The 144,179-nt window shown below is 40.9% G+C and overlaps 3 protein-coding genes across 14 annotated transcripts; 2 read left to right on the top strand and 1 right to left on the bottom strand.

Moving 5' to 3' along the window:
- Positions 1-956: 956 nt before the first annotated feature.
- CMAS (cytidine monophosphate N-acetylneuraminic acid synthetase) lies at positions 957-15,260 on the bottom strand. Its single transcript, XM_037389153.1, has 8 exons — positions 15,085-15,260; positions 12,195-12,337; positions 11,795-11,950; positions 9,058-9,191; positions 7,666-7,760; positions 6,758-6,929; positions 4,813-4,963; positions 957-4,099 (listed from the first exon to the last, which is right to left on the bottom strand). The coding sequence occupies exons 1-8, from the start codon at positions 15,243-15,245 to the stop codon at positions 3,825-3,827; spliced, it is 1,287 nt and encodes a 428-aa protein (XP_037245050.1). The 5' UTR covers positions 15,246-15,260; the 3' UTR covers positions 957-3,824.
- A 20,153-nt stretch (positions 15,261-35,413) lies between these two features.
- ABCC9 (ATP binding cassette subfamily C member 9) lies at positions 35,414-109,540 on the top strand. 9 transcript variants are annotated; one of them, XM_037389620.1, is made up of 43 exons: positions 35,414-35,588; positions 36,927-37,007; positions 41,958-42,032; positions 43,578-43,743; positions 46,115-46,256; positions 46,626-46,747; positions 47,757-47,923; positions 48,612-48,854; positions 55,020-55,214; positions 57,994-58,158; positions 59,722-59,877; positions 62,645-62,779; positions 64,081-64,243; positions 64,882-64,922; positions 65,864-66,006; positions 68,582-68,690; positions 70,083-70,193; positions 70,994-71,066; positions 72,654-72,759; positions 74,302-74,340; positions 77,782-77,820; positions 79,353-79,454; positions 80,868-80,952; positions 81,450-81,530; positions 82,547-82,684; positions 83,181-83,306; positions 83,845-83,941; positions 86,018-86,265; positions 87,200-87,348; positions 88,133-88,202; positions 89,027-89,184; positions 92,006-92,098; positions 94,781-94,883; positions 97,279-97,380; positions 100,211-100,331; positions 101,321-101,451; positions 102,037-102,115; positions 105,078-105,186; positions 105,415-105,518; positions 106,226-106,359; positions 106,725-106,787; positions 107,970-108,149; positions 108,969-109,075. In XM_037389620.1, exons 4-42 carry the CDS (start codon positions 43,599-43,601, stop codon positions 108,105-108,107), a joined length of 4,725 nt encoding a protein of 1,574 aa, XP_037245517.1. In that variant the 5' UTR covers positions 35,414-35,588; positions 36,927-37,007; positions 41,958-42,032; positions 43,578-43,598; the 3' UTR covers positions 108,108-108,149; positions 108,969-109,075. The 9 variants fall into 9 exon arrangements, with proteins under 9 accessions (XP_037245517.1, XP_037245513.1, XP_037245518.1 ...); XM_037389616.1 differs by lacking the exon at positions 107,970-108,149 and having other exon boundaries at positions 108,969-109,540; XM_037389621.1 differs by lacking the exon at positions 107,970-108,149 and having other exon boundaries at positions 79,356-79,454; positions 108,969-109,540.
- Positions 109,541-122,066: 12,526 nt separating this feature from the next.
- KCNJ8 (potassium inwardly rectifying channel subfamily J member 8) lies at positions 122,067-129,775 on the top strand. Of its 4 annotated transcripts, none has more exons than XM_037389886.1 (3): positions 122,067-122,092; positions 122,777-123,215; positions 126,926-127,826. In XM_037389886.1, exons 2-3 carry the CDS (start codon positions 122,851-122,853, stop codon positions 127,824-127,826), a joined length of 1,266 nt encoding a protein of 421 aa, XP_037245783.1. In that variant the 5' UTR covers positions 122,067-122,092; positions 122,777-122,850. The 4 variants fall into 4 exon arrangements, with proteins under 4 accessions (XP_037245783.1, XP_037245780.1, XP_037245781.1 ...); XM_037389883.1 differs by lacking the exon at positions 122,067-122,092 and adding an exon at positions 122,237-122,521 and having other exon boundaries at positions 126,926-129,775; XM_037389884.1 differs by lacking the exon at positions 122,067-122,092 and adding an exon at positions 122,237-122,521 and having other exon boundaries at positions 122,782-123,215.
- The last annotated feature ends 14,404 nt before the right edge of the window (positions 129,776-144,179 follow it).

Consider the following 144,179-nt stretch of genomic DNA (forward strand, 5'->3'; position numbering starts at 1 on the left):
TCCTCCAGTATCTCTAGCACTGCGAAAGCTCTACTAAACCAAAGCCACATACATACAAATGCATCTAGGATCAGAACCGGGGACAGATAAAACTGTCTGAGAGCAAGAGAGAGACAAACCTATCGTCCAAGGATTTTTCAAACAAGTACCTTAGTGACAAGTTTTTCTAACTCATTTATGCATCTGGTTAATGCATAACAGTGTTTTTCTTTCACTGGATGTACCTTATTATTGCTCTTAAAATGCTGGCATTAAGGATAATTAGTCCTGCTGGGTGTAACTAGACTCATTTGGAGTTACTTCTGGAAACAGGAAATAGTGTTTTAAGAGAATACTAATAGAAAATATAATTAAAACAAAACATTCCCACATGGACTCTTGAAAAACCTAGTCAACTAATGTGTGCTTAACGTTTAAAAGTATTAAGAATCTGAAATCATTAATTATTATAAAATACCTCTGACCTCAAAAGGCTGAGTTCTGTACGATTCTTATTGATTTGAAATGAACTAAGGTCAGAACACATTGGATCACCCTACAGGAAATAGCACAGAACTGGAGAGAAATATATATTGAATAAGAAAAAGATCAGCTGAAAATTAATGAAGCCAGAAGTAGGTAAGGGGCTAACCCCTACCCCTTGGGCCAAAGTTGGAAAATGTAGAGACAGTATGTTACTGTCTGTCCTTCTCCCCTCCCCTCAACTCCTCTGGCAAGAGCCACCAAACAGCCAAAACCAGTAGAGATCTCAAGGCCCAACCAAAATGGGAATTCTCTCTGAGAATATCCTGTCAAATAATTCTCAGTATGTTCTGCTCAATTTACAAGATTATTCTTCTACAGAAATACTGGGCTTGCTTTGACAGCTCAGAAGACAGAGATACGAATCATACCTTTTCACAAACACAGGCACAAAGCACGCAGCACTGTGAAACCAGCTATTTGAAAACATGGAACACAGGCAAGTGCAGAAGTTTATTTAAGAGAGTATAAACACACACAAAAAACACTCAAGATTTGCCTCCAAGACCAGATTAAGATGAAGATTTTGAGTAACTGACTGTGTGTGCATGTGATTAACTTCAACATTAAATTTGATCACCTTCATCAGGTATAATCCATTTGTGTGGCACATGAACTTGGAAGTATATGATTTACAGTATACAAATTCATCAGAAATCACCCCATAACCATCCTCTCCTCAAAAGACTAAAGAAAACTGTTTATTTCAAATTTCAGGTAATCAGCTATTTTTTCATAATAGCTTATTACAAATTATTACATAGTATAATTTTTCCAGTTTCAAAAAATTATGATAAGACAGCCCACATTATTGAATACTTTTTTTGGAATATACTAGGCAATTTAAAGTTAAAAAAAGAAAAAAGTGCTCAAATGGCCGGAAGAGATTATTCCAAGATTAGCCCACTGTAACAAAAATGACCACTGAAATCTAGTCTGAGCGAACCACACACCTCTAATGAAAGCCAATCATGGTGCCAGGATATGTACTGAAATAACAGGCATTAGCAAAAGATACTACCCTTTTGAAGCTTGCCCAAGACCTGGGATTTCTCCTTTAAGGTGACTATCAGAATTACCCTCACTGTCTCTGCCTCCATGACCCCTAAATCCTTCGTATGATTAAAAATCTTCTATAAAATCAAGAGGAGTAATTAAGACATCCCTCATGCTACTCTAATTGATAGTTAGGCTTTCCCTTGCAGTGCAGGCAATACAAATCTGAACATTTCAGGCAGCAGATTGTGCATCCCCCATATCCTCAAACAGGCTTTATTTTGTAAATGGTCTCTAGAGCTCTTTTATTCTTCATATGCTTCCTATATGCTGAATGTAAGATTATACCACATTTTTCTAAACAAGAATTTGTCAAAGTGAAAACAATTATATATCAGCTACCATTTCTTTCCGCTCATTACCAACATTTATACAAAAGTGTTTCTGCATTTACTTTTGATACATATAGAAATTTTGGGTAGAGACCCAATGTATATGCAGCACATTCGGCAAGCAGCTGAAACATAAGAAGAGTTCTTGATTCAAACAATATGCTACAAACAGTACTGCCAACTCGTATTTCTATAATTGCACATATTTGCATTTTTGCCTTCCCCAAGATAAAAGGACTGGCTATCAAGTTCATCATGGTCACACTGTTTAAAGCTATCTGTTCACACGAAACTGTTCTTGAAATTGAAGTCAGCAAGTTACGTGATGATGACAAGGCAAAGTAACACAGAACTTGGCCAATTCTAAGTGACGTTATCAAACCTGAATTGTTCATCCAGTCTGGACTTCTGAAGTTTTACCACACAGTTTATACAACTGAAGTAATACACCTACCTATATCAAAGTCCACAGTTCTGTCCAAAATGTGGCTTTCCTATTACCAAAGTCCATGGTATTTATTCAGCACAGAAGTCTAAAACCTCACTGAAAAGAAATACTTAAATAATAACTTAAAGCAATTAGTACAGTAAACTATTCACCTGTTAACCTTGCTACTGTGGACAGGTGGTGAAAGAATTTCAGTTTAAAATTTTATGTTGCAAAAGGAAGTAAACACAAAGTTAATCACAGGGCAATGTATCAGGTGATATTATATTGGGAGTGTCTATTTGGCAGAGAAACAATATAAAATGACAAGTTATTATTATTCACCTTAGTAGTAATTGCCTGTGTACCATGGGTATTTTTTATTTTTTACCATAACCCAAGACAGAACTTGACTTGCTGATAAGTACTGGGACTGAAAACTGAGGCATATTTTTAGTCTCAGTTCTAAAAATTTTTACAGATACCAAGTTCTTTAAACAAGACGTGGTAAATTGTATTTGCCATAAATACAAACATACATATACACCACCTTTAAATTAACATGCTACAAATAGCCTGAACATTTGTTTTATATAAACCCACAATCATCAACACTTTGGGTTGTTGGGTTTTTTTAAACAGCAGTTACTTTTCCATACAATAAACATTAAAGATTTTTTTTTCTCTCTCATTAACAGTTGTAATAAAGCCTTCACAGAAAGAAACAGAGTTTCTGCAAAGGAAAGATCTCAAAGTTCATGCAAAATTTAACTTCAAATTTGGCAAAGCATTTGGGTTAATTTAATCACCTCAATAAAACCCAATACAAACAGATTCAAAGAGGCACAATTCCAACTATCTTTTAATTATTTATGAGCTAAAAATCGAACACATGCTTAAGTGCTTTTCTTAACTAATAGTAGTATTAATTGATTTTACAGTAACTGACCTATCTTTTTAAAATATAGGAAGAAGTTTGATAGTTATTTTACACCTGACCTCTCCAGCATATGTAAAACTCTTCTATACTAGGAACAAATCCTGTACAAAGCAAGCACACAACTACATCATCATGTTGACATACGATAGAGGAAACGTAAACAAAACGAGCAAAACTGACAATTTTTTTTTTAAATGTGAATTACAAATCTGCATGTGATGCAAAATCATTGATCCCTGAAAATATTCAGATTGTGAAATAAAGGCACACCATTCCTGTAAGACAGCTGTAATGATTAGAAGTAGATTTACAGGACACCACCTTTTGCAGCATTCCTTCCATTGCACTTAAATGGCTTTTTAAATAATCATTAATATGGTTGTGATTATCAGCACACAATCATGAGTATCAAAGTGGGACCTTAAATTAGAGCAAAACATCTTTTTAGTTCTAATGCAATGTAAAAATTGAAAGATAAGCCATCTTTTGGGGTACAGACTTACTGAGGAGACAAAGGGAGGAAGAAAAGCAGGACTGACCAACTGTGCTACTTTTTTTTCATTAGTTCCTTATTTCCTCTCCTGCTGTTCTCATTTCCCCCTGTTTCCTTTCCTGCTGAACTCATTTCTTCCATTTGCTTTCTTGCAGAGTTCACTTTTTCTAACAACAGGAATATGTGTTCTGCAAACTCCCGGACAGCTCCACAGCCACCATTGCTTTTACAGATATAACCAGCAGCTTTCTGAGCAATTGCACAAGCATCAGCAGGCACACCACTCATGCCAGCTTTCTTCAGGCATTCCACATCAGAGTCTTCATTTCCTATCAAGAAAGATGACAGACAAGGCAAAACATCACAGAGGGGAAAGAGCGAGCAAGCTCAGTATTTTCCTTTGTACATATTAATGTACTTTTTAAAATTTGTATTCTTGCCATAATTTTCACCTCAGCAGCTCAACAGCACCTTGCACATGTGAGTCAGTTCTCAGAAAATGTTAGTGATACCTGTAAATGGTGATCACACTTCACACAATCTTCAGCCAAGAGAATGGTTCTTTTAAGAGTAGTAACATTATTTGAGCAACTGAATAAACATTTGCAGGACTATACACACTTAATCTGTCACTGAAAGTTTTCTACAGAATCATAGGGCTTTCAGTTTTAATTCTATCCATTTCTTGTTTCCATTTCAGAATATAATCTATACAATTTCAATCCGAAAAGAACTAGAATAAGTTCAAAATTGTGAGCTGTAACTGTATGCTTGTGTAATACCAAAAGCTTTCCTAAATCTCACTATAAAAGCAGCTAAGACTTCCCTTATCAAAGCAGGCACTGATTCATCAATGCCTTTAATATTCAGATTGTACCCTAACAAGCCTTAAAATACGTACCTGCTTTTGGTAATTCTGTGCTGTGATTTGCATGTAAATGCCATTAAATTTACTGTATTAACAAATGTAGCACTATGAAATTTATATTTGTGTACATTATACGAAATTTTATTAAAAAAAAAAAGAAAAAAAAGAATTTACCTAAGTAAGCAACTTCTTTCCAGCTCAAACCCATGTCTTTTTGCCAGTCCTCCAGGACCTGTAATTTATTTGTTGCACTAACTTTTGCTATACATCCCAGCTGCATGGCTGACAGCGTTTTTGAACAATCTCTTTCAGAGATGAGTCGAACCTATTAAAATAAAGTTAGAATAAGTCCTACATGCATGTCTTATTTCATTGTAAGTTAATCTGTTTAACAAAACAGTGTAAGTTTTGCTCATAGAAGCTCTCTCAGATATTGGAAAAACATTGAATAACTGATTTCTTCAATCAAAACTCAGAGCAGAAGTGCTCAGCATCCAAAACCACATTACAGTCTTGATTTCCAAAGTTTCACTTTGGGAAAGTGAAGCATCATTTCATAGGCTTCCCTGAGGTTCAAAAAAAGAAATTTACATTAGTCTTTTTAAATGCAACATGTACCAAATAAAATACTGGACATCACAGTACAGCTGCATGCTGACTATCTAGTGCAATATAATCTAATTAAGACACAGTAGGGAATAAGAGAATTCCCAAGGAAGATTTCTGTAATATTTGCGGAAGTAGGATATTATGAAGTATTTTCCTTGACTCTACCTAACAACATCATTTTATTTAGAGTAGATTTCAGAGCATCAACAGAACACTAGAGATCGAAGTAGCACAGCACGTTAATCTCTGAAGTTCATTCAGAATTTGAAAATTCAGAAACAACGCACAACTAAGCTAACACCAGATTACTGCAGCAGTATTTTTTAAAATCTCAGACACAACACCTCCACATTTTCTGTCCAAGCTGCGGACAAGTTTACCTTCCCTAATTGCTTTTCAACACTAAAAAATACTTGGCACCAATATTAAGTACAGAACAGGAGGTGCACAAAGCAAGAGTATATCAGCATCATATAGCAGAAATACATGAAGTGCAGCACAAAGACCAGGAGATTTTTAATGAAAGATTCTAAGTCACAGCAAGTATGAAAATGAGCTCCCACTGGCAGCAAAACAATGATTACAAGCTTGCTGCCCCAAGGCAGCAACAGCTGCACTGAAGTATGTCATGAATGTTTTGTGTAACCTGTTTTACGTATATATATATATGAAAAAATTAATCCTACAATAGAGACTCCAAAAACATATCCGGAGAAGTCTACTTGGGGTATAGCTGCCTTTGTCTTATCCACGCCTATCTCTGTCAACAACAGAACTGAGTTAAGGTTGTTGAAGGCAGCCTAAATCTGTACTTAGTACTTATCCCCCAAAACACTCTTCTAGCTATATCAAAGGTAGCAGCATAGACAGAAAATAGCCAGGAGGCTAATTTTACATAAATGCAAGCAAAGGTTCAGATCACCTGAATTTAATAGCAATAATAATAATAATAACGATAATGCAAGTAGCCATGTTACAATCTGTGTTGTTTCAGTTTTTCATTTACACTGAATTCTTACAACTTCAAAGCATGGAAGTTATGCTTAGAACAACTATGCAGACAAAAGTGTTTGGGATTTGATTTCCCCTCTTTGCAACAATCATGGGTGATCTAGGATGGACCAACTAATTTGCCTGGGTATTTCTTCCTCTTCTATAGCTAAGAGGTAACAACATATCCCTGCTTGGTAAAGCTGACTTCTAATTAATGAGTGTCTAGACTACACAGAACAATATAACTGGTGCTAGCAAAAGAGCTACAGAATTTCTTTCCACATTTTTCCAAGACAAAAAGAGAAAGATGCCACAGCTACTGTAAACACTCAAAACAATTTTATTTTCCTCTAAGGGATCAGAGAACAACATTTGTCCCTACCCTGAACCAATGTATTACGCTGCTTGATCATTAGTACTCTTAAGCAACTTCAACTTACATGCTGCAGGGTTTTAGAATCTTTGAATGTTCAGGCTACATCAAACATAAAGCTTCACACTTCATAACAACACTTACCTGGATTCCTCTTTTCTTTAATAGATCAATACCAACAATATCTCTATAATCGTAGGAGACCATTTCCTTTCGATCTTCTGTCACATAAATGCGACCATTTGTCAGGCATCCATCGATACTGCAAACCAACAGCTTCACCTCTTTTAATGGCTCTTTGCCAAAATATCCAAAGCTAGATAAAGAAGTTATCTTTTTAGGTTCAAAGTCTTCACACACTCCAAAACCAAGTATTTTAACTATAACTGTGATCTTCAGACAGAAGAATCAGCTTTGAAATATTTTTTCTAATGTCTTTTCTCATCATCATCACCCTCCAACTATACTCTCCCTCTTCAAAGAAAAAAAAAACCAGATCAACCTGAAAGACAGCTATGTTGTCCATTTAAAAATTAGGATGAGATTTGCTTCCTAAGAGGTTATGCTCTGTAGCATTGACCTAGGGCAAAACCAAAACAGAGTGAAAGACAAAAAAGGCACAGAAAACATACTACATTCCCATCCATTATTTCCTTAGAGAGGGGCAGAGTAGCTGCAAAGAAAAGGCAGCTGGCAAGATGTAATCAGCTCATGCCTTCTATGTGAACACTCTTAGTGAAGTACATCAGTAAATATGGTCCAGACCTGGAAGCTTAGGACAAGTCAGCTGGAAAAGCCAGAGATGATGCTAACACACTGCTAGGGTATGGTGGGGCATAGACTTTTCCCCAAGCTGAACTATAAAAAAACCAAAAACAAACACTACATACACACCCCCAAAATAAACCATATAGCACATTCAGATGATTTCAGATAGGAAAAAATGAATTACCTTTTATCTTGATTACTTACATGACATACATTATGAATTCACATTCACTCTGAAACAATGAGCAACACCAAAGAAATAAAATAATGAAAAGTGCTTTTACCTCAATACTCTCTGCTCTGCGATAGGCCAATCAATGTCTATATCAATATCCACACTGTGCTCCGCACGCATTTCATAGTAGGCCATTTTACCACCCTAAGTAAAATAGAACTCATTAAAATTTTCTGCTTGGGTTAATACATATACAAAACTGTACAATTTAGGACCACGTAGTGAAAGCTGAGTATCTGGTTACACAGTGGTCACAATAGCTTATATAGAAGTGTGAACCATCAATAATGATGACTTTGCCAGTGACACAGAACCAAGCATTTAAAGGAACTTTTTATAAGTAGCGGTTAATAAGTATTTTCATTATACAACTAGATCAAGTGTGCAAGAAAGATTTTACACATTATAGTCATTACATTACACTAGGTCTCAATACAGTTCAATAGTAATACTTTTAAGTATTACTTAAGTATTTCCTTAGTATTGAGTATGATTAATTTTTTTTGTTTACTATCTACACAAAGACTTAACTGCAATTGGAGAAATATCCACCACAACCCCATGTAATTTTAAAAAAATTAAAAGCGCTGATCCTCAGAGAGCTATTAGCCCAACCTTCATAAAATGTAGAATTCCACACAACCGTACTATCCAGATCCATTCTTGCAAGTCCACACAGAACCTGTTGGCACTGCATGGGTCTGTGCAAACTACAGAGACCTAAAACTAGTATCTCAGCATTAGTGAGATATTTGGAAAAGAGAAAAGAACCTGGTATTCTTAATGTACCTAGTAAGGTATTCCTGTTAGAAATATGGAAATATCTACATTGGGCTTTTTTTCAGTTCTGCTAACAAATACTGGAAACAATATGTAAGATGCAGAACGTGTTTTGCATGAGAAAACTAAGAGACTATGCTTGTAGACAAAATGAAAGCTCAAGTAAATACATTTGTTCTGCATTATTACATTGGGATATAAACATCAGGAAGGGAAAAAGACTGTTTAAGTTACAGTATAAAAATTGGCATGAGACTAAATTGGCCAAGAACACAAGTTTATACATTATATGAGAAGCCTATGACACTGCATGAAGGTCAGTTTCACACCCTTAGTAACACTAAAATGAATTCACTTACATCCTGCTGAACTGATGTGAAACTCAGTGTTGTATTGTTTTAGGCTTAAGCCTACATATTGCTCAAAATTATTTGCATAAATTAATTGCAAATTCACTGTGGAGGATGCTATTACCAGAACTGCCCTAGCTACAACTAGCCCTGTTAGGTTACAAATAATAAGCAAACTGTCCTGAGGTCAAAGTGCTGTTACTTCATACTGACTACATCCGAAATAGAACTATATTACTGAATTCAGAACCCTCTATAACAAAAGTAAAAGACATATTATTCTAAAGAGCATGAAGAACATAAGTACTAACCTGCAAGTAGCCTTTCTCAATCAAATGTCTCTTGGCAAAATAAAACGAGCCATTTTCATACAGCTCCCCAGGCCAATCTTGCCTCCGGTACCGTTTTGCTGGATTCAGGTTTTGAGGCTCTGTCATTTTGTTTTCTGTTAACAGAGAAAAATTACAAAATAAGTTTTCCAGAATCCCTGTTTGAGTGACTTAACTTTCTTTAAACAGCTGTCTGTTGAAAAATTACAGACACAATGCAAGTCAACTTGTTTCGTTATTGTCTCTCATTGCTTAGCTTTACAAAGAATCACTGAATTGCTTCTCATTCTTAAAACTGTGGATAACAAACTGGAGAACTGCCCTGCATTTCTAGCAGAGGAAAAGGAAATTTTTTATTCCAACTTTAAAAAAAAAAACAACCACACACAACCCCCCCAAAAAACAGAGGTCATCTGCTCCAAAACTGGCTACTAAAAGGAGTAGGGGGGACACTCTCCTAAATTGTCCTTGCCAATGCAAAAGAAACACTACACACTTCCCGTACTCCATCTCCTAGTACACAATAGGAAGAGGTTTAACTCCCAGTGAGGGCGAACGCAAAAACTGCATTCAGCTACCTATGTCTAAAACCAGGAATGCCCCAAATGAACTCAAGAGAGCTAAGAGGACCAATCTGAAATCTGGAAGGTGAAAAAAACCAGCATATAAGAGGAAATTTTGCCTGTGAAAACATCTTGGCACTTTCCCAAAATACTTCCTATTTAAGGATACACATTCAACTACTTACAAAAAGTTAACATAATCAGTGTTCACAAATAAACAAACAAGTGTCTTTGAATAAATATGATCCCAGAAGATCCCATATTGCTATCAATGCCAGTAGCAAATGCAGCAGAAACTGATCCAGGGACCAGAGACTTCTGTCCTTATGCCACCTAAATTCACATGCACAAAGCAGCTAAAATTCACCAAGTCTCACAATCTAGTAACCATGAAAAAGTTAGAGGGCATTCTTAAACAACCAAAACATCCTGATGCTTTACTATATACACACATCTTGTATTTCATAAATACACTAGAGCTTTCTGCTCAATGAAGTAAACATTTCCAGTCAGAGAGACACCTTTCGCTTTCAGAGTGCACCAATATTAAACCTTAACACAGAAGGAAAACAGAAATATACATGAAAAGATACAAAATTCTTTTAATGTAGCCAGCACTTTAAAGCCATCTGGGGGGGGGAAGGGGAGAAAAAGAAAAAGGAGTACAATATTAAACTGTATAATGCTCCTGCAAATCACTGTCACCTGAAACACAGCACTCCTGAAAGGCCATTTCCTTATTTCCTTTTACCCTTAAGCTGCTAACGTTTGCACAATGTGATCCTTGTTCTTCTCACATATACTCCTTGCAATTGAACGATTCTTTATCTCTTCCACATTAAAATATTTTAGATGTCATTTTATACTAAAGAATTATCTGCTCTTTTAGGTGGGCCTTGAGGCTTTTTTTATTTTAATAATCACCCTATAGAGACTAGGTGGTACACAATCACTTCAGAAAGCCATGTGGTCCATCAAAATGAGATCTAGTTTTTCACAGATGTCCATTCTAGCATCTCAAGATGCAAAGTGGACCTTCACTTGGTTACCTAAAGCGCAACCCACAGAATCCTAAACTGCCATCCACGATTTTGACACTTCCCTTCTACTTTACGAAGAAACTGTCATGTTATTTTTCCTCTTATGAGAAGCAATGAGAACGTGGAAGTTAGCATCTTATTCTAAACACTGGCCAAACTTTTATTGCAACTTATCTCTAAAAAATCTACAAAGTTTCATTTATTTTGCATGCTCCTTTACAGCATGATGCTTTGTAAACTCCTGAAAAATTTTTCACCAGAAACAATTCATATCTCAACAGAATAATTTTAATGTCTGAGTAGCACACACATTTTTAAAAAATAAAAATAGCAATGTGACAGTATCTGAGCTAACCATTTTTAGAAAAAGCAGCAAACATTTCTGCTTTTATCACAAAGATATCAACAAAGATAACTGCGTAAAAGCTCTTTGTACAAGGGCAAAAGGTACTTCTATAGCTACAACAAGGTACAATCTTTATTTGTAAGTAGAGTTCAGTCTTCAGTCATCTTGGCAACTGTAGCCAAGAGGCATATTTTCTCTAGGAAAAAATAGTCATGTTCTTCTGTATGAGCTAATTAACATGAGTTCAGTCCTCATGACTCAAAGGCAGTTTGCAATTTGACATAAGTCAGCAGCCAAATTAGCAGGTTTGAAACAAACCTTAAGTCTCCAGGCTAACAGGTTGCCATCCAACCTTCATTAAGACTTTACCTCACACTATTTGTCATTCGTTAGGTACTGCATAGTAAGAACAAACACTTTTCTAGTTAAAACAGGACCTCAGTGTCATGTGTATATACACATGAACACCCATCAAGCAGAAGTTAACACGTAAATTTTTGGGAGTCATATTTGGAGCCTACACAACGTAATAACATTTTAATTTTCAATACCCTATCACTTCTACAAAACAATTACAGAAAGACTGAGAAATGATCAGTAATGCCAAAACAGCACTACTTGAAAGGAATTTCTAAGCCTTCTCAGATCCCTCCAAGAACTCAGTCCCTGCCTCTGATATCACTTCCTAATGTAACTACCGTGTGTATGAAAATAAATCACTGGAAAAAAACTTTTAAGTATAACTGTAACCAGAAACAGCTAAATATTACCTCCTTTTTTTACCTCGCTCCATCTAAATTGATGCCGTCTCACAACAGAGAAGACAGAATCAAACCCCTCCTTCTGGATCAGCTCTGCCACTTTTACAAGATCACTGGGATGTAAACAGGGAGACGTTGCTTGAATATTTCCTACAATATCAACCTCTAAAGAAAAACAAAGAGTTATGAAACAATGAGTATTTTTAATACACACAACTGCAAAGTGTGGTGTGAATGCAGGCCACAAAAAAAAGGGAGGGGGGATCGGGATCTTTCTAGCTTTTATTTACAAAAGGCTTTGCTTCTTTTTCTAGATAATAAGTGGCTTTACTTATTCTTCTAAATAGTATGTGCATTATCCCTCTGGGGCTACAACATAAAAGCTCAGCATATTTCATTACTGATTTACCATGATGATGACTAAGAAACTCGGTGATAGCTTCTAGAGAAGTTGAGGAGTCCTGAGAAACTTCGGGGCTTCTGCGATGAACTTGAGCACCAAACTGCTTTGCAACCTTCTCAATTTCATCATGATCTGTAGAAACCCATACACTGTTGGCAGACAGTGACAAAAATTAATATAAAGAATAAATCCCAGCATTGTTGACTTGCCTGCCGTAACCTAACCTGAACAACACCATGGCTTATGTAGGTACTACACCTTGATAGGAACTAGCTCTTATATTTGCATTAGTAAAACTATCCCTGTCAGTCCAACAAGCAGCCTTTAACAATAGGGATAAAACACACACATTCGCTAGGCTGTAAAATCTCAAGCTTGGGTTGTATTTCAGTTTAATACTGTGGGGTGCTTGATCTACCTTCCATGTAGGAAGCTTAAGCAACATAAAATTCAGAAGTGTTACCAGAAAAATCCAGTGTCAGCACACCACAATTTGTTAGGCATGGGCTAACAGATCAATGAATTATGAATGGGTTGAATGAGGCATTCATCACTTAAGAGTTCAGAAACAAGGCTGACAACAGGTAGCCCTGCCACGCAGAAGATTAGCTTATTCTGCAAGTGTTTTAAAATGTATTAGGCTCCAAACAATTCCAGACAAAGAGCTGTTTGAGTTACAATCACATATGTTTTGGCACAGAAAAACCTTCAATACTGGTAAAGCAAGATTGCTCAGGGATAATAAACATTTACAAAAGGAAGAGCTGAGTCTGAGTACTCATGTGAGGATAAACACTGGCTGAGCACTGTGAGGCCACTCCCTACATCATTGTGACAAAAAAGCATGAGATATAAAAACAAGAACTATGAAAAACAACCCTTCTCTCAGCCACGCTGGCATTCTCAGTGTGCTACACATAGCAAATGGTGCTTTAGTTAAGTTTTTTCACCCAAGACATCATGGGATCATCAGAATAAAAATATGTATGACAGTGACAGCAACATCAAGTCACACCCATGTGAACAAATGCAAAAGAGGTATTTTCCATAAACTGCTTCAGGCTGGTTACCTTAGGTGTACACTCCCCACTCAACTAACAGAGCTTTCTTATGTAACATGAACCCTGTCGGCACAGCCGTTTCAAAGGTGACAAGAAAAACCTAGCACACTTCCATCTAATGCACCTGTTATGCCTCAAAATTAGGCTGCATAACCCTAACTGGCTTCCTGTTGCGTAAATTCAGATGCCAAATAGAAAATGAGGAGGTTGCTCAAACCACCATATCCACCACAGGTCATTAAGCAATATGGATTCACATGCATTAAGTAATTATCAGTAATCTAGGTCAGAAATGGTTTTGACTGCTTCTTTATTAAAAATAAAACCAAGTCAGCAATGCTTCCTCTATTTTTCAGAAACAGTAAAAAAGATTTTCCAGACAGATAATGGTACAGCAGCTATGAGATACAGAAGGCTCACGCTTACTTCCAGCCCTGAATGTAGTTAGGCGACATTTCCACTTGACTATATCAAGCCCCTGCTCAGAACATAATGGAGTAGGTTAGCACTGGGAACCTGCACCTCAGTATGCTACATATTAAGGGCACAGTAACCACACACTGGTTGTAATTAAGTTGATCAATACGTACGTAGAAAATTCTCCGTTCTGCTCTGGCAGAAAAAAGAAATTTGTAACGTACATATTCTCAACACTAACAACATACTTGTTTTTATTTAGCTCTAATTATTGCTACCAAAGCTTTGTGCACTTTCCCACAAACTGAGCTTCTGTTCTGTGTTGCATGGGCACACAGTTATTTCCTTCCGTTCAACATTTGTGAGATTGCCTCTGACACGCTGTGTTCAGCTGTGGCCTCCCTGATACAAGAAAGAAAAACTGGAGAAAGCCCATCAGAGAACCAGCATGCTGACTGGGGCCTGGGAGCACATGCACGCCAGGAAACACTGGAAGAGCCATCTCGATTCAGTCTTATGAAGAGAAGGCGATGGAGTGACTTCGTTGCTGTCTTCAAGTACCTGGTGGGCAGGTAGAAAGATGAAAAAACTTTTCCTGGGCGAGTCCAGTAACAGGACAGAGACACATGCCGCAAGAACAGAAGTACCAATTAGATAAAAACCAATTTTTCAACCATGAAGGGTATCAATCCCTGGAACAAGTGCCCAGAAAGGCCGTGGGGTCTCCATCCTTGGTCTCATGCATGCGGTCCCAAGCAACCCTAGCCAGCCCAGCTTTGCACAGCGGCTGGGACCCGATGACCACCAACCCAAGTCATCCCGTGGTTCTGTGATTCCCAGGCCCAGCACTTTCATTTAACGCAGCTATCTTAATAAAGTAAAAATGGCAATGCTTACTGGCAAACATTGTCAACTAGTGGCTCCGCACCACGAATCTGCACGACTTTAGTGTCAAATGACTCTGTTGTAAGACTTTGATTCCTTCAGGCCTTCGCAGCCCTCCCTCACCAGGAAGGCCCGGCAGGACTGGTGGCAGGGTGCGGTTTGCTCGGCAAGCCCCGCCGGGCCCTTCGCCTGGTGCCGCGCTGCCGGCACCCCTCGCCTTCGGTGAGGGCCTCCCGCCACACACCGCCTCCCCCAGCAACCCAGCGGGGCCGTTCCAGCGAGGCCAACGCGGCCCTGCGGGGGCCCAGCCGCTCCCAGCTCGGCCGCGGCTCCGGCCCCAAGCCTCGCAGCCTGCTAGGGAGAAGCCAGCTGGGAGGGCCGGGCTGCCCCGGCAGCCTGCAGCGGGCAGGAGCCGCTCCCCACAGCCCTCCCCGCCCCGCGGCTGGGGACCGGGTCCCCGGCTCTGCCCGTCCCGGCGCGCAGCCCCCGCACCCGGGGCGGGAGGGGAGAGGGGGCAGGCGGCGCATGCGCACCTGTGGAAGACGCCGGCGTCGATGGCGGCGCGCAGCACCCAGCCGATGAGCGGCACCCCCGCCAGCAGCTTGATGTTCTTCAGCGGGATCCCCTTGCTGCCGCCGCGCGCCAGCACCAGCGCGGCCAGGTGGGCGCGCGAGCCCCCCGCGCCCGCCTCCATGCCGCTCCCCTGCCGCCCCCCCGCCGCCCGGCCGCGCGCCCGCCCCCGCGCCGAACGTGCATGCTGGGAAGCGTAGTCCTCCTGCTCCCCCTGCTGCCCCTCCTCCCCCCGGGCGGGGCGCCGGCTCTGCCGCTCCTACCTACTGGAAGGGCTGGGGCGGGAGTGTCGCGGGTGGAGGTCGTTGGTGGAGGGCAGGGGTCTGGCACCCGGGGGGCACCTCAGTTCTGGGGAGGTGGGGGTGAGGCGCCCTGCCTCCCGCCTCTGACGAGCGGGCGCCTTTTTGGCACGGGTACCAGCTAAGCCCTGTCCTGGGCGGGCGCGCCCTGTCTTCGGAGGTGACGCTCTCAAGGCGGCGTGCAGGGTCCCTGACGCCCTGCGCCGGGAATGTGGTCGGGTATCTCCTTCATACTTTATGCACGTAAAAATAGGCTCGTCAGAGGTGCCGCTGCGTTTCCTGTCGGCACATACGGCGTGGCTTTAAGTTGGTCAGCACTGGTACGAGGCGCTGAGCAGGCACTGCAGCCTGTATCGGGAGAGCTGCACAAGCGCCAGGCGACGGCATTAGGTAGTATTTTTAGTCGACCACCAGCATAAATCCTCAGAACTTCAGGGGAGTCTCCTGCCTCCCGCCGTTCCCGCCTGAGGAATCCCGCCAGAGGGCAGAGCAGCCCCACCGCAGCAGCTCTGCCGGGGAGGGAAGCCTTCCCTCAGCTTCCCGGCTGTTCTCCGCCTCCTGTAAACTGTATTAAAGCATAAAAACACTTCATGTTCAGTTACAGGAATTTACTTAGAGAAACCGGATGGACAAAATAAAGTAATGCAGTGTAAGGCTGCACCGGAATTTGGGCTTTAATGTAATGTGGAAATGGAAAGTAGAGGCCGCTGAACGGCATCCCAGTCAGCCGTGGAGACTCGGCGTTTCAGTCCGTAATGTAAATGTATCACATGCCGTTCACTGGAGTCATCCTCAAGTTATTTAGGATGTGTTGGGGAGCAGAGGTCCTTATCCACCACTGCCAAAGGAAACGCTCCCAGTTATGTTCAGCTGTAGGCAGGCATTTAAGAGGAATAATCACAGGGGTGTGGGTCTGTGCCTGTGTCTGTGTGTCTGCGTTTTTGAAGTGGACCTCTATTCAAAGAAACCCAGCAGAGATAGACAGCTTGCTCTTCTACTGTGCAGATCAAGGCAGCACTTTTCAGGCCTCTTTTTTTCAGATGACATTAAAACCAGTAGCCATAAGCTGCTAAGCACCATATCTCTTGTAGGCCACTTCCCATGCACTTAATTTGAAATTTTTTTAACTGTAGAGCTTCAAGCCTTTGTCCCATCTAAGTTCTTACCTGTTTAGCACTATGCTTCTGTCAGAGGTTGCTGTGCCTACAGCACACTGGGTTCAACAAAACATGTGCCTGACTGTGAAGTCTGGTGGTCTTGCTGAGAGCTGCCAACTCTGCTGTATGGGCAGGAATCTCCAGGAGGGTCTAAAGAAAAGTGTTGCCAGGGCTAACTTCGTAACCTGGCACAACTTAGTTCCTAACTGTCAATCCTTTTAGATATAGGTATGACAAAAAGGAATATCAAATGCCTGCCAAACTTCTGAAAAAGCACAACAGCTACGTGGTGCACTTCTGCTGCAAACAAAGGTCCTTTTTGTTGAGAAGATTACAAGTCCTTTTGAGGTCAGTTTTATGGACTGACTTTAAATCACACGATCTTCTGCAGTTCTCTGAGAAATTCCTTTAAAGTAACCAGAGATGGCATCTGTATAGCATATTACATTACAAAGGAGATATATAAGGCTTTAACAACTGAAAATGAGAAATCATATTTTCAGAGTTTCTTAGGCAATTGTTAAAGTATTCAACATACCTACCTTTTAAGTAGCAGTGGATTAAAAACATCTGTATTTTGATTCAGCACATTGTGAAAATTGGATGATTTATCAATAATATTATTTAGCTATATAAATCAGTTCAGTATTTTCTCATAGTCCAGAAATATCCTAAGCAGGGAGCTGAGTTTAGATTCAACTTTCATTTACAGAGAAAAGAAATTATATTAGAAGATCTGGCATACATCATAGATCTAGATGGGGTTCATCCAGTAAGAATATTTTTACAAGTCTGTGCATAATTAAAACCTGCTTAATTTTTTTTTTCCTCTTCACATCAAAAGCAAATCTTTCACTCATAGGGCTGAAATGGTCCTGGGGCAAGTATCTTAAATATCTTTGTTCTTCTTCATAGATATGTTTCTAACCCAGTCCTAAAGACTATCAGTAATGTTGACTGCATAACCTGTCCAGGCAATCTAGAGATTCATATGATAGCAAAACTCCCCCTAATCTTTACTGAATCTTCTTTTCAGTAGTATAAGTCCATTAATTCCTGTATTATCCAAAACAAACCTAGAGAATAGGTTATTTCCTGTTGTTCTTCAGCAAGCATATGTGTATTTGAAAACAGGCACCATCTCAACTCTTAGACTTTTCCTTTTGAGGACCATACCCATTCATTCAGTCTTTCTCCTAGTTCAAATCTTCCAGACCTCCAATCATCATCATTATTCTCGTCTGGACTGCATATAATGTGGTACTCAAAATTAAACAAGAATATTGCAAGCGAACAAAGCAGAGGGATTACTACTTCACATAACTTGAAGGTTATGCTCTCATTTATACCTCTGTCTATAATTTACCTATTCTTGCACAATATTGACATAATTGAGGCAGTGGTTCACATGACATGAGATTTGTTTCTGCATGAGCTGGTATATACGCAGGTAATTCCAGCCTCTGTCATTGCATCAGACTATCTACCCAAATGCAGTATTCCTGTGGCAACCGGATCTGTTCCCACCTTAAAATATTTTCATGTAAAGCACATTCCTCGACTTTATCTGTGTGGATGCTATGTGAGAACTTCTCAAGAGTTTTACTAAGCTTATGATATACAGTATTGACTCCTTCTTCCTCCATCCACTGGCGTGGTTTTTAAATCGAAATTATACTGATTTGCCTTGTTCTAGGTATATTATTATTGACTGCTATTAATTGCTTTGATTTCTGTTATGTGCTTACCAAAACTTGTTGATTATTTATTCCAGAATTTTTTTCCCAGTATCAAGTGTTTGACTAGTAGTTCAAATACATCTGTATCAAAATTTTAGTTCAGATCAAGAGTGTGCTTCTAAACTGAGTCTCAAAGCGCGCAGACTGTTAGTGTCCCACTACTTGCTAAAGCAGACGTAGCACATAGTTCCCAGGCTCTTCCTTTCCCTCCACAGGGGGCATTTTATGCTTTCTAGTCTCAATAACTCCACCTGGTTCTGAGATTTCATCAGCCAGCTGCTTCAGTATCCAAGGATGAAACTTGGCTCTGAGCTAGTTTGAGTACATATTACTCACCTAAATACATTCTGACTCGTTTCTTCCATATTTGTACTGACGTCTTGCTCCTGTGTGGGTAACAGCATGCAGCGAGAGTGAGATAAGAACATTTACTGTTCTAATGATAGAGCAGTGGAGAACGAAACAAAGAATATAATGCTTTCCACTTCTTTGGAACATGTACCCTGTTCTATGCGATCATGAAGTGGCCCGCAGGCACAGGTTTCCCAGCATGGAGGGAAGGGTTTCAGCTCTCTCATCACCGCTAGCTAGTGCAGCACATATTCCCACATCACATAATGTGGTCAAGGTCTTGTGACTGTAGGCCTGCCTGCCCCTAGTCCTACCACGCCTGACTGACATTGAACAAGTAGGGCCAAACTGGCTCATTTCAAGGAAATACTGGTATACTAGTAAAATTAGTGGGAATAAGTCTATTTTAAAGACATGTTCCATACCATATGATTCCATTGGGGATAATAAAATCTGTGAATTTCCTTTCTGGCCACCATTCAGTTGCTATAAAGTATCATGCTGCAGTTTCTCTCAAGAAAGAAGTCCATTCATTCAAGTCTGTGTGTAAGAGCAAATGAACAACACTGGAGGCATTCAGTAGGTCTGTGCTGAGGTGTTACTGTGATCACTGCTCAAAGGTTATAATCTACTAACAAGGAGCAATTGTGGAATTTAGGTTATTAATTAGGAAAAAGTTTTGTTGTGCAGTGTGTAATTTATTAATATCTGGCATGGCTGAACATGAAACCTCACTAGTGATGATGGCTGGGGTCTGCTTTATACCCTCTGAACTGCCAGCCTTGAGATCTGCTCTGTCCTTTCTGACACACACTGGTCACAACACTCTTTGTAGGCTTTAAGACAGGAAAGGTATGTGATTCTCTGAAGCTCTCACCAAAGCTTCATGAGAAGACCTTTGTGGTGTGCTGGTCAAAGCCAAATGCCTTACAAAACAATGGTAAAACTGCTGTTGACTTCACTGGGACCAGGATTTAATTTTGTATGCATTGAGCCTAATTTGGTTTATGTTGGTAAGGCTCCATTAGTAACGATGCAGGTGGATCCAGTTGCAGGGTCTTGTCTTTTTCCAGGACATACCTAACTAATGATTACTACAGAAACAGATAGAAAGACTCGATGGAAGCATGTAGTGGAAACCTCAGGGATGTGTTACATCTGGGTAAACTGGGAGTTACTCTTTCTAGGCCATTCTGGAGCAACAGGAAAGTTCAGAGATCCAGATCTCCTTTCCTGGCTGTGAACCATGGATAATAGCTCCAGTGAGATCTGTGGAGTTATGCTGGAGTCAAACCAGTGTAAAGGAAATAAGGAATAGGCCTGGGAAAGTCTAGCAAATTACTTGTTCCTGTTATTGGAAGCTTCATGCAAGTCTTGGGCTAATATAGTCTGTCCATACGTGAGAGTTAGATGAATAAAGGTTAATATATGTTTATAAAAAAGGCCAAGGAAGAGTTCAAGGGTCTGAGATATCTTAAAAGCAGACAGGAAGGAATATGATTACTTAGAGCTTACAATTCACCTGCTGTGCTTTCTGCAGAAATTAAATGGAGCAAACTGCTGCAGCGTATTGAAATGCACAGTGTTTAGTTCAATGCTTGCTGGATGGATTGTGTTCCCTTTGGCAATCTCATGTACACAGAAGAAATCAGAGAGAACTGAAATATGTATATTTAAGAGTAATTTCAAACTGCTAAGTGAAGTCTTTATTATTATTACCAAGACTATTACATTATTTGACAAATGGTGTTGACATTACCTGTCTGGCTATAAAATAATTATTAATTCTTGTAATAACAATACTGATTTATATTTAATTTTTATCATAAAAGAATCCAAACAACTGTGTAAATCAAGTCAACATTGCAGACATTTACACTTATACATCATTTTTGATACCATGACTTGGAGTCATCCTACCTAAATCCAAGCATAGAAATGAGGCAATAAACTGGAAGCCTGAATACCTCAGGTTCTTTGTATAGCCAAAGTATTTAGTTCAAGTATCCTTCGGAACGTACCTTTAGAGAACAGTTGAACAGCTGAAGGCATCTAACCTTTGGGTTGCCCTCAGAGAGGGTACATCAGCAGCTTTCCCCAGCTGGAAAACGCATTTTAACAGTGCTAGTTATCTCACGATACTCAGCTTTTTCAGATGCCAGGTTAGTGTGTCCTGATTACACAGACAAGGTTAAGCTTTTAGCCAGATGTGCAAGCAGAAATAAACCTTCACCTAATTCAGACTTGCAAAGACCTTTGTGACCTTGATTGTTTTTGTTTTGAAGTTTCTTCTGTAGTGTGATTTAGTTGTGATCCTCCCTAAAACCTTCTTTAAAAGTTCCCTCCTACTTAAGGGTCTTAGGACACGAATGATATTTTCATACTGTAGTTGGTGGCTTTTCACTCTTTTTTTATTCCAATTTGTACATCTTGTTACAGTGTCAGGAAATTTTTTGGTTCAGCATTTTGCCATTTTTTTTTTCACTAACCCTCTATCACACCAGGTGATTTTTTCTAGCCAATTGTTCTTACATCTTCCCTCTATCAGCTAGCCTATGGGAGGCTAGCTGAACCCTAAAAACATGAGATAGCTGCCAACTGGTAAAGCAAAGGACCAAAATTCCTGCCTGGCTTTCCTTCTTAGGCTGAAACTGTGAAGAAATACTGAGGAAAATGGAGCTCTAATCAAAAGGAGAAACTGAGAGGGGACATGAAAAGTGGTGGTCACACAAGTAAAATATTTTTGCAAGAAAAAAGAAAAAAAAATGTTATCTCAGTGTGCTTAGAACAAAAAGTTACAAGTTTGAGTTACATCACAGGATATTTAGGCCAGCTATTAGAAATTGGAAGGGTGATTACCACTGCATTGCCTAGGGAGAAAGTGACATCTTCTTCATTGGCAGCTGACACTGACACAGTGTTAGGATTTGTTGTAGGTACCATTGGGTGATCTAAATGATCTCTTTAAGTCCCTTCCATCTCCCTTTCTTTTTATTTTATTAAAACCATGATTTGCAAGGAAGACAATCTTAATGAAGAAAACAGAAAAGATCCCCACCCCACTATCATACACAAGTTTCAGAGACGATTACAATAGAGAGGAATTAAAAGTGGTGAAGGAGTCAAGGGACATGGGAGTCTAAGTTTAAAACTCATCATAACAAAACCTAGTGCTAGATCTTAGAAAGAGAAAGCTGTTTATCTATTTACAAAATCTCTGTGTAAGCTGGTGCTATGCACTAGCATACCCTAAAATATTTTGCTCACTCACAGTCGTGTATCACAGTTACAAGCACCTACCTGTGTCTTCCTGGCAAGGATCACTTGTGTGCAACATAGATGAAAGGACACTGTCTGTCACGTGTTCTTTATTTCTCTGGAGTTTTTCTTGATTGACAACAGTGAACTTGGTTTTTGACAGATCTTTGATACCCTTTAGGAATCAGTGTTTGTTATAAGGGAGCCCTTTATCTGGGGCTCTTGCTTACTTCAGCGTCCCTAAATCTCAGGCGAAGTTGCTGAGTTTGCCCATTTTTTCTTGTTTGTTTGAAATGTGTGTCTGTTTTTCCAACAGGCCAATGGAAAAAAAATGCTGTATGTCATATGCTGCAGCCTTGTTGCTGTCCCCCATTGTGAGGATGCAGCATCTTCTGCTGACAAGTTATCTTGTCCTGTGGTCTTCGTGGGCTTTTGTCTTGTCTTGTGGGCCTTGTGGGCTCGAGTGCAGGTCTTCAGGGCTTGACCTAAACATCACATTACTCAGTTTTACTGCTGAGAACAATGTTTTGGGAACAGCATCAAGGGAACAGTGTTCTTCGTTACCAGTACAGGCTATTCTTTTACCCCTTGTTCTGCTGTCTCATCTGGTGCTTTCACACACATATGTTTCCGTTCATATTGTATTCGTAACACTCAATATTTTTTGTTTACAAATATCTACAACTTTAGCAGCCAGCTCACTCATTTTATCTGTGCACTAGGTCATTAAACAGTCTGTCTGCCTGAGTCCATAAACATCTTCAATCTGCTGCCACTGTTTGCCCACAATACATGTCAAAACTATTTATGAAATTTATGCTTATTTTATACGTTAACAAATTCTTCCACTTGAAGCACGGGAATGTGTATATAGTGCCTCCTTTTTGCCTGACACTGAACATCCCTGACTCCTGCTAATGGCTTTGGTCTGCCAGATGCAAGGGTTTGCATGTTGCTTCTCAAGAAAAGAGAAAACCACAGTTTGAAATTGTGGCTTAATCAGAACAGAGCTTGCTTTATTTGTACCTAGTCTAAAGCAATTTATACCTTCTTCTATCTAAAGCAGCAGATTTAATTATAAAGTCATACAGCTCATGTAGAGGAATGAAGCTGGGTTAATTAGCATTGATAGTATACAGCTGTGGGCTGGCTTCAGGGGGTGTGCGTTGGCCAATGTAGATAAGGTGCAGCTGTGGCTGGTTCTGTTAAGTGGTTGGGTAGCCAAGGAAGGGAGAGCAGCTGAGGGAGAGAGAATGTGTGCCCTGGATGAGGAGAGACCAGGGTAAGGCAGTAGAGGGATTGGCACGAAGAGTGTGTTGGTATGAGATGGTAAAAGACCTTGTTACAGCCGGCTAGTTTGAAGAGTGCTGCAACAAGCTTGTAGTCTGCTATGTCTTCTGAAACTGGTCCTGTAACATAGCCCAGTATAACCCCACATCACTCAGGATTAGCAACACAAAGTAGTGTTTGCATGCTATTTTGGCAGCTGGTGGGAACAGTACTGTCTAGTGCCATTATTATGGCAGTGCATTATTATTGTACCATGTGGTAAAGAAGTAGGTAATAATGGACTGAGAAAATCATCATCAGAAGTGCAATAAGATCCCTGCTTAAATTATTCTTCTTACTCTAACAATGATGTTGAAATGCATCCATGGAGAACTTGGTAAAATCACCAGCTGTTTATACTGTAGGCAGGTTTCCAGACAGTTATCTATGATTAATGCACATGAAATAGCTTCTGCAGATTCAATTATGCTATTACTGCTTGCAGTTTCTAATTACTGTATTTATTTTTTTTTTTGCTTCTTTTACAGTTATGTTGAATTGGAATTCCTGTTCCTAACAGAGCAAGACTTCCGGGTATAGAGCAGAAGGTAGTTTCCCTTTAAGTGAAAGGAGTCTCTTGTGTATTCATGTTACTCCTCATCCTTTCAATGAAAACACCCTCCTTCTGTCTAGGCCTCAAGCTGGATGGGAAACCAGTACAGTAAAGTTTTGTTGTTTGGACTGGTTCCTATTTCCAGTTTCATTGCTGGCTGATGACCCACAGAGCAACCCCTAGATAGAAAGCACATGTGCAGCCTGAACAAAATTTTGCAGAGTCAGATAAATAGTCCTCATAATAATTTCTATAGGAGCATGTGAATCACAGAAGACTGTACAAAAGATCAGGCAGAGATCAGGGTCTCCTGATACTACCTTTGTAATTTACACTGCTAGTAAATCTACTCCCCACTCCCCATTGCTTGCGTAATGGCCAATAGAATCAGTAAGTTCTTGTTGCTCTCGTGCCCCCGTGTTTAGCTAACTGACTGTCTGCTCAGACCCAGAGATATTTTCTGTCACATTTCTGTAGGGTCACTTGCCTCAGCGCAGCTGCTGAGAGTATTACGGAGCTCAGGTCGGCACGTACAATCTTCCTGTTTCCCTACAATGGAAATTTTTGGAAGATTGTTCTCACATTCCTAACTTAGCAAATGGTCATTTTGGACTACCTATACAAGGGCACGAGCCACATTTCATTCATAATTGCTGCTTGGAAGGCAAGTCATTGAATATGTACGTAGTCATACAGCCATAGAACATCTGCGATAAATTCTGATTTTTCATTAACCCTACCTGAAAGTAGTACTATGCTGATTGGGGAGTAAAGAATTACTTTAATTTGTTGATGGAGACACAGAACATCAGAAATACCTGTAATAGAAAACTATTTTATAGATTTTAAAAAAAGAAAAGCAAGCAGCTTCAGTCATGCAATTTTGATTGATTTAACCCTAATTTGTAGTGATCAGCTTTAATCGTGCAATTTTGATTGAAGTGCCTCCTGAGGGGAAACAGGTAGCTGAGGTAACCATTATAGCCAAGAGGTGACTAAAGGGACATTAGGTGACTCAAGCACTCTGGACTTTTTCCTTGCTATATCTTGGAAAAATGTTGGACACAGAAACCTCTATTTTGTAGAGACAGGTGTTATCTAGTCATTGTCTTGCATCTTATGATACTCTTACCCTTGCCTTTGTAAGCTTTTTTGTCATTTTTCAATAGTCTCTGAAAACAGCTCAGGAGTTTTTGATAATGTGGGACCAAAACCTCAATCTGTCCTACCATATAACCTCAAATCCTATCCCAATTCACAGTCCAAGGATTGGTTCAGAGCTGGTGTTTTAAATGTTCTACCCTTCTGTACTACGCAGTGGTCTGCTTTCAACTATTTGGGCTACAGCTTGCATGTGTTATATACCATGTCTTAAAACGATTTAGGAGATTCACAATTGTTTGTTCTAAGTGATCTGAAACAAAGATCTTAATTCAAGTGCAGGAATGAGGTTTCTTGGGAAGTCTAAGGCAAATCAAACATCACTCCGGTGCCTTGTCTCTAAGGGAAGGACTTCTGGAAAACAGGAGTATCTACTGACAATACAACATTTGCAAGGACCTCTCCAGTGAATGGTGCCAATTAGATCTCTTACCTGTTACAGTATTTGAAATGCATTATGTCTCCTTTAGCTGTCACTGTGAAAACTACCTAAAAATATATCTTTGACATAGAAATAAGTACTTTTCTTAGGCTGGACTTATTGTGCTCCAGCAGCATGTGCAGAGATAGCTGCAAGCGGATACTGCTCTGGAGCCAGAGCTCCTCCTGGTGCTGACCACAGCCACACTGACCACAAGCATCCAACTGTTCTGTCAACCATTTTTGTCATCAGGCTAAATTGCTCACGTAAATATCACTGCAGGCAAATTTTGCTCCTGCCTGTCTTCCCATTTTCCATAATCAAGTACTCTATTAGCTCAAGACAAGAACTTTTTTGTCTTCATTGATGTGTTTCTTGGAGCTCAGAGGGAAGGACACCTATTGGTCTGGCAGCAGGCACTGTTGAAAGGGAGAAGGACCTTTCCCCTGTAATCACTCTCCTTTCTTCCACAGTTCCATACATAGATGGAGGATGCTTGAATACTGATACGCTTTGTCTGTACCAGTGCTGAATGCTTCAAACTATGTATGAAATGGAGGACCTTTAAAAATTGTAGTGGGGTTACTATTAACCATTACAGGGCAGGAACTTGCAGGAAGGTACAGCGGCAGCCCACAGACTTACCTTCCTTGGGAGACTTTATCAGCTTTTGTCTGTGCAAAATGAAGTGCATAAATTTGAAAATTTTAATGCTTTCTTATTTTATTTATTGAATGAACATAATGTTTTAGCTTCTGCAATTGCAGAAACCTCAATACTTGCTTCAAAAGGACTACAGGTGAATGTTGTTGTAGATACCTACGTAATATGTTGGAGGCTGTATTGAACACTTTTTTTGGTGATACCTGATAATGAAACACAGAATGTTTTGGTAAGGGAACTATTCTGCCATTGTTACAAGTCTGGTAAATTTTCATGGTGAAAGCTGAAATGCATATTTGCAGGAGGAAAGCCTTCTGAACAAGAATCTTGTTTTCTGCTATTCTAAGTGTGTCCAGAAACTGTAGTAAATATAGTGGGAATATTATCTGTTATAAAATAGTATTTCAGTTTCATTTATTTATCAGAATCCCATTTTATTGGGTTCCCCTAGATGTAATAAAATATTTTAGTACATTAAGTAACTACATCATCCCATACATTCCCTATTTTCTTATACTTCAATTAATATCTCTCTTTTAGCTCTGGAAATTTCTTCAGAAAATTTTATTTTCAGTGATATCAGGAATCTGCATCTCCTCCCAGCTTCAGTGGGAATGTACTTAACAGTGTTAGTGCTGGTTCTTAAGAAGCCAAGTTAAATTTTCAAAATATGGGGCCTAAAGATAGCACTTTACATTCTGAAAGTGCTGAGACAAATGTCATAGGAATCAGAAAGATACATTTTTCACATATGAGTTTTCACTATTTTATCATATTTTTTATCTCAACAGTACGAGATGCTAAGGTGTGGCGTATGAAGGCACGGACCCTGTGTGAGATCATTTATTGTATACATAAGTGCTGGTTATATACAATTGCTTATCCACCCAAGTTCTGCCCTAGAATGTGCCTACATGCAGCAAAGCACCTTTGCAGCTAGTTCACATTCCACCGAGCCATTTACTCCCTCCATGCTCATCTGACAACATCTCTTCTTCCCTGATCAGGATTCAAGATGTGGGAGGCTTTGGGCAGCCCCTCATTGCAGAGAGGTGGGCACAGAACTGATTTACAGGTGAGCTCAGAGAGCCAGTTTAGTGCTAGTTGCTTCCTCACTGCATTTTTAAGGCATAATCACTCTGCAGCCTGGCACCCAGACAATGAACAAAGCCTTTTCTTCATCTCCACATCCAAGGCTCAGGAGCAAGCAGGAAAAACCTGCACAGATTTCAGAAAGAGCCCTTACACTAAGGACTCTCAAAATGCCGGAGAAAAGGTTTTCCAGCTTCTTCCTCTGTCTTTTGCTGACAAAAAGAGGGAGGAAATAAAAGGGGGAGAAAAAGATATGAATAAGAAAAAAAAGGCTGTGTTTTTTATAAGTAAATGGTAAAGACATTAAAAAAATATTTTGATTTTTTTTTTATTAGCCAGACAAAGGCTTCTCAAAGTAAAATTCCAACCAACTCTACAAGTCATGGGTTTCCTATCAGCTGGTATTGAACCAGCTTAATTAAACTCTAGTTACCTGGGCTGAGTGGTAAGGATTAGGCAGCATACAGGAGCATACAAATCTGAGAAACTTCAAACACAGCTGGCTCCACAATGGACCTGCTCATCTTCATTGTTCCTAAAAGTGACCAGATTCCTCTCTCTTATTTTTCCTTGGATGTCACCTTTTGAGTTACTTTGGCTAAATACCAGCTCAAATGGATCCACTCAAATGGATCTTACAAGAGGGTCTGCTCAATGAAGGTAAGAAGGATGTGCAGCTGTATTTTTCCTCAGACATAAATGTTCCTGCAAACATCCTCTAAAGCGTCTCTCCTTTCTCCTCCCCTCACTTTTTCTCACAGTTTTTTTCTCTGTTCTGTGGCACAACACGAATCAGAATATCATTAGCTACTTTTTCCAACAACATCATATTGCCATAGCAACAGATAAAGTGAGTTTGGGGGTGTTATTTTAGTCTAAATAAAAGAGTGCACATACACATCAGCTGCTCAGGACACAATGCAATGAATGAAATGCTTATTGGGCATATTACATTCTGGTTTCATGAACTTAAATTTCCATCTAGGATTTTCTGAATAGGGAAATGGGAGTCTGACCTCCTGAAAATATCATTTAATCTGTTCAGACATAACATGTCATACATACATGATTCTCATGACTAGTGGCTGTCACCTTGTGTTTCAAATCTAAAATCAATCACATTCATCTGCTCTCAGACATCCCTTAGCCACATCTAGCCGTTACTTGCTGCTAGTTGGCTGACAGAATCTGACTCACTGTAGATAAAAAACCCCACTCTTTAGATGAAACATCTGCTGGGTGGTGATACATCTACAGACAAGATTTGGATCTGAGTTGTACAGATGGGTTTCATTTTATTTGCAGCTGGAGTGATAAGTAATACAATACTTAACACACAGAATAGCTAAATGCAGGATCATGTGCAGTCAATTTACGTACCAGTTCACATACTGAAAATTTGGCTAGAGTGTTTCTGGTCGTATTTTTTCAATGATCTCCAGATTGCCTCAGCATGTCATCATTTCACATGCAAAGTTGCAAAAGCATCTGTTGGTCCACTTGAAATGAGATAGTGCTCCCTATCAAGACTGTGACTGCTACAGGGACAAGATGTAAAGCAGAGAGTGAACACTGATGAAAGTCTGTTTAATTCCCTTTTACATTTTTCAGACCATTTGCTTTATTACAGCAAATATGATGTAAATCGCCCTGAAGTCATATTAATAAATCTGCTATTTTCTGCCAAGAGTCTGCCTTGAAGTATTGTATAAGTCAGGGTGGTGTTTTACTGCTACTGTTCTACAGACACTGCTATTTTCACTCCAAAGACTGTTATGTTTGCTTTTACATATTATTATACATACAATTCCAGTATTGTACCATATGGTATTATCTTGTTGCTGTCTTGGAACTGGACCAAATTGTGTTGTAACAATTTATCCCACTTTTTCTGTAATTACATGAACCCTTTGACCATGCTATCAGACTGCTGTCTCAGGCTCATGATGAAGTATTACAGAAGTACCTTAGATATATCCTACTGAGGAGCTTCAGAAAGTGTTTTAGGAGAGTCTGGGGGGCACCATTCCACACCATTCTGCAGTGTGCTGATTGCTGGACAATTTAGTAAGTTTTTATTTGTTTTCATTAGTGGGCTTTTGTGTTGTCTGCTAAAACATGCCTGCCATTGGCATGTCCTACTGTAAAGAAGTAAAATTGATTTAAATTAATATTAATCCTTTTGACTAACTTTTATTCCAGATCTCAATCCATGTAAACATGGGATTTTATAAAGTTCTGTGTGCTGTAAGATGGACTTTAGGCTTACCTTACCATTTCCTGATTTCCAGCAAGGGTCACAGATGATATCAGCAAGAAGAAAATAAGAAAAGATCTGCGATCCAGGACATTGGTATTTAGTACCCACTAAATACAGGGGTAGCTAGTAACACAAAGAACAGGGCAGTGCATATTAAAGCCTCAATTACCACACTTACACTGCAGCAGTTAAATTACCCAGATGATGTCTATTACTAACTGAAATACAACATAAAGTGTGATCACAATGATTTTAAATATATTTGCGGTTTGCCTTTTGTATGAAAGTGAATTTTAATAGAAGGGGGGGTTTGTTCCTGGAAAACTGAATACAGACTTTGTTAAAACACTTTCAGCTCTGAGAGATGCAACTTCAGAGACTGGAGTATGAGAATTTAGATAATAGGCAGATGTGGGACCTTTTTACGGTTCAATGTTTTTTTAAAAAGCAAGGCAACTGCACTACATCTCTTGCCTGAAAAAGAAGATACGGATCTTAAGGATTGAATGTATCCTCTTATGGTAGTGGCTTTTTGAAGAATGTATTATATATGGTGCAAATAAATAAAGAAAAAAAGCAGCTGTATTTTGTATGCAGCAGATGTCAGATTTCAGGGTTAGTATAGGCAAATGCATTTCATCTTTTCCTATAAAAGAGATTTCTTACAGTTTTAATGATTCATCTTTCTTTACACTATACATTAATCCCAGCATAGAACATAGCAGTGCTCAACTTTTGGAATTACAATCAGAGACAGTAAGGGATGTGGGAGAATGACTGTGTGGGTTCTACCAGGTCTAGTAAAAATGGTGGGGATGACTTCTACAAGATACTTGTCATGATTATTACCCTTTTAACATATTCTCTTGCTTTACACAACGTAAAGTAGATATATGGAAAAATATCTCAGGCTGAAAAATTATTTCCGTTCCTTGCAGGAGAAGAAAAGCAGAAGAAGATACAGGGTAAAATTTTCAGAAATGCTCCAGTTATTTAGGTTCCTTTCCAAATGTAGCATAGCACGTGTAGCAGTAGGAGTCCACTTCCCTAATTCTACGTGTGAGAATTACTTAAACTTGTAACAATCGTATAAACTTTCCATGGAGTGAGATAGTCATATCCAGAGGGGAATGAGTTCCCGCTGTCTTATATACCTGGTTTAGGATGAAGATAGTTATCATCTGAAAATGTGTATTTCTCTTCAAATGCGATATAGGGAGTCTAGGTAATGGGCAGAGACATAAGCAATCAAATATCTGCTATCTAATCATGGGTGATGTGAGTTCTGTGTTTAGTATCTAACTCCCCTTTCAGTCATTCACACTGAAATTAGAGACCTAAACATCTTTTGTTTCTAACTACTATGTAACTAAAAGCCAGAATTTGTAAATGGGACTAAACAATGTAGGTGTTTTGTTGGGTTCAATGGGAGAAAATGAACTAGTTAGTCCTGTCTTGCTTGCAGAGAGGATAAAATCTGACTGGTAGGCTTGCTGGCTTAGAAATAAGTGAAGATTTTCTAGGCAACACACAAGAATAGTCTGAATTGTCCAATGTCAGCCTAGAGGATACAAGTTCAATACAGCACAGATAAAACCAAAAAGACAACCCTTTCTTCCAGCTGCATACATGCACGCACACACACACAAAATCCACAGTATCATTGTCATTTATAATACAAGTGGGTCTGTGGGTTTGGTAGAATTTAGATTGTAGAGCAAAAAGTCTACTTTATGATACTTAGGATGAAACTCCTCTACACTTAGAGGTTATGGAAATCTTACATTGTTCTTGACAGCCTCCAAAAGCCCTCCAATGTTAAAAGAATAGCGCTCAGGTTTTGTGGGTTTTTTGAAGCAAAAAAAAGAGTGTAACCCAAACCATATGTGTTTGGTTGCCAATGTGCCTGATTTTTTTTTTTTTATTTTAAAAAACCCCAACCTTTATCAAACAGAACAAGTAAAACTGGAGATCAGAAAAGTTATATTGTATTTAGCATCTGAACTACAAATTTGCATGCCGATTCAGCCAAGATTAAGAGCTACCAAGACAAATCATAGCATTGCATTTGGTGCCTCTGAGTCCATCGTTGTGCCACTTATGTGCAGTTGCCCATCAAGGATCAGAAGGTTTGAAAATCCCTTTTCAAGTCCTGTGGCTTTGTACACCTTTTATAGCGATGTACAGTGAGGTCTGGGATTTTCTTGAAGTTGTCCATATACAGTTCTTCGCTGCTTAGGTTGCTCTGTTGACATTTTGCTGTATATATTTTCCACAACATTTTTCCCCATAGAAACCAGGAATAATAACTTTCAAAAAAGCTCTGGAAAATATTTTAAATAATACTAAGCTTCTACTGCTTCCCCACTCTGAGCTTAATCACAATAAATATTTAAAAGGGACAGAGAAGTTATTCAAAGGCCAGACTGCATTTTCCATTACATTAAAAAAAAATAGAAAAGTGAATCTTTGCTACTTCATTAACATTTTCTTGGTAGATCCGTTATTTTTTTGTTTAGGTAAAATGAGCAATGTGTATTTAAAAGAAATACAGCAAACCTTTCTTTTTTTAAATAGCATTGTGAGTATAACTAAAATTAATCTTGAAGCTATGTCAATCTGGTCTTTTTATACGATGGCACGAGTTCTGACACAGCACTATGGGGATTCTGTCACTGTGACAAATTTAGAAGTAAAATAAAGACTTGATAGACCATAAATAGACCATAACTCATGTAATTTACTCTGAACATTTGTTTATATTGCTGTATTAGCATAAAGCCCTAGTGTAGATGATATACATAGGTTTAAAATAAAACAAGGAATTTATCCCCACTTGTTCAGTACAATATCCTTGAGAGGTTTTCTCCAAAGCAGCTACTTTAGTGCCAACGGTTCAAACAAATAATCTGTATGCATGGGTGAAATGATGTTGATTCCAGCTCTTTGCCTGAGAAATGGGAAACAGTAGGAGCCTGCATGCAGCTACCTGAGTTTGGCTAATGAGTGGCAGCTCATTATGGTCCAGTGGCTTGATTGCTAGTGTCAGTGTGGCATGGAGTGCACGTAGAGGGAGACCTATGGACCGGTCTGCAATATGGGTCCTGGGTTAAGGGTTGGACTTGATGATCTTGAAGGTCTTCTGCAACCTAAATGATTCTACAATTCTCTGATTCTGGAAAATGGCAGAGCAAGTTGTCAGCGGAAACCCACATAGCGCGTTAATTGAACGCTGCCCAGCGCACAGACACCCTTCCTTCCCAGTTTAGCCAGTTAAACAAACCATGACATTTCCCATGGAGCTCTCGGCTGGGAGCTGTGGCAAAACCATCTGTACCCGCAGCGGTTGTCGGGCCGCTTTCCTCACCGCGGTGAACCCTAATTGATTAAGACCTTTCCCCACTCCCGCCATTGCTCCACCATTTGGGTTCCTCTGGGTTTAGCCGCTCAAGCTGATGGAAGCCCACCACAGCAGCGGGGCAGTCGGTGCCGGCTGGGCCGTGGATTTTTCACGCCCCGGAGCGAGGAGCCAAACCTCAGCCATTCCGTTAAGATCCGCTTAGAATGTGTCGCACACACGCCACCCCCCCACCCCCGAAGCCATCAGGTGAAGCGGCTTCAGCCTCTCGGCTGCCCGTCCGCCACGCGGGGGGAGCCCGGCGCCCCCGTCCCCGTCCCCGGGCAGGCGGAGGGCGGACCGGCCCTGCGGGGTGCCTCAGCCGCCCGCCCCCAGGGCCGCGGGGCCGCCCGCCCGAGGAGGGACCCCCGCCCGAGGAGGGACCCCCGCCCGAGGAGGGACCCCCTGCCGCCGGCGCCGCGCGGTGAGTGCCCCGCGGGGGAGCGGCGGGGGCCGGGGCCGGGCCCGGGGCGCTCAGCGGGCGGCGGAGGGTGGTGGGTGCCGCATCCCTCCTCCCCGCGGCCGGGGGCCGTGTCGCCGCGCCGGCCGCCGAGCATCGCCCCCGAGCAGCTGCCAGCTGCCCGAGGCCGTCCCCCGTTGCTGGCTGTGCCGGTACCGGGCTGGGCTCGGCACCGCGGGATCCCGGAGACGCTCCGGCGTCGGGAGGTGTCGGTAGCGGAGCGCTTGTCGCCTGCAGGATAACGTGGGAAAGCTGGTGACACGGTGTGCAAGGGGACACCTGAGAGTCGGCCTGGGGGCTTGGCCGTTCACTTGCAGGTCCAAACATACCCTGAAACATTTTGAATTACCATTACTTATTCATTTATTTTGTTCCTCCCCCCCACCCCCCCCCCCACCCCCCCGGGAAATTGAAGAACACTGATAGAAAATATCGTTTCAGATCAGAGCAGAATGAGTTCTGGCATTTAAGAGCTTTGGGGTTTTCTTAATCCTTTTAAAAATGCATTTCCAAACATTTTAGCTTGTCATGTAGAGGGATGAAAGCACTTCATTTAGAAACAGCAAAATGAAACATTCTGGTTGCTTCCATGTTCATTTTACTGTCTTTTTTTCCTTCCTGTTTAAACAATTTGGTAGCAATGACAAAGCTGAATGAAAATGAACCAAAATTTCTTGTTTTGGTAACGAAAATTGTGACCATAAATACTAGTCACTTCTGTCTGAAATGACTTGTATTTTCAGAAAATCGCATGACAATCCTATTCTGGATGATGATTAGACGGGTTAAAGATTTTATTTTTCATCTTCCTTAATGAAACATAGATATATAGCAGAACTCAGAAGCTTTCAACCAACAATCTTTTTTCTAAAGCACTGAACATGAAAGGGGGGGGAGGGGGGGGGGGAGTAAAGGCAAGTAAAAGATTTCAAGTACCATGGAGGACTGTTGAGGACTGTCAGTTGTTCAGTGTAATGCTTCTTGGTGTTTCAAGTCAATGGGCAATAACAAGAGGCGCTCATTTTCTCTAGATCTGCGGTTTCTGCTTTCTTATCCCTACAATCATAAGGCAAGAAACGTCAGAGGACAAGGAACATGCTGGGCTTGTCAGGATTTTGATGAGTTCCACTGGTGTTTGGCCTCAGCCATCCAACTACATTCTCAGCTCAGAGCTCACTGTAATCCCATTCACGGCATGAAAACATGCTTGACCTCAATCCATTGGAAACCATTTGCTCTCTAGTCATCCAGACGCAACCCCTGGGTTTTGTAAGATCTAAGCAAATTCTGTCCCAAGGGCCTCCAGGTCTGGTACCTAATGAAAGAACAGCTGTGCTCAAAGCCACCCTGTGCTACCATGTGTCCTGTGATTCACCACCAAGTCCTGCATCTTTGCTATCTGTGGCCACGAGCTGTAGGGCTCAAATGAAACTATCAGGATGGAAAAGCTGAACCTTGGTATATCTTGGTCCAATGGCACCAACAGGAAACGAGCAAACAAAGCAGCTGACTGCATGTAGATACTGTCTGGATTTCCTTCGCTCTAATTAAACATATACAATGTATTTTGCAGCCAAAACACATTGTCCCTTGTAAATTCAGTGCCATTGTATCAAGAACGATATTCCTAGTATGAGCATCAAATTTGTTTTGTAATTTGTTTCAAGTTTTAGAAAATCTGTCTCACAAGAAACAGATCTGTGTGATCAAAAAGTGGGATTTGGGCTGTATTTTAAGCAAAAGTGTCTGGAGGGATCTAGGGTAAAGTAAAATATCTGAGTAGACTTCTCTTTTCTCTTCTGCTCAAGATGATGGAAGACGTGCAAAATTATGTTGTCAAATTCAAATTGTCCATAATTATTTGAAAAGAAATGAAAAGCTGAATCTCCACAAGCCTGCCAAGGTTTAGACTACCTTGTCTGAATCAATTACTTCAGAATAACTGCCTGCTAATAGTCCATGTGCTGCAATGCAGCCTCTTGGAATCTTACTATTCCAGTGGGGGGAAAATGAAAATAAAAGCAAGCAGAAGAAATCCCAGGGGACTGTAGCTTCAGGAGGCGAAAAATTGGTGCTTTTTGCTTGCCTGTCTCTTCCCAGTTTCCTGCCCCCTTCAGTGTATGAGAAAGGCAAGAAGAGTTTGTGCACTTTGGAAACTCGATAGGAGGCAGCAGCTGATCTTCCCATCACCAGCCTAAAAATAATCCACTCCAGGGCTTGGAGCGGCTTCACTAAGTGGAGGAAAATCCTACCATCGGGATGATATTGATCACATAGCACAACCGAGTGACAATTTGGGTTGGTATTTTGTTTTTGTGTTTACAAAGGTAAGCTACAGAGTTTGATCTAACATTCAGCAACCAAACGGGGCATGCAATGACCCTCCCCCATTATCTCCCACTAACCACCTCCTCCTCCTTCCCTTTATATCTGTGGGACAGGGCTGCTCCTCGTTCTTTCCTGGGGTTACAACTCCAATCTCTTTTTTCCTTTTCCTTTGCCATTCGCAGGCATTCTCAGCCTTTACCGTCCCCTCCTGCTGATGTTTTCTTTGCTGCTGTTCACAGGGTTACGTTTCTTTTTTTAAACTGTCCTGTCTTGGCATGTGAAGTCGAAGGTTTTACAGCAGGCAGTGTAGCACGCTGATGTTGGAAATCGCATTGTGTTAAGAAGCTTACCAAAAAAGAAAAAAAGCAATGTATTAGATATGTTGAGACCACTGCAGATGTTTGTGTGAAATGTTTTTCAGTGCCAATAGCCTGTTTAGTGCCACTGCTGTTGTGATTTTTTTTGTGTTTGGAGCCTGATCCAAAAACCTACCAAAGTCAATGAGATTCTTTGCACTGACTTCAATAACATTCGGGTCAGGCTGCTGGTATATGGCAGTTAGTGATGCAAATACTGACATTTATTAGAGGTAATTCATCACCTTAAGGCCCAAGGTAACTGAGACAGTGCTTAGCAAGGAAGTGCAGTCTATATAGAAGAGGTGGTCACAGCTTAAATAGAAATAAAAAGGGAAATGATATTTTGTACAGGATGTTTTTTTAAAAAATAGATTTTAAAGGGGCAGCACTTTTTGCCATTACCTTAGCAGAACTCTTTGCAAACAATGCATAGGCTATAGATCACATCGATGGCGATAGGTCCAGTGCTTTTAAGTAGACAAGAAGAACAAACTAGTGGGTTTATGCCTAGAAAGGAAAAAGATGCAGACAACTAACCTAAAATCTGTAGCAAAACTCAGTTAGGCTGTCCATTGTGCTTATCCAAACCTATAATTTATAGTTTGTTCTTAATTAAAATTTCATCTGTGAAATTCAAAAGAAAGAAAAATTCTTACGTTTGTAATGACTTAATTATTCAGAAGATAAGAACTGACTACTTTTGTAAAACTCTTGAGTACTTTCTCCATCCTGCATCTGTATGCATACACATATCTATATGTATATATATACACATATATACGCATATATGGGCATATAATGCATATTATATGTAAGACAAAAAAAATAGAACTGAGACCTGATTATGCTCTGTTAGCTGATATTTTAATTAGGAAGTACAGCTATTAATTTATATTTTTACATATATATATATATATATAGGCAACAGAACTACTGAAATAAATATTTTTTAAAATATTCTTATTTCCTTAAAACAAGGTCCACCTGAGGAGTGTATTTATACTCTTCTTTATAGTCATAAGTGTCTTGCAGAGCATGCCGAATGGACTGATAATCCAGGTAAGGTGAAACTCTTGAATATGAAGACTTTTAAGTCCACTTTAAAAGACCCTGAGGTAATTAAAATGTCTTTAACTAGAATTCTTACAGTTCTGCACTCGGTGAGGATGTTCTTACAATTTTTATGGAAACTTAAATTATTTCCCATTTTCCCATTGTCTTCTTCACAATTGCTTATGGAAAAATATATCTCACAAACTGGCTTAGTGCCCTGAGAATCCCCATTTATGCTTGTTAAAATGAGGTTTTTAAGTGTTTAGGTTCAATGGCACATCATAGTCATGTTGACAACTTTATCCTGTTTTTTTCTTCTTCACAGTGAATATTTATTCCTGAATCTCTTTTGTATTGTTTTCTGCTTATTGTATTATGACTATGGCTGCACACCTTAGCCCAGAACCAGAAAGTCTCAACTTGCCGGTGATAGGGATTTTATCATGAAAATTTAAATCCTTAAAGAACACAAGTTTTTTTAGCTATTTCATTGCAGGGTGAACTGCTGTTCAGATAGTTCACATCCTCATAAAAGTAAACCAACAGGGAATCAGATTACCAAATGATGTAAAGGAGAGCTGAAACTTGCCTTCCACTGGCACCATCATGGGCTCGTCCTCCTGATTATTCTTTCCATTCCCCTCCTCTATGAAGTTTTGCTTGTGGCTTCAGCTTGTAGCTGACAGCTCCACAAAGGCCATTTTCCAAAGCAGAAAGAAAAACCACCTCTGAAAATTTCTGACCAGTTTTAGAGTTTGTAAAGACTGAAGTTAAAGTGAGCAATTTGTGAATAACTTGGAAAGACAACGGCCTTCCAGCCTACAAGCATTCAAAGAAAGCAGTTTTACCTGGTACTTGGCATCCCTATTGAGGTGCCGGTACCCTCAGCGCATGCTTGTTATCAGATGATGTTTACCACATCACTGCATTTCCCTTCAATGGGGGAAATTTAACCTGAAATGATAGGTTAAACCTAGTATGCTTCATAACATTATTATAAAGTATAACATTCCTGCTATAATTCATAGTGAAGCAAAAATATTGTGATGTACTCACTTTGGTATAATCGCCCTAGCATAATCTGGTGGCCTATTATATTCAACAGAAAGGGAAATTATGTCTGTGACATCCACTGTTTGTAACGACTATGAATAACACTGTCTTCTTAAATGAATATATGAGGATCTCAGAGTTATTTTGAAAGGCTGGTACTACCTGATAAAAAATAGTGGTCGATAACTTCAGATGACCAACAAATTTCAAAACCAGTTGGTACCCTTTCATCTGTTCTCTCATGAATATTCATGTTTGGGTTATGCATTTTATTGTTTCAATGTGGCAGTTGGACTGCTCCCATTTATTGCAGACATTGCTGTTAGCTAGACAAAGCCATCTGCCTGTAATGAAGCCTTCAGCTCCGAAGTCTCCAACCTGAACATGAACTTAGAGAAGAGGCATTGGCAATCCATCTGAGAAGAAGAGACCCTTGCTTCCCAGTGACTGTCCCTTCCTTTGGGACCCATAGATATGAATTTGCTAAGAAACTAGTGGACATTTCTCTGCTGTTAGGCCCTATGGCTCACGGGTCCTTAGGATAGTCCTGCAGGAGCTAACTTCAAAATTGAAGTATGGCAACTGCAAGAACTCAGCACCCGTGTCAAGCTTGGTGTGAGCAGGGCTTCTTATCTTCTAGTTGTATTATCTTAATACAATTTTCAGTTAGCTCTGTATTCTGACTTGCTTAGGGCTAATTCACAGATCTTCAGCATGGCTATTCATTGCGGGGTTAGACTGTTTGGAGTGGTCAGCATTCTGTATTTGGCAATGATCAACAACTGGTGCTTGGGAAAAATACAAAAAGTCTTTGGTGTATTTAGTTACGTACTTGCACAGTGCTCAGCACCGAGCGAAACAAACAGCACTTCCTCACATAGGCAAGATACCTCTGTTCACCTCTGCACATATCTAGTTCTGACTGAAGCCCAGGAATGGCTTCCTGGAAGAGCTAAAGCCAAAGGAAGAATAGCTTAATCATTATTAAGGGAACCAAATCTGGTCAGTGATCAGCCATCAAAGTGCTCCATCTTCCTTTCCAGCTGCAGTTTTTGACAAGTTACAACAGCAAGCACAACTGCAATTCTTCATGGTTTTTTTCCTAAATTTATTGTTCTTCCATTTCACATTTTCATTTCGTAAAATGAAATCTCACGGTTTTACAGAAGAGGAAGGAATAGTGCCTTTTCACTCTGCCTTTCATTGCTTATTGGCAGTCAAGATCTTCCAAACTGTCTTCATCTACAGGCTCATCTTTTTGAGTAAACGTTTTCAAAAGTGAGATTCAGTAGAAGTCAGTATAGTGGAGGCCTTTTAAAACTCTTCAATTCTTTTAGAATTCTTAAAGATCTCTTTAGCCTTAACTCCCAATACTGAAATACTGTTTGAAAATGCAATTTAGACTTTCAAATTAGTCTGAAGTTTTTGAACATGCTACTGGCACTGTTTGCAGCCTTAAGAATGTGTCGATCTGTATCTAGATCAACACATCTGTTAAGAATGTTAATCTGTTAAGATTCTTAAGAATCTGTTGATCTGAACTTTGCAAGCATGAGATCTGAGCGTGGGCATGAGGAAACTTGCCTTTATATTAATCAAATTTTCCTTTGAAGAAGACTGAAGGTTACACTGTCCCTTGGATGAGCCATTGCATTTGGAAACCTGTCATGGTCCAACTCCTGTTAACTTTGGTGGAGCTGTGCAAGCTTTGTTGTAAAACACCGCATACTGTCCAGAGAAATCAGGGATTTGTTCTTCTGCCTTAGGGGCTTTTCTTTCTGACCTTCTCTGGAAATGAGCACAGCTTGTTAAACCTTGAAGCCAATGAAAATGGGCTTCTGGAGGCACACCCTGATGCGGCAGAAAGTAATGACTAATTTCAGCTTCGTATGAAATGGGAGTCTCACTTGCATTGATGGTAAATGCAAAGCATCCTCCCTTACATGTCAGTAAAATTTCATCCAATATATTTCCCCTATCCATGAAACTTGAGCAAAGAAGTAGAAACTACATGCCACGCTTTATGCCTGGGGTGATGGACCTGTGCATCAGTGCATTTCCAGAGCCTCCTATGTAAATTTTCCAAAAAACTGAGCAAGGTCCAGTGGTTTGAGTCACACAGGCAAAACTGGAGGGTATACCGGATCTGCCTTCTCCGCCAGGAATGGATAGGAAGGGAATGATGGAGTGGTTTCTCACTCCCCGTGAGGCACACGGGAGATAAAATAATTTCTTAGAGCTCTAATGTACTGCAGTGTATTTTGATATGCCACGCTGATACAAAGAGCTACTAGCAGCCTGTCTGTGTAAACACCAGAAATCATCTGTGGAAGTTGGCAACATCAACAGGTGCAGAACATGGGTCCTCCACTTGCACTCAGTTTGTTTCCAGCACAGTGGTGATGGACAAGTGGATGGAAGAAAGGAAGGGAGGGAAGAAGGAAGGATCACTGTACTGTACTGTACTGTACTGTACTGTACTAGATGTGTGTCCTGAAGTGGGTGCTGCCAAAAAGAGAAGTTGTACCTGGTGAGCATTTTATGAAGCCAAATCATAAGCTGCATTGGGTCAGCACAGCATCGTGACACTGAGAAGAATGTTTTGGTAGATTTTAAGCCTGTGAAGGTTTAATGAAGATGGTCACTGGGTGTGCTGATTAATGATGAAGTGTTTTCTGACTTAAAAACATGGGAATTTATTGTCAATTACGCTATCTCATTTCATTGGAAATGCAATCTTTTTTATTTTCTGGTAGTTTTTTTTTTTTTTTACAAACTAACCAAATTAGGCTCTTTGATTTTCTCTCTCATGCTAAGAGAAGACAATTAAATTCTACTTCTTTTTTTAAATGAACCTGTAACAAAAGTCTTGTGAATACACTACCTGTACCTAGTCTTGAAAATTATCATCAGTACGATGGGTACTGTCTTTATTTAATGTTTTTCATTTTATTTTTTATTATTAATTTATTTTACGTAATGATTTTTAAAAATATATTTATTTAATTAATAGGTAATTAATGATAGGACTTTCTTTTTTTTTTTGGATAGGACTAGATTTTTTCCTCAGTCCTGCCAACATGCAAAGCACAGTTCGTTTTAAGAGTGTTATTGGACATACTCCATCACAGAACTAGGCACAGCACAGATTCTTGTGAACATTCAGGTGTGATTCTTGAAAGATGCAGCTTCCCTGAGAGCTTTTAGGGAATATTGTTTGAGGTGTAATAAGAAACCTTTACAAACTGATGGTAGGTCCTAGCTAACAGGTAACAGCCTCCATGCAGTTAATAATCCTTTCTTCCACAGAAACATCTGCTGCCTATGTTCCATTTCCCTTCCAGAAAAGTGGAAGAAAAACAACAGTTCCCTTAGCTTCTTTTGGACATGGTTTTAATCCTTTCTCCCAGATTTATTTTTGAGCAGAAGCCAAAAGCTACACTGGAAGTCAATGATTCAGAGCTCATTTGAACCCAGGACCCTCCTGCCTTTCAGTACCAATCCAACCACTAGACCACAATAGCATCTTTATGTTGTCTCAGAAAAGAGTTCTCTTTGTGGGAAAGGGAGGAAAATTCCCAAAGAACTCCCTTGGACTTTTGACCTTCGATAAAAATGAGGAAACAACACTTCTGATTTTCAAGAGATTATCATTACTGTTATGTTTCTCTTAAAGGAGACATGTCAAGCTTTTAAGAGTTCAAACCAGACAATTGCCATGTAGTTTTTTGAAAAGTTTTGAAAATGTATTTTTTTTGCTAATAACTCCTCAGTCTATTCAGACAGAATTCACATTAACACAATGTTTCTTTTGTGTTGCTAGTCATATGCATTTATGACTATATTTTTATATAAAAATAAAATGATAGAATGGTAGTGGTCATATCACTCTATTCATTATAGAGAATGGGCCGAACTCTCCATCGGGGTGTGTTCTACTGAAGATTGAGTGGGTTGCCCGTCAGCTTTTGCACCACAGTAAGTACATGCATGCATTTTTGCAGGATGTGGTCCATCGTATGACTGAGTTATGCTTAACTTCTGGCAAATCTCAGACTGTAAATTGCTGATATGTTTGGAAAAGGGACTGCATTTACCATATTCTTTACAATGAAACGCCTTTACAAATTTCACTGATGTATTTCAGTATGGATTATACTTTTCAGATCCAGCAAAAAGTTAGTTAAAAGCAAAAAGAGGATTTAACAGAGGTTCAAAGTACCTCCTTGAACTCTGTATTCTTTTGAAGATCAGTATGTTTATGCTTTCTCTAAGGCTGTACTTGTGTAGTTTATGCTTACCTTGTTGAAACAACTAGGCTCACAGAACTAATCTGAACTATTTGAGGACAGAAGGAAAACCTTTTCCTCCCCATTCAATTAACTTTGTTGTAAAAAACTGTGTTTGTGCATTTTTTTGCACATCTCTGTTTTTCTGATTTGGCAAAACTCATTAATACCAATGTTGTTGCAGAAAGACACATTCACCAAAGTATACATACACTTTGCTGAATTAGAGGTATTCTTTCCATTTTACTATGTAAAATTTGGAAAAAAAAAGATGTGAGAAAATGAGTTTACACAACCTATTCTACAGCAGTATGTTACTGCTTATAAGTCTCAGGCAAAAAAATCAGCAAGGAAACATTTTGGTTGCAATCTTGTTTCATGTTCTTATAAAGAAAAATTAAAAAATAAATGATGTAGAAGTTGATAAAAGCCAGAAGCTGGCCATTACTCTGTATCATACTATGGCCTACACTCTGCAAGCACGAATGCATGAGCTTATCTTGGTACAAAGATAATCTCATAAGAAATCATGGAAATAAGAGAACTGCTTAGATGAGGCTAAGCTCATGCGTAAGGATTTGCAGAATCAAGCATAAATGCTGAATTACTGCCTATGCCATCTTCAATACAACCTACTTTGATTAAGAGTTTGGCAATTATATGTAATGACTAGTGTGTGTGACCATTGTTCTATGGGACAATGAAGAAATACAAAATACCAGCAAATGCAAAGCTGCCAAATCACAGATAGCAAAGGTTCAGAGCTTGCACTGAGAACATGGTGCAACAAATCGTATGAACAGAGATGCTGCACAAAGAATGTTGGCACATCAAAGAAGCAGTAACACACAGGAGTCAGCTTATGTGCATTTGAGTTTTCTAATGAGAAATGAAAATGATTATTTTTCAACACTTGTTCTTCATACAGACACAAATACAGAGCATTTGCAGCATAATATTAAAGTATATAATGAACACTACAAGACATAGCATAGTGTAATTAATAACTGGTACTTACAAATAGTACATATAAATAAATATAAATAATATTATTTTAATATAAGCACAGCCTTCATTCTAATGTGCTTATATTTGATGAAGCCCGGAAGAATTTTCAAAGGACAACTGAATTATTCTCTATGGGTTGTTCAGTGTGCTCCTTCTGTATCTGTTTATTTATTTTATGTTTAGCTAAAGGGAATGATAGCAGTCAACTATTTTTTCTTTCTTGTAATAGTCAGACCTTCTGGAAGCAATGAGGCTCGCATTTTGTGGTAATGACAATGCTTCAGCCTATAACATCAGTGCTGGTGTCCTCAGAAATGTCTGCTTTGTGGATGCCCTCAACCTGGTTCCCCATGTCTTCTTGTTATTTATCACCTTCCCAATTTTGTTCATCGGTAAGTTATTAAATGGAGCTGTACAATCCTACAAACATTTGAGCATGTATTTATACTCAGCCATGTTTATATGTGCTTGGAGGCCTGTGATGCAAACCACTGGAGCCTTTGCATTTATTAATTTTTAAAAAGAAAAGGCAGAATGGCTTGACCCAGAGATTGTGAGCCAACCTGCTTGAAATATTGGGTATTTTAGATACGAATCTGAACTAAGCAGCATGAAAGGATGGATAATAACCAGAGAAATCGGATCCAAATGCTTTGAAATGTCTCTCTGGAGAGGTTTTCTTCAGATTTGAAACTGGCAACTTGCATCCTTTGCTATTATTAGATACTAGAAGTCTTAGGGCAGTGGGTCTGAATTCCCTTCAAGGTATGTGAATTTCAGAGAATATCCAAAATGTGCAATTGGATCTAAGGCTAGGAGAAGCATACGAAACTTTAAAAACTTTTAAAAGAAGTAAATACTTCTTTTGCCAACATATGTACACAGAAGTAGAACAGAACAAATAATTTTTTTCCACAGAAATGAAAATAAGAAACGATAAATCTCTCTTGAAGAACTTAGGACAGTGGAGTGGCTCTGACTTCTATATTCTTGTAAAGACCCCCATCTAAACTAGTACTCTAATGACACTTTTTCTCTATAGTTGTCTCTTTATCCCAGTTATTTGCAGTGATGAAACAAATACAATTTAATACTTTTTCAGAGCTGTCAAACAGTGGCTTTCTAACTCATCGTAGGAGGTAGAGAGACTTGAATAACCATCAAAAGACAATAAGTATTAATAAAAATGAATATTCTCCTTACAACTTAATGAAAAATGGCATGTCAGTTCTTCCATGTTACCATCTTGGTGCTGCACATACACGCAGTAATACATTTCTTCCATGGTGAAAATTTGAATTTGGGACTATATTCAACCTAGAGATTTGATGACTTCCCTTAAGCAAAAAGACTCTGAAATGATGGAATAATAGGCTACAGGAACCTGTAGGCTAAGACACTCAGTACATGGCAATCAAAGGTATAACAAGATTCAGTTGCTGAAAACTAACTAAATGAAAACCAGCTTGGGAGAGACAAAGATTGGAGCAAGGTCAAAGAAAGCTGCATTAGATTAGGAAAATCTTGGGAAACTATGGAAAATGGTTGAGGTGGATATGGAGAAGAGAGAATATTTTGTTCCTGCAGTACTTTGCATATTAAACATGGATGAAATGGTGAAATCCTGACAGTTTCCAGGAATGAATAAACCTGGGCTCTGGCTTATGTGTTTCTGAGTCACCTGATGAGCCTCTAGGCACGATGAGATGCTACATCCTTGCATATGAAAAGCATATCTTGGAATTTAAACTCAGTTGGTTTTGATTTCTTTTGTTTTGTTTCTTTACTTCCCTGAAACGTACTGTTCTTGGGATTCTCTATGGGCTTCTGGAAGCCTGTCAGGGAATTCCAGGAGCTGCCTTACAGTAAGAAGGACATGTACAGCCATTTGGGCTGACTGACTCAGGGCAGCCCTGGACCAGGGTGGGAAGGGACAGAGGACAAAGCAACACGCAGGACAAGACTCACCATCATGAGAAGTTAATCCCTGGTCAGTCCCCAGCTACCCCCAGCCCTGTCCCATCACTCAGATCCCTGGTGTCCCGCTTCGTTCTGGGTTGCTGGCCTCAGACAGGATTTTGTCTGAAAAGAACAGGTGCTATCTGAGGTGATGACGTGAAAATAGGCTTCAAGATTAATTTGGTGATTAAATCAGCTGAGCCCAGCTGTGAACTTTAATGTGCCAGGAATGCACTAGGCAAGGAGGCAGGGCTGTGCCTGAGAAGCAGAGACTGGGAAATCACTGTCCAGCATCCCCTGAGACAGTGCTCCCAGCCAGGCCTGAAACAGAGACAATAAATGTTATTTGTTTGAAGTAAATGTGTCTCTTTGAGGCCTCCTTGGAGGATGCAACTTTTATATCAGCTAGAAACTTTATCCAGTCTTGCCTGTGACTGGGAAAGACATGATGATGCCATCACTTCACATCTGTCAGTCTGTTGTGTGAGGGTGAGACTGACATATTTCTTCTGTTTTTTTTTTCATCTTTGCTCTTGGCCAGGGACCTCTTCTCCTCAATTGTGCAATTGGAGGAGGCCTGTTGTCCCATTGTCTACAGGGTTAGATCAAAATTATGGGGTGCTGCATGGCAACCCAGACACTCCTGGGTCATCATGTTAGTAACAACACCCCCATAGTCTTGTAGGGGTTTGTATTGATTGTATACTGTTAAGTGTGACTTATGGATTAGGATGGGGAATTGATAACCAGATCAATCACTGGCTGGCTGTGCGATAACCTTCCTCTTTCACTATTATTTCCCAGGCTGGGGAAGCCAAAGCTCCAAAGTCCAGATTCACCACAATACCTGGCTGCACTTCCCTGGACACAACCTGCGGTGGATCTTGACATTCACCCTCCTGTTTGTACATGTGTGTGAAATAGCAGAGGGCATAGTTTCTGACACGTAAGTGATGGTGTTTGGTGGGTAGCCAAGCTAATTGCCTTCATTAATATATAGTGTTAATGTGTGATGGGCTGGCTAGTAGGGCGTAAGGAGGTTTTTTTCCCCAAAAAAGCTGGGGCATCATTTCATGAACTGTCCGGATTTTAATGGGATGAAGATGAAACAATTGTTCTTAGCACTTCGCTGTTTTCCCCTCAAGCTATAATGCAAGTAAACATTGGCAACAGTTCAAGCATTTGTATGAAAAAAACCTTTTTGTCTCTAGGAATGTCGGTTTGTCCTCTCAAATAGATTAGCAGAACACCTAGGAATGTAACAGTGGTGAAAAAAGACACCAAATACACTAATTTATACCTTATTTCTTTTCAGGCAAATGAAATCTCGCCATCTGCATCTCTTTCTACCAGCTATCATGGGATTTGTGGCTGCCACTGTATCCATAGTTTATTACCACAATATTGAAACATCCAACTTTCCAAAGTTACTGTTGGGTAAGTCTAAGTCTGATATTTATGTACTCTTACAAAACCGAGAAGCTTAGCCATAGTCAGCTTGCATAGATTGAAGAAGATGGTGAAATGTGTGAAAATGTTAAGAAAGAGAGAAGTAATTCTCTGCTTTTTGAGCTAGTAGTATTGTAGGAGTTATTGCACTTTTTACAAGGTACCTACTGAAAACTGCTTTCAAAAATTATGACAAAAGGAAAAGCATTGTATACCTATTGTATTTCTAGCATGAGCTTTTGGGTATTTTTTAATGCTGCTCATTCTTTTGAGGCAAATCTTGTCTTCAGTCAAAAAGACTATTTTAAAAAGCCACCTTTAATAGCAATCTGATCACAAACCATCCTGTGCAGATGGCTGTTGTTTCTCAGCATCCCTTGCAATTGATTCTGAGATTACCCAGTCTACTGTCTCTGTCAGGGGATGGCTAGAAGAATTTGACTAGAAATTGCAGGATAATGTTTCATACAAGTATACTGTCCAAATCACCTGTAACTCAACAACCTGGATGAGACATTGACAGATACAAGGCAGGATGCAGGAAAATACTAAACTATACCAACTTTTTTTTCAAAATGATTATATTTCCATATGCTCACCTGGGATGCACCCTGCTTTTTCAAAGAGACAATATGATATTTGTCAAGTTAAGTTAATTTTTGTTCATTTTAATAACAAAGTTACCCTTCAGATTACCTTCTAGTGGACTCTTTGTAATTGTGTGAAGACCCACCATTGTGGATCTCTTTAAAGGCAAGTGGCCCAGGAAGAAAAAGAGTGACTTGGGGAAAGGAGGTGCAAAGCAAATTCTGTGAACCTGATTCCCTAACTTTGGCTGACATCACACATCGCCAGCCTGCAGTCTGGTGCTATAGAGGACCACTGTGCCTGCATTGCACTAAACCATGGAGTATTTCTGTCTGAGAGCTAAAACTTCTGCAGCACTGGTACTATATTTTAATTTTTTTTTTAATTATGCATGTGCACCTTTTTACAGCTCTCTTTCTTTACTGGATAATGGCCTTTGTCACCAAAACGATTAAGCTTGTAAGATACTGCCAGGATGGTGTACCTTTTTCTCAGTTGCGTTTCTGCATCACTGGAATTATGGTCATTCTGTATGGGCTGCTGATGGCTGTGGAGATCAACGTCATTCGAGTTAGGGTATGTGGTTTATTTATCAGAATCTGAAAAAATATCAGTAGTACCTTGGGGGAATGAAAATGGATATTTAGTCCCAGTAACTCTGGCTTGTGCCAAGTTCAGTCCCAAGGTTAGCTTAGCCATATATGTCTGGTTAATTCTATAGAAATCAGTGGGACCTGGCATCTCTTTAAAATGTATGTCCTTGATGTGTACCCTGGACTTGGTATGTATGTGTGCCAGTGTATATGTATACACACAGAGAGTGCATACATTTTTGTATAGATAGATACACATACATATTTGTGCAGGTAAGGGTGTATGTGTGTGTCTGTGTAACCTATATAGTATCTGCTATGTTAATGCAGATAAACTATATATGTAGGGAAAGTATAAGTTAACATATGTTCTTACCCATGATAATTTAACATGTAAGTATGTCCCAAGAATTATTTTTTGTTGTTCAGATAGAGATAACTGGTAGGTTACGGAGCTGTGTCCACGTCCCGTATTGCTCAGTTTCTTGACAGTTGTGTTGTCAAAATAGAAATGCTCCTATTTACATGCAAAAATATATTTAAATGCAATGTATAATTACCTTTAAATGCAAATTGTATTATTATTGTATTGTATTATACATAATTTTTACTAAAAATTACCATTAATAATAAAATTCCTGAGCACATGCTGTCTATTTTCCTCTCTCCAGAGGTATGTTTTTTTCATGAACCCTCAGAAAGTAAAGCCACCAGAGGATCTACAGGATCTGGGGGTGAGGTTTCTGCAGCCCTTTGTCAATTTGCTGTCAAAGGCAACTTACTGGTGGATGAATACTCTTATTATATCTGCTCACAAGAAACCTGTGGATCTGAAGGCGATTGGAAAGCTTCCAATTGCAATGAGAGCACTGACAAATTACGTTTGTCTCAAAGAAGCATATGAGGAACAAAAGGTAACTACAGATGTTCATGTCACTGTTTGGCCTTAGAAACTATAGCGTCGCTTTGAATTTTTTCTGCTTCTACAAAAGCCTAGTTTTAGGAATGTTTAACTTAGCACTGTCTGTTCCAAGGTGAAACTTGGCTTAGGAAGTTGCAATCTAATGGTTACTGGTTTTAAGTGAGAGAAGGGAGAGTTGCCAGCTCGAGAGCAACTGGAAACTAAACCCATAACACTGATCACTTGCTCGATCTCATTTTACAAGTGAAAGCTTTGTTTGAAACTCTGTTACTTATGACAGCATGTTAAATTAGAAGACATTCTGTCCATAGTTCCAGCTGGAATAACTCATCTTCACTTTTTTCTCCAGAAAGAGAAATAGCCAAAACCATACATCCAGAATAGCCAAAAAATCGGTGTCTTAACAGTGTTCTAGTCACCAGTCCATAAGGGCAGCTATGAAGGAAATTAACTCCATCCCAGCCAGACACAGTACAGAAAACATAGTTGGGCAAACTCATTGCATAGAGCAGGAGTTTCCAGAGAAACTTCTGGATGTATCTAGGCAAAACTGTGGTGTTTCATTTGTGCTTAAAGCTGGTGGTTTCTGCCAAAAAAAAGAAAGATTTTGTTTTGCAGAAAGGAGGAAGGATTCAAGTGCCTGCCTGTCTGATTTGTATGTACATGCCGATTCTCAAGCATAAACAGAGGCATTCATACAGGCATTCAGAGGCCACTTTGGAAAATGTAGCATGTAGGAAAAAAGCATATAAATCCTATTCCTGCACACACCAGATAAACATGTTTCCACACATTGTATGGTTTAGAACTGCAGTTCAAGGGGAATCTGTGAGAAGCAGCTCTGCTCCCAGCAGAGATGGAGCTAGAGACTCCTTTCTGTGCTCTCTGAAATGAAACCATAATCAATACAATCTGTTTTAATAGATTTAGGTTGATTCTCCTTCCTTATGTAGTTGATGCTCACAAAGTCTAGAGACTAGAGACCAAGACTCTGCTGCTTTAAGCAGAAAACTACTGAGTCATAGGAACTAAGCTTTTCACACCAAAGGAGAAGTGCATCCCTTAGGCCAGCTCCTTAAAGAAGCATTTGGTGCCTAAATCCTACTTAAAGAGACAAGAGTCTTAGGCACCTACATGCGCCGAGGATCTGAGTCCCTGTGCCATTCCTCATGACAGGCACCATGACTGGGAGCAAGCATTCTTCTGTAGCTCATTTACATCTGCAGATACCGTGTGTGTCTGCACAAATATGCGGTTCAGATGCCAAAAGGCAAGCTAAGTGTGCTATTGCTCATGTGCATGAATGCAAACTTTCAGTGTATAGCTTCCCTCAGCGTGCATCATGCACCTATGAAGACTTGCAGAAACGTACCCATGCAGCTATGTTTATAAAGCTGGCTTACAGCAGATATTTTGGTTTCTGTAGTTGTTTAAAGTCTTGAGATTACCACAGCCTCTAATAATCGAAAACAGGCTGTAACCCTAAAGTAAACTGATACTTCATAGATAAAGTTAAACCAGAAGGCTAAAGACAATCCAAAGATACAGGCAGTGGAACTTGCTGCAGGTCACTTCCAGGGAGAAATGTGTTGGCCTGTGCACGGTTGGGTCAGAAAACAGCTATAGAATTAAGAAAATTCTTCAGGTTAAAGCATGGTCTGCAATCTGGAAGAGATGATATGTCACTGTCTCTGCTGCCAGACTGTATTTTACACTAAAGTTCTGCAGCTGGTGAAGGGAGCCCCCTGGATTAACTGGGGTTACCCTGCCTGTGCCTGGAAATAGCCGATCTCAGCTGAGCTCCATGGCCCCACAGAAAGAAAGCTTCCGCCCCTTTCCAAAGCTGCCTTATCACGCCTTGATGAAAGACGCTGAACATGACCATGAATAATCTGTATTGTAAAATGCCTTTGAGATAGCTAATGTGACATTGTCTTGCTATCCTTTCTGCATGCTAAGAGAACTGAAACCAGCTAAGATTCTCTACCAAATAAAAGCATGAGGGAAATGAGTCAGGTTAAATTTTGCTGACCGTTTGCTCAAAATCACTGTTTACTAAACCTGTGTCCCAAGCATACAGAAGCATAAACTAGAAGCTCTGAGATTAACTTTTTATGGCTGCTATATTCTGCTAAAATAGCGTATTGCCACTTGCATAACCTGTGAACATAGTCTGTGAACATTGGGTTCAACCTTTTTTTTCCTTTAATGTCAGTGGACAGCTCCTGAAATACATACTCATCTATTTAGACAGAATTGTTCCAGCTCCTGCCATAGGAAGGCTTGCCCACTGACATGAGACCTAAGCTAACACTTCTCAGTTGACAAATCTGAATTTGTTGTTCTGTTCTGGGTTTTTTTACATTTTCAAATTTTCACCAATCAGTTCTTAGCATTATGAATACAAAATTATTTAGTTAAAAGTAATTTTTTTCAAAACATCAATTAAATTTTAATACTACTTTCTTGTATATAGAATTTTAAAACCAATTATCAGTATTTTTATTATAATATTAAGTATGAGACAATACAAGGCTAAATAACTGGTGATCAACATTCTAATTAGTTATTAGTCTGGTAATCACTTCATTTATTGGGGTCATTTATTATTTATATTATTTAAAGAGATATATGTTATTTATGGGTCATTTATTACTGGTTTTGTAGATAGTTTGTGTTTGGCAACGCAGCATAACACAGCATACCATAAGAAAACAACATGGCATATGTTCTTTCAAATTAGAAGATACTATAAAACTACAGTTAAAACAAGCTCTTTTGATAATTAATCTTACTTAAATATGCTGTTTGAGTTTTTTCCTTAACAAAGTTTTGCCAAAAAACCACAGTGCAAGTGGCTTTCCATATCCCGTTATTTCCTGACATCAGTAAATATTCTAAAAGATGGACTTGCTATATGTTTTTGCTTTTCTGGAAAGTCTCGTATAGAAACAGAAATACCTCATCCTATAGTATTTTTGTCATACCTGTCTAAGAATCCTGGAGAAATTCTAATTGTAGATAGGAAGGTTGCTTCTGCAGAATAAGTAGTGATGCACATAGGGTTAGACTCGACCTTAAATTCATATGTTCTCTTTAATACACGGTCAAAGTTCCTACTACATTAATTGATATTTTTGCTGAAGAGAAAGAATTCTTTAATAAGATTAAGAAGCTAAAGTAGTCCTTAATGATATGCAATGAAACTCTCACAGCCAAATTTTGGCTCCAATGTACTATATGTGGGTAGTCCTTTCACATAACATCTACCCCTCAAAATTTGATCCTGCTTCTGATGTTGCTTGACTTTTGTTTTGGTTTCTGTACAAGCAATGTAGATGTTTCAAAGCACATACTAATGCATCATACATCACATATCCCCAAGCAGATTTAGTACATTGATATTACATTTGGTTTACCCCATCAACCTAAATCCCATGTAATTTGCCCTAAGGGTCAATAGAAAGCTTTTCTTTTGGGATGGGATAGCAAAAGCAACTTTTGAAGTCCAGGACCATTAGTTTCCTATACCTGCTGTTCACATGCCACTGTGGATCTTACCTGTTACGGCAAAGAGAGGAGGAAAGAAAGTGTGTTAGCTAGAAACCAGAGGGAAGAGCATTGCCCCTCAGCAGCAGGCTGACATGTCAGCTCCAGCACTAAGGGAACAGTCAGATTTCCATATTTACTGAGGCATACCTTACAGGTGGCTTGATTTACCAGCGAGTGCTGTCTCACTTGCCCTTATTTCAACTGTTGAGTGCCCATGGTAGAGAAAATTACAGTGATTTCAAAGGCAGGTGACAAAGGCAAAGAAAACCTAAGCAAGTGCCATAGGTGAGAACAGCAGTCCAGCCTGGCTGATTAACACAACAACAAATGCTACTGACCATTCTAACAAAAATAATCCTTGCAAATTTAAACGAACACTGAGATGCACAGTTGTGTAAACTGATTAAGCTCATACTTGTATTGATGCAACTGTCACCTGTCTTCAGTACAGCTCCTCTCCTTTTCTTTAACTGGGTAATTTTTAACATTATGTTTTAAGATGTTTCTTCTCACCTTCTAGAAGGAAAGTATGTCCTTCCAACCCCCCATGCCCAGGAGGAGAATCTCGTGGCTTCAGGTGGCTTCCCAAACCACAGAGGCTTAAAGGGACTGGGAAAAGGCAGGAAATAATCATTTTGTAATAACATTTTTCTGATGCAGAAAGCCCAGACAGAGCTTTTTATTTAATTCTTATGACACTGGCCAAACTTTCAGTTGTGGATTTTCTGAAACATCAGTAGTCATCAGAGAGCTATAATGAGTGGTGATTGACAGATCATCCTTCAGCACCTAAATAGAGGATAGGGTTGGCACATACAACGTGCCATACTGCAAGCCCATAACACTGGGCCTCAAGAACTGTTCTGGAAAAAAGCTTAAGACTGGAAGAAAAATCTGTTCTTCTTTCTCCCCCCTCCTCATTAGATACTTTAGCTAATTTAAAGTCCCGATCAAAAAAGAAGAAAAAATGGCATTTAGCAATAGACATTATTAGGTAATTTAATTTAATTTAATATTTTTGCCAATGAAAAGTAAATAGATTTCATGTAGTGATGACAATTACGTCAATTGTAGTAGTAGTGAAAATGGCTATTAAAATAGTAAAATCTTTTTAAAGAAATAAGGATTTGTCATTGCCATTTACCAAATTCACCCTTAACTGAATGCCCAGAATAGTATGTGCAACTTTTTCCAGAAGATGGTTGATGTGTTTTCCTAATAAGTTAGCCAAGCTCCCATCAAACCGTTAAATGCGGGTTGTTGGTTTGAGGAGGACAGCAGTGGCTCATGCAGTGCATTCTGGCTCAAAACCCAGTAGACAATGAATTCAGAGCCTTCTGCCTGGGAAGGTCACGTGAGGCCCTCCTGCTCTTCCTCTCCTCAGAAAAAGCAGTTTCATTCTCAACACTTTCGGAAATGTTAGCTCTAAATTGTCCCCATGCTTCTTATTTCTCTGTACCAAGCTTCTTGGCATTGGGTATGACCAGCCTGGCCTGAACTCTAGAAGCCAGCACGCAGCTCTCTGGCCCTCCTGTACACTTGTACATTTTTGGCACCATGCAGATATTCTGTCCCACAGTTGAAGTGGCATAAAAGGAAAAGGCGAGAAAAGAAGAAAAAAGACCTGAGGCAGCCAGGCAGAGCACAGCACACTTGCTTTTCTCTGGTTAATTTGCTGGGGCAGGGCGTTGTTATTACTGGGCTATACTTAAAATGTCTGTGAACACTCAAGAGGGCTTGGCTTGGGTTACAATTTACAGGCATCTGTGCTACTTGAAAATTGACAGATGCTTTTTTAAAGTGTCAAAAGCTGCTGCCTGAAGTGCAAGGAAGCACTCTGCAGACCATGGATCTGTTCACTAAAACCCTTTCTTCTTTAGATTGAAAGGACCTCAGAAATACCAGAACTCCTCTGACTAGATAAAGAGATAGCTGCTGGCTGGTGGTTTAGGGCGAGAGTTCTGATACTGCATACATTCACAGAACTGAAGGCTAGAAAGGACCCTTATTTGATTTAATCTTACCTCCCAACATAGCCTGTTACTTTCATCTTTTTGAGCACAGTAATTAGAGATCAGCTGAAGTGTGTCTTCCTGGGAGGCTTCCAAGAGATAGAAAAAAAAAAATCCAGATAAGTTTAAATGATGTTGTTGTAGGTGTCTGTCCATGTTTATTCCTTCAAGCCCTTTCTCACATCAGAAGCCTTTACTGGATCAAGTGGTTTCACAGCTACTGTGAAAGCCGAGATTACCCCTTTGAGCAAGGGGTTGAAAGGCCAGACCTTTTCCTGAGTGCACATGTGACAAGGAGCTATGGCTACGTGCCAGTGTGATTAATCGTGTTTGCATTCCTGCATTCACAGGTTCAGGAAAGTGGTAGGATTTAGAGGTGAGAAACCACAGCTACCAAGTGGAGGCAGGATTTGAATTTGCTGTGAAGAATGGCTGAAAACTGTTGATATCTACAACATGTTTGCTACCTCACCTAGTCCAAAACACCCTCCAGGAACCATTTGGGCATCCAGACAGAAATGAAATGGAAGTTGCTATGTAAAGCCAGGGAGGCTTCTTCTTGTTGCGTTGATACCTGTTTCTCTGTTTTCCAGAAAAAGGTAGCAGACCAGCCCAATCGGAGTCCCTCCATATGGTTAGCCATGTACAGTGCTTTTGGCCGACCAATTCTTCTCAGCAGCACGTTCCGTTACTTGGCTGACTTGCTGGGTTTTGCTGGGCCATTATGCATTTCTGGCATTGTCCAGGGCTTCCAGAATACAACCAACAATACAAATACGACAGAAAAGGTAACCTGACAACATGGATTGAAAGACTTTGGTAGTAGTTCTAGATTCCTACCAGGTATTGAATATGTCTGGCTGCATGCTTTTATACATCTATGACCATCTTTGTATTATTTCTTTGTTTCTTTCAAGCAAATTATTTTTTTTGTGAATGACAGTCAAGTTATAAACCTAAGTAGTGGAAGTCTTTGGTATGAATGTGACACAGGTAGCGGAGGCTTCCCACAGTTGCCCAGCTGTCTGCCTCTTGGTGGAGTCATCCCAGCAGTTCTGGGGAGAAGGAATAGCTTTTCTGCTCCTATGCAGCTATGCCTGTTCAGTTCAGGCAGGACACCCGCTGGTGGTGCCTCAATGATGCATCCAGCAAGGGTGAGTCTAGGAATTTTGCTTAATTTCTGTCCATCTGTCCATTTGTAGTCCACTGACAGGCTTGAGCTTTCTGAAATCTGTTTTCCACTGGGAAACCAAGAGTAGTCACTCCCTACTTGTGACTGATTATACTACTTGTTGCTGTGATGAAATGCATTGGCTCATGTGAGAAGTTGAGAAGCATCCACTTTATTCAATGGCATTCTTGATACTAGAGATGCACAAAAGATACTAGTTCACAGATCATTTCAAGTTTCACCAAGACTGAACTTTTGGAGATCACCTCCAAGCACTGAGCAAGCCTCTGATACAGAACATTTTCTATCATAAGTAAAAGGATTTATTAGTAACTAGTGAAAACATACAAATTATTTTACTAGCTGACAGCAAAGAAAATATGATGAAGAAATTTTCCTGCTTCTGTCTTCTACAGAAACATCTCCATACACTTTATGCAGTAAATGTTTTGTACTTGAATGAGCAGATAGGTATGTAATGGAATAACGTATTCCCCTCCAGATAAAGCATTTGACTGTCATCACTATCCAAATATCATCTTCTTGGCTGCTTACTCCCGACATTCATTTTCTTGACTGAATTTGGCTTTAGACTTTCATTCAGCCATTGTACTGAAGGAGAGTTTAATTGTGCAGCTTATCAAATAAAGCTCTTTATCATCCTTGAACCTCCATGTGTTGGATTTGAACCACGGAGTTAAAAGGCAAAGTGCATATTTTGCCTTCAAAAATGTTTTTTTTTTCCATTTTGAGCAAACAAGGTATTTAAGCTTGAAAATGTTCATTTCTGGATCTCAGATTTAGGAATATGTACCATGTCTACTTCCTTTATTTTTTTGCACAATTCAGTGTAGTGGTTTTAGTTCTGGGTTTTTTTAAATTTTAATCAACACTGGCTAAAGGGAAAATTAAAATAATTGGAGAACTTGAAACCACTCCAAGGGCCTGGCTTGGTGACAGTCACTGTTTCTCTTGGATACATTTCAGAATGCATTTCTTTTAATTTATGGATTTTGATAAACTTTCTCTTGGTTGTTCTTGGTTATAAACTTTCTCTTGGTTATGCATTTCTCCTTTAGATTCTCTCTAGTTTAAATTAATGTGAATTAATATAAATGTATCCTTATTCCCCCATAATTTCTGAGAACTCTAGATACATTGATAAAGGTACCTACAAATATTATTTTATTATTGATATCCCCACTATGTAAACATGGGGAAGTTAGACGTGGCAGAACATTAAGAGAAGAGTTTTCAAATATAGTTATCTAACCAGCCATGCACTTAAGCAATCCTCGTTTCAAGGAGTCTTGGGCTGGTTGAGCCACTTAGTCCTATTATTTCAGTGGTATTTAGGTGTCTTACAGACATTGGGGCTTTTCAAAACACTGTTGGGTGCTTACACACACATTTTGCGTGTCAGCTGCCTGTGGCAGAGGGGGTGTGTGTAGTGGAGAGGCTGGGATCACTACAGTGAGGTGAGCCTGGAGGTTGGAGCACCTCTCTCCTGCCTACAGACTCACGGTGGGTGACAGAAATCCAGAGTGATGAAGGAATCTTCAAGAGGCTAGGCACATGGTTTACTTTCCAGTATTTCCCAAACCTTTCATCTCAGAAGCAGGCTGCGTATTTCAGTAGAACAGGCTTTTTCCTTTTTTTTTTTTTTTTTTTTTTCCTTGTAAGAATTCCAGTACATCCTGCTTCCAGCTGGATCGGAAATACCGAAGGAACATCCTTCCTTGCGGTATTTTGGTACATTTGTTCCCTTTTCTGCCTGAAACAGAGCAGAACAGTGAACATAAAAACTAGAAAGTGAAAACAAATAAGTGATTTAAATAAGATTTTTTTCCCCATTGAGGCATTTCAACCTCATTTTGTGGGGAACACTGGCATATATACTCATATTTTATTCAGAATTCACAGGTATCATAGACTATATTTCTGGAGGGAATTTTTTCCGTAACATGCAAATGCAACATAAGTAACTAATCCTATAGAATAAAGGATATTTTCTTGCAGTTTCTTTGTGGCGCAGGTTGAATGAGCTTTATTTTCTACTGAGTAGCATTTCTTTCCTACAAATCACCAGAATTCAATGGAGAAACTAAAGATAAGGAGTCACGTTGATCTCATTGTCCCTGTTCTGCTAAAACCAATCCATTTTAGAACTACTAAAAGTTAAGATCCTTAGTCTTTGGAACATGAATGGAGTATTCAATTTGTATCCAAATTATTTTGGTAACATAAGGCAGTGAGAAATCTAATTTCTATTACTTTCCCATAATACCATCAATAATTTTTATTCTAATTCAATGACTGGATTTTCTTGTTTCCAGTGTCTCAAGAACGTACAATCACTCCTATGGCACTTTCATAATTCTTTCCTTTCTTTCCAGGTGAAGGATCCATCAAATTCATATCTTTCCTCAGAGGAATTCCTCAGGAATGTTTATGTTCTGGCAGTTCTTCTCTTCCTGGCCCTTATCTTGCAGAGGACATTCCTGCAGGCATCCTACTATGTGACTACAGAAACAGGCATCAACCTGCGAGGTGCTTTACTGGTGAGCAAAGATGTTCCCATGGTTTGCCAAGAAATTCACTAATAATAACTTGAGCTTTGTACTTTCATTTGTCTTGTTCTTTATCTGAAGACTCAGTTAACAATTGTTCGAGAGAAGATATGCACTGTATTTTTATACAGAAAACTGGAAAAAGTGGTATCACTGACATAGCCAAACTAATGGCAGCAATTCCTTTTGCTAAAAACTAAACCCATCATACTAACATGTAGAAGTTTAACACTCACTCTGTGCCTATAAGAACATACCTTTGCAGATGATGTTTAGTATATGAAGATAAGCAGTGTCAGTTTTGCTCTGCATCTGCTTTGTTCATTTGCTTCTGCTGGTTACTTCTGCTGACTGTGAACAGAGTCATCTGCAGCGTATCTTTGGCCGAGCTATGTTTTACGGGAACATTGCCAATGTATTGTGAGTGGTGATTCTGAATACTTATGCCCTTTTGCACAGAGTGCCGTGGGATGGGACAGGAGTCATTCGTCTGCAAAACTGTCGCTAAACCCAGCATCCATTAACCCTCTGTGAAAATCATGTTTATGAACTGGAGCCAGCAGCTCCAGCTCAGAATGTGGGTGGGTTGTAGCAGGGATCTCCACAGACCAGACTCCACAGACAGCAGCAGCACTGTGTGCAAAACGGAAGCTGGAACGGATGCTTTGCCGGGTGTAACTAACCATAGGAGTACCATCTTGGTGTGGAAGCTTCTTTTTTTTGTGCACACTGTGATTGATGTAGCTCTTTCAAACATTTTCTGCCTTCTCCCAGGATAGAAGGTACACACTATCTGTGAAGAAAGAATACCTGATTATTTCCTTGTGCTTTTGTGACTCCCACTTGCCAAAATGGGAACTCTTAGGACCATATGGAGCTGATGTAATTCGCCATGGTCTGTAGGCATTTCTGAGTAATTCTACAGGATCTACCCTGCACATGGACAAAACAGAGCAAAGAGCACAGAATTATTTTTAAAACTACCTTCAAGCTGCAGTGTTTGATATTTGGTTATAACTGTGACTGGGCTCACAATATTTGTCTTTAAAATTGTGGTAGATACAAGCCCTGACTAATTTTAAACACTGTTAAGTTCCTACAGATTTTATGGAAATAGGTGGCCAGGTAAAAGAGAGAAAACCAAAGGAATACATACCACCCTGATCAAAACTTCATGGCATGAGTTTAACTACTTTATCAGAAACAAGGGTCTCTTTGACAGACAGTGTCACAAAAAAGCAGGCTCACCAAATGTCTGTTAAAAAAAGATCTTTGCCCAGTCTCCTGAATTTTGACGTTTTGTTGTCATTTTGTTCTGTTTTAGGTCTGCATTAAGCAACAAACCTTTTAAGAGGAATTGGAGTTTTTTAAAGTCAGTTCTCTCTTTTGTGCTTTCTCTCACTCTGTCTCCATCTCTCTCTCTATGTCAGGTGAGAGACTGGGAGAAGGGCTATCTTAAGTAAAGACTGATACCACAGTTTGAAACGTCCTGCTGCTGCTGTTGTTTTGTAATTATATCATTTTCATATTTTCCATTTTATTCCTTTCCTACAGGCAATGATATATAATAAGATCCTGAGGCTTTCTACATCCAACTTGTCCATGGGAGAGATGACGCTGGGACAAATCAATAACTTGGTTGCCATAGAAACAAATCAATTAATGTGGTTCTTATTCCTGTGCCCCAATCTGTGGGCAATGCCTGTTCAGGTAGAGCATCAAAGTAAGGGCCTGATTTCAGTGATCCTCCAAGCTGGTTGAAAAGAGTATATGTCTGTGAGACTACTACCAAATCCAGAGGGGAACTTGGACTTCACACTCATTTTCCAGAAGACTAACAAGCAGAAACATGGCCCATCATCTCCTCTGAAGGCGGGGAGGTTGTGTCTCCGAGGGCCAGTAAAGAGAGAGGATTTTTTTGAGCAGAATTTCCATGTCATGGATGTGTTCTGTGACTTTAAGAATGATGACCTGTCATCCTCTCCCTGCTCATATTTCTTCCACTACTGGCACAAGTCATTACTTTTATTTCTGCCACAGGGCAGCAGCACAGGCATCTGACCAGCCCTAAGTATTGCATTTGCAGCGTGCACTCCTAACTGTGTTTTGCGGCAGGAGCAAAAGGCAATTGAATCCTGCTCCGTGACTGACAGCAGCACCGACAGTGCGCTGCATGAAATGCTCAGAGAGGCTCTCATCTAAACAATCTTAGTTACTGTAAACATCTGGTTCTTAGCAAGGCTGGGAAAGTTCTGTAAGAACGAAAGGTAAAAATTATTAGCCTGAAGGAAACCTTCAAAAATGCTGTATGACTTAATGACCTAAGCCATGCTGATTTTCCAAGACACTTGGACTCCTGTAGCACCTTCAGAATTTTAGCTTGGAGTGGGATTGGCCTGGTCCTTTCCTATGGGTAATCTCACTGACATTAAACAACTTTAAAAAGGCACAAAACCTACTGTTCTAGCAGATTTGTTTTGCTGAAATTCCTGGAACTGTATCAGTAATCTTTGATAATAATTAACAATATTACTACTACTAATGGATCAGGTAGCATTTAGAGAGTCATAAAATAATTTATGGAGAAAAAGACAAAAAAGTTTACTTGGTAACAGAAATTAGAAATAATACAGACAGTTTCATTTTAAGTCATTGTTTCACATCCAGGTTAATTTGAAAGTGTTGCTGTTAATACTTCAAATGTTATTAAATGAACAGCTAATCTGATTGCTGTGGCTGGTGGATAATTATATGTAGCCTAAATCCACCATCATTTGTCTCTAATAAAGTCTTTGTCCCACCCACTGTAGAAATGTAATGGCCTTCCTCACCACTACTGTAAAAGGCTGGTTTGAGGAAGCTTCTGATTTTGCTGATCCCTGTAGTTCACCTTCAGACAATCAGGAGACAGGGAACACGAGTAGCTTGACCATAGCTTTGACTGGGAATGAGCATAGCATCACCCATGAATTTGTATCTGATGAGTGCACTTGGTGAGTAAGCATCTGTTGCCAAGGATGTAACAGGGCTCCTTCTGCTCTTAAGCAGTCTTAATCATAGCAATTACCTTACACTTTTGCTCCAACAGTAAAATCGAAAGGCAAATACTATTTACTTCTCAAAATATTATGCAGCTGGTATCAATGACACTGGTTTTGTGGTAATATGTCTTTCTGTGGTAATAAGCTCAATTGGCTGGTTTTTGGAAAAGAGAGGGAAGAAACTAACCTTTGGTACCTATGAGTTGGATTATAACTATACCACTGTGGGAAAGGTGATAGTACTGTCCTGTCTTGCCTTATACAAAGGAGTTGAGCTTCAAGGGATGTTCCAAGAAACAGTAATTGTCAAGGCTGCCCCCTCCTCGAGCAGAACAGCTAGTAGCAAATACCAAACTTATATCCATCCAGTATGATCATTTATAGCCATATCCTCTGAAGATCGGGGTGAATCTTAGAAAATATATTGTGTATCCACCAATTATGGCCTGCTATCAGGGCAAAAATTCATTGCAGGTTCAGGCACCCAGTAAGGACTTCAGTTTATGCAAGTATAAATGGCTACCTGTAACCTTGTATTAGTCTGCTAAGAAAATGGCATCTAGGTATGCTAACTTACATTACAGAAGCCTGACAAGCTAAATAATCCTGTCAAAATGTTGAACTCCACTTATTCTTATTTCTGATATTGTATAATAAGAAGGCAGATTTAAAGACAGAACTGACTTGTTTAAAAGATAACAAAAATATAAAGTAGGGAACCTGTTCTGTGTGCCCTATTATCCCTGAGGACATCTCTGTACCATAAAGTGGAGCTTTTAAATAAAAATACTTATGTAGTAGAGCTTGTACTAACTCAGGACCCAGAATCATGGTAGTTGCATCAGAGCCATTCCCAGGTAAACCTCTGTGGGAAGTGTTCCCAAAGACTTTGTAGGGCTAAGGTAGCATCTTGGTATTTTCCTACAGAGCTACATGATACTGATGCACAAACTCAGGTTGTGTCACTCCCAGTGCATCTGCTTCATACTTTAGTGCCTTTTAGACATGCCTCTCCCTGCAGTTGCAAGAGGACCACTACAACAGAATGCAACTTGAGTCACAACAGTCCTAAGAGCCTTGAATACTTCCAGAGTGATGTAAGGAGCTCCAGTGTAAATAATACTTGAGGCCAGTGATTCTGTAAAAAGCTCTGGGGCAAGCACCATCATTTTAGTGCTCCGTTAGTTCTGTGGAAACCTCATTTGGACTTATGACTGCCACGCAGTAACACAAACTATGTAGTTAATGTCAAAAATAAAGGCTTCTGGGTTCATTTCCCACACTTGACTAAACATGACCTTCTGAAAGTCCAGGCTCAGCTGATTCTACGAACCATTTAACTGTTTATTGGAAGAACAAGTTGTTTTCTTTTTTCTTGCTATCATTCTGGCATATTCAAATCTCCTTTTTTTTCAATGTCACTTTTTTCTTTATAGATAATAATGGGTGTGATCCTACTCTATAATTTGCTCGGAGTGAGTGCCTTGGTCGGTGCGGCTGTCATTGTACTGTTAGCTCCAATACAGTACTTCATAGCTACCAAGTTGGCTGAGGCTCAGAAGAGCACTCTTGTAAGTAAATTATTTCAGTGACATTTGTGATTCAGAAATGAGAACAGGGAACCAGGTGTTCTGGATTCTGTTCCTATTGTTAGTGAATATTCATTGTGGAGGTTTGGGTGAGCCATCCCTTAATTCCGTCATCCCTCCCTTTCTGTTTTCCTGTGGGTCAGTATCTCTTCCTTCCTGACATTTGTCAGACAAGAATCTGAAAAAAGTATGTGCGCTGTGACCTGTCTTCTCTGCAGAGTATTTTTCACCCAACCAGCACAGTTTCATCTGAATTCAGTTCCATGAAAGCATGTTATTCCTACATTCAGATGTTGTATTTCATGGGATGAAAGCAAACAATACAAATGGCTGATAAATTATAGGAGGACAGTATTAAAAGAATGTGTACAACCCCCCTCTGAAATGACTGGAGACTTTATGCTCTCACCCCAAGCTTTGGTATGCTCTAAACATCACCTGACATTACTGGATTAATATCTGTTGTTCATTCCTCAGAGCTCTAAATTTATTTTGCTGGCTAATTTAGTTCGCCAATTAGAAATGGATTCTGAAACTTTGTCTAATTTTTAACTTTATTCTTGTGATCCTTGAACTTTAAAGAATCAACCTTTGATGTTTGAATTGTCAAATATTTAAAGATCCTTTTAATCTTAATATTTAGTAAGCAAATTATACATGGATGGACCTAATCTTCAGCACACATCAACCCTGTTGAGTTGTGCCAATTTATACCAACAGAGGATTTATCTTGGCATAATTTCAGAAATGGTCTGAATCTTTCTTTTTGCTCTTTTCTGAGTTCCTCTGACATCTTTTGGATTACGATTTTACCAAAACTTTTAATTAGTGTTTTCTGGTGAGGGGCAATTAGCTAAATATATCAATAAACATCTCACTTATTTTCATGACCGGTCTGTATGAATTCCAGAATGAATCTTGTAGCAGCAATTACACACATGTAGTTGTATGTCTATTGTTATGGATACCACAGACCTACTAATCCACCTCCCCGAGTTTCACCCTCCACCTGCAGGTAGATGCAGGTGATGTTTTGGTTTGTTTTTCTTTTCAGAACAGGGTCACTTAATTTCCCCTCATGTTTGTAAGCATTTTAATATCTCCAAAGAACAAGTAATTTTATATTGCTTTACTCAGTATAGCAACTGAAACCCTGTACAAAATCACAAACAAAATTATAAATCTTTACTGAATTTTACAATAGAAGTGAAAGGAAAAGATCATTCCCGTTAAAACTACAAACCATTATCAATTTCTTATACTTGCTTTCTTTTGAAATGAAGGACTATTCTACTGAAAGATTAAAGAAAACCAATGAGATTCTAAAAGGCATTAAGTTATTAAAGCTGTATGCCTGGGAGCACATATTTTGTACTAGTGTGGAAGAAACAAGAATGAAGGAGCTCACCAGTCTCAAAACCTTTGCACTTCATACATCTCTTTCCAGTAAGTAAATATGTTTTTAGCTCTCTGAAGCAGATCCTGTTCTTCATGTCAGCATTCCTCCTGACTTCAACTAAAGCAAGATACAGCTGTGCCTATCACATTTTGTGTGTGTATGGAATGTGATTAAAATTAAAAGGCACGACAAATATATAACACAGAAACTTGAAAATACTGAGTATATCTTGCTGATTTTTTTTTGCAGTAAGTTTTCTGTCGTGTTCATTATGACATTACAGCTATGAATTGCTTTATAGTAAGGAGGCTCCAGATAATATTAGCAACTTTGATTATAGCAAAGATAAATTAGTCTGAAAGAAATTGTGTTTTCTGTGATGTAGAAGAGCTGAGAGGGTAACGTTTTAGTTGTGTTGCATAATAATTGTGCACATAAAACTTTTTTATCCCAGTTCACTAAAGAGATACAAATGAGATAATTCCTTGGCTTATTTGTGTGTTTGAGACCTCTCTCTGTCATGGAAGGAAATGTCTCCCGGCAGAGCAATTTTCCTTTGGGAATTTTAATTAACTGAATTGGAAATAACTGCCCTCTTCTAATGCCATACAACTGATTGTAAAACTGGTGGGTTTTTTTTTTTTATTTCATACAATCTGATGCCTATTTTATTTCTCTTTCACAGTTTTTATGAATGCAGCCATACCAATAGCAGCAGTTCTTGCAGTAAGATATGGTTTTTTTTACTTTTCCTTATAAAAAGGGAGAGAAAAAGAATGGGGGAGAAAAAAAGAAGGGATACCATTGTTATTGTAGGACATATTCCTCATAAAACCAGCAGATGAGACAATATGGCTCTGCCAGCTGTACAATAGAATGACACTGAAAATGGCCATTCTCAGAGCCAGTATTTCACTAGCTGTGGTTTGCACTGGTAAACACAAAAAGAAATAGAAATTTTTGCTATAAGAAAGAAAAAAAGGAATTATTGCAACTTGAAAGAAGACCCATTTTGAGAAGCTCTCATTTTGAAGGGAGTTCGGGTGGCTTTGTTTTTCTATTGTCTAGCAGTGAAAATCATTTCTGTTTCAAAGTGCAGTATAAGCCCCCATTTCATTTTGCAAGAAAGGGTACTCTGCAGTTTAAGGAGAAACAAAATTTACTTGTCTTCTGGCCAGGTTTAAATCTCAGCCTAATACACTAGAGGGACTATGGCATGCCAGTGAGTAAGGAGTCTTCATAGACCAAATTCTGAGTGCATTACTCAGAGTATGCTGACAGTGTGTAACAAAATTGGATGAAACAGGACCATAGTTCTGCATCTGTGAAAAAAAAAAAACAACTAAGATTTATTAGGTTCTTACTGATATTTCTGGGTTGTCTGTTTCCTCTAAACCCTGAGGTCAATTCTTTACAAAACTATATGCTTTGATTTTACTAAGAATTTTTTTTTTTTTTCATTCTGAAATGTGTAAATCTTTGAAATCACTGGCAAGCTTTAAAAATCTTTTTCACTTCAATAGAAGACACCTTTCAGTTTACTGGGATTCCCAGTAAATTAAGGTATATATTTAGCGGCCTTAGTTGAGCAAAATATTTTGCTTGCTGTCCTTGTCCATCTTTTTCAAGAGCCCTTATCCTGACATGCTCTTTTCCTGATGTGACAGACCTTTGTGACTTACGCATATACCAGTGAGAAGCCGCTGCAGCCCGCCCAGGCCTTTGCATCACTGTCATTATTTCACATCCTGGTGACACCACTGTTCCTGCTCTCCACTGTGGTTCGTTTTGCTGTCAAGGCTATCATAAGGTAAGTGGCCCTTCTAATTTCTCCAAGTCTTCAACACCTACATTCAGTAACACAACTGGGAAGGTGCTGGAGGAAAAGGTTATTTCTACATGCTCACACGGCAGAGGATTAAGAGGTGGTACTCAAATGTTCAAGAATGTGAGACAAATCAGATTAACCATTTCTTTTCTCTGCAAGATACAGAAACAAGGAAATGTTCGATTTTTTAATAATTTCATCAGGTTTGGCAATTCAGAGTCAGAGCTGGACTGACCTTCCTTGGGATATGCTCCTCTTCTCATAGTGTGACCACCCACCATTGCTTTTACCTTATACTTTTCTGGGTTTTTGTCAACACAGGGATGAGAGAAGTGTGAAGTGTGAAGCTATCTAGCAAGACTGGTCCTGCTGATGCAAGGAAGAGCAACTGGCTTAACTCTGCCTCCACACAGGGTGCATTGGGCTTTCAGTGAGAATCTGGTATTGTCCTGCCTCTCATTGTCTAGCACTTGCATGGACTCTCTCTAGGAAAGAGAGTGGATGGAGGAACATTGGACACTGAAGGACCAGTTACTCAAGGAAAACTGAGCCCTACAGGACTTCTCGTATAGAGGAAATGCCATTCCCTTGAATAGCAGTAAAGAGATGCAGGAGAGGGAGCGTGACAAGGCAGACATTTGGGAGTTTCATCTGTGAGGGTTAGGGATCTGCATGGCAGGACAGCAAGGAAGTTGGCATGAAGTGGAACAGATTTTAAAAAAAAAAGGGAAAGAAACTCATAAAATGTGTTGCTTCATCAGAAACTTGTATGTTCAGACATTTGTTTCTGCAAATAGCCCAACAAAACAACTTCCTTCATGCTGGGCTATAGAGCACTTTGTGTGTCTCAAGGGAGCTTTTGGCTGTTGCGTCAGTGGTCTATATGGAAAGAGTCATGGTCATGGGGCAGTTATGTAGACATGCACACTGCCAAAATGTCCCAAGAGGCACAAACTGACACTTGACTGGTAGCAACGTGTCAGATGCCAAGCACTAGCAGGATGTAAAGACCAAACTAACTTTTCCAGCCAGAAAATGTACTTCCTTCTTGTCAAGAGAGAGGCATGTTGATTGCATTGCTGCTGCCACTGCTTCTTTTTGGTGGCTAACAGTAGTAATGAATAGTAGTCAAGGGGACTTCAGGCTCTACAGCTGTCATTTGCCAGCACCACACTCACTTTAAAAAAAAAAAAATTAAATAGGGTTTATTTTTATCAAAGCAGCAGCAGGGCCACATGAGACATTTTCCCTAGGTTGAAAATTATTTCTGACTAGTGGAAAATCTCAAGGCTCCCTTATAAATCATCCCAGCCTCTACATCTCTGCACTATGTTTAGCATAGCCCCAATATCAAAATGGTGCGTACATTTTCCTTAACACTGCTGGCCACCCCTCAGGACATTATTTAAAGACCGTATTTGCCAAAACAAACTTTACCCTTTGGCAGACTTACTTCCTAACATCTTTCTGCCATGAACATCATGTCCTCCAAGTGAAGAATGAAGAATGCATGCTTGACCACTCCGTGACTCTATCATCAATCAAATACATGTATATGAGTATGTGCTCATTTGCGTTATGATTAAGTGCTTATATTTCAGTCAGAATCTCCATTTTATGTTAAAAAGCAGTTCTAGCACCATGAAAGCTTTTGAGGGTACCTGTCCTCATTCAAATGCAAAGTAATAGTTGATATCTTCTTAGGGAGATAATCAGAATGAGGTCTCTTACCTTCTACAAGACTGAAATTCTGATGTGGGAGTTAGACACATAAATTTTCCTTTCAAAAGAGGAGATAGGAACAGCAGAAGGAAACAATGACAAAGGAATGGCAGTGCTTTCGTGCTAACCAGTCAGTATCTCTGTGGCTTGAACATGTATTGATGATTTCACACAAAATGCTCAGAAAGGCCTGGAAACAGGACTACTTTCCCATTTGCAGATTAAAGTTCAAATCACTGATCTGAAGTGATATGACCTTCTGCTTTCTCAGGCTCTGGCTCAATGCACCTTGATTATAGTTTTTGCAAAGTAACATAGCTTCACCATGACCATGACCATGGTGCTTTTGTTCATCCCTTCCCCAGAATGATAAAGAGCCAGGTGCTGTGCAGTACTCAGTCCTGTTTGCATGCAGAGTATGCAAAAGCTGTGTTCAGGATGCACCTAGTGCGATGGCATTTTCAGAGGATGTAGGTGGATGAATGACTCATTTGTGCATCCCAGCTGTGCGTAAGCATGAGAAAGGCACAGAAGAGAGAAGCCTGGCAGGATAGAAACCATTTCCACGGAGCTCTTGTGGCACTCACATGACTAGCTCTCCTCTTCATTCCCAGCTACCCGTATGATATTTAATTATTTTCCTCTGCACTTCTTCCACATAAATAATTTTTCATTTGCCATCAGGGTGGCAGATAGTCCAAGAGGACACCAGAAGTGTCCCTTGAACTCCTTTTGGAACATTCCTGATACATCCTGCTGGCTGGACTGCACAAAAATGGAAATGTACTCCTGGAAACCTGGGTTCATTTAACTCACTGTCCTGTTTTCTTCCAAGTGTACAGAAGCTGAATGAGTTTCTCCTGAGTGATGAGATTGGAGATGACAGCTGGAGAGGTGGGGACAGCTCTGTAGCTTATGAATCCTGTAAGAAGCACACAGGACTTGTAAGTTCTGTTTTATGACACTGAATTTCAGAGTAGAGAGGCCATATAGACCCATACAAGGCCCGTGGCCTAGCTGATAGGGCTTGGGAGTTTTGGCTTCTAACCTGACTTTAATATTGTCCGGTTTTGCCTCTTCTGTGTTGGGATCTCTGTGTTTCTATGACGTGAAGGTTCCCCAAACATATTTAAGCATTGCTGAAGTGCCAGTAGTAATAAAGACCCCATAAACACCAACACATTTACACATGGTTTGAATTCATGCTTCTCAGATTTTATAAAAGGCCCAGGTGCATTTGCTGTAATTGTGGGGTTTGTACTGTATATTGCTAGTGCAACCCATCATATGTTGGGCATCTTTAGGTAGGACCAACTGCTGCTCTGGGAAATTCAGAACTGGAGGTGGGAAAACCAGCACCAAACTTTGTGAAATAGAAAATAAAAGATGCTGTTTCTGGAGTGCTAAACACATAATGAATTTGAGGAAAATTCGAGGGCAAAAATCCTCAAGGGAGATGATTTGGGGAAAGCTAATTTTTTCATTTTCATGTTTTTCTAAAGGTAGATATTTCAGCTGTTTAAAACTGATTATAGAATGTGAAGTGTGACTGAAACTTGAAGACAGCAACAGAAAGAAAGGATTAGCACAAAATAAGTTTTATTTTGAGCTGAATTAAATTAGCTTGCCAACCCAAAACAACGTCTTTCTTGTTTATCTGGGTTAACTATTATAATAAAGGAAACAAAAATGAAATTGTTTCAGCATTTATTTTGTTTCTTTTGTCCACCTTTTGCCTAGCCCTACAGAGACAGAGTCTAGATGATGGGGAGAGGGAAAAATAAAGGTAACCCAGCCATAAGGAATCACTAAGATTACACCAATTCAGCCAAATACAGTGGCGCTTACAAATACCACAGGTAGCTCTGAAAGAGCTGGCTCCACAATCACTTTTACACATTAGCGAGGTACTCTGCACAAGCTAATTTGATATGCTTCTTGCTCCTGCAGCTGTTCTACTTCCAGGAACCAAACTGGTAACTTTGCACGCCATTACACTTTTACTGACACAGCTTTGTCTGGAGCTACCTCAGGTAGGGCAGACTTACCTAGTGGTTTGAGGAGGCTGACAGAGCTGAAATTTGGGATGGTTATGTGTGGGAAACCAAAAATCAGGTATTTCCTGTGCTTCAGTTAAGGGTCGTTAAGGCATTACATTGTGTGCATCACAGTACAGTAGTGTGTTTTTATTATCACATATATTGAAAAGCACTGGTTTCTTCTTGTGACCTAGAATGGTGGTAAGAAAGGGAACAGATTGTTTGTTTTATAGGGAATGAAATGCTGTCCTCTTTTGAGAATTCCAGCTTTTCTCCTTTCTTCATTTCACTTTTTAGCACACCAAGGCCATCAACAGGAGGCAGCCCTTGAGGTATCAGCTTGAAAGCTATGAACAGCCAACAAGGAAGCAAACACGTCCTGTGGAGATAGATGATGTTGCAATCAAGGTGGTTTGAAAACATTGTCTCATTCTTTACACAGAGCAGGTCCTCCTGCAACGGTACTGGATAGTGCCCAGTTGCTGCTGTTCTTCCAAAGGCAAATAGTCCATTGCAAGAACAAGCCCTTAAATATATTAGCACTTTAGCTAAAAATAAAGTGAGAACTCCTCATTTTAGACCGGCTCTTTATAGTGATTCCCTGTCTTCTCAGGAAACAAAGAGGCGTAGTGAATCTAAAGGAATAAAACTCAGATAATCTGATATGTAGACATTAGTTAAGATTTTTTTAGACTTTCCCTTCATGCACTTCTCTTTCACTCTTAGAACCAAGATCAAGGCTTTTGAGTAATTTTTTTACATTTATTATGACGTTATTTTAAGTCACATAGGCCAGCTTTTCCTCCACACACATGTTCCAAGCAAAAAATGTCCATGTCCACTCCCAGTTGTCATGTCCGCTCCCAGTTGTCAACTGGGAGTATTTGGTAAAATAGCTGACAACTACCAGTACTTGGTAGAATTCAACTCAAGATCATCCCATCATCCCTTTATTACATTTCATACAGTGTGTGTATATATATGTGTGTGTGTGTGTATAACTTTCCTTATTCCCAAATTTTTCTGAGTTTGGCAATCTTTACTAACCTAACTTGCTTTTTTTTATGTGTGTGTGTGTATGAGCCTACCTCACCATGTCTATTAATCACAGATTTATTTTAGTAACATATTTTAAATCCAAACTAGGCATTCTAGGTTTTTTTCCCCTCAAGTGTTTATATATCTGACATGTGGTAATTGTTTTGTAGGTGACCAATGGATACTTTTCATGGGGAAGTGGTTTAGCTACATTGTCCAACATAAACATTCGAATCCCAACAGGTAGGATAAATGCACACCTTAAACATGAAATATGTAACATCAAATTGTTACTAATTACATTTCTTGGTTTTCTGGAAAGCACAAAATCACACATTTAGGTTTTTATAAGAAAAAATTAAGCTTAAAGATGTATACAATTTCATGAACTATATTGGTCATATAGCTGTATCATTAGCCTAAAGTACTATAAATAAAAAGTTAGATGGTTTTTATATACCTATATAGTTTATGTAGTTTTTACAATAACAGGAACAAAGTCAAGAGTAAGAATAAATATGACAAAGATGGTTGCAAAAATATTCATTATAATTTTCAACAGACAAATTAAAAAAACCAAGAGGGAGGACTTAAGACTCGTTCAAACCATGGGTCCATCTAATTCAGTATTTTGTTTCTAACAGTGTCTACCAGTGGGGGCACAGGGCAGCACTCATACATTGTACTTCTTCTGCCATGCGTCAACATTACAGTCTCCCAGCTCACAGCTATTTTCATCTCAGAAAATTCCTTGAGCCTCATGCAGTTTGCCTGTCAAGAAATCCTCAATGATTTTCTCTTTCAGTGAATTTCTCTTTGTCCAGCTGAGGTTCTGTAATTTCTTGCAACCTCAATGTCTTTTGGCTAGGAGTTCCGCAGGGTTACAAAACATTGATTTGTTTTGTAAGACTTCCATAACAAGTGTGAAAAGTAGCAACTATGATTTTCTGTCATTATTATTGCTGTTGTTAATGATGTAGAATTCCTAACACTGCTGGCATTTCATGTTATTAGTCTTATATTTTAGTTTTGTACCCTATCAAGTGCTTAGTTTTAAAATAGGTTATTACTTTAGGCTGGCACATTTTAGATATCACAGTTATTAAGTAATCCCAAAGTCTGTATCATTTGTTTCACTGTAGCACTGTGGGCCTATACATGGATGCATACTTTGTGCTGTCCCGGTGCCTCATACACCAGCAGAAGGTCTTTGCTCCAAGGTGTTTACAATCTAAGGCCATGGGTTCATGAGCTGAGTGAGCCAGCATAATAGTTTACCTCAGTAAGACCTTAACTCCCCAGCTGGTGAGAAGCTTGCCTGGTATATGCACTAGTGAGCACAGTGAGTTCAATTAGTCTATGGGAAGACCTGAGAAGCACCATTGCCACTACAGAGTAGGACTGAAGGTAGGCAAGTGGTGGTGGGGTAAGGAGGAGTACAGCAAAGCAGAAAAGAGTAATGGATCATCTTTCAGTTGCAGTCACTTATTAGATTGGTCCAAATTTTTATGGAACCCCAGACTGAATAATCACTCCCCACTTTATATCATTTGACCCTAAATAACTTCCATAAAGTAACACAGTCCCATACAGTGTATGATAATATATGTCAAAGCAATAGTCTCATTCCATTGGAGATTAGCGTATACCCATACTGCCCATTAATGTGTATTTCTATAGATTAATATGCCATTTACATAGTGGATGCTAACAAATATAACCAACTAGTTCAAGGCTTCTAGAACTGGATCGAATTGAGCCTTGTGGATCTGAATAGAATTGTGAGATTTTTCTTTATTGAAAGTGTGTTTGTTATTATTATTATTATAGGTCAGATGACAATGATTGTGGGTCAAGTTGGCTGTGGCAAGTCATCACTTCTCCTTGCTATACTGGGAGAGATGCAGACACTGGAAGGAAAAGTTCACTGGAGCAAGTATGGTTTATATAGCTATTGATTGCTGCATTTGTTTAAGAAGGAGGTAGTTGGGATTTGCTGTGAGAAATGTAAAACTCGTGTCTCAGAACTGAATGTTAGATAATTATCGTCACCCAGATCCTTTCTGGAAGGCATCACCTACAAACTTATGAAGGATTTCCATTGCTGTTTTGTCGTGGTTCAGAGCAGGCAGAGCAGAGTGCTTCAGGAAGGGAAAGAGGCTAGTCTGGTGATTAATATATTAGCCCCAGCAAATTACCTGAATAGAAAGTGTATATTGTTCCTGTTATCAAATAGGCTTCAGTGCTCACTATAATTGAAGTCAGAATTGTTATGCTGCTGCTGTGCACACCAGTGAAAGCACGACAGGCTAGAGCTTCTTCAGTCGAGTGGTACGTGTAGGGTACTAGCATACAGGAAAGGCTGTCTGTATTTCCCACTCAGTGATGTTGCTGCTAGATATAATAACACATTAGCAGTGCTTTTTCCCATCCCTGGTATCTGCTCAAGCCTTGCCTATGGAAGACAGTGTTACTCTTCACAGTAATATGTTCAGAAAGCAGCCTGAGGACACCGAATACCTAAAGAGTAAAGGCTCTGATGAAGCTGTTGCTGAAAAGGGAACTGCCAGTGAGGTCAGGCCTTGGGATTCACACGGACTCAGACCAAGTGAATGAAAACTTCCTACAGAAACTAAGTGGGACAGCAACCACTCTTCCAGCCTAGGCAGAGAAGATGCTGCAGAAGGGATGTGTTGTAACCCCAAGACTTGTTCTTTGATTTTAAAGATCAGCCCTGTTTCCTTTAAAACTAGCTTTTTGAGTTGAAAGGGTGGGTTTTGTTACAAAGATCAATATTTTGTTGCCCCATCCCTTGACTAGAAACCTCCTTTGTCATCTTCTTCTTACAGCAGCGTTGCAAGCTGGATATTTTTGCTTTTCTTGTGCTAGTATGCGTGGCATTTTTTGTTCTCTAGCTATATTTCATTGTCTGCTATTCTAAATGTATGATCTCACTGGAGTAGCAGGTACAGTTGGAGCCAAGGCAAGACTAACTTTAGTTTAATTATATATGAGTTCAAGCTTTGAGGGAAGAATAATATGTGATTTACCACAGTTAATTTCTTTGAGACATATAATGAAAATTTTGACATGACCGTCAGGCATTTTTTCTCTGAATTGTTTAAGAAAATACAAGGAGTGAGTAGAGTTAACCTTGAAATTATTCTCACAATTGTTTTCAAAGATGTATTTGAGAAAGACTCCAGTTTGTTTTAGAACAATGGAATCTTAAGAGGACTAGAGAAAATGAGAAATCGTAGAAAGGCACTAGAGAAGGTTCATGAAATACTTTTTAAGTTTCACATTGTTCAAGAGAGATTAATATCGTCAGTTGATTAGCAGTGCGTACATAACCAGGCAACTCAGGCTCTAGCAAGCATCTCAGACTTTACTGAGTGACTTTTTTTGATTGAAAACTATAATTTGGTGCTGTGATATAGCTGATGCAAACATGGCTATGTTTTGCTGATAATTTCAGACTGCCTGACAGACAGATGAATACAGAAGGACACTTCAGGTATTTAACTAAGTGGATCCTATATTTTACAAAACCGTAAAAAAGGTCCTATTTACTCTCTTAAATCCATTTCCGTATGATTTTACATGCATGACTAACGCAGCTACTCATCCAGGGATGAAATGCAGGCTAGTTGAATTCCCCAACAATTTCAGGTATAACCACACAGTAACAGTACTGATGGGTAACATTTCAGCCCCAGTTATATAGGTGTAAACCTGAAATGCATCATTGTGAAAGCCCATCATGGGGCTTGAATACCCTGTTGTGGTTGTGGTTGACTGCAGTGAGAGCTGTATGACCTGCTGCCAGGGTTGTCACTGGTTTGGGATCTTAGGGAAAGAAAGCATGTTAGTGTATCTTTCGGTAAGAGATCTTGGCCAGGGCAGATCTGATGGGCCACATCTCAATTCTTCCCCCTTACATGAGACATGCCTCAGATACATTACAAACCTTAGACAACAAGCTGGCTTTTTGTTTTCCCATTGAGCAATCAGCTGGAGAGATTCCCCTAAACATTGAAGCATGAGGTTATCTGGATAAGGCTAAGCCTGTTTCAGATCTGAGTTATTAAGTCTATACGGGGGCAGATGTGGGGAATATGCAGAGACATGTATTCCCTTCATCCACACCAAGACAAAGAGTCAGAACCATCTTCTCAGATCACCAAGAAAAGAAGAGTGGCTAAGGGGAAGCTCTTCACTTGGTATACATTTTCTGTACATTGAATGGGTTTCCATGCAAGCAGTTTTTGTGTAATAAGTGAAGAGCATGGGAAACACAAGAATTATGAAATAGATCCACCCAGATGGCCTGTTCCACCCTCAAACTATGGAAGGCTTCAAGAAAAATTAGGACAAGTCAGTGCTCCCCTCAGAACGGTTGCCAAGTACAACTGCTTACCAAAAGGTTGCAACCACAGACGCTCATAGAAAACACTGAAGGGATAAATGATTGGCCAGATAAACTTCAGTAGCCAAAGTTAGCATATCTGTTAGTGCTTCTGTGCTGCTATGGCTGGTTGCAGGGTTGGGAAGAAATTCCTCCAAACTGCTGGGTAGAATTTATGTAGATGCTCGGTCCTTGTCTTGCCTCAAATTTCTTGCCTTATTAGAAGAAATGGTTCGTTCTGCCATTACATGGTATCCCGGAGACTTTGTATCTCTTTATTCTCCTCCCTTTCTGTTTTGTAGGCTGAAGGAATCTGGGCCTGGTTAGAAATGCATTAGTCTATTTTAAAATGTCCAGAGTTAGAATAAAAGTTGTCCAAATTTCAACAAGATCTCCTTTTTACTTTTCCTTAAAACCTTGATTTTAATTAGTTTCTGTATTATTTCATCTTATATATCCAAATTATTACAAAAATGACTAAACAATCTAATCAGTTTGGCCTTTCCTACCATTTCAGACCTGAACTTACCATGGCCCATTTTGAGGAATATGTATATTTTATAGTACAGATTAAAAATCAGTATAAATAGGCACATTTCAATAAATAAAGAAATTAGAGTGAAGATTGCTAATCCCAGTGGGCAAACAAAATATTCTTTATAGAAACCTCAGGAGCTTCAGTTTTAGCCCACTCCCATGCCCTGCAATAGCACCGCTATTTCAGATTCAGTAGGGTAATAAAGTGCAAGACCAAATACTTAATCCCCTTATTTATGAAGGCCCCAGCTCAATAAAGGTCTTATATGTATTTATTCATAGGAGTATTAATGAACATGGATTCTCACAGAAACCTCACTCATAATTTGGGAGAATTAAAGTGTATTTGTCAAACTAAGCATTGAGTGAAATTTTTATCCTAGGATGAGTTTAAGAAGCTGAGATCCTAAAATTAACACTTGCTCATTCACATACTATATTTGATTATAATGACAAGCATATTAAATCTGGTATGAAATTGCAAGGGGTCTTGCAAGGCTTGTGCCCAGTTTTTATTAAATTTTATTTCAGAGGGCTCTCCCAAACATATACATGAAAGCATTATCCCTTTCTACAATTACAATTACAATTGCAATACTCTGCTGATAAAAAAATCAAGGTTTTTTAATAGAGGAAAACTGGCTTTTCTTCTTTGTTTGGTTTGACCTAATTTCTGACCTCTTTTTAATGTCTCATTAGACTCCATCTTTTGCTTTCTTGTAACTTTTTTCCATTGTAGAGAAGACTGGAAGCTTCTGCTGAATGAAGGACCAATTCTGGTGAAGCAATGCCTGGTTTGAGCCTCAATTTATGGTGCTCTGACCCTTCTGAGATAACCAATAGGGCTTATTCACCTCTGATGTAATATCTTCTCTGGTCATCGGTGCACGAAGGAAATACACTGATTGTGCACTTTAGGAGGCATGAATTACCAAAGTTCTTAGACAGCTGATGTGCAGCACAGAAATCAATGTCTCAGTTCTGGCATTTTGGGGAGATGCTTAATACATGAGTCTGGCATTACAAGGGCTCTGCTATTAGAATTTTTATGCCCTTTGCTAGACTTGGATCCTGTGTTTATGAGTACAGCTGCAGTTACTGGTATCCCAGCAGGAAAGCAGACATTTCTGTCTCAGCAGTAAAATATTTCATCTGGAGGATTCATGGGCTTGAGAGGGGAGGATTTGTTTGCTTGGCTTTTTTTAAGTCAGGCAAATAATACATCAGTATCAGTTTCTAGTCCCTCCTAATGCTTGTTTCCATTTACCAGGCATAAACTTACTCTTTTATGTTTCGCACTTTGCAGTGATGTGTCACCATGCCTGGTCATAAGCACCATCGCTGGTCCAGAACTGCTTTGACTACCACACCATGCCCTCAACACTGTTAATAAGTCAATTAAAAAACAGAGGGAGCTGCAAAATCATTCATATTATTACTGCCATTGCACGTTCTTCATAATGTACTTCAGGCATATGATCCTTAAGAAGTGGAGGTTGACAAGGAAAGCCTAGGTGTTGTAGTGGCATGCATGGCTTGATGCAGTTTTGGTGCTATAAACAGGCTCAAAACCTGTTCTGATTCAAAAGTGTGTCTGCAAAGCTTGTCTTTGCTCCAGGGGAAATTTGACATTAGTTACCAACTTTTGCAGGTCATTGGCAGAACTGTGTGGAGAAACTAACTTATTGCTTGTCAACCTTTTATATACCCAGGCAATATCAATAATTTCATTTTTAATAGGTTTTACAATAGACCTTTCATTTTTATTACATTTTCTAGCAACATAACTTGCCCGTTTAACCACTATGCCCTATAGATTTGAAACTGTTGTATTTAGAAGTTATATGCTTTTACTTAGACCTTGTTTATTTTCCCTTTAAGAACAAAAAACCCAAAGTGATGAAGAGTTCTTAAAATACGTACCTAACTCCAGTTTCCCTGTATGTAAAAATAGCATAAAATGTTATTCTCTGTATTTCCTGCTTACTAAATGACATTTACCATAACTTACAGTGTAAATGAAACTGAACCTTCTTTTGAAGCATCCAGAAGGTATTATTTCTGTTTTTAGTGTATCATAATACACTCATTCATTTCTTCAGAATTTCCTCAAACCTTCATCTTTGTACCCTTCAGCCATCTCCATTTTCTTACCATGTCAATAATCACTTACCGTAGGATTAACTGACAGATTGTGCTAGTGGATCCCAATCTTCTCCAGCCATTGTACCACTACCTCAGTCTTGTCTGAAAGACGTTCAGAGCTCCCAGCTCCCATTTGACACCACTGGGAGTTTAGTGTGCTCCATATCTTGCAAGACAGGGTCTCTAGATATAAGACATTGTTACATGTACCCTCCCATGTGTTTGCACATTTTCTGATCAGCAGTGGGTTTTGTGTTGCTCGTACCCCAGCTTGGTGGCTGCGTGGTGAAGCAGGGCACACAGTCTGCAGAGGGAGCTGGCTGCCCTCCAGCTGAAGTCAAGCAGTGACTCCATGCTTGGCTTCAGGGAAAGGGCCTGCAGGTTGCAAAGAAGGACAAGCTAAACTAAAATCGTGTCATACATGATAGAGAAGTAGTGGCACACATAGCTGTGGTTGGGAGCCACACCATGATTTGCTACCTGAAAATCCTGAGGACATAGTTCATACTAGTACGTACTGAACTGCTAAAACTCCTAAAATTTTGGGGATAGTACTGACTGCTTCTAACCAGCTATTTCTCATACGCTAGCACCCTCTCTCTCAATAGGAAATCCTAGTTGTTTACGTACAAAACTATATTCAATGTTTAGTTGGAAGCAATACCATCAAAGAGACTGAGAAGGAAGATAAGTGTTCAGATCCACAAGCTGGTACCAGTTCACACCTCCTGCCTCACATGTCTCGGGCATCTCAGAAGAATGTCTTAAATTACATGACCTTTTTTGCTGCTGTACACAGGGAAAACAGCCAGAAGTAAAGAACATTCTTACTCCTATTGTACACATGCCATTAGCTATTTAGACGCATTTAAAGTATGTCTAAAAAATGCTTGGGAAACTGTAATGATTCGTTCCCAATCTGTATCAACTGCCCTCTTTCTCAATATCATGTTAGTCCATTGAGAGACTAATAGACTTAAAGGAAAAAAATTTTTCACGTGTATGGCCATGTAAAATAATCTAAAACTTCAGAAAGCAGCAAGTCAAGTGTATGATGCCATTTTCTCTACCTGTTTTGACGTTAGAGAAAAAAATAATTAACTATTCTTGTGAGAATGCAATAACTTTGATTATTTATAATTTGCCTTTGGATTGAAATTGCAGTTGCTAGATCGAGATAGGTACCAGCCATTCATAGTAGAATAGAATATAACCTAGAGTATAGATTTTGCCATCAGGGGAGAGAGTGGGTGTTGTTCTAACAAAAACATCTGATCTAAAATTCTTCCCTTCACTTTTGTAACAGTTGCTTTGCCTATATGTTTCCCCTGTATTTTTACAAATGCATATTCATGTACTTAGTTTTAAAAAACCTGATTCTCAGACATCTCATAATGTGGGTGCTTTGTTTTTTACTAATGCTCTTTATCTGTCTACAGTAGAAACAGATACTCGGTGGCTTATGCAGCGCAGAAGCCGTGGCTGCTGAATGCAACCGTGGAGGAGAACATTATCTTTGGAAGCCCGTTTAATAAACAGAGGTAAATATCACTACCCTTGCGAAAACACCTAGCAGCTTCTTTTAAAGATGTTTTTGTCTTCTCCTCCTGGAGAAATTTTGTAAATTCTGAAAAATACCAATGCACGTTAACCCTGGGGTGGATTTAGCTAACCTGTCTTCAGCCATTTCAAAGGAAGATTTCTGTCTTAAATTAGTCTTTCAAGGCTCCCCCTCTAACCAGGGTGCATGTCTAAGATATTTGTGAGAAATCACACAGCAGCAGGGGCTCTCCATGGAATACAGCAGAAGCCATATGTGTATTTTTCAAGCAGCTAAAGTTAGGTGAGATGAATCCCATCTTTGGATACTACTGGCGTATTTTTGTTTTGTTTAATGGAGCCTGAGGCTGCCAGATGACTCTGGAAATAGGGATTCTAGGCATGTTTCCACTGAGTTTATGTGCTAATCCTGCTGTGATCAAGTTACTGGAGCAGCCACTTTACAAAAACACTGCACGTATGAAGATGAGGTGCCTCACAGAGATAACCTTAATTCTTCCTTTAGAAATAAGGAGAAGGGAGTGTGAAAGCTGAGGTGCACAGCTTCTTGTTGTGCCTATCCAGCACTTGCTTCTTGTGCCTTTCTAAAAGGTCAGCTGACAAATACTGTGGAAAAAGTGATGACTTAAGGAAAACTGCTGGTGTTTTCAAAGGCAATACTCTCTTTGGTTTAAGTTATTAAAAATACATCCCATTCCCCTCATGTATGTATGTATAAGATGTATGACTCCATTCCCACTTAATAAAACTTAGCAATAACCAAATATCTCAAAATCCAGATAAGCATCTAAAATTTAAGGGACCAGATTCTTCCGCTACTGCATCCATCAGCCTAACTTCACTTATATCAAAGGAGCAAGGCTGAATTCCACCATTCAAATCATCTGATCCCAGCTGCTTATCAGCAGATTATCTGCAATACCCCACAGACCCAGGAATCTCACAGCAAACTGCAAAGTTGTGCAAGCAGTTTCCTGGTTCTGGCAAGATCAGAAGCACTGTAAGGATCCTTTGTCCTGTAATATCACACTGAAGTAACTGAAGAGGCACCTAAAGGGGGAAGAATAATAACTCAGGAAATGGCTTCAAATACTCCAGAGTTCAGCAAAACAGCTCCATGATAGGGAGGAATATACTTAATAATTTATGTAATTGAATCTTTCAAAAGTAGGCTTGCCAATGAAGATCTCTAATAAATACGTGATTTTTCACAATGCTTAGTTTACAACGCTCCATGATTAGTTGCTGAATAATCATATTGCCCTAATTATTTTTTCAATTATCCAACTGTCACAGAGCCATAATAACTTAGCGGTAAATTTGAGCTGGACGTTTTTGTGTTAGCAAAGTAAGTGACTGGTTAAATAATTGTGGTGACTATATTGTTTTTACAGGTACAAAGCTGTAACAGATGCGTGCTCTCTGCAGCCTGACATTGACTTACTACCATTTGGCGATCAGACAGAAATTGGAGAAAGGGTAAATAATATGAATGCTTTTATGTCTGCTTAGCCTATGTATTAAGAAAGCCCTGTCTGGAGACACTCAGGCAAATCTAGTCTGTATTGGCTGCCAGCCTGCTAAATAGTCACAATTCACATGGGCTTACTGAAAAAAAAAAAAAATTGAACACTTTTTTCCTTCTTCAGCTGTTTCTCAAATAAGATTTTTTGATCAAAGTCTGTATTTGGCTTGCAGAATTTGATGTTAGTATTGGTTGCATTTGTCAGTCTAAACAGCCTGCTGTGCTTTACAGAAGCTCTTCATGATTTACACTTACGCATGATTAGTTGCTGAACAATTTTTTTCCTTCTGACATTATATGAGGATTATGCTTGTTTATCAACAGGATTAGCATTTTAACAAAGCTTTTTATTTTTATTGGAATGCTGTATAATTGTAAAAAATCACATTTTCAAAGTTCTATCATAATGTTTATTCAAAGATGCATATTTCTCATCCATTATACTCATTAGGGAATTAATTTAAGTGGCGGCCAACGACAGAGAATCTGTGTAGCTCGAGCACTCTATCAGAACACCAACATTGTCTTCTTGGTAAGATTTTTCTTTTTCACATGGAGCATGGAAAGTTAGTAATAAAACTGCCATTCCTTATATTTAGCTTTAGAAAGATCTATGTTAGATTTAGAAAACTACAGGGACTTGTATTCAACTCCAAATCCAAATTATAGAGCTAGGAAATAAACATCCACCAGAGGCAGCATCAAAACATACTGGGAGACTGATCAAGGCGGAATTTCCTGCAAAGACCAACACTGGAAGAGTAGAACAGATTGTCTGCCTTGTGCTCACTCTCAGTGATGACCTACTTTTGACACAGTCCCACTGAAATCAGCAGGACTTCTGATAAGGAAAAGCACCATAATGCAACTACTTGTGAGCGATGAACAGACTGAGGGCTCAGCACTCTCCTGCAGAGTGCTGCAGATTTGGACAGACTTTCCCTTCTCTGTTACTAATTTCAAAGCATGCCAGGAATTTCAGGAGGCTACTGCTCATCAAGGGGCTATTTAAGCCTCTTCAAAATTGATCAGGGGCTTCTGTTCTTAAAGAAAATGTGTTTGTATATTAATATCCTTATCTGAATGTTGTCTTGTTGCTAGCCACACTCACTCAAAGTGAAGACCAAGCACATTTGCAGTTTACTTTGGGGTAAATTAGAACAGCCCCTAATTCTGCTTTAAATTTCCTGTGCCAGTTTCCCATCAAATTAAGCCCATGGGAAATTTCAGTTCCAGTGTTCCTGATCAGGATTAGTCCACCCTGTCAGTGTGGCACCAGCACTGCACACATCTAGGTACAAAAAATTAACTGAGTCCATTGCTATGAACAGAGGAGCCATGGATTCTAGCTCACTGTTTCATAGTGCAGCCCTCTGACTAGGTCTTGGTCATTAGAGAGAGACAAAATGTTAGTAATAGCAGATGCTTTCTATTATTATTAAAAAAAAACAAAACAAAACAAAACAAAAACAAAAAAACAACTCTAGAAAGAAATAAAACTAATTATGGTATCCTGACCTAATATTTTTAAATTTGATCTGATTACAGGATGACCCATTCTCTGCGCTGGACATTCACTTAAGTGATCATTTAATGCAGGAAGGGATTTTGAAGTTTCTGCAAGAAGACAAGAGGACTCTTGTTCTGGTGACACATAAGTTACAATATCTACCACATGCTGACTGGGTAAGAGAAGAGATACCATGATGCAGGTTTGTTGATAATGAACGTACACGTGAAGTTAGCACCACATTTAATGAGATCACTGCTTTTCTCTGTAACAAGAGTCCCTCCTTCTTAGTGCCCTATGTCATGTGGCTAACTGCCACTTTACATAATACCAATTTTATAGTAGAAGGAACAATTTTATCTTTACATTATTTGTGTAGGTTTTTTGATTGAAAGCCACCAGAGAATTATTATTTAATTGCAGATATGACTATTACTAATTATGTCTCATCGATGCTTTTTACAAGTACAGGTAAGCATGGCCTATAGAACTTTCAGTTTATGAGCTGCGTCAACAAACATAAGAAGTTATTAATAAAATATTGAATAAAATTAACACTGAAATTTGCAGAATGGTAATCTCACCGATACTGAGACATGTCTTGCACGAATCAAGTCAGTGATTATGGCATCTATGTTCCTAAGCAGACCTATTGGATGCTTTCTTCCCTAGATCATAGCAATGAAGGATGGAATGGTACTTAGAGAAGGGACACTAAAGGATATCCAAAACAATGATATTGAGCTATATGAACACTGGAAAACTTTGATGAATCGCCAAGATCAAGAATTGGAAAAGGTAAGTAGGAGCATGTGGGCAAGGATGACCTTTCTCAAAAGAAAAATTTTTCAGTTAATTTCTAAAAAACCCAAGCCATGTCAGAAACCAAGTATTAAACTAGATATTAGGGAGAAAAACACAGGACTAAAATAGATTTAGGAAGTATGTAGTATATCCATCATGGGTCATTTGTTAGAACACGTCAAGCAAACATACTCTTGAAATGTGGTACACAACTGATCCTTTGCTAGGGCAAGGGATGGACTAAGAGACATCCTAAAGTATCTCTTAGCCTTTTATTATGTTATTTCCATGAGCATTTAGGATTCTCTAAAGGCTATTTTTTAAGTCTTTATCATTCCGGAAGAGAGAATGAAAGAACGGATGAAAGAGAAGGAAGGACATGGACAAAGGAGGATTTTCTGAAGGATAATCTATGCTTTTGCATCCTGTGAACTAAAAGATCCGAATACAGACTCTTTGAGGTTGCTGTTGGTGCTACTACAGTGGCAGACAGTTAAACTCTCAAATTAAGAAATAAGTTCTTTTATGACAGGATATGGAAGCTGACCAGACTACTCTTGAGAGAAAAACCCTTAGAAGGGCCATGTATCCCAGAGAATCCAAATCACAACTGGAAGACGAAGATGAAGGTATGTTTTAGCATTTCACTTTATTTACTCTATTACCATGCTTCATTGCCTTTCCACTTGAATATCTGGCAGTTCTTAGCAACAAAGTATGAAGTTGTTGATGACACTTGGTAATAACAGTGGAAAGAACAACACTTCAACCTGTTTATAATGTGACTTGTTTAAGGGATTCTCCAAATATTTCTCTATACATTGTACAGGGATAAGGGTGTACCAAAACAAGGTTTTTTCTAACTCATACTGGCTGGAGGTATTGAGGGGTGAGATAGCAGTAAAACAACAGTAAGAATTGTAATTAAAGAAAATTGCGGTAGATCTGCCTAGTCATTGTCACAATAATGTTAGATCAGCTATAGCCCTATCCCTCATGAGATACCTGGGAATGTTCTGTGCTGGACTTTTGAAATATCATGTGATCAGACTTGTAGTTATTTTCAATTCCTTTTTGGATATGGAGTTAACCTGCTATTTTTCTAGCTGAGACTGTTTATGGGAGAAGCTTTAGGCTTTGTTCTCAAGCTTAGCTTCTGGTTCCCCCCAGGTGTTGATGCTTTTAGTGGTGCAGATTCAGATTCACGATACTTTTAAAGTGGGGTGGGGGGGAGAATGGTTGGATATTGGCAGCTGGCAATAAGACCCATCAAGAACATCCCTGGGATGCTAGACGAGGCCTAAAGGGAGTAGTCAGCCCTGGCAAGCAGTAAGGTTGAGCCAGGGAAGAGAAGTGAACTGCAGGCTTTACCTTAACTCAACAGGAGCACTAATTGCAATTGTCATGGTGATGTTGACTGGAGTGATTGCAGAATGCACACTGGCTATTAACAGGCTCTTTGTTGCTACCTTGTGTTTCATCTGACAATGCTCATGATGGATTGTCATCTTAAGTCATAGGTCTGTAGGTCCTGGATTGCTCCATTTTGAAGAGACTCCCAACCACTGTACCATAGGCAGATCTCGGCCCCAAAGCCCTTCAGATAGAAATACTGTGTTGGCTTCATACTTCTTCGGCAGAGCTGGGCAGAACACCTCTTATTAGTTGCAGTCATCAGTACACTTTATCAGTTAAATTCTTGGATGAATTTGAATTGAGGTCATTCCTGAGCCCTTCCTTTTGGCCTGTGCAAGAAAACCTTGCCAAAACCCTGGATCTTCTTTGTAGGGTATAGAAAACACGGGGGGGGGGAAAGACATGCCCATATAGTCCACAGAATGCCTGCAAAAAGCAGACGTCATTCAGATAAAAAACCACATATCAGTAACTTCAGGACAGAAATATAACCTAACATTGCATTCTAGGTCATCCGTACTTATTATGTGGTCTAGGGAATGTACAACAAATCTCTGTGTCCCAAAAAGTGTAGAATTTCAACTTTCAAGAAATCACTAATTCATTTTAACGTTCAAAATCAGCAATGAGTGGAAATGCTGTTAGTTCAGGGCTGTCAAGAGCAGGTCAACATTTCTTTTCCATAAGTGTGGCCTGCAAAGCTGTGAGATGCATATTCTTCCTGCCTAGGGAAAAAAAAATTAAATGTCATGTTTGTGCACCTATGAAATACATATTTCCCATAGCAGAAGTCTTCCACCAATTATATTTCAGTATAATGTGAACAATTATTACTTTATCATAGAAAAAAACTTTAGTATTCTGGAATTAAGGGGAAATTTAACTCTTTCATGCAACAGATGACGGATCCTCTGGATGCAAAGATTTGGAGAACTTTCTAGAATCTCCCATGTGACCCAAGGTGCTCTGCTGACTATACAATAAAAGCAGCTGAACAGCTTGGGAAAGGCCTAGTCTTTACTATAAATAGGCGGTACTGAAGACCTGATTTACAAAAATATATTATTAACAGAACTGTAACAAGTCAAAGGCTGACAGTTTATAGAGTTGCTCAAAGAGCACAGGGGAAGTCTTACAAAAATATGTCTGATGTGTTTGCTGTTTTTAAATGAAAAATTGAATTTTGATGTTAAAATTAAACTTCAAAAAAAGTAAACCAAATCCAGTAAACCCAGGTATAATTCTTAGCACTGAATCCAAGCTAACTTGATCAAATGTCTGAGTCACAGAGGAAGAAGAGGAAGAAGATGAAGATGATAATATGTCAACTGTCTTGAGGCTCAGGACAAAGATGCCTTGGAAAACCTGCTGGAGATATCTAACCTCTGGAGGATTTTTCTTGCTCTTTCTGATGATTTTCTCAAAGTTGTTGAAACACTCAGTTATAGTGGCCATAGATTACTGGCTTGCTACGTGGACATCCATGGACAATGTAAATGAAGTCAAGAACGCTGATGATGTTAACAGCACAAATAAGGTGGGCCATATCTTGGAGCTTGACAGGGAAAAAAAGAAACAAATTTCTAAAGCAATTATTTGCTGTTCATCTAGAAGCCAGCTAGATTAGAAAGACAGATATAGTAGGATTTATTATTATATAGGATGGATGAATTGTTCATGCTAAAACAAAAAACAACTCAAATTTTATCAAAATTTTCAAACATGCAAAACTGAAACAGAAACATGTTTGAGGTCAGAAAAATGATTGACCTTTTAAAGGAAGGAATCTCATACTAAACTTTTCCATCTGGATTTTTTAACACCTAAGTCAATGACCCCATTTTCCTAAGTACTGACTGTCCAGTAATGTCCTGCCAGGGAAAAAAAAAAAAAAAGAAAAGAAAAAAAGTTTTCAAATGTACTACTCAAATACAATCTGCTTATAGCTGTAAATTGGACTCATATAGAAATATCTCACTGGAATTCGCTTAGTAAACTTTCAGAAGACTTCAATGTTTTATAGCCCTGGCAGATTAGTTTAGGATTTGCTCTGGGAATTTTAGTGGTGCTTGGACTTAATAAAATGGAACTTTCCAACATCTCTCAAATGCTTTAATTCTTGAGAGGTTCTGCTTTGGTTGTCTGAGTTTCTTGGCTAACAGTTTGCATACTTTTGTATTTGTCCAGATAGTTTGTCTTCCCAGTTCTATGTACTATCACTTCAGGGTCTTGAAGGGTACTCACCAGTAGGCTGAGGAATCTTAGAACTGCCAGATCTTCTAATTATGTGAACTTAATTAATTACAGTTCCATCATAGTTCTTTTATTTCCCAAAGATTACACTTATATAATTCTGTACTATAAGTGACGTGACATGCTAGCTGATTGGTACCAGGTACCCTGGGAACTTCCCAGCAGAAAAGAGAAATAGGTGTTTATTTCTAGGACTGATGTATTTGTCATTTTATTAGACTTATCATGTAGCTGTCTTCAGCATCCTCTCTGGAGCTGGGATTGTCCTTTGTCTCATCACATCTCTGACTGTGGAGTGGATGGGCCTCACAGCAGCCAAGAACCTACACCATAATCTCCTCAACAAGATCATCCTTGGACCAATCAGGTACGGAAGAATAATGTTCCTCCTGAAAAGGCACATGGCCAAAACCTGGCCTCTTTCTAACTGGGAAGATACTCATCTGGAAAAGCTTTTATTTGCCCTGTTTCCTTCAAGACATCAAAAAGTGAAAATAAGCAGTGAGGCAATCAGGAGAAAAAAGTTTCATCTTGGAACATGTGAAATTCTGCCCCTTTTTTTATCTGTCTGAAATGTGTCAGACAGCTGGCACCCCCTTCAAGGCTGGGGTGTCAAGGACAGCTCTAGTTGCAGTCCCAGCTCCAAGACACCCAGCTCCACCTCCAAGCAACAGGCATAGTGTCAAACTATGTGGACACCAGGCTTCTACAGATGGCCAGGAGCAAGTTCTGTGCACGATAACCACAGTCTTTCACAGGCAGCAGGACAGCCAAAAGGATGCTTGCATAACAAATAGTTATCATGGTGCTCTCATGAAACAACTGAGTCCTGGTGGCCAGTACTATGTAGGAGGTTGAGTAGCAGCCAGGGACAGGCTATGTTCTTTGGAAGGGATCTTAAATCTTCAGGGAGTGTGGATGAAAGAGCAAGAGGCTAGACGGTAAGCCGAGGGTGGGTGGGGGGTGGGGGAATGCCAAGAGAAGCATTTAGATAGTCAGGATACAGACATTATGATCTGTTATGTTATTCACATTTACTGCTTGGTTTTGAAAAGTGGCTGGACACAGCTCAGAGTTCTGTCTGGCTATGCTTTTTATCCAAAAATGGAATTACTTTTCAGGTAACTTTTTGTTTTTAATTTGTTCAACAGGTTCTTTGATATGACTCCATTGGGGCTAATTCTAAATCGCTTCTCAGCTGATACAAATATAATTGATCAGGTAGACGTGTAATATATTCTGTTTTATTACAACCTGGCTTTGTAAATTTTCACTTAACTACTGAATAAGATGATATATTAAAATATTCATAGAGAAAGGCATAGTGAAAACAGGCTCTGGGAATGATAATAGACAAACTCAAAACAGAAAGTACACACGTTTGTTAATGAGGGCAGGTAACCAATAGAATAAACATGATGGGAGATGGTGGCTCTTATTTTCTTCATATGCAGGTTGGTTGCTTCTGTTGGAAGATCTGGATTAGCAAAACACCAGATTTTGGGCTCAGAACAGGAAACAGGGTAGAATATAGTAACTTGTAACTATATGTAAGTACACATGACAAACAGATGTTCCATCCCGGCTAAAGCACATGTGAATTTAGTGCATTCAGGGAGAGGAAGGGATGTTTTCACTATGGCTGTGAATTAAAATGTTTGAATAAGCAATAATCCTGAATGCAAGGGTGATGGGAACATGAAAGGAAAATTAAGAAAGAGCATTCCGTTTCTCTAAATATTTGGGATATGAAGAACAATTTTCCTTTTCTTATCTGTTATATAACTGAGGTGAAAATGGCTTCTATTTCCCCATGAGCGTTGAAACAGTGACCTTAGGGGAAAAAAAACCTACCCATTTTTTCACCTCTGCACATTTAAGTAGTAGACTCTCAGAAACATAAAGCCTCCTGATATAAGGAGAATATAAAAGTGAGCACAGTGGTTTCATTCCACTTTCCCTATGCTCCTCTATAGGAAAGGGCATATATAGTGGTACCACCAGTGAGTGATTTTTGCCATATGCATGTTTTTGTTTTGCTCTAGCACATTCCTCCTACACTGGAGTCTCTTACTCGGTCCACCTTACTCTGCCTGTCAGCCATCGGAATGATCTCCTATGCTACTCCATGGTTCCTTGTTGCCCTTGTGCCTCTCGGGATAGCATTTTATTTCATCCAGAAATACTTCAGAGTTGCCTCCAAGTACGTATTAAAAAAACTGTCCTGAAAATTTATTCTAAAAATATTTTATGTGAGAATTGTGATGGAATGTGAGGTTACAGGAGCTAATATAAGGGGGAAATGGCCATGGTGTCCTGCTTTTGATCCTGAGGTATGAGTTTGAGACATACATTGAAAGATTTTCAAGCTGACCTGACTACAAACAGGGAATTTGGGGAATTAATACTAGTTGTTTCACTTTTGTACACTGTTGGCTGTAGAGTCAGATGAGCATGAAGTTTGTTAATTATCTGGGCCAGCTTGCATCTGGTCAAAGCCCCTCTTTGACCTTTTGAGGGTTAGTCGAGAATGGAAAATAACTTCCTGGATTAACATCAGTCATGGCTTTTTCTTGATATTAGGAAAAAAACTCCACAGAAAATAATTTCCAATATTTCATATTCAGAATGGTTTGCCTGGTTAGAGAGAGCAATTTTTCAACAAAAAGTATCATGCTTTCTCTAGAGTCATGTTTCTAGTGCTAAATTCATTATATAATTTAATAAAATGTCTTAAGCAAGCCATTCAAAGTTTTTCTTAAATTCAATCAGTCATGCTTCTTTTTTTTTTATCAGTTAGATTTCTGGCTGGATTTACTCCATTTTCTGATATTTAAAAATACCCATCAAGGTGCCTGTTGACTTGCAGGGAGACCAAAACAACCTCTCATTGTTAGCAGCTGTCACTTCTCACTCTTGTCTTTGCAGTAGGCACATGGTAAAGCATTAACTCCTCTTTTGTAGCATCCAGTGAAGGGGCATGGTGATTTTCAACTGAGCGTACAGTTAACTTCATGGCTAATACTTTTGTCTAGGTATTCTGAGAAAGAATTGTGTCCATTATTCCCTTTAAATCAATGGAGCAGGAGGGGCACAGAGTGACATATCAATAATTTAGCTTCACTTTACCCTACTTTTCATCAGCTTTCCTCAGAATTTCCAAGGAGGTTTATTCATAAGAAAACTATAATCAGAATTAACAAAATAAAAATGTTCAATTCTGCAATAATTTGCTTAAATTCTCTGAGATTTTTCAGAAACCTTCTTTCCCCACCAGGTTTCCAAATGAAAGCTGTACGTGGCAGTACACAAGGTCTCAAGGTGGCTGAGGAATCAGGAGACCTGGGTTTCATTCTTAAATCCCCTGTGGTCTTCTGAGTGTCACCCTATCTTGCTACACATAGCAGCACACACTGTTTAAACTTCTTACTTAAAATACACAAGAGTAGGCAAAATCTGATGTATTAGATACGAGGGAAATACTACAGTTTCTCTCTGTATTTTATATGTGAAAGTGATGTCTCTATCCATCTCCAAACCTGGTTTTCCCACATGCTGTACCAATAGCCGTACCACGCAAGCTAGCAAGAGGTTGATAATCCCTGTAAGTCAGCACACACACACGGACCCATTGGCTCTGCAAGTCCATAACTACCTCATCCATTTTATTCTTTTACAGTTTTCTGGGAAAATCTGTACCAGCAAGTGGGTGGGGTTTTTTATATCTATTTAAATTAAACTTTTTAAAAACACTTGTGGGGCATTTAGGGTTGACTTGTGTTCTTTCAGTTCACAATAGAAATTCATAAATACAATTAATTTCTAGAAAAAACAGTCCTGGGAAACATAGGATGAAGGAATAGCTTCAGCCAGTATTTATAACTTACTTGCATGCAGTACTTCCCAGGCATATAAGCTTCACTAATTTTTAGAAATGCAAATATTTACAGTATTTCTTGCAGCGCTTTGAATCTTTGTTGTATTTTCCATTACATCTCTCAAAAACTAGTGTGTATTTTCCATCATAAATTTGAATGATAGCATATTTATCATCAAAACATAAGCAGCAAATTTGGTTCTGTATACTGTAACATTCAGCATCATGGAGTAGTTATTTCTTCTGACCTATCTAATACAGTGTGCAAGCACAGTAGGATTTTGATAAAGAGTTTGATTATCTAATGATATGGTCTTTCTTCTGTTTATACAACTGGCTGCTATGCAGAGCATTACAGAAAGATGTATTTGTCTCTATGGTTTGGAAAACATTCCTGTTTCAGGAGACTGGAACTTTTTAGACTTTTATCATTGCTCCATGCAGGTCTTGAAAATACCATTGCTGAATAATTGAGGAAATTTATCATTCATATTATTTCTCTGTCAGTGCTGTCTCTATTTCAACCCATGTGGTAGCGTTAGCACTACAAATAGAAGGTCTGGAGTAGTCTCTCATATTTTACATTCAGCACGTTGTGGTACTTACAGATACTGTAAATGAGGCAAGGTTTGTGTGGAAAGGCCCCCTTTGCAGCTGATACAGTTGCAATAAAACAGATAAACTTGCAGATAAGCAAACTCTGTTTTATACCTGATGTAAAAGCCACAAATAACATATATAAAGCCTAAAATCAACTATTCTGCACTTAATTATATTAATTATATTAATAAACTTGAATGTTTGAGAATAAAAGGTAATTAGGATCTGGCTAAAACGGACAGCAGATTTTTATGCAGAACAGACATTATCGTGTCATTATCACTGTGGGACAAAGAGCAGCTTAGTTGTGACCAAACGCTAGAACACGGAGGTGGCTGGGAGATGATTCAGAGGCTCCTATGGCCAGAGAGAAATGTGATATCCTCATGCTGCAGTTTTTCTATACTATAGAAATACTGTTTTGCATGATCCTGAAAAGAATATGTGCAATATGTAAAATGCCTATTCTTGTCTGTTATGCGGTATAATTTCTACAGACAGAGGTGTTCACATTGTAATGGCTGGCTGTTGTTTTTTGTATTGCCAGGGATCTCCAGGAACTTGATGACAGCACCCAGCTGCCTTTACTCTGTCACTTCTCTGAGACAGCTGAGGGTCTCACCACCATTAGAGCATTCAGGTCAGTAAAACAAATGATGAGAGGGAGGCCTGGGTTTTGGTCTGGCCTATGCAGCTTGCTAGGAGCATGTCTGAGGGCAAATTGTTGGATTTGGTGGATTTTAATTAAGCCATCTCAAAAAAGGGAAGAGATTTTGTTTTCCTGTTCCTTTGCCCTCCCTCTAAACACTTGTGCATATTTTCAGCGACATACTAATTTATCTGCATTGGTTCTTTGCTGAATTAAAGATGATGACTTTTTTAGGATATGATATTTCAACATTCATGGTGTCTAGTTTAACCATGCCTTACCTGGCAGGCACAGGTACCACTCCTCCAGCCCCCCTGCTATATCCTACAGGCTGTGCTATCCAGGTGCCCCTGAAACATTTCTGTATTTATCCCACTCCGCAGGCAGGGAACATCATTGTAGCACTCTCCAGCTGAAAGTGGGTGTGCAACTAGAGAGACTTTGTGAGAAAACTACAGCAGAATGGAACTTGATCTTAATATTGTAAAAATTAGCTTTGTCAATCAAAACTGAAAAATACATTCCAGAAGATTCAGAGAATTTTTCCAACTTTCCATGCTTTCCATTGTTTTCTCTACTTACGAACGAAATATAGACCAAATTCTTCTCGTATATTCGCTACATTATATCTAGCATGACTATCAAAGTGCAGCTTGATGTTGCTCCCCAATAAGCACAACTTGCACTCATTCTGCACAATGTAGGATTTCGAACCAGTGCAGATCTCACTGCAATGCTATTTACACACCTATTTGATCAGCTTGAAACTGTTCCATCACTTCAAGCTAGCTTTCAAACCTAAGCTGTTAGTACAGAGTGCTTCAGTCAGGACTGTGGCAGGACAAGCAAAGACATTGCTGTGTGGAAGGGATGTGAGCCAGTGGTCAACAACAAATGTTTTAACAAGCTTTATCAACCAGAATGACATATTGAAACAGTAAGTCATCATTAAGTGCTGATGCTGATGTGTGCTGCGTGCTTCTTGAGAGGTTCAGAGTAGCCTTTCATCATGTTATCTCCTGAGAAAGGTGAAGGATCTTAGCACTTCTTGGGAGTTGATCGACTCTTCTTTACCTTACAGAAAGTCAGTGTGGGCTTGGATGGCAGAAAGCAGAAGGCAGCCCTTAGGAAGGACTATGCATTGTTACCATCACTTGAGTTTTCTAGGATCTCTGGTGCTAATTAAAGCCATTTCATTTCTCTGTGCTTCACTGTCAACCAAACCTGAAGTCTCCAGCAGTTTTTGTCAGCAAGCTCTTACTTGCTAATAGTCCTGTTATTCTCTGCAGCTTGAGTTCAGCGTGTTCCAGGATAAATAGAGCAGCTCCTCACATAACTTACCACAAAGTAGTACAGTTGAATTAGGAAGCAATTTCGGTGACCTTTACTGTTTGTCATCTGACAGGATAAAAGTCTAAAACTGTCCAGAAGATGAGCTGGAAGTAGATGAAAAGATACAGATTGAGCATGTCAGATTTTCCATTAGGAAAACAGGAGTTTTGCTGCCAGAAAGGGAGACGAGCAGAATAGTCAGTGCATCTTTGCTCCTCCCCGTGTCATTACTGTTACCAGTTGCTGTTTTGGGGAGGTTACTTGCCATGTTTACAAGCTGTGCAGAGGGAAATGAAGTATCAGTGGGAAAAGGCAAAACAAACCAAAAAAAGAAAGAAGTTTCTGGCAGAACAGGGGTTACAGGTGCTTCACAGCAGGACCCTGAGACTTTGAAATGGAAGAGCTTGCCATGATAAAACAGATGCTAAGCTGCTGAATAAAGTTCAGCTAGTTTACTCAAGTGAGGGTATTTAACAGACAGTAGAACATGAAACAGCCTCTGACCACAGCCCATACCCAAAGTAGGCAAGGTGCATGAATGTAATACACTTACACCAGCAGGGATTTCCCCCTCCCCTCCCAAAATGTACCTCGGCTCTTAGGCATGCCGATGTCTTGCACTGGTTTGTAAACGTTATGGGCATTACATGGGGGAGAGAGAAACAAGTGACAGTGGAGGTAGCACTGCTCATTTTTCTAATGCAGAAATGATCTATAGCTCTCCCTCACTGTAGTTTTTCGAGTTGCTTAGGTAATGTGTGACTGGCTGAGAAAACAACTAGGCTGAGTATGTGACAGGTATTGATCTGCTGATCGATCTACAGTCTGCATTAGTTGAAACTTGTTGAAGACTCCTGCAGCTGGCTGGGTACCTTCTGAACTCAGATTTTAAGCTGACAGGTGAGCCCTCTGCTCTTGCCAGTGGTTTATGAGGAAGAAACAGGGGGCCATGGCAGCACTCACTTGTGAGAGGAGCGAAAAGCAGCAGCAGCCACTGTCCACAGCTGTAAAAGCAGATGTGCTCTGGGAAGTAAAACCTGTCCCTAGCACCCTGGCATTTCAGTCTCTTTGAGAGGACAGGCTCTGATCCAAAATCTAGTCCAATATAACTGTTTGTCCAACAAATGCCTCGCCATAGTATGTGTAGCTCTGCCTGGTTAAGGAAAGCCCTGGCAGCCGGTACAGGTCCATAGGGAAGAGTCTTTAACCCAAAGTTTGGCAAAAGCAGAAGGGCAAAAAGTTTTGGTTTGGGAGCAGAGGAGGGAGAGAGGAGTTTAATGCTTCATCCTTTTGTGTATGAGTGTGTAATGTGTTGTAATGTAACAACTTTGCTCTTGGCAGGCACGAAGCCAGATTTAAACAACGTATGCTGGAACTAACAGACACGAACAACATTGCCTACTTATTTCTGTCAGCTGCCAACAGATGGCTAGAGGTCAGGACGGTACGTTCAGTTTCATCCCAGCCATGGTTTTGAAACCTTGGAAGCAAACAGAGACTTGCCTGATGCAGAGAAGAGAGTAACAAGAATTAATCTTGGGATGAGATTATACACACTGTTCCTTAAAATAGATCGGGATTGTTTATGTTAAACCCATAGGGTTTTTTCAGCTTTTTTGGCCAGGAGTGAGAAAATACTAGTCTCCCTCATCTTTTGCTGTTGTGATGTCTAGCATCTGAAGAGAGTGCAAGAGCAAACATTTACATAACTTGAAATAAGGCTTGCTCTACTACTGTGCAGCCTCTGCCGACCTGCAGCAGCAGGAACTGCTTTCAGAGCAGAGCATGGCTTTTTAGCAGTTTGGTGAACTGTGTTGTCATTCTGCCAGGGCTGTTTTAGGCACCGCTGAGCTTCCAGGCCCTGAGGTATCTCCCCAGCAACAGGTTTAATCCTACAGCTCTAATTTAAACCCCTCCTTCACAGTGCCCTTACTGCAGCTGTAAGGCCATAGTGTTTATGATTTTACTGCTCAGTATCATGAAAGATCGCAGAACTAGACTCCAGCTGAAAAACATTTGACAGTAGGGCACAATGCAGCTGCTGCTAGTGAGACTGGCTTTTGGGGAGACTCGCCAGGGACAGCACATGAGGAACTGTCCTGGTCTGCAAGGCAAGAAGAGGCAAGTAAAGTCACTGTGATTTCCTCATTCATCTGACACCGAAGGAGCAGTGAATAAACAGAGCAGTGACCTGATTCTGCTAGACACAAATAGTAACAGGCATGATTAATCCTCACATCAAAGCCTGTATCCTCACCTTCATTTCCTGGTACGCCAGCTGAGCAACGAAGTTGTGCTCTCTTTCTTGTGATGGCAAAGCTTTCCCATGTGCGTGAAGCTTTCAGCTTCCTACAGCACCCAAGATCCAGATGAACTTGCTTTCAAATCAAAGACAGATAAATAACAGAGCAACAGCCAGCCCTGGAATAAGCTGTGGCAGTGCCTGTTAATGTCTCACAGTCTTAGACTTGTTTACACGCGGAATTAATTTGATCCAAGAATATGCGTCGCTTCATCATAGCATTAGAAATAATGTGGTCTTGCCAAGGGATGGTTCATTTAGCTCTGCCTAATGGCACAGTGGTACTAAGATCACTCAAAAGTTTGTAGGATTTAATAGCAACTTTGAAATCCTGTCCCAGCTGCCGATGGAGACTCAAGACCATTGTGCATCTACTTCCCTGTAGATGTTAAGTTTGAGTCTGTCATCTGCTCATCAACACTTTTTGCAGACAGATGAACCAGGCAGCCCTCATTTCAAATCTTCGGACAGATTCCAGGCAGGATATTATCAGACAGAAGGAAAAAAATGCATGGAAAATGCTAACTCTGTAATCCAAAATAAATATAATGCAGGGAGCAGTGGGAGAGTGGGAATACCAGCAGTCTCATGAATCAGACACCTTGACAACTACATGAGATCACATGTGGCATTCACTACAAAACTGAGGTACCAATCAAGAGGATGGGTTCAAGCTCCTGCAAAGCTTGTGAGAAGTCAGATCTTTCTAATACAGCCTACACTGCAGTTTCTGTAAAGCACGTCATCACCATGCAACAGAGCTGAGATCCTTCAGGTACCTACCACGGAACCACTCTGAAACTCAAAGTGCTGTGGCAGGAGCAAGGCATAGTAGCCCATTTGCAGCACCATAACTACACAGCTGTGCTGCTTTCAGAGTCCACACTGCCAACACCCGCATGGTGTTTCACTGCAGGCTGTGAGTGTATAGCAGGCATAGGGATGCCTTCACCACGCACAGTGTCCCATTGCATGATGTAGACACAGTATGTCAGTCTGCCCACTTGTGCCAGAAAAACATGTGCATGAATTCTATATAAATTCTGTATAAATTCTACCAAAATTCTTCATGGACTTTGGAAGTCACTGATACTCCTCTTTTTTAGGGAGGCAAACCCATGCTTGACAAGACTTGAAGGAGAATGGAGAGAGTGAAATTGATTTGTTTTAGTGTTAGGAATTAGAGGTGTCATTGTTATGCCATTCTTATTATTTGAATTTTTGTTTGTGTGCTCATTAGATTTTTTGATACCCGCTCTTTTTTGGGTTGGCCACTACCAGATACCCTAGCCCAAATGGATTTGTAGAAAATACTGGCCTGTTTCACTTGTGTTGAGCAAATTCCTTTAGAGTGTTTCAGGTTGGGCACCATAACCCCTGACCTTTTCCAGGAAAAACAAACCAGAATTAAGGACTAGGTGTAGTTGTTAGAAATAATCCTCAGTAAAGTGAACCTCCTCTACAATTAAGTCGATTTTCTTGTTGCTGCATTTCAATGTTACCTAGAATCTTTCTTTTCCCCTCTTTCTCATTACAGGATTACCTCGGTGCTTGTATTGTTCTGACTGCGGCTGTCACTTCCATCACCGAAGGGCCTCACTCAGGGTTTGTGGGGCTGGGTCTCCTGTACGCTCTGACGGTATGTACCGAGGCAATGCATAAGAACTTTCAGACCAATGTATTAGTTTTATAATATTCTAAAAAATACATATACATGGTTATCTTCCAGCTTTCTTAATCTTGAAAAAAACGATCTTGCAAATAATGGATTCAAGCCAAAGCTGAGAAAGTTCAGGACAACTTGGACTTGCTTCAGGTTTTATGAGCCAATTAGAAAAACACAACAATTCCCAGGCCCTGCGTGCTCCCAAGCAGAGCAGGAAAATTAAAAGTGCGTAAGAGGACCTGCTGTGCACTCTGTTTTGCACAACTTAGTGTTGGTTCTGCCTGTGTATGGCAAAACCTGTCAGAAAATACTATTCCACAGACTGTCATAACCTGGGTAATCTTTAACCAAAGGCCAAATAAAATAATTGCTGAAGGACCAGAAATACCAGTTCTGCCTTTGGAGGAAGCTGCTCAGATGCCCGATATTGTCCATGCAATTCTGAATGGATTTGGGGATTGGGACCTTTGGGGCTGGTAGGCATGGTTCATCACTACAGGTAGCAGTAGGAAAGCAGAGGAGATGGGATTAGGAATGACAAGGTTTTGGTGGCATGCTAGCTGGATCATTTTGACGCTATCATTAGCACTGAGCTATTTGATCTGAGTCATGGAGAAGGAACAGTGGTTTAGCGTACTAGGCAATAAGAAAGGTTGAAAGTACATCATGAGCACAGAGTACGATCACCACAGAGAGTAGAAAGATCTGAATTAACCACAAGAATGGGGTCAAAAGCAGGGTGAGGATAGCGGCAGGAAGAATTTTTGAAATCATGGCTGGCACGGCAAAATTCTAGCTGCTTTATGGTGCTGGTATGAGGGAGGGATATGGGTATGAGTCTAACACTGAGATTTGGCTTTGCGTGTAAATGCTGGTGAGCCCATGGTTACAACAGAAAGTTCTCAGCAGCTGCCTTAGCGTGGCCTTATATCCCCTTTGTGCTGCTGTTGCAGCAGTGTGAGAATCTGTCAGCAGCTGAGAATCAGTCCCACTGCTTCAGCTTCACTCTGAAAACATTCCTGGTAATCCTGCTTCATTAGCAGAGATCTGGAAGCATCAGGGTGTCTGCATAGTCTTTGGCTTCTTTATATTTAGTCTATATTTGCAAACAGATCACTCATGTAAATTAGCCATGGGTTGAAGTCTGGCATAGCAGAGGGAAAATTGCAGTATTCACAAGTGATTACCTGCCTGTCTCCTGCCCCACAATAATACTGATTAAATTTTGAAGGCAGTTGGACCACTGCCTGTGTCCCCTGACATAGGTTTTTGTGTCATTTCTCTTTGAAGCTGAAAGAGAGCTGATGTTTGGACCTGGATGAGAGCAAACTGTTTGTACCAACATTGTGTTTACAGTAGACATCCATAAGCTTATTCTCTCCCCTTGTATAAACACTGCCAACTCCCTTGCACAACCGTGATTAAGGTTGAAATAATGGCTAGAGCCTTTTGGATGCCAGGCTGTGTCATCAAATCTGCAAGATCTACGATTGCAGTCTGCTGCTCCGCAAGCAGCAGTTCTGCAGTGTTTTGCTTATCTGCTAACATACCCATTCCCATTTCCATAACCTCCTGACTCAAAGGCTGGACAACGAACGAGCGGTTTTCTGAGCAACAGAGGAAATAATAGCCCCTCAAGTAATTCTATGTTAAGGATAACGCAAGCAACTAAATGCTCTAAACTGACAGGAAATGTTATTGCTGAATCTCAGTGAAAATTATTTACTGCACACCTACTGCATCAGTATTGGGTTAGTGGAAAAAAAGTGGGGCTGGGTTATTTATTTGTAATAAAAATATTATCTAGCAGATTCAGCAACCTCCCACAAAGAAATGGCAACACCTTTCTCTGAACATGTTTGTGTATAGGATGTTGTCACTGTGTTAAGTTTCTCAGCCTTTATTCAGGTATGTAAAGCACCTCAATTTTTAAAGGTGCTTGGCAATCAACTGTTCTTAATAAGATCAATTTTTCTTTTTTATATGACCACCTACATACAGACTGGTACTTTTATGAAATGTTTAGGAAATTGCTTTAGAATTTTCAGCCTCAAATAGTCAGTCCTGACTAGAGATCAGTTTGTCTAAGATACTGGCTATTGTTAGCCAACTAATTATCAATTATTACCTGCTACAAGTAATAACTTTATTATTGATCAAGTCCTTTTCATTACAAATTGGAATAAAAACCAAGAAGGAAATACCACTGAGCTGATTATACATTTTTTTTCTCATATATTTCTACCCTAACAAACCCTCACATTTTCCATGGAGAGAAATTAATTATCTAAATGTTCACAGACAGAAACAAAAATTAAATGCCCATCAGATCTTTTAAATATATTTGAAAATAGTGAACTTTTTTAATCCTTGGTTGCAGTTTTTGAAAGATTAGAAAATGTACTATTTCCAAACACCGCTTCCAATTTTTTTTCTGTGTTTGTATGCTTAAAGAAGATGGCTTTCAGTACTGATTACTCAATGCTGAGAATGAGAGAGTCCTTTTATCAGTCACATCTTCAGACTGTAGGTACAACCTTTCCGTAGTTCTACTTCAAAAAACAAGGATGAGACTACGAAGCACAAAATTACTGTGTCAGGGTTGTTTGTGTTGGAGTACAGCTGGCTTATTACATAACTGATGCTGTTGCACCGAGTCCTGAACTGTTGTAACATCAATAAGAGACCCACTTGACTGAGTCAGGCCAAAGGCTTTTACAGATTTATCCAACCTTTATTCACAAACAGGTAGGTGAACCGAGAGAAGGCTGAACCCTATCCTTGTTTTCATTTTGTGATGCAGATAACCAACTATTTGAACTGGGTCGTGAGGAATCTGGCTGATCTGGAGGTGCAGATGGGTGCAGTAAAAAAAGTACACAGCTTCCTGAACATGGAGTCGGAGAACTATGATGGCTACTTGGGTATTGCACTCTAATCTTTTGGGGGTTTAATGTGGTAATGTGAAAGCACAGTAGGCTTGATCATGCAAAATATGTAAGCCTCTCTGGCCAAAATCTGTTCTCATTGGCATGTAGGAACTCCCAGTGATCTGAGTGGCAAGGATAGCCAAAAGCAGCTGAGATGTGTAGCCCATGCTAGTTAACATAGGAAAAAAACCCTACCAAATGCCAGGGAGACAGAGCATGGCCCTGTGGTACACTCAGAGAAGAGCAGAGCAGTTATAAATGGGATGAACAAAACATACATATAGCTATTTAGAAAAAAAAAAAAAAAGTGATAAAAATTAGAAATGCGCCATCAGTCACGTGCTTCAAAATCTCTGATGTTTACAGCAAATGGGGACTACAGACAGGGTCTCCTTGGCAGTCAGACATCAGCAACTCTTCCCTGAACAGCACGTTGTGTTTGTACTCCACATATTTCAAATTGACTTTGGTTGATATTTTAGAAGTGCTTGAAGTGCAAGACCAAAAAGGCTCGCAGGTCAGCAAGCTTTCCTGGAAAGCCAAACCCCTTAGTCTGGAGGCAAAACCTGGCTGCGCATTTGCAAATCAGGATGAAATACGAGCTGTGATAATGTCAACAGCTCATGTTGTATGGCAGTAACAACATCCTTCCTTGCACTGCCCTTCCTGTGCCGGTTACTGGCCGAGGAACATGTTAACACTACGCTGACACTACATTTTTCTCTGCTCATTTGGCTTCTCCCTGTTTCATTGCCAAGAGCCACTTTAGCTTCTGCCCTCTTCTCATGTGTTGAGATCTGGAAGCTAAGTGCTAATGTGCCTGCCAGGCAGTTCCCAGCCTCCCTTGGCAGGGAACTGGGACTCCATTTCTCAAGTGGCTTCAAGGGAGGGTGTCCAAGCAGGAGAGATGGGGAAAGGGGAATGTCAGAAAGGGTGGCTCTCTGATAGCATTGATTTGCGGGGGTTTTCTCTGACTCTTTCAGATCCCTCTCAAGTCCCCAAAGACTGGCCTCAGGAGGGGGAAATCAAGATTGAAAATTTGTGTGTTCGATATGAAAACAACCTGAAGCCTGTTCTTAAGCATGTTAAGGCATACATCAAACCAGGACAAAAGGTATCGTGCCAAGCAATTGCCTATCATCCCCATACTGGAGCAGATCCTTCCATATTGTGTTTTCCTTTCTAAGGTGGCAGAAGAGCAAGAATAACAATAACTTGCAGTGAAAGCTGTATACACTGGTGGTCTTCTCTGAGCTCCCTGAGCAAGGGTCAAGAAACTTACACTGATGACATCTTATTCTTGGATGGGATCAGTTTTCCTTCTGAGAGTCCCACTTCTTTCCAAGCCCATCTCTCTTGCATAGAGTGAGCCTAGGTGGCCAGATGAGAGTAGATGAACACCAGACTGGAAACGAGTAAAAATGCAGTATCTCACATTTCAGTATACAGTGTCATTGGACTCCAGGTTAAAATGGTGAAGCTTCAAAAATGTTCCTGGGACAAGTCCTTATGATGCTAAGAAGCAGAAAAGAGGAGTGTGCTTGCTGTGCTATTTTGTTTTTTCACTGGTGTCTGCCACTGGCCATTTGGAAGAGACTTTCTATTCACCAGCAGGGCCATCCAGTCCAGCTTTCCCAAAAGGACTTCAAGTCTGATTTACAGCTTCCCTCTGTAAGTAACATCTTGCATTCTTTTGCAGGTTGGGATCTGTGGTCGTACTGGCAGCGGCAAGTCATCCCTGTCTTTGGCATTCTTCAGAATGGTGGACATATTTGATGGTTAGTTTTCACTGGAGTGTGTTGTCACTCCTGACCTGCTACCCCCTTATTTCTTCAGAAGAAGTGAGGAGACTTTTTGATAGTTTCTATCCTGGCTCTCTGGCTCAGAAGATACTTGATTAGAATCAGGCTTGTTATGCCTGATCCTTCAAAGTACAAAGTGTCCTGTTGTGAGTAGTGTTTCGTTCTTCCAGGAAATGTTACACACACATTATACTTCAAATTTTTTTTTCATTTTTTTGCGTATGCTCTGACAAAACAATAAGCCATTTTTGAGATAGGAAGAAAAAACATGCAACTCTCTGGAGCCTCTAAATTTCTCCCTGAAGAGTAACTGCATTAACTTATGATAGCTGTCAAAATATTAGCAGAATAGAAACTAGAACTCAGCAAGTCCATTCCCTTGATATTTATTTTTTATTTTATTTTATTTTATTTTATTATGGTTTCCCACAGCTACAGCAGAAACTTACTAAAGGTTTTGGAAACATTTTGCAGCAGCAAAACTCCTGCAGCATTTCACTCTCCCAGCCAACTGGCATGAACTGCTATGCAGCAATATGCACCCTGGCATTTATAATACATATATGTTTATTCACTCTTGTGTGAATACAGAAACCTACTGGAAAGCTATCTTTTTGTTTCAAAGATTTCCACTTTTCTAATTTAGCCATTGCACATGAAATGTTTGCTAGGGAAACCCCAGTAGAATGTGGGAGGATAAGTAAATCTGATGCAGCTAATACTTGCTTTTGTTGTGGTTCTGTGCCTATATGTAGCTATGGTAATATGTTTCTGATTCATGGCCAGGGTTCCTGGATATATAATAAATAGTGCAAACAAATAATAATTATGTTTGTGGCCAACTTGAAGTTTCCTTCTACTTTAATCTTCTTTCTGTATCTTTTCTTTGTCTCTTCCTTCTGTATCCCTGATTTTTTCCCAATAGAAATGCCCAAGTCTTTTCTAATCAAGCTCTGTTTATCCTTCGTGCACATCCATCTCTGTCTCAGACCTGTATTTGGCCTCTATGCTGGTCCACTTCTGGGAGTCCTGGCTCTAATAACAGCTATGTAACAAGATTTCATGTAACTTCATCAGAGCCAAGATTTCATTCATGTTGTCCATCTTGGTTCCTTATTCCACTTTTATTTCTTTAATTTTGTGTGTTCCATTTTATTCCCCTACTCTTGCCTCTTTCTGTGTTCTCTACTGTTTCCCTTGGCTTGCCCTCTGTTCAAATTACATCTCATTTCTCTTCTGTCTTGCTTGGGCACCCCTCATTATTTTCCTGGTTTCCCCACTTCTCTGTTAATTTACTTTTTCCCCTAGGTCTCCTCATCTGCTCCTTTCTTTTCCTGGAGCACCCTGGCTTCTAATAAAAATGCATTCCCCTATTCCCAAGGCATGCCATATTAATTTTTCTCTCCTTAGTCCACCTCACCTTCTGCTGTCTCTCATGTCCTCATTTGTGAATAAACGGACCTGCTTAAGTTTATGCAACCACCGATGTCTCATGCTGAAGTCTTATGACCCGATTCAGACTTTCTGAAAGTCTGAAAACAATTGGTCTTTGTGCCCTGCAGATGAAATCTTGGTTCCTCTGGCCATTTAATAAAAACACAAGACTACTGGTAGTCCAGCTAGGTGGGGATTAAGTCTTTCTTTGGAATAGGGCCACATAGAGTAACCTACAAAATGCAGTATCATGACGATAGGGAGAGACAGAAGAGGCATATAGGCACAGATATTACTCCATGTAGCTGCCAGTTCACGATGAGGTTCTCACTGTTGGGAGACAGAACTGATGAAGTTAGATACTTCACAGGGTGGAGTGCAGCTGCCCAGTGAAGTAATCCACAGGGAAACAGCAGAAGTGAGCCTGATGAAAATACCCCTTACCATATCCTCATTCCATTTACCCTGGCCCATCCCTTCCCCATAACACAGAGGAAGTTTCTGTGTCCAGGGAAAGTCAGTGGGGTCAGTAGTTCCTGGCTTTTGTTTGAGGATTCAAGGGAAGAGATTCCTTCTGCCTTTCTCACCATCTTCTACTTACAGAGCCGCCAACCAGTTTCTCTTGTGTTTCCCCCATCTCCCTTGCCTGAATATCAGCAGTTACCACACCCAACACATCATAAATCAGATTTTCAGATGAGATCCATATGCTCATTGACCTGAAGTAGTGACTAGAAAAGGAAAAATCCTATAACTTTCCTAAGTATCCCAGCTGTTGCAGCAACTTCTTGTTGGGGAATGAACTACTGGGTTAAGGAGTGATTAATGTGACTGCTTCCAGTAATCTTATGCTAGCAGAACAGTATGTGGCTAATTCACAACCAAATACGTAAATGAAGCTGTAGGAAGCAGCATGAATGGTATTAAAATGCCTTGGAGTAGGACACCCTTTTTGTTTTTCTGATCTGCGTCTTGATAAAAAGTTAATGCTACCCCATTCCTTCTAGAGTTCGAAGGATAGTTTTGGATCCTCATGTATGTATTGGAGATACATACATACATTATGCAAAGGAAGTTGTGCACAATCTCAAAGTGTAGATCTTCTGACACTGTTAAAGTCAAGGGGAACAGAGAAAGGCGCAGGAAATGGCTCATTACATCAGTTGCTCTTGTTCTCCCTCTCACTGTAAAGTTCAGGTTGCCCCATAATAAATCATCTTTCTGGTGCTATCATTAATCACATAGCATGGAAGGCATGTATTTCCTTTGGGGGCTGGGGGAGAAAGAGAGCAAGGCAACAGCGTCACTAATAAGCTGGCTTCCCTCTGGCTTGTGTTACTACACACCTTCACCTTGCCCAAGTTTATATGATAGTGCTGAGATCACAGAGGCACATCATCTGGAGCCCAGCCCAAACCAGCTGGTTTATCTTTCTGTCCACTACCTGCAGATCACGTGCTTTGTGCAATTCCTTCACATGTCTTCTGCATGTTGTTTTAAACAGGGAGGATAGTGATTGATGGAATAGACATCAGCAAATTGCCTCTTCATACTCTCCGTTCCCGACTCTCCATTATTCTCCAGGATCCAATATTGTTCAGTGGCTCCATCCGGTAGGTGTATACCAGCAGTGGGTGACAAGCAGCGTTGCGTGGTGTGTTTGTGATGGGCACTGGATGGGATGGAAAAGGGAAGGAACCTTTCTAGCTCTGTCCGATCTTTCTCCACGGTCTGTCCAAGGGATGTCAAGTGGCATACGCAATGCTAAAATGTTCCTTTGCAGAAGGCCTGGATGAACTGTCATTGCAGTAACAAGACTCCTGTTATGGGTTTTTTTGCAGCTTTAATTTGGATCCAGAATGCAAGTGCACTGATGATAGGCTCTGGGAAGCTTTGGAGATTGCTCAGTTGAAGAACATGGTCAAGTCATTGCCAGGAGGCCTTGGTATGTCTGAACCAAGTCTCTGGGAACATAGGCCAATAATGAAATTGTGAATGCATGAGCATGCACACATGTAAATAGATACATGGGATCTTACACACTGAACTATCATGTAGCAGTTAACAGGCACCTAATGAATGTTCTGTCTCTATGCTAGAGAGAATATTCCTACTAAAAAGCTGAAGAGTAGTCTGGTTTTCCACTCATTGCAGAAAAATCCTGCAGCACCTCAGCATCGTAGTGGGGTGACTAATCAGCAAAGAGTTAAAAAGGAGCCATTTTACCTTCACACCTTCAGCAGTCTGGCTCTGCCAGCAGAGCTGTAGCTTTTGTCTAGAACACTGACAGAGCATTTTCCTTAAAATTTCAGATCTGGTTCATGAAGGAAACTCACATAGTTCCTTCCATATTAAGTGTATTTCATTTTACGAAAATATTATCCTGCAGCCTACCAGATTTGCTAGCTATTTGTACCAACCATTTGCTTGATGATATAGTGTTCCTTTCCCAAGAAGCTATGCTTACTTTTCTTGCTATCATTCCATTCCAGTGTTCAGTCAACTTAATGGCTTTTACAGGGATTTTGCTTGACCTTGGAATAGGGCACAAGCAGGACTTTCATAGTGTCCACTCAAAGTCACTGGGTCCTGACTGCATGAACGTACAGCGTTTAAGTGGCACAACATTCAGAATAACTAATTTTATTACAGATGCAATGGTCACAGAAGGAGGAGAGAACTTCAGTGTAGGGCAAAGGCAGCTCTTCTGCCTGGCCCGAGCCTTTGTCCGCAAGAGTAGCATTCTCATCATGGATGAAGCCACAGCATCTATTGACATGGCCACAGTAAGTATAGCAAGTAGCACCATCAATGCATGGATCTACTAGGATAAGAGGCATCTTCCCTAAAAGTCAACCATGAGATCTCTTTAGCAGGAAAAAATGACAGCTTTTTTGCTTTTCTCTTGTGTTTGGTTTCAGCTGTTGATGTTGATGTATTTTGGGGACTGATGCCTATGGTGAGGGGAAAAAAGGCATAATGAAATGTTTTAGAAAATCCCTGCTTTCATAGGTGTGGCATTTCGTTACTGAGAATCTGGTGTGCAGATCAGAGATAGTATGGAATATGATCCCCTCTCCTATGTGCCTGAAGACATATGAATTCAAATGTAAAAAGATGAAGTAACTAAGTAAGCCTTTTCCTTTGATAGGAAAACATTTTGCAGAAGGTTGTGATGACTGCCTTTGCAGACCGCACAGTTGTAACAATAGCAGTAAGTATTGATGCCAGCAAATGCTCTCTTTCCCTGTTCCTCACGCAGTTAATCTTGCCTTTCACCAGTTAAACATCACTCTATAAAACTAAAAAAATTAACAAAATAAAATTAAAACACAAGGTCAGAATATTCCCAGACACTACAAAAGGTCAAGACCCATACTATCAACCTGAAATTTTGCAGTAAATGCTATCTTGCTATCAAGTGGGACAAACTAAAACACTTAGATCTGCAGAAGGATTTCACAGGGAACTTCAGCATCGACACTGTCTCCAAGAAAATTTGAAGTCATTCTCACAAAAAAAATGAAGCCAAACCCATGGGTTAAACCATTATTGAAACTTGTGTCAAAACCTAGATTTTAATTTTGCCTCTACAGTGTCTACAATCATGCCATGAATTTATACAAGGAAATGAGATTTCAAAACCTTTTTGAGTGGTTTCTCAAGTTGGATTATCTTTGCTCTCTTTCAGAATAAAAAGTTGGGTTTATGATTTTTATCATAAATTAACTGGAATCAATGGGAATTGCTCAAATATTAATATCTGTTCAACTATGCATTTATGATATTTTTTCCCATTTTCCTGTGATTTCTAGTGCCCAAAAGTTCCATATATCTGTGCATACGTATACGTGCATACACATGCACATACATATGGTGGATACCATTAAGAATAGTTCCACCTTGTGACAGCAGGTTTACTCAACAAACAGATGTTTTATCCACAAGATAAATATGCGTTTCAACAGCTGCTTCATTTGCATTGTCTGGAATCCAGTCCTGCGGTTAGAGATTAGTTATGCCTCCTGGACTCTGGTTTCAAGTCTGTCAGTGACGAGTTTGTGTCAGGCAAACCACTTAACCCAGCTCATTTGCAATAGGCTCTAGGATTCTTGGATGTGTAAATGCTGAAGATGCTAGTGGTAAGCATGTTCTCCTTCAGTTACATGTTGTTCAAATTTTCAGTATTGTCCTTCTGACTGGAATCTCACTTTTCTACTGCTTTGCCTTTCCAAAGTCAGTGTTTCAAACAAAATAGCACACATTATTATTTATATATATATATATAAATAAAATATTATTTAGCTTTCCTCACAGGGCTGGCTTCATTTTCTTCCTGTCTTCATTCATGGCTGATCCTTCCTTCACCCACCTGTTTTTCTTTTCTTTTTTCCAGCATCGCGTATCTCACATCTTGGATGCCAATATTATCCTCGTCCTTTCTGAGGGCTTTCTAGTTGAATGTGACACTGCCTCAAACTTACTCCTCAAAGAGGACGGCCTGTTCACCACTTTGGTGAAGACTAACAAGTAGACTCTCTCAGTCCACACTGTTCATGAGACCTCTGGCTCTTTGGTAGCTATTTTTACCTCTTTAGTTTCCTTTCACTCTGCTTCCTTTCTACTGTACAGCTTCTGAGATGACAGTGCAAGAAGGTGTTTATTGTGTGGTTCCTGGGTTTGTTTTAACTTCACGACTATGCTAATCATATTTAACTAACGCTTAGACATGCAGCTAACATTGAATCTAGCATGTCAAAGGCATCCACCTCATAAAGTAATCCCTCACTTTCAGCCAGCATAGACACTTTTGGGGTGCGTCTTGTCTATACCTGACTGGCTGTATTCGTGTGGCATTGAAATCGAACTCAGCCTGGTTGCATCCCTGTTGCCTGTGGGGCTAAACTATTGCCTGTAGCACACTCAGATTTAATCTCAGAGGGAACCAATTCATTGACAGAAGGAGACAGCCCAGGAGTGCCCTAAGACAGATGCAGAGTAGGCAGTCGGGGTACAGAGACCAAGGAGCGGCACGGGATGCTAAGCCACCTGACAACGCAGGCATACCCAGGATGTTTCTTACCTATATCTCCTAAAGGGGAAGATGTATTTCAGTGATGCTGTAGGATTTATTCTGACAGCTGTGCTACCCGTAAGGGCAACTGGCAGACTGAAAGTGACGTGCAGGCTTAAGTATTTTTGGGCTTGGCAGCAGAGGCTGTGAAGTAATTGGAGATCTCTTCAGATGAAAGATCTAGTACAAGCACCTACCCCAAACGCCGCTGTAAACAAGGATAGACTTTCACCAACTCGGAATGCCCTGCATTAGGCCCATTAATGAACTGCAGGGAGGATTATCATAATGGAAACTTTTGTATGCTTTTCTTTATGGCAGCATCGAGTTCACACCATCCTAACTGCAGACCTGGTCATCGTCATGAAGAGAGGAAACATTCTAGAATATGATACGCCTGAGAACCTACTCTCTCAAGAAGACGGCATATTTGCATCATTTGTCCGGGCTGACATGTGAAGAATTGCATGATGCATTTTAATAGCTTATTTTTAAACAAATGAAATGCAAATATTTTCTATTCAATGTAACATCACTTTTATCTTTTTTTTTTTAGAGCTTCTTCACACTTCCATCTTCCAAAATAATAAAACCTATTGCAATACATGTATGCCTCAAAGCAATACAAATGTCACTTCATTCAAAATCTATTAAACTTCACACACACTCACATACGCACACACAAAGGAAGAGGTTTTTATTTCCTGGAAATCTGGCATTTCCCTTAAACTTTTTAGTGACTTTATTTTCTTTTATAGAGAGCCAAACAATGCACCGTTCTTATAAACTGCATATCTTATGCTGGAACCAGCAATCAAATTGTGCCATTTGTTAAGGAAACGAGAGATCCCCAGAAGCATTCTGTCCCCAGAGGGAAAAAAGAAAAAAAACAACAAATCCAAACCTATAACGCTTGGGGCAATCTGCTGCATTCCAAAGGCATAAATGTTGCTCTCCAAGTCATAGTGGAGGAGCAGTAAAAGAGGGAAAGGAATGTCATCAGAAATAAGGAAATTCTTTCTGTCCTCCACTTTCGTTAGCACACTGCAGTTGTCACAATACTATTTTTCAGTGCAGTGGTGGCTTATCCCTACAGTCAGTTCCTAAATCCGTATTTGTCCTGAAGAATTTCTTCAGTCAAAGATGCCAATCATCCTATAATTATGCATGCTTTGATACACTTGTAGAAGAATTTTGTACAGTATCTTAAGTCTTTGCATTAAAAGTAATCTGAATTTATAAACTTGATATTAGCCAATCTTTTAAATGTCCACTAAAATATTCTACTTAAAATGGCATGTAATTGGCCAGCCACTAAGTTTTTTGTCTGTCTTTAGTCCTTCACATTATATTTTATCCTGGGACAACCTTTCTTTTCCTTTACATATTTTTGGTATCTCTCTAAATCAGATCTAGTTCGAGAAGGTATGATTTTCAAATTATTACTATATCTTCAAGAATTTAGGTGAATTTAGAATCATATTTACATCATACAGGTTTGAAAAGATTGCCTGCACTTGATAAACACATATGGCTAGATTCTGAACCATGACAACTGCACAATGCACAGCAAACTTCCAGGAGTTTCCCAGACATGCTTCCAAAGGCGCAGCTCGAGGCACCTGCTTCACTAGTAGTATTCAATGGGATTCTATTCATCTACTATTAGAAGATTTAGGAACAACACGAGCTGCACGTAAGGCTATTTCCAGTGGTATTGAAAAAAGCACAGTATTTGGCAAAAAAAAAAAAATGCTGTGAATTTTGGAGAAGTTGTAGGACTTATAATTGGGATTACATTTAGTCTGGTAGTGTAAAAATGATACAGTGCTTTATCTTTTTTGTTGTTGTTGGTTTTTTCCATCCTGATTATTGGAAATAAAAGCTCTGTGACACAACTTCCCCCAAAAAACCCCGTCTTGAACATTTTATGAGGGGAAGTACTACTGCAATTTCCTTGTCTACTGCTATGAAATGTTTTTGCTCATTTCTGGATTAACTCCCTGTGTTGACCTTTGTCATACAAAGAAAAAAAAAATCAAGCAGATGTTTACAGCAGAAGCACATGTTGTTACACAGATTTCAGAGCCAAAAGGCCAAAATCATTCTTGATTTAATTTCATTGTCTTCAGTGAAAAGCTAATTGAATTCATTACTGTCAGTCAGTATGAAGTACAAATAACTGTATATCTGTGTATCTTTGACGGTGATGCAATCCTGATTTATTTTAAGTGATGCCAGTGAGATCCTGGTTCCCACTACATCAAATGGCTACTGTGGGCCTGGTATCTTGTAGTACTTACAAGGGGCCAATAATTGGTACCTCTTTCTCCTTACATTTGTCCCAGAGATATTACAGGTGTAAGAAGCACCTTCTTTGCTCATCCATCCCTCTGGAGCTATAGAACTTAACACCGCTGTTTAAATATGTAGAAAAGAAAATATATTATGGGATGAGAAAAACTTACCAGCATGTTCCATTAATTTTAATGGAGGTGTGCAGGAATATTGGCCCTAGTATTATATTAACCATGGTCTAAGCATTTGATGATTGTTGTAGCATTTCCCACAGCTGCCTAGCAGGTTTAAAAGCATGATTCAGTTCCTGAAGCAATTAATCCTACTCGACATACACAGATCCCAAGAGAGATAGCAAACATAAACCAACTGCTGTAGACACAGCAGATGATCTCGTGTTATAGCCACTGTACATACGATGTTATATACTCACCAAGGGCTTGGGCTGAACTTTGGTTTTTTGTGTTTTTCTCTCATGGAGGAGGGTGTTCCCAACAGTCATACAGCTGTTTTGTTACTAAGAAGAGTGCAGAAGGGACAAAGTATTTTAAACAAATTTATTTTAATTTCACGTAGAGGTCTTAACGTGTCCCCTTTAGGAGCGGTTTCCTTAGGCTGTGGTGCATGCATGGTAAAGGAAACATCAGCCTGGACATTTTGCTTCTTTGACTCTTGTCACACTATCTCTTCTGCCCGCAAACCTTTATTCTCTTGCCACAGCCTCCTTGTTTGGTTTTTTTCTTCACCTTATATCATACCCTCTTCGAGGCTCTTGCTTGTATCCCTGAATGGTCCTTATTCTGCCTGTGGCCTCCCACTCCTTCCAGATTTAGCTCCATACCCTTTGCTCCATTTCCTCTCTGACACAGCTCTGCACTCACTCTCCTTTCCCCCGACTTTCTCTAGCTTTCTGTCATAACACCCCTCCTCTTCAGAGGGCTACCTACTCTCGTGTCATCATGGTTTGGGGTTGGGGTATTTTTTCCAAGTATTAAACTAAGCAAGCTTTCATTATTGCGATATTATGCTCTAGAAGTATTAAGTTATTCCTTTTCCAAAGGAACTTTGCATGCAAACACTGGCCACGTGTACATTTCTTTTAACTATGGATGGAGGAAAATCATCTCTGATCCTGAATTAAGTTTCTCATCTCATCTGCATTTACTTTTGTGTTAAGTGTTTCTGTGATAGAAGCAGCAGGTAGGAGTAAGATCCCTTGTTGCCAGTCATAGAATCATAGAATGGGTTGGGTTGCAAGGAACCTTAAAGATCGTCTAGTTCCAACCCCCTGCCACAGGCAGGAGCACCTTCCACTAGATCAGGTTGCTCAGAGACCCATCCAGCCTGGCCATGAACACCTCCAGGGATGGGGCAGCCACAGCTTCTCTAGGCAACCTGTTCTAGTGCCTCACCACCCCCACAAGAAAGAATTTTTTCCCAATATCTAATCTAAATCTACCCTTTTCAGTTTAAAACCACTTCCCCTTGTCCTACCACTCCACTCCCTGACTGACTCCCTCCCCGTCTTTCCCGCAGGCCCCCTTCAAGTACTGAAACTGCTTGTGGAGCCACGAGAGTGTTTCTCAACCTTTGGCTCACAACCAGTGAGTTATCTTTCCCACTCCTTGAGCCAGGTCTGAGGTGGCTGGCACGGATGAGACTGCTCCCTTCCTGTATGTGGCCCTTCATCAAGCTCATAACAGCTAGCTGCTCATTACTGCTGCTCCTAAACTAGAAATATCCTATACGGTCCTTGTGTTTATTACTGAGCCAAAACATAAACGTGCTGGGAAACGCACTGTAGGGATTTTAAGTAGTTCTTGAAGCAGGTCCACCAGCCTCTGCCATAAAGCAACACTGTGAGCTTTTCCCTCCTTTAGATCCAGTGTTTAAAACAGACCTCTCCATCTATTCACGCTGCTGGGGAATCTACATCAGCACAGTGGATGCTGGGATTCATCTGAGGTGAATTATTTTGATGATGATTTCCAGGTAATGGCAGCTTGAAAGGTGATGAGAATTTCCTTAAGAATAGCTTTGCCTGAACCACTTGTTTTCTGCTAATTGTTATTTATGCTTCAGGGATTGGGGGAGATGTAGAGGAATGAAACTGGGTTAATTAGTATTGATAATATACAACTGTGGGCTGGCTTCAGGGGCAGCAGGTTGGCCGATGTAGATAAGCCAATTGTCACAGGACTCTCCAAACTAGCCGGCTGCAACAAGGTCTTTTACCATCTCATATCAACACACTCTTTGTGCCAGTCCCTCTGCTGCCTTCTCCTCATCTCACCTCATCCAGGGCCCACTCTCTCTTCTCTTGCTTCTTCCTCTCTCTGCTTCTTCCTCGGCTGCTCCCTCTTCACTGGCTCTCAACCTCTTCACAGAACCAGCCACAGCTGCCCCTTGTCTATACCAGCCCACAGCTGTATATTATCAATGCTAATTAACCCAGCTTCATTACTCTACAGGGAGCATGACAATTATGTGGACTTGACATTTCAAACAACACAATTACCAAATAGGAAAGTTGCTTTTTTGAATATTTTTTTTTAGAGGAAATAAATCAAGTCAGTGGCTGTGAGGATTCCTAATTCTGAGCAGAGTTTGTTGCTGATTTTTTGTAACTTCAAACTTGTTTTAGATTAATATTATATGTTATTTCAAAGAGTCCCTTATAACTAACTGTTCATACTCCCTCTGCTTTGTTATGGAGATCTCTTAAAAACACCTGGGTAAGTTTTCTATTTGATATACAGTAAGTTGGCTGTACGTGTGTGTGCTTATACACAAAAAACCATGTGATCTTTTCTTCTAAAGAAGCAGATCATACAAGCAACTCAAGGTTCATTTCGCTTCTGTTCAGAAGAAAGGTTTCTAAGAACAAAAGTATGCTTTTTTCAATGACAGGCAAAGATCCAGGTCACATCAGTCAATGGGATGATTCGCCCATGGGACACGTCTGCAGGAGTCCAGGCAATGAGCTTGAATAAGATGCCTGCCTGTTTGATTATTAACTTTATAGCCTCAGGGAGCCTCGGAGAGGTAGAGGTAGACAGTCAATGGGATTTTTATCCATGTATAAACTGACGAGGACAGCACTGATCCACTGGCATTTCCCGCAAGGCAGGAAAGATCCCTGTAGAAGTCTGGGGTAGCTCTGACAAGCCAGGGGCATAAGCAAGGCAAAGTCTTCAGGGAGATATCATTGCTTTGTTAGGGAAATTGATATGCAAAAGAGATATCTCAAGTGCTTATATGTTCCACTTTCATTGAAGACCTGAAAAAGCTCTTTATTTGCAAGAATGTGCCTGCTTTTCCTAGCTTTTTTTTTCAGCAGAAAGAATATGTTAACAAAGGCTTCTCAAGACCTTGGATGAACCCCTTTTAGGTTACTGTAAACTAGCAGAACACCTCTGCTATAAATTAATACAACACCACTGAATTCAATTAGCACCAACATGAATATGGCCCAAAGGATCTGGCATCTCATTATATGTAAAACCTCTGTCAGCAAAACCTAATTGTATTGAATTATGTTGTCTTAAAATACAGATGACATTAATTCTGGATGTGGTCAAGTAGGTCTCTTCAAACTTGTTATAGAATAAATTGTTTGATTTTATTAATCAAGTTCTTTTTGCTTCCTAAAGCAATGGGCTCTCGTGGTTTGTTTTGGAAAGCTGTGGACACATTCACATACCATTCTGCTAACATGTCATGAGGAGCTGAAGGAAACACATAACATTTTACTCAAGCCATGTACACATTTTATCACAAATGGAGATATAATGTATTTGAGGCAAAGGTATAAAAAGGTTGTGGACAAGGGCTGTGTTTTCTTTATTATGTTTCCATTATCTAGAGGAAAATGTTGGAGTATGTTTCCCTTGCAAGCACTATGGCCCAGCATCCCCAGTGTGATACTGCCAATATAATCAGTTCTAAAATATCTAGTGAAACCACAGTGCTACTTATTAAAATCTCTCCAGAGCAATGATTCTCCCATAAAATTTTGTTTAAAAACAAAAGTTAATTCAGCACATTTACTAGTTTATATCCTCGAGCAGTATCTTTTGAAAGCCTAATTTAAAATCAAAATATGTTATGTAAGTTCTCTGATATAAATTCCATAATGGCATGTGAAGAGCTCTTTAGTTTCTTTGGAAATAAATCCTTTCAAAGGCAAAACTAAGACAGTACTAAAAAAAATTCTGAAAACAAAACTGTAAATCAAATTCTTCATTGCCATGCAAACATCCCAGTCATTTCCACATTGGTTTTTTACTGCTCTGTTTTTTCTCCACCAGAACTGACCTCTGTGTGGAATTGTGGGGAAAGATTATCAGGTTTTCAAATTATCAAAAAATTGTGAGGCAGAAGTTCTCCGACTCTTACAAATTAGCAATGTGATGTTGCTGTTTTGGCAGGACAGCTTAGAGTACTGGCTTGTACGAAGCCATGGAGTTCAGAGAGGCTTCCAAATGTAATCCTTCAAGAGAAGAGAGATTTTTAGAAAAGTCTTAATCCATTTACTATATAGTTATTATTAATTATTCACTATTTATAGCATCTGTCTGCTGCTAGACACTACCCATGCAAACATTACAGGCATTCCCAGCAGGAGCTGTTTATTTCTCTAATATAATAAGCCACATTCTGAAAAGACTGTAAATTAAAAACTATAAACAAGCAGTCAGTTAATATACATATATATATAGTAGTTTTTATTTGGTGTAATTTACATTCATCACATGCAAGATGCCTTCTTTTGTCTTCATTGAAAATAGATATTTTCATCCCATGAATTACTACATAACAATGCAGCACTCAGCTCACATGTTACCATGTTGCATATTTCACTGCCCAGTGCATCCATTCCCATGAATGTATGTTCGTCTGTCTATATATGTGGTTATACATCCTTTGGATAAAAGGTATAATGAAGTAATGAGCAGTGACAGCTAGCACTACCTCCAAGAGTGTCTCATAGCTAGTCCCATGACATTTCTTAACTCTCCATTTAATTTACTTCAGGGTTTTCTGGCTGTACCAGCTTACATCCATAAATATCACTTAAATGTCCAGTAAAATATTTAACCGTGTAACTAAGGAACTAATGCAGCTTAGTGTAAATGACATGGTCCAGAACCACCACCCTTCCATATCACAGTTACAGATGCCCCAAAGCAGCGTATTCCTTGAAAAGCAGAAAGTTAGCGGTTCATATTTAGGGTTATATGCAGTTTTATTGTACTAGCTGGATAAGGCCCTTACTCTCTCAGCAGTCAGCTATGACCATTAGACTTATCCATTAGAGGCAGGAACATGAGGTTCTAAGAGGCTCTGAGTACTACAGAATTTCATGGTCGAATCGTTTAGGTTTGGGCCATCTACTCCAGGTGTCACCACAGCATCTGGGATCAGAGGGCTCAGATTTGCCAGTTATTCTGCGATATGATCTTAAGCTGAGAGGCAACATCTATCTTCCATCAATGGCATAATCTTAATTTAACCCTCACTCTGCAGCCAGCAGAGATATCAATCAATTGTAGGCAAGGGAACCCAGAAGCACAAAGACAGAGATATAAGAGAATTCCGTTTCACAGATCAGAAGAAAAAGCTCCTTCAGCTAGCCCTATGGACCTCTGAGCCAGCTCCAGCTTTCTCAGAAGACAAGACAAAACTCTGTTGTACTACTCCAAGGCTGAAGCCAGCCGGAGGCCTTCTGGGTCCTGCTATACAAGAGGAATAAGGACAGTTTGGGCAAGGAGATGGAATGAAGAGCCCTTGATACCCTCAATACCTGGCTTTGCTGCTCCAGATTCCACCAGAAGAAAAGGAGAAGAGAAATGGCAGCTATCGTTTGTTCCAGCAATAGGACTACGTACCCTCTCTTAATTGCGGGGTGTTTGCTGCCTCCAGCACTTTGCCACCAGAGGCAGCTTTACCTGTTTCTACAGCCAACACTACACCCACTGCTAAATAAAATGCATTACACTGCACTAAATAAAATGGGACACCCACTACACTAAATAAAATGGGAAAAGTGTCACAGCCCACCTATGAGAACATACATGTGTCTAGACCACACCTATCCCAAAATAAGGTTGCCTTGGCCATCTTGTGCTTTTAGAACAGTCTCTAGACCATGCTTGGGGCATCCTACCTCCAAGCTGTGCCTGGTTAGTGGGTGGGAGGGTGCCACCTGACACAAGACAAAGTCCCGCCATGGAAGAATTGGAGAAACAGCATTGCAGTGGAAGGCATTTTTGAAAAAATCAGGTATTAGACATTTCAAGAGGAAATCCCTACTCCACAAGACTTAAAATCCAAATGTTGTACGGAAATCTGCAAAGAGAATGAGCAGAGGGAAGATGGCACTGACACCAAGGAAAGTGCAGAGCCGGGACTGCTCACTGAGGAGCAGGTTAGCAGACCTTGCTCTGAGACTCTTGAGTTTGGGAACATTTGGGACATTGAGAGAGTTCTACTGTTTTGAATGTAGTCTTCTTGCTATGGGTAGACCTATGGGGAAAAAGAGGAAGAATGCAAGAAGAAGATGCTAAGGAGTCCAAACCCTCATTTACCTTTTTCCCCAATGCCTGGTGATAACGAAGCACACCACTGAAGCTTTCCATCAGGTCTTCCACCCCAGCTGCAGGGAGCCACCTTGGTGCTGTGCAGCAGGTTAGGAGCTTGTTGGAAGTCCTCCTACAACGCTTTCATCCATCAGTGAACTCAGATGCCTCCACCTGATGACTGATCATAAGAGTTTGGCAAGGAGTAGGAAGAAGAGCATCCGCATCACCACCAGCTTCAGGACACAGAGTTCATGCCTCTGCTCAGCCTGTTCAGAAGCTGGTCTGGCCCGTAAGCTCAGAAGTGAGAATCACCATAGAGAGATGAATCAGCAGCCAGTTTTTCCACAGCAAAAAAAAAATCATTAGGGAAATAGCCAGTGAGACAGAGGGGAAAAATGCCCAAGAGAACGGACACTCCAGTTAATTAGCAACACAGCTAGAGACCTAATGCAACCATATTCAACCTACCTAACTGATTTACAGCCTTCCCATAAATTATGGCATGGGAAGGCAAAGAAACAATCCCAAAGTGGTCTCTTCCCAGAGCCTTAGAAGAAACTTTTGCTCCAGGAACGGGCAAATAACGAACAAACTTCACTATACAATTTACTAATACTGGATGAGGGGCACTAGTTACATGTATTTTAATGATGAAGGCTATTTTTGTCCTGCTGCTTTTGCATGAAACAGGAAAAAAAAAGCTGGTTCAGGGTAACAGATGCCCTTAGTTTGCAGTTTCTTCTCTTTCATGTTTGATGGATCTACTGCCAGTTCAGCTGGGGAAGAGTTCATCCATGCTATCCGAATATGGCTTATCAGCTTTCTGCCTTTGTGGAAGCCTTGTGCTGAGTGCATGACATCTCTGGACGCCTGCAAAGTCATCCTATCTTTAAGCTAAGATTAGATTTTCAAACAAAACTTATTACGAAGCAGGATTTTCTGAAAGAGCTGGACACAGCTATAATGTGGAAATTTCAGATTCATGTCTAAGCACATTATTTAATCCTTTTTTAGATAGGCATAATTGTAAAGTGATATTTGCCATAATATCAGTAACTTTCGAGGGCAGAGGGGAAACAAAACAGCAAGAAGGGAAACGCTTGATGGGATGTAATAAAACTGGACCCAAACCTGCCATCAGTTCATTTTTTGCCTGAAAAGGCTGTGTTCACAGCGCTCAGACACTATGTTCCTTAAAAAATGGGTTAGGAGACGTTTTGGGAGATTTTCCCAGCTATTACTTAAATCTCAGACTTAAATGTGCATGTGGCAACCAAGCAAGTATTTAAAAGGGCAAAGGGGAACATTTTTAGTAGCTGTCACTCTCCAGAGCATATTCATACACTGTAACTTAGGGCAGCGGATGCTGTGCTCAAAATCATGTCTCATAATATTTAATCAGGAAAAGGGAGTAGTTCTGGTGCTTCTGATCTTCACACCCTGGTGGTCAATGCCCAGCAGGCTTCCTTGAACATAATCTCAAGTGTAAGAGAGGAGGAAAGCATCCCCTCCTGTGAGGGGGAAACTCTTTCGGTATCAAACAGGCGGAGATGGAAAGAATGGATTTCATGAGCACTTTGCTTCGAATGTACGACTATGGGTAAAACGGTCAATAACTTTTGTTTACTCACACAGGTTCTGCCAAGACTATTTGTGTGTGTTTGACGGGACCCCTTCCTATCTCAGCTACAAAACATCCAGCCTCTGCCTGGTACCCAGTTAAGGCAGAGGAAACCTCCAGCAGGTTAGTGGGGAACAACAAGTGAGGCTGAGAGGTCACAGGGGTCTCTGACAGTACCAGCACCGGCAGCAGTTTCTATTCCACCTGACCAGCTGGATGAAGGCCCCTCGTGGCTCCCACCTGCCCTCAAAGATGATTGTGATCCATTTTGCCAAACGAGCTGCTAATCCACACACTAACTTCGTGTCACGCCGCCCCAGTCACTGCCAGCAGAGACGGAGCGAGGAGCACAGGCAGCTGAGGGGCCTTGGCAGGGTGAGCTGGGGCTGAGTGAAGGCAGCCGCAGGGGTGGGTTGTGCTCTAAGGTGGCAAGTAAGTACCAGTGGCATTTCTTGCTGTTGCTGTGTCCCCGTTTATTAAGCTGTAGAATTCAATAGCTTCAGAGGACAACATGCAACTGGGCATGTGACATGAGTAGATCTGTGTCAGAAGGAAAATAATACAATTCAAGGATTTTATGAAAAACCGGGGGGGGGGGGGGGGGGTCCATGCAGTCCCCAGACGGTTCTTTCTTTTTTGAGATGCAGCTAGCAGCCATACTGGGGAACATCAACCTTGTTTCTAGCCCTAGCACGGAACAAATACTTCATAGGAACTAAAAGGGAGAAAGGAGGCCGAAAAGGATGAGGAAAAGGATAAGGAAAAGGAAAAAAGGAAAAGAGAACAGAGTTTTTGTGCATGTGTGTTAAATCGGTTATTTCCAATAGTTACACCCAAGTGAGATGCCCTTTTGGAGTCTGCCATCAAACAAGTGAGCCAGCCCCCCAAGATCAGTCTCTGCTACCCCATTTGCAGCAGGGTAATGTCCCAAGTTCTCCAAGCCCATCCCATGAAGCGCCACAGCTGGCACCAACAACGCTGATGCTGCAGATACACACCCAAGTGACTTTATGCGTGTGTGCTCAGAGCCTAGTTAGAATCTAAAGGTAATTAGCTTAGGTCCTGATTTTTCAGGCTGGAGCTGGTCATCTGCCTAAAGTTAATCACAGACACAAATATTTAGCTAATTGCCTAATATGACTGGGGCTCTGAGTCTCTCTTTCCTGACTACTGGATATCTGGTATTAGAAAAGGATAGTGCTAGAAAAGTTTCCAGGAATCACTCATCTATTTAAAGTTGAGCACGTGCATGTATTCAACAGGGTGAATATCTTCAAGCTAAGGATTACACTGCCTGTCAAATGCACCTTCTCAATTTTTCCAAGCCTGAATACACTTAAAACCTTCCCGATTACAGCAGGCCTGTCAGGGGTTTCTTTTTTTCTCTAGTTTACAGAGAGAAGCAAGGTATTTTGTTCTGTATAAATTTCATACCATATCGGTCATTCACTTGAGTGATACACAGAAAAGCTTAGAACCTCCCTAAAGTACACATACACTGCCTTGGACATGGGAGAGCTGATGTGACACAACGAAATCTCTGCACTTTGCTTCATTAAAATCTAAATTTAGATATTTTCATGCAGTTGATGCACTGTTTATTCTTCCTACTACGAACCCTAAGACTTCGGAAAAAAAAGCTGCAATTTCCAAGAATGCAAGTTTCCATTAAGCAGAAGAGCCAAAACCGTAAACCTCGACCTGTGGGAAAAAGAAGGCGCTTCTGCGATTTCAGTGTGTGTTTTTTGCTGCTGTGTGTGCATGGTCTCCCCTATACCCATTCCATAGGCAGGCACCCATCTGCCAATGCCCGTTACACCAGCCGAGCACTGCAACGGGCCTGACCCCGTGCCCCACAAGAGCCGTGGGCCATACAGAGGAAGGGTTTTTTCTTCTCTTGCAGAACCAGGTAATTAAGCTTGTGAAAAGCAGCAGAGGCCGTGAGATTCTGGCAGTGGTCCTGCAAACACTAAGGCACATGCTTCGCTTTCTGCCTGCACGCCGTCTCGCCAAGACGGGAATTAAGACAAAAAGGCACAGGGCTCGGCTTGCTTGAGAAAGCAAGGCAGTGCCCGGCCGCACCCGGGGCACCGCGGGCAGCGCCCGGCCGCACCCGGGACACCCTCAGGCAGAGCCCGCCGCCCGCAGCCGGGACACCGCAGGCAGCGCCCGGCCGCACCCGGGGCACCCGCAGGCAGAGCCCGCCGCCCGCAGCCGGGACACCGCGGGCAGAGCCCGGCCGCACCCGGGACACCGCCGGCAGAGCCCGCCGCCCGCACCCGGGGCACCGCGGGCAGAGCCCGCCGCCCGCCGCCCGCACCCGGGGCACCGCAGGCAGAGCCCGCCGCCCGCCGCCCGCACCCGGGGCACCGCAGGCAGAGCCCGCCGCCCGCACCCGGGGCACCGCGGGCAGAGCCCGGCCGCACCCGGGACACCGCCGGCAGAGCCCGCCGCCCGCACCCGGGGCACCGCGGGCAGAGCCCGGCCGCCCGCCGCCCGCACCCGGGGCACCGCAGGCAGAGCCCGCCGCCCGCACCCGGGGCACCGCGGGCAGAGCCCGCCGCCCGCAGCCGCAGCCGCCTCAGCACCTCGCCGCCCCCTCGGCTCGCTGGCCCCAGCCTGCAGCCCCGCCGGCCGCCCTGCCGCGCCCCGCCAGGCAGCGTGCGTGTGCCGGTGCCTGTGCCCGCACCGCCCCGGCCCCGCCGGGCTGCCCTGCCCGCCGCCCCCGCCGCCCAGCCCCGCAGCGGCCCCCGCCGAGCCCCGGCCCGCCCCGCGCTGCGGTAAGCGGCGGCGGGCTGGGGGCGGGGGGCGGCGGGGCGCGGGCCGGCTGAGCCCCGGGCCGGGGCGGGGGGTCCCTGGGAGCGGCGGGGGCTCAGGCGGCCCCGGCCCTCCCCCGGTGGGACGGGCCAGCCGGCGGGGAGCTGCGGGGAAGCGGGCTTTCCGTAGGTTTGTTCTGTCACCCGTTTGGGGACAAAGTTTGGGAATAAAGGGAGGGTTTCCCCGCCTAACCCCGGGAAGGAAGGCAGGAGGGAAGGCGGGAGGGAGGGGAGGGAGGGGAGGGGAGGAAGGGAGGGGAGCCGCCACGGGGGAGCGCGGCCGCCTGCGCCGCGGAGCCCCGGCCCCCGCCCGGCTCCTCCGTGCGATGCTGCGCGGCACTGCACGGGGCTCGCTGCGGGGCGCCCGCCCGCACCGCGGGGCCGCAGCCCTGAGCAATGAGCCCCCCCGGCCTCTCCACGGACTAGCCCGGGTCCCAGCCAGAGGCATCTGATGCTGCAGGTCCTGAAGGATGCGAATAACTTAGCGCTCCGCGTTGCGGTACCCGCCTGGGCACTGCTGCCTCCTGGAGAAACAGCCTGAGGAACTGACCTGTTGTACGTCACGTTTCTTTACACCAAGTTTGCAAGAGGGTTCTGCAGCCTCCCTTCCTGCAAGGAGCGTTGAAATAGCACCTGCTGTTTCTGTCACAAGCTGATACCAGTTGCTCGTATAAAAATGATGGTCTGAAAGAGGGAGGGCACTGCAGAATAAGTAGTCATACAGCGACATTGAATGACATGGTTATTGGTCGGGGGTGCCTATCTCTAGCGCGTAGGTGACAAATCTGACCAGGTTCTCTCTTTTTGCAGGATAGAGTGAGTCCTGTGGAGACAGGAGCACCCCACATTTCGCCTCTTGCTGAGTGGACTATGGTGGCAGGAAGATGTTGGCTCGGAAGAGTATCATCCCTGAAGAGTATGTGTTGGCACGAATCGCTGCCGAGAACCTGCGCAAGCCACGCATCCGAGACCGGCCACGCAAAGCCCGCTTCATCGCCAAGAATGGGGCATGCAACCTGGCACACAAGAACATCCGTGAGCAGGGGCGATTCCTGCAAGACATTTTCACCACCTTGGTGGACCTGAAGTGGCGTCACACACTGGTCATCTTTACTATGTCCTTCCTGTGCAGCTGGCTGCTCTTTGCCATGATGTGGTGGCTGGTGGCTTTTGCCCACGGTGACATGGACCCAAGCACAGAAAGCACTACCAACAGCACAAAGTGGACACCATGTGTGACATGTGTCAGGTAAAGTACGGTCGGTGGGATGATGGAAGGGTGGGGAACAGAGCTGCCTGTTTTGCTGCCGATGCCTAAAATGCAGCTTTTGATTTACGTGAACCTTTGTGTTTGGTTGAGACAGTTGAAAAGTGCAGTGTTTTCCTCTAGATTACGTAAATTCAGCAGGCCTTCTGGGCTTGGAAAATACTGTACTGTAGATTTCTTTGATTCCTTACAGGATCTGAAAGAGGGAGACCTGCTGCTTTTCATGTGTCTCCACACTCTGTGGGTAACATACCTTGCCTGTCGAGATAAGAGCCTGCTACAAGCGTGGGTATGTGTTATATGTATTGTAACTGTCTACGGCAGTGGGAGCATCCTCAGCGTGGTGCGAGCCACTCGCCACCACCAGCGAAAGGTGGCCGCCCCAGGAGCGGTGCCTAGGAGGCAGGGCATCGGCCATGGGCATCAGGCAGGGCATCGGCCATGCGTGTCAGGCAGGGCTACCAAGAAGAGTGCTGCTTAGGGCAAAACTAGATGTCTGTCAAGATGACTCTCGTGAGACAGCTAAATAGGGGGTGCTTCAAAACACCTTCATGAAGCCATACGCCAGCAGATTGACAGAAGAACAGTTTTCACAGTGTGCATGATGTGTCAGACAGTGAAAGCTTAAGGGACTACTAGATTAAAGTCACCTGTTAAAATATTTCACTCTCCATCCCCAAAGCCACGACAATTTTTAAGGCACTGATAAACTGACATACACATACATGGAACAGAAGAGTGTTTGTTAACTGAGAGTGGGGTAAGCAGTAAGATTGCTTTGCCATCTCAACAGTAAAATACCTTTTTATAGCACTAGGTTTTTAAGCAGAAAAATCCTGATTTGGTACCACCAGACCACCCCAGATCAACTGCCTTTACCCACTGCAGCGCTGTGAGGGACTGGGGCAGGGGGCGAGGGGGGCGCAGAGTGGAGCTGCAGGGTCCGCTGAGACATCACAGTATCCATTTCCCTTTCCTCCTTTCTCCTGCACATAGCTTTGAGACATCTCACCAGGTTTGATGGAACATTGTGTCTGGCTCATGAGGGAGCAGAGGTTTCATTCTCCCTTTGTTTTGACACGTTTTTGCTAAATGAGGATTGTCTGGGCTAAAGTAAATGGGGATTTTTCCAAGCTAACCTCATTAGGCTGGGGGGGCTGGGGCAGAAGGTTGCTGTTATTTTGTTTCCAATAACTGGCCACAAGCGATCGCCCTGAAATGAGACGTCATGACCCAGCTTGCACCCACTGGGGTGTCACCTCCAGCATTTCTGGGATTTGTGGGGTTTGTCCAACCGGAATTAGTGGAGCTACACCCTGCCAACATTTCAGGGGCAGCCAGGGCAGCATCCCTTTGTTTGACTGGTGGCCCCCTTGGCTTGGCCCACCCCAGGGGGCTCCCCATGGGGTTTCTGGGCTACCCCGCAGAGACTGAGCTGGTCACTGAGGGCTTCGTGCCACTGGGACGAGGCGGAACCACAGCCACGGCTCTGCCCTTCGCTCCCTCCCCATAGCCCCAGCTGTGGCAGCCCCACGCCGGCAGCTCTTCCAGGATGGCTCCTCACCTCTGCTGCGAGGACAGCCTGAAGGAGTGTGGAAGAGCACAGAGCAAATGAATCAAAGCAACTTTCTGGTTTAGCTCATGACAAAGAACACACATCACTCCCTCGTGCAAGTACCTGAGATGCTTCAGCCAACAGCTGCTCAAGTGTCCATGTCCAAGCCATGGAAAATCTTTTCCCTTAATAGTGAAATACTTCATCCCATTAAATCTTGCTACCACGTTGGACAAAGTCATGAAATAGTAATATGATTGCTGACATTTTTAAGAATGGTGAGTTGTTGGATGTAAAATATATTTAATATTGCAATTCCCCAAATAATGATAAAGAATTTTTAACCTTCTTTCCTGGAATTTAGGCTCACAGATATTTCAGGAGAGCTTTCTTGGGTAGGTGCTATTACAGTATTACAGGAAACCAGGTTTTGGAAATTTTAACCAGTGCCTAGAGCTTGCACAGCACTTTAATTTTTCAAAGTACTACAGAAATTCCTAAGTCTCACAGCTCTTTGCTGCAGAAAGCAAACATTATCCAGAGAGGGAAACTCTTACGCAGCTCTAAGGGGAAGGACCTGGGAATAGTGTGATTTGGAGTTCCTGGCTCCCTCTTCACATGATCAAAATGCTGTAAAAACTTGCTGCTTCAGTTACTTCCACTGTAAGAAGGTGAATTCTCTTTTTTGTTTTTTTTTTTAAGGAGTACTGTTAAGGGAAATCAGAATATTTATTCCATAGAGCTTTAAGTTGAATTAAGCTTCATTCTGCATGTAACTAAATATTCACAAACATAAGAAATCTTTCCATGGATTCTATTAATTAACTTCTTTGTCCCTGATTTTTTCAGAGTGAAATGCAAAAATAAAGCACTTAATACAAGGGAATCTGCCAAAGATTAAAAAAATAGAAAAGGCAAAAGAAAAACAAAGTTCTTTCAAAGAGATCTCTGAAGAGACTGGCTGATTTTCTGAAAGATTAATTTTCTCATTCTAGTAAAAAATTATTGTTGATATTGCCTATGCTATTTTAATGTCTCCTCATGACCCCAGTTTCACTGAAAATACGGTTAGGGGAAAAAAAGAAAACAATTATTTAAAAGGAGATTAATTGAAAAGCAAACTAAACCAAATGAATGGTTTAGAACCATCTTTATGGGCAGAAAATATTTTCCATAAGTAAAGCCACGTTGAGTATCGCGATGCTTCAATGTTGGTGGATTGCACTGTGTTAAAAGAGTGACTGTGATATTAGTTCATGACACCCAATGTGCTGCAAATCTACCAGACAAACCCCAAGGTACTGGCTTTAGACGTAAGAGACTTTGGTGAAGAATGTATCAAAGGAAATTAAAGACCCTGGTATATGCAAGGGGTATGGCACTGTGGACTGCTATAAATAGCGTACTTTGGAGAGTTTGTGCACAGCATCCTCTGATGTCCAGCACTATAACATTTCAGGGACGTTTAACTTAACCCACACTTCTACAACCCACTTCTGTGTTGAAATTTTCCAGTTAGCTCACGCATCAGTAAGCTAAACCCAAACCCTGGGTCACAGCGTTGTCCTCCAGCCAGGATGTGCACAGGGGACATGGGGGTTTGGGAAGTGTCACGAATCTGGGAGTGTTCCCTTTCCGCTAAAGGAGGTCATGACTCAGGCAGTATGAGTAAAATGCTGCAATTTTCCCTGTTTCCTTTCCCTGCACAGGCTGGTGGAAGAATCTCAAGTGTGCCAGCTGGTTGCTCACTATAGCCAAAACCACCACTCTCCACCAAGAGCTTCATGGGATGAAGAAGGTGGAAAGCCCAGGTGTTACAGCACTATTGACTAACAGAGTGGGCAGCATGTGTTCCTGAACAGAGGATCTAGTGAGCTTCCCAGGGTCACCTAGTGTTACAGATGGTCTTTTAGGAGCTCAGGCTCTGAGGTCTTCCCTGTCACCATCAGATATTGCAACGACTGTACAAAACCAGGGTCACCAAACATGCAATGCTTTTGCTGGTGTTAACACAAGGCTTAAGTGTACCAGGACTGTACAAATAAGTCCTTAAGTTTGTTTCTAGAAAGTATATGTTAATAGCTTCACATTGTGTTCGATGTCCTTGGGGTTAACTTTGTGCAATCTTCTTCTCCAGGTCTTTCACCTCCGCTTTCCTCTTCTCCATTGAAGTTCAGGTGACCATTGGTTTTGGGGGCAGGATGATGACAGAAGAGTGTCCCTTGGCCATTACCGTCTTGATCCTGCAGAACATTGTGGGTCTGATCATCAATGCTGTCATGCTGGGCTGCATATTCATGAAAACTGCACAAGCTCACCGGCGGGCTGAGACCTTGATTTTCAGCCGGCAGGCGGTCATTGCAGTTCGAAATGGCAAACTTTGCTTCATGTTTCGAGTGGGAGACCTGAGGAAGAGCATGATCATTAGTGCCTCGGTGAGAATCCAGGTTGTGAGGAAGACTACAACCCCCGAAGGAGAAGTCATACCCATTCACCAAGTAGATATCCCTGTAGATAACCCCATTGAAAGCAACAATATTTTCCTTGTGGCTCCCTTAATCATTTGTCATGTCATAGACAAGCGGAGTCCTCTTTACGATATCTCCGCTACTGACCTGGCGCTCCAGGACCTGGAGCTCATCGTGATACTTGAAGGAGTCGTAGAAACCACTGGCATCACGACACAGGCAAGAACCTCCTACATAGCAGAGGAGATCCTGTGGGGTCACCGCTTTGTGCCCATTGTCACGGAAGAGGAAGGCGTGTACGCAGTCGACTACTCCAAATTTGGCAACACTGTCAAAGTGGCAGCGCCGCGTTGCAGCGCTCGAGAGCTAGATGAGAAGCCGTCTATTCTCATCCAGACCCTGCAGAAGAGCGAGCTGTCCCACCAAAACTCCCTGAGGAAACGCAACTCCATGAGGAGAAACAACTCCATTCGGAGGAGCAACTCCATGCGAAGAACCAATCCCTCCCTCATCGTGCCCAAAGTGCAGTTCATCACGCCTGAGGGGAGCCAGAGTGCCTCAGAAACATGATACATGGCTTTGTGCAAGGTTGGTGGGCTTCAGAAGGAGGAGGCACCCGTGGTGTTTTGTTTAAATTTTCTCTTACTTAAGAACATGAGAAGATGACACAGGAAAGAACCGTGCAAGAACTATTTATTCTACTGCTTACTGAAAGCACCACCTAATGGCATTAGGAAACACTTTAGCACTTAGTGTATGAATTAATAAGAAATGTCACGTACACTAAAGAAAACACCGTTCACTCATGTAATATAATGTGTATTTATACTTGTTTTAATGGCATGCTGATTTTTTTTAATTGTATTGTTCCTATCAAGGCTCTCTTTCTTATCTTCTGCTGGCTGTCACAAAATTCAGGGGTTACCCACCTGCAGGCAGAAGTGAGTGCATTTTCAAAACTGCTGCATACAACAGATCCCACAGATTTTGCGCGGGATATTTGGATATCAATCTTTTTGGGATGAATTCCTTGTTCTCTTGAAAGGAGTAGCTAAATTCCTCAACAATTTCACTGCAGAAGAGCCAGTATTTTACCTTCACTTTTCCAGACCTTTTCTTTCCATTGGTTTAAGGCAAAGGCATTTTGAGAGCAGATTCAGGTCAGCTGAAGTGGCCTGACCATCCTGTAGGAAAACTAGTGTTGCTCTGAGCACCAGCAGCAGAAAAGCCAGTGGAACAGCACGGCCTCTTGCAGAGCACTGCTCTTCTCAGGGCGAGGTACTCTGCGGCAGGACAGCACGCATCTGCCATGCAGCTGTAGCCCAAGCCGAGAAGCTCAAGCCCTCCTGGCTGCCACCTGGGCATCCATTTCACTGAAATTATTCAAGGTAGAAAAAGCACACACCTCTTTACTATCCTCTTCCTATCGGTGGAAGACCAAATCCCGTGGGTTTTTTGTCTTACAGGTTCATACACTGAAGGCAACAAGTGCGCTTCCCTCACTTATGGTACTTTTCATAGGACTAAGGCCAATGGCTTCAGCAGAAGGTTACTTTTTGCCAGTGGGAATTCATGAATGAGAATGAGAGGGAACCATGCCAATAATACTAAAGATAGTATTTTCAAAACTATCTGAATAATTTTCAGGGGGACTTGGGTCCTGCTGCTGAATTACTATTTTTCAGCAGTGCCTCGCCTTTGTTTTTATATAGTATGGCATTGAGAATTGGTGGTAAGAAGCTTTTCTCTTCAAGTTAAAATGGGCATTTGTTACCTACAGCCTTCCCAAAAATGTCATCACAAGCTTTTCTACAAGAATAAATTAATGACAACTAATTTGGTGGTCACATTTGGTAATGCTAAATTGATGCATGCTTTTTCCCTCTGTGAATAAGAAGTCTAATAATGGAGAAATTTCTGTTCAAATTTCTTGCAGAAGTTGTCTTAGTATGTCTGTGGCTCAAGAGAAGTCCTGTCCTTGTACTGACTCTCTGAGCCACTCAACCACTTAAATACTTCTGCGATTTTAAAAATTCGTTTATTCCTATCAGGTAAAATAGTCAAAAGCAATGCTGGATCCTCGTTCTCCTTGGAAGTCAGGCCTTCAGCACTTACATGGATGGTGTGCAGGCTTTGTGCAGTGCTGGGTGGTGGCATTGCTCTGTAGCGTAGGCTCTCTACCTTTGGAGCAGGTGCTCTCCAGAACATAAACACTGACAAAATACTTCATCTGAAGCAGTAACAGAAACAGTTTCTACTAAAAGCACTCATTCCCTGGCCTGACCATTACTGTTCTGGAAGGATGGATGGTGAACATCTGGAGATATTAATCTGTCTATTGTGTGTCCAAACAATGAACATCTGTAGCTTCCAAGAAGAGTCAGAGAGAAGCATATACAGTTTGTCTCTGGCCTCTGTTTCCAGGGCTGTGAATTTCTCTGTGGCTGTCTGTTTGATATATGGATAAGTCAGATGCTGTACAAAAGTATTTTCTACAAAATAAAAATTGACAATAATGATTTCATCTCTGATTTTTCCCTGTTTCTTTCCCTTTTTCCTTTTGTATTCTCCATTCATTCCTCTATACTCTTAGTCCTTCTTGTATGCCAGTCCTCTTGAGTAATAATTTTGTATTCTGTCAATACTCTCTCAGTATTTCAGCTGAGATTCTTTTTACCCACAACCATTTTCTCATTTTCTCCTTAAGTACATTCTTCCTTCCAGTTTATATTTTGCCTTCATCCCTCTCTCTGCTTTACAGCCAAGGTACTCTCTTTCCTGTAAGACCATTTAGAAGGATATTGGTATTTTGAGATAACACTAAGACATCTTGGTTATATGCAAGGATGCTGAATGGATACACAAGGCAGACCCTTGGTGTCATGAATGTCATGTTCATATGTGCTGTGCTCCTGCTCCTTGCAGAAAACCCCTTAGTGCAAAGCCCCTTTCTTGAGCAGGTTTCGCAGTCCTGGAAGAGGCTGGTGGCAGAAGCAGCCCGGGTAAAGCCACCCGGCTAGCCTTGGTGAGTGGCAGAGAGCTTTTGGGGCTGGGAACCGTGCTCCTCATCGAAGGATGGGTTTCAGACCCAGCTTTGCAGCATCATGCCTGCTGAGAGGGGCTAAGGTGTCAGCACCATAGTTCAGTATGTTTAATTATTTATTCTCCCTGGCAACTTTATCAGATGAAAGGGGCTTTTTTTAAATTTGAAGTTTTCTGTGTTTAAAGTACCTGCCACATTAAGAATGACAGCTGAGTTTTCTACCAAATATTGCTGACAGTTCATGCTGGCATTTAACCATCCATCTCTCACATTGGTAATAAGTTAAAAAATTAGAAGCAATAATGTGTAAGCACCATCTGACTGCTGTCTCTTCATACTTATTTGTACCCCTACTATTCCCATCCCCCTGTAACATGGTGTAACTGGAACTACATTATCCAACCTAACTTATTCTGTGCATTTAATATGCTTTGGCTCTTTGAACAGCCTACCAGGCAGATGTCGCTGAGGAGCAAAATTATTTCCTAAAAATAGGAAGGTGGTTATAAAATCTTTTCAGGGGAGCAATAATATCTGGGACTACACTGTATTTTCTCTTTCTAGTCTTAACTTAAAGGACTTCTCTATTTTAAACAAAAAAGTGGCAGTGAGACCCCTTGTCCTCTCTTTGGACACCCAGAAGACTCAGTTACGGTGGTGGGGACATAGAGAGCAAACCAACACAGACAGTGCATACATACAAGGGATATAAAGCTTAATGCTCCAGCACCAAAGCCAAGCTCTGAGTAATAGGATTTGGAGGAAACATCCCCAGTTGGCAGGTTATTCTGTAGCTGTCACCTTCAGGATTTCTTGTGCTCTCTTTTGAAACATCTAGTGCGAGCCAGGGACAGAGGCAGGACCCTGGCACAGGCGCACCCTGAGCAGGACGGGTAGATCAGGTCTCTGCAGGAGGCCTGGCAGACCACAAACACGAGGGCTTTTTTTTCTCTGCTGCCCAAGGCAATGCCCTCAAACCCCACAGCAAAGCCAGCCACTGGAGATCCCCAGCTGCAGCCAAGCCTTGCTGGGATGTGCAACCTGCGGTCATGGAGTGCTGACCAGAGCCCAAAAACTCTGGCTCCATGGAGAAGCCCTTGATGCTCATGGTGTGGAGGACAGCACTGCCGAACCAGACCGGGCTCAATGGGGGGCTTAGGGCAGCCTGCTGGAGGGGGTGACCTAGCTGAGCAGGGCTGCTGAGGTGGTCTGCACCTCTGGCAAGACAGCAAGGTGGCCTTTCAAGCCTAGGCTGGTCCAGGGCTGCTAAAGATACAAGCAGGATAGGCATCTAAGCATTAAAAGCTAATGGAAGCGGGATCATGACTCAACAAGCAATAACTGAGCATATTTTGGGTGCCCTGGGCACCCCGTCTGGTCCCCACAGCTGCTCAGATGACCACTGGTCTCCCGGCAGGGCCATGACACTCCTGTCTGCTCAAAGCTCTCCTCTTGGGCACCCTCCAGTGCACACAGCTGCACCCTGCTCTGAGTACCAAACCCCCCTAGAGCCTGCTGCAAGCCATGCTTTGAACATCTCCCTAACACTTGACATCACTGTGGCCTCGTAAAACAGTTCCCCTCCTAGAGTATTGCTTCATGGGCACAGGTTGCCCATGCGAACACAACCACTTGGTTCCATCCACAGAAGGGTAAACCCAAATGTTCTGGGTTACTCAAGAAATACCAAAAAAAAGTACAGCAAGAGGGCCAGAAGTATATTCAGATTTAGTTAATATCTCATGTATACAATAAGCCTTTGCCCTAACATCATGCCTTGGATCATTTCAGAGGCACAGGACTTACCACCGCTTTGAATATATTTCACAAAAGCATGCACCTTTATCTATATTGCATAAAGTTTAGGCAATGAGCTATGCTTTTGCTTTTCCATCTGTAAAGCGGAATGCACACACAATTCTTGCTGACTGAAAAACCATGGCTAATTCTGCATATCTTTTTTTCCTTGCAAACTAGAGATTGAGAACATTTTGTGAAAACAGTTTCCAAGCTCTCCAGTCATTATTAATAGCAAATGCTTGTTGCTGCAAGCTGAAAAAGTAGTTAGTCCAAGACCAGAAAGGGACTTTGACTGGAGGAAAAACATTAGATATTATGTAATGAAAGGAACAAAGCTTTCATTATTTTTGACAAATTGTATTCTCTGTGAAGCCTGCTATTTTCAAAACACTGATAGGGGTTTGGAAGGCACCATCAAGCCATAAATCATGTCCTGCTAGACTTTTGCCCTGTGCTGCTATTAGCGACAGGGGGTTTTAGCCCCAGCATGGCATCCTACAAATGTGCATCAACCTGGTCTCTGGATGCTTGCAGTCACCAAACATGATGCTGGAGATCCACAGTGGGCTGAGTGGTGGCTGACTCCAGGCGCTGTGGTGACCAGACTTTATGGGGAGTGATGCTGGGACTCATGGATGCAGGTCTGGAGGCAGCAAGGACCATGGTGTCAGTGCCCTGGGTTGGTGACTTGTCCCCAGGAGCAGACTGGGAAGTGGCGTGGCTCTCCAGGTGCTTTGGATGGTGTCCTTCACAGGAAGGTATCATGCTTCATGTCAGGCTGATAGGAGACACTCTTGCTGTGTGTGATGGATAGCAGTGAAATACAAAATGATGGAGTAAATTCCGACTTCTCTAAACCTGATTTTCTAGTCTGGGTTGCTTGCATAGCCAGGTGAGAGTTAACTTTTTATGCTAAAATATATTTCTATATATGTATGTTTACATTACATCCAGACTAATTTAAGCTGATAGGCAAGAATTTCTGATACCCTTTAGCATATTGATAATGCTTCTCAGCCCTGTCTATCTGAATTATGTTTCCTACTTCCCCTTAAGAATTCTTTCAACTTGGAAAAAAAAAAGATTTCTCATGTGATAACTGGACAGTAAAAATAAAATATGTTCCCACATTCCTTATTGGATGGTGTAGAGAGATTTAGCCTGCAGAGAGGAGATCAGTGCTGTCCAAGAGAAACAGCCACTGAGACTGAGGCACTCATAGACAGGACATATCACCAAGGGGCTTGGTTTAAAAGAAATACTTAAAAATACTGTGTTCAGTAGGTTTCTGGCTGAGGACTCTCCTTTCAGACCACTGATAAGTTATTGGTTAGCAGTGAAGGGAATATGCTAGGACCATTAAGACATACTACAATGTGAAAAAGATAAAACCCATGCATTCAAGGAAAACATTGCCCATACTTTTGTTATGGCTACCAATAATTTTAACTTTTAGGTTAACAATTTTGAGAGGCAAACAAAAAAGTGATGGATTTTCTCTTCACCTTTAACAGATGTTTAACACTTCTTTCTTCTACTCTAAAAAAGAGTTGATCTAACTGAAGACATTAGTTCTGCCCACGGCCATGCTTTCTGGAGGATGTGTCTCAACACACTTTTCTGGGCTCGGTGCAGGAGTAGCTGTGCATGATGTCATGGCCTGTGCTGCTCAGGAGGTCAGACAGGATGATCTAATGGTCCCTTCTGCACTCCAAATTGATGAACAGGGAGGGTTAATTAATTTTAGTCAAGAGAAAGGCTTCCTCTGATTCAAAAGTTTTAAATTAAGCTCCCACTGAGGAAACAAACAAACATGGGGGGAAAAAAAACCCTACAGGCTTAGGCATCCCCAAATCGTTGATTTATTTTGACAAATGCATTTCAGTGCTAATTACAGATCCTTCAAACAGTACTGACAAATGTCCCTAGGGATAATTTGTGAAAATTAGTGTACCTTATCATTACAGGAGTTTACTTCCTCCGGTTGTTAAATTTTGGCTTAGTAGCAAGGATGAGAATGCCAGCTTCTGTGTGGGCCAAAGGGAAATTATAGTTTTTGAGTTTATAGACTGAGGTCTACTGCAAAGCTCATTAAATCGAGGAATAGCACTGGAGTGACTGCAAAGGGCTGTCGCGGTCTGGGGCTCAGTGTCTTCCTCACCCAGGGAACATCACTGCTCTCCTCAAGCGTGTTTTTTGTAACCACAATAGCCACGGAAATTAATTGCATCCTTCCCTGGCCCAGCTTTTTATCCTTCAGGGTATATTTTTTGATGTTAGATCTTTGATTCTGGGTGATCCGGGTTGGTCTGTCAAAAAGGGGTGGCTTCTGCTGGCTGTCACATGTTTCAGATTCAGTCAAGGGCAGGACATCAGCAAAATGAGGGGTTGCAACACCCAGTAAAAGAAACTCTGCTGAGTCTGAAGAAGAGCAAGTGACAATTGCTAGCCCCCTGGGTGGCCAGCTTTGCATCTCACAGCACTTCAAAAATACATCAAAAACTAACGGATGTTCTATCCTCAGCCTTAGCTAGTGTTTTAAATCATGTTATAAACAGATACTAGTCCTGGCCAACCAGATCAAATTGTTTGTAATGTGCTATTTTTTCCACATGCAAAATCTCACCATATTGTCTAAATTTTTTGTGTTAAATTAAGAGAGTAGTAAGATTTCTGAACTGAAGCTCTCCTTATAATCAGCCCCTTTGTACTGTCTATACATCAACATGAAAAATGGAATACAAGTCTGAATGTGCTTCTTGAAATATTTAATTTAACCTAATTTTAAAAGCATGAGTAACCTTCAGTTTATGTTGCTATCAAGTATGTCATTATCAGTCATGGGGTTTTTTCCTTCAGAGACAATAATCTGTTCAAGTATCAATTCAGATATTCTGGTTAAAGATTAAAAGTAACAGGCAATGAGCAAAGAGTAAGTTTACGTTTTGATCAACTGCTCGAATACAACAAAATTGCTTATGATATTGCATCATGTTTCTGTGATGGTTGTAGTAAACTATGTGACTGAGGCCAAGTTTTTCAGTATGTTCTTTGTCAGGAATTAAAAAAAAGCAAGCCTTCCACAATCCGATTTATTATGGTTCGTCTTGAGGAATGATTCCAAGAAAACATATAGCTGGGCATGACTACATTTACTGCTGAGGTCCAGCTCAGCACTACAATTCAACTTGTGCTCGATTTTGAAGGACAGCTGTCCCATCACTGAGCACATAAGGCTATGTCCAATACTAAAACTATGGGGTTTTTTTTTGCTTGAGTAGCAAAGTTTCACCGGTTTCACTGAGGCCAGACAATTCCTGCAAAAGCATTAATGTGGAGTAAGAGGTTTGCCATCCTTCCCTTCGGGGCACGGGCGCGGTAACATTGACCATACTGTGTGTTGTGTATCTACACCCTTGCTGTCTGTTGGCCAGGTTTAACTTGCACAGGACTTCACGTTAACGCTCAAGTACTTTGTTTAGTCACAGACTTAGTTATGAACGCTAGGATGACAGAGAAAGCCTAGGTATGTCACCCATAAAACATTCACAGAATTAAAGCAGGAGTAGTAAAATGACCACATAAGGCCACAAAGCAGCTGCCACCAGTGGAGCCACATGACCCTTACTTGCGCTCCTTCTGTCAAGGAAAGCTCCAGGCAAAACGGGCCATCTTCTGGGTGGTTTTTTTCCTTGCTTCAGTCCTAACAAATGTTTCACCACTGTTTAATTAAACTTGGAAACAGTGCAACCAAAATCATACACAAACCCCTGAAACATTTCATCACAATAGCTTAAAACCTCTCATGTTTATAAGTAATGGAAAATCCTACATTTAAAATGCAAAGGGCTGTGCTATACATTGCTTTCAGGGGAGCTGGAGAAGGTCCAGGGCTAATGTACTTCAGTCATATAAATTACTAGAGGTAAAGGCATAAAACCAGAGAAATGAGAAATTAAGATGACTAAAATACAGATTTCCTGACCATACACTGAATGGTCAATGGAACAGTCATCAAAGCAGAGGTGGAATGACGGAGATGTTAAAGTGAGACCATACAGAGACACGAACAAGCATAATATTTCGGCATGGAAACCTATAGACTAAGTCAACCACATCTTTCTCTTTCAAATGTCAATATCTGAACACTCACTCACTGAGAGGCTGCTAATGGTGTCCACAAAACAGAAAGATCATCTGAAGTAGGTAGCCACACCTTGCACTGTGCTTGCAATTCACCACAAATCACACAGCTAGCAACCAGCGGTAACTCCGTATGTGCTTCCAACATGCTACATATGTGGATGCCAATATATTCTTTCCTATTCCACTTCAAGCACAGGACTATTAATTCATCAGTTAATTCCTTAAACTTAAGTTCTCCGTGTGTACACTGTCAAATCAAAGGAGAAAAGCTTGTTTAAACTCGATATTCACATAAATACGTGTGTGTGTGGATATAAATTTATATAAAGAGGTAAGTGTTTGCACTGCCAGATTTGACAGTAGCAATGCTCCAGATTATTGTTACTTTAGTTTTCCATCCAGATGATTCCATTTAAAGCTTAGTCTCTGGTCACGCACACACAAATTATACATATGTGTCAAACCCTCATGTCTCAGAGACACACACACACACACACACGTGCATGTGCTTTAGGGTGGAAAAGACCATCACTTTGATGGACTTCTCTCCAGAGCCTCGACTAATGCATTGACCTTTGAGCAAAGCTACCAGCTCCATCTGTTCTGGCAGACATTAAGGAAGGTCCGGCAGAGCAGAAGATGCATTTTTTGTTTGGAAGAACAGGCTGTGAAGGGGGAATTTTCATCCTTATTAGGGCAACCTAGCAGTGATTAATGTGACATGATGTCACAGGAGAAGCACTGCTTTTGAGACTGATTTTTGTTTGTAACTCTTTGCAATGTGTTGGTTTAGATTTCTGTCAAGTGTCTCAAGAGAGTTTCACGTGACCACTTCCCTCTCTAAAGTTTTCAACTTGACTTACATATGCATGCAGCAGTGGAGGAAGGCTGCTACATGCCAGTGTGCCATCTGGACAGAAAATGGGGCAGAACAGTTGTAAGTGAAACTTCTTTTTCTTGCCCTATTAGGATTTCCAAGCATTTCATATGAGTACTTCAGGAATGTCATTTGGAGAATTGCACAGAGGAACTAAATTGTAATGGAAAAACGTGTGCATGTACAAGTGTGTGTGCAAATACACATACAAAGATCATTTATTTTTTGTTCCTGAAGGTTTTTTTGTGAAAAAGGAAGGGTTGTTTTAGTAAAAAGAGATTTCAGACCTCCCTTTGATAAACTTGCCCTGGCACATGAAATCATCAAGAGGCTGTGGTGGTTTAACTCAGTAAAATTGCCATAAATATGGACATCAGTCATGGCATGCACACAAAAGAGGGTACAAATGTACCTTCCAAGGGGGGAAACATTTATTAGCAAAGACAGGGCAGGCTTAACAAATGGTTTCATTCAGAGATCTGTGTTTTGAAAGGCTAACACTTACCCTCTGTACCCACTCACAGCCCCAGGGAGCTCCACGAGCACCCACAGCCACCAATGATACCATATGGGGAGCTGCACACACCATGTGTAGGACATACACTTTCAGTCACAAAATGGGGTAGTGACCACACAGCTACGTGCCTTCCCGGCCACATCAGGCAGGGAGTCACTTCCAGCTGCATTGCACGCCGCGGCCATGCGAAATTCACAGCAACAGCAAGGATCAGCCCTGGATCTTCTTGCTCTCAAAGCACATGTGGCTAATGTCCCCCCTGGGGAAGGCTTGTCTGGAGCTGCCAGAGCACAGTTCAAAGAACTATGAGAGGCAAACCAGATTCCTGATTCCTTTCCATGGCTTTTGCTTTTCCTCTTGCTAAACAATTGATTATTGCATGTAAGGGTCTTGCACGCACTGTAAACCAGAATAGTCCCTTGTGCCTTCTGACTGAGCAGGAACAACCTGGATTCTTTGTGATAAACAGTGGATAGTGAATGCTGAAACAGTTCCTACAGTGCCAGCTGTGCCACTATGGTGAATCAGCTCAACAAAGGGCTGTGCGGCAAAAGAAAGACAAAACCCAAGAATGGTAGGACAAGCCATCTTCAGCACACATGGATTATTGCAAAGATGATGACAGGGCAAGGAGTCTAGCGATACCGAAGACAAAACTGCCACAGCAGATTTGAAGGAACACATCATCCAAGGGAGGAGAAGACAGCTCCTCCAGGGAACCAAGCTAATGTGGGAATGCACTGAAGAAGTCAAGGGATGGATGGCTTTTAAGGAAAGCAGAAGCGCATGTCAGCTGTTCACAGTTTTGAAAACACTTCTTCCTAAATGTACTACTCTTTTTAGTAAAAAAATGTGATTTTGGTTTATTTCAGATCAAAGATTTCTGAAAGGAAGATCTACAAGTACCAGATTACAGTTGCTGTGCTGGGTAGGACATGATAAGACATAGGTACCTAATAAAGTGTGAACTACAGAGTGTTGTCTGCTAATATGAATACATGTGAACATAATTAAAACACTGAGGATGCTTTTACCCACTGAGATAGAAATCCCTGAGCACCTCTGAAATCCTAAACAGTTCAGCAATCTCTGTACACTTGCTTTAAGTCCACTCCAAATTAGGAGGACTCTCGAGGAAGCCTCTGAACTTAAATATATGCTTAAGAGTCCGCAGTTCAGGCAGGAAGAGCACTCAAAGTGAAAAGTGGCAGGATCTCCAAAGCATAAATCTTTCTAGCAAGGGAGTTTTCCCAATCCTGAAGCAGCCCTTCCCAGGCAGCGTGGGTGTGTGCCTTCCAGCCCCAGGGAGTTAACGCTAAACTTACATATGAACACAAGCATCTTTGTTTAGACATTTCAATGCAACCTCTGCTGGAAAAGAAAATGGCAGTAAGGTTCTAGCTGCCCCTTCTGTATGGCAGCAGCGTGCTGTTGTTTTGTAAGTTTCTGGTTAAAAAAGGAAGATTATGTAGTGACAGGGCCTCAATTAATAATGAAAAAAAATACATCTGTAAGCAAGTAAGCGAACAAGATTTGGGTTTCCCTATTTTATATCTCACAGTTCAGTACTGGTTTTGAACGAGTTGTCTCCTTTTTGGTAAAGACAGAATTCCAGGCACTGCAGGGTAGACTGGTGCTGTTTGAAATGACAGATGTGAAAACTGTACAATGAAAAAAAATTAGGTACACTGTTTACATCACCTGTGTGCATTTATTAGATCTGTCCTTCCTGTGAGTCTGCTAAGTACCTCCCAAATACTGTGACTGCAAGCAGCTCATATCAGAAAACTGTATCAAGTAGAAAGTAAAGGTTCAGTTTAGCTAAAATTTGTGATTAGTTCTGACATAATCTGAATGTAATCTGAATATTTCTAATTCTACCTCCTGATTGGCATAATGTGGTCTTCTGAGGAGGACTTCAAGTTTTCCAGATGCAATTCCAATGTGTTTTACAAGTATTATTCACACTTAACTATGCTATATTTCCCGAAGACAGAGCAAATCTGTTTGCCTTTTATAAACAAAGCAGTTTGTTCCTGGTTCAATGACATAGTGAGTATACCATAGTTACAGAAGGCATAAACTGACCCCTTATGCCACGGGTGCTGCCCTGGTTTGCATTCAAGTCTGTTGGCTCTGGCCCCCAAGTTCCCTGTGGGAGAATGTGTGAAAGCAGGGATGGACAATGGTCCAGTACTGAGCTGGCATCTCCTGAGCTCACCGTGCTACTGCTACCATCACGCAGCTGAAGTAGCCCAGCCCAGCTCCGTCTTCCTCAGAAAAGCACTGGGAGGACAAACCCCTGCACATCCACTGTCACGAGCCAGTTTTGCCATAAGCATAAAGGAAAGAGCCTTACAATTACATAATTACATGTACTAGTCGTAGTCAGGGAAAGAAAAATTACTTCTCTCATCTGAGCAAAGGCCCAGTAATCACTTGGGAAACAAAATGTCAAGCAAGAAGCATCTCCAGGGTACTGAGCCTTCCCAGAGGAAGCGAGGGACACATTTCTTCTCAGATTTTCCCACTGGCAGAAAGCAAGGCCATCACATGCTTTACATAACAAAACACTGAACAGAAACCAGTAGTAATAGATCAATTGCACTTTTTGGGGGTGTACTTGGTTTGGTTTGGTTTTTATTTAGTTCATAAACCTGAAATTAAATATCTACAAACACTGTTTCCTATTCTTTTACTGCTGATAGGGCTTTTTCTTTGCTATTTAGAACAGAAGATCCAGGATTGCAATCCAAAAGCTCATCAGTATCAAAACCAAGTTGCAGTGCGCACATCACCTTCTAACACCTACTATTACGTGAAAGGAATTGGAAAACATTATAAGGTTCTAATAACTCAATTCATAGGAACTGGTTTACTGCTGAATTCTCCCCTAGAACACGTTCCGGAGTACAGGAAAGGGAGGCTCTGTCTAGTCCTTCATGCATAGCCAAAACTGGATTTTGGATCACAAAAATGGAGAAACACCTAGACACCCAAAATAGATGCCCTATTTTGATATAACTTTTCTTTACTGAGTGCTAAACCTCAGCATAGTAAGGAGAAGGATATTTCTTTGTTTTCTCTTTATAATAAAATAAAGTCCTGGAAAATTACTTTTCTTTCCTCAGTCTAGTGCTAAGTTTTGGTTAACCCCACATACACATGCACACCCCCTCTTTTCCTTTGATTATTGTCAGCCCTGTCCTCTCCCACTTATTGTCCCCATGTGGGCAACTCAGTGTCAGGCAGGAGCTCCTGGTCTGGAGCGCAGCCTGGCTTAGCTCACCCTTCCTCTGGAGGCCACACACCACAGTGACCCAGTGCTGGCAGTCTTCTCTGGTGATCAGCCTGGCAAAAAAAAAAAATCAGAGATGCAACTGAATTCCAAGAAATATTAGTAATCAAATACAATTGAAAAGCCATAGGCTGTGAGAAGAGAGGGGAGGTAAGGTTTAAATTTCATATCTTATCTCTTTCACTCTTCAGGTTTCCAGGGTCAGGGGGCTTGGGGTTTATTTCTCACTGGGATACAAATGTTTGATCACTCCCAAAATGCTATTCATTCTTAAATATTTGTGGCCTGAAATTTGACTGAAGACGGTAGACTTTTTAAAAAAAAAAAAAAAAATACTTAACCCAGATTTTAACGTCATGGCGAGACACTACTGTGGGACTTCTCATACTTTTGTTTCTACCTGAAATCAAGGAATCACAGGAGTTGAGACAGAGATGCTTTACACTTGTCTTTCTCTCAGTGGCATCTTTTGCTGGATTCATGCCAAATCTTGCTGGAAATGTTTATCACACCAACTGCAACGGCCAAACTATTTCTAACAGACTATGAGATAGGATGAAATTATAGCCATAGGAATCAATTCTCATTAGTGATCAAGCCTAGAGGCTGTTTATCAGAATGGCTTTGTGTTGTGGTTTAACCACCCGGACAGTTTACAAGAAAGCAAATCACAGAAGTCTACAAACATTCATTCCTTTCCACACACAAAAAGTTTTGTGAGAGTGGAAAATTAGAATAAACATTCTTTACTCTGTGTGTATCTGCATAAACACATGCATATGTGTAGCTAAAGGAACAATGTAAGCAGTGAAGATTAACAGATATGCTGCAGTAGTCCTGTATGTCAGTCATCTAAACACTGCAATGGATTTCTTCTGAAAGCCTTTAAAAGAGGGATCCTGATCTCTGCTGCACCACTGCCTGGATGGAAAAGGACACAGAGCAGATCAAGACTCAGGTAAGAAACAACATATTCTCTCTGATAAAACAGTATTATGAAATAAGCCACTGAGACAGCATGTCATCCTTGAGTGAAAAGGAACTATTAGATCATGCTTCATGCAGAAGAGAAGGCATATGGCAGCACATTTCTTGTTGCACTCATCAGCAAGAAGGTCCAATCATTCACCAGACATTTTTGCAATCCGTTCTCTGAATTTCCCAGCAAATACATTGTTCCATAACTTAGCAGTGTCCTACATCACCAGGCATTCCTCTTACTGAAGGGTACCATTCAAATGAAACTCACTTGCCTTCCTCAGGCTCTTGTCCCTGGTTTGGCTGAGGCAGACAGAGCTGGTCAGGGACAAATAGAGATATTCAATAAACGTCCATCATTTTGTTTGATGAAGAGAAAAATGGTGGATGGATGAACAAATTTCCCTGACTACTAAGGGTAGCTGGGAGCATTGCATTCTTCAGCATCGCTGTCCTGTCACCTTGGGGAGTTCATTTCCACATAAATCAAATGCTAACCAGAGAGGGTAAAACTGTTCTCACTGTTACAAAGGAGGCAGCTGGCCAGCTCAAAAGGACTAAATCTCTATTCCTCTGGGACACACGGAAACGGTCATTACAAGGCAATATTTATTTATAAACACACTTGGCCCTGTCAATTGGGCTTGAATATATAGAGAAATGGAGCTTATTAGGAAGATAAAGCTTTCCCATGACCTATAGAGGACACTGCATAGGGACCACAGATGTTCTGTATTAGAAAAGCTGGAAAATTTATGTCAATGGCCATGAAAAGCTCAGTTTGAAAATAAGTAAATAAATAAATAAGGAGGTCACCAGCAAAGACAAGGTTAAGGACACTGGAAAATGGATCTTCCAGGATATTTAACCTTTATTTATTTAATTAAGTGTAACAGATCCTGGCCTCAACTGCGTGTGTGTCTCCTGAGCAACTCTGCAGAAGTTACCAGAATTATTCTGGATTTGCACGGGAGATCTTCAGATTGTGCAAGCTGGCCTGCCTAAGCCCATGGATCATCTCTGCTTAACCAGTTCTGAATCTGGCCCTGACCAAATGCAAACCGTATTACGTCCTGGCTGGCCTGAAGCCTTGGATCAAAGGGTTTGTGTACGTATGCAGTCTGTGCTCATGAAAGTCAGTGAGCACAGGCTGATGTTTGCACAGCTGCAAGCTCACGGTAGACCTGTGGTCTGGCTTGCAGCTCATTCTGCCTGTCAGCTTCTTCTTTCTCCAGCATGACATGAGGCAACCAGACTAGCGTCTCCTCACCTATCTGTACAGCAAGAGACTTTCCTGTCACACACTAGCTCCTGGGGCAGTCTTGGTCCCCACATCGGCCAGAGGGTGCTGGCTAGTAGCTCTGCCTTCCAATACAGCCTTCTGAGAGACATTCAGCATGGACTACTGTTTTTCCCAACCACAAAATGGCCTTCTCGTGTTCAGGTGTGCCAGACCACTCACTGATGCAGCAGAAACTAGAAAAAAAAAAAAAAACAACCCTGTTTTTTTCTAGACAGGACTCAGAGAAGCCCCATTAATCCACGGGAATGGGAGCAAAGCCACAGAACACTTGGGGTGGTGAGACATCTTCCCTACCACAGTTTTGCAATTAAAGTGCTACAGCTGTCTCATGGCTGAGAGCACCACAGATGTGCGAGTAACCGACTGACCACCATCAGGCAACTGAAGTCTTAGTTCTTCTAAACCCTTATGGTGCTGCAGGAGGTTTCCAGCTGTTCCTGACTTCAAAAGGCCAAGCAAGCATTCACACAAGTACAAAAGCATGAGTGCACCTCTACTCTCAGTTTGCCTCGCTCTCTATTTTTCCCTAAGCACCTGCTCTCACAGGTATCCTCACCTTTCTGCTCACCGTAGTCCAGAGCTACGCAGCTTTCTCCCAGGTATGGAGAAGGCAGTATGTCCTCAGCCAGCTGCCGACAGAGGCATGTGCCCAGGCTGACATGCTCCCATTCTCTGGGACTCCATGGTGTGGAGCTTCCCGGCAGCACAAAGCTACCTGGTTTGCATGATGGTGGATTCCCTGCCAGGCAAGAGCCAGAAGGTGCTGAGATGGGGACAGTCACCCTGCCCCTCCCAGGGCAGCGGCTGGTGAGGTGATGGAGGAACAGAGGACTACAACCTCCCCAGAACTGGAGCAGGTGGACACCTCCTAAATATCTGATATTGTTGTGCTTAAAAAACCCAAATAAACAACATTGAAATTCAACTATTGTTATGTATTGTTTCCCATGGTACAATAGAT

Source organism: Falco rusticolus, chromosome 5 (genome assembly GCF_015220075.1).
Source record: "Falco rusticolus isolate bFalRus1 chromosome 5, bFalRus1.pri, whole genome shotgun sequence".
Classification (NCBI taxonomy): domain Eukaryota; kingdom Metazoa; phylum Chordata; class Aves; order Falconiformes; family Falconidae; genus Falco; species Falco rusticolus.

Bases quoted from the DNA above. Each gene is read 5' to 3' on its own strand.
- CMAS (XM_037389153.1), bottom strand. From the start codon at position 15,245: ATGGAGGCGGGCGCGGGGGGCTCGCGCGCCCACCTGGCCGCGCTGGTG. The intron at 9,192-11,794 runs GTAATATTTAGC...CTCTGTTAACAG, and splicing joins GAGCGAGGTAAAAAAAGGAG to AAAACAAAATGACAGAGCCT. The intron at 4,100-4,812 runs GTAAATTCTTTT...CTTTCTTGATAG, and splicing joins GAAAGAAGTTGCTTACTTAG to GAAATGAAGACTCTGATGTG.
- ABCC9 (XM_037389616.1), top strand. From the start codon at position 43,599: ATGAGGCTCGCATTTTGTGGTAATGACAATGCTTCAGCCTATAACATC. The intron at 46,257-46,625 runs GTAAGTGATGGT...ATTTCTTTTCAG, and splicing joins GAGGGCATAGTTTCTGACAC to GCAAATGAAATCTCGCCATC. The intron at 102,116-105,077 runs GTTAGTTTTCAC...TGTTTTAAACAG, and splicing joins AATGGTGGACATATTTGATG to GGAGGATAGTGATTGATGGA.
- KCNJ8 (XM_037389886.1), top strand. From the start codon at position 122,851: ATGTTGGCTCGGAAGAGTATCATCCCTGAAGAGTATGTGTTGGCACGA. The intron at 123,216-126,925 runs GTAAAGTACGGT...CTTCTTCTCCAG, and splicing joins CCATGTGTGACATGTGTCAG to GTCTTTCACCTCCGCTTTCC.